The sequence below is a fragment of the Heterodontus francisci genome, chromosome 18 (assembly GCF_036365525.1).
Source record: "Heterodontus francisci isolate sHetFra1 chromosome 18, sHetFra1.hap1, whole genome shotgun sequence".
Taxonomy (NCBI): Eukaryota; Metazoa; Chordata; class Chondrichthyes; order Heterodontiformes; family Heterodontidae; genus Heterodontus; species Heterodontus francisci.
The window spans coordinates 68,628,907-68,773,085 of NC_090388.1; the positions used below are offsets into that span (position 1 = coordinate 68,628,907).

Sequence of the window (144,179 nt, forward strand, 5' to 3'; positions counted from 1 at the left end):
GAGTTATGAAGACAGATTGACTATTCTGCAACTGTACATTTGGGAGAAATTAGATCCAAGAAAGTTCTTTTTTCAAGGTGAATAGAAGTGGTACAAATTTAAGTTTGTCAAGCGAACATGAAATTGAGACAACTAATAGAAGTGTGGAACAGAAAACATGGCAAGATTTACAAAAAGGACTGGATAACTTCCTTTTAGTAAATAATAAAGAAAAAAACCATGATGGGATAATCATACATATATTGGGCTGAATTTTATGAGCCCTCTAGGGATGGGCAGCGCAGCATGGGGGCCGGTAAAAGAACAAGGGATGGCAGGCGGGGCGGGGGTGGATTGGAGTGCCCACCGCCTTCTTGATGCCATTCAATTTTGTCAAGGGTGGGGGAGGCAGAGGATGGCCTTCGCAGAGGCCAATTGCGGCCCCCTTAAGTGGCCAATTAGTGGCATTTTACCAGTGGCGGGGGGCTCTTCCACCATGTGTGGAGGCCACCCAGTAACACTAGACGGCCTCCATGTGAGCTGGTGGGGGAGGCCCTCCTTCTTGGGCAATCTATGGCCGATGGAGGGCCCCCAGCCTGAATGGCTCCGGCAAGCCCAACCCCAATTACCTCCTTTCCGAGAGTCCATGGCTGCTCCTGGTCCTGTGACTGCTGCAGTTCCAGCCGTGGCCACAGCTCCTGGTGGCGCTGCTGGAACTGCTGAGCTGCCAGCCCTCTGATTGGCCGGCAGCTCCCGGAACTGGGATCCCTGCCCTTAAAGAGACGGGGACCCAGGCGCTGGGCAGTTAATTGCCCAAGCACCTTGAAATGCAGCCGGGGGACCCCTCACCTTTTTGGCCCAATGTCAGGACTCCCATCGGCTGCATAAAACTCAGGCCATTGTGTCAGCTTTGACTCAGTAGGTAGCACACTTGCATCTGAATCAGACGGTTGTGGCTTCCACTCCAGGGCAGCTGACACTCCCAGTGCAGTACTAAGGGAGTGCTGCACTGTTGGAGGTGCCGTCTTTAGGATGAGATGTTAAGCCAAGGCCCTGTCAGTCCTCTCAGGTGTAAGTAATAGACCCAATGGCATTATTTGAAATGGAGCAGGGTGGAAGCGGGATCTTCCTCGGTGTCTTGACCAATATTTATCCCTCAACCAACACCACTAAAACCAATTAACTGGTAATTCTCTATTTGCTATTTGTGGGAGCTTGTGTGCAAATTGGCTGTCGCATTGCCTACATTACAAAAGTGATTACGCTTCAAATTGACTGTTCAGAAGGCATGAAAGCAGTTATAAAAATGCAAGTCTTTTCCTTTAAACAGGATTAAGGGCTATCAGTTCTAGAATTAAAGTAAATAACCGCTGGACGATTTGGATGGTCTTCTCCAGTCCAAAATAGTAGTTACTATGAAGCTTTCGCAAAACATTCTTGAGTTGCACAATAGTGTTATCTCTTAATCGTGAAATTGAAAGCTATTCAAACTCATCAACAATAATTTACAAAATCCAGATATAATTTGCATTATTTCAGAAGATCGAGGGTCAAATTTTTCACCAATTCTGTATATTTGAATTTATATACTGTATGCACAAGTAATTAAGGTGTCAGCCTTGGCACAGTATAAAAGCAAGTTTTTTTATAATACACATGGATTTTACAAGCTCTGTGGTGGGGGGGGGGGTGCGGGAGGGCTGGTATATGGGTCCAGCAGAGGTTCGCCATGGAGGCCGACGCTGGAAACGCCCGGCCTGATCCTCCTGGTGGCGACAAGGCTCTGTGGCGATCCCCTGATGCTGGGCGGTGGGAACTAAATATTTAAATGAATGACTTGAATAAATGTAAATAAACTTACCTGAAATCCTCCGGGCCCACCGCGATCTTTGGCGCAGCGGCCATCACTCCCGCGCCTTCAATTCCCCGTCCGGGGAAAGCCGACATGACACTAGTGGGGACGGTGGAGGAGTTAAGATTTTCAGTGCAGGAGTGGGGTGGGGACAGGGTCAAATAAACGTGATGGGTGTAGGGAATGGTGGGAAGGGGTGAACTTTAAACCTTCTGCAGTCTGGGGGTGGGAGGAGGTCAGATTTTAAAGTGTGTTCTGGTGGGGGAAGGGCAAATACTTCATGTAATTGTTATTGGGGGATGGGAAAGACACATTAGAAATTTATTTGATAAATTTTGGAGCTATATCTTTATAAATTTAAATATCCAGCAGGACTAGCTGCCCTTTAAAAATGGTGCCAGTGCCTGCGCACAGGCAGCTGACACCATTGCTGGTGACAGACAGCCCACCCCTTCCACATAATTGAGGGGGTGGGATGCCCTGGCTATTTAAATGAGCCACTGCAAGGGAGATCATGGCGGCTCTTTGGTGTGCGGCCTGCATGCGCGGGCCGCCAGTTTTTGAGCTCACTGCCGGACTCTTAAAATCCAGCCCATGATTTCCAGGTTTAATTAGTTGTATTGAATTCATCTGAAACCGTCTTGTATTTAGTGATTGAGAAATGAATATAGGGATAGAAATTAGTGTCAGCAGTGTTAATCTCACAAATGCGTGATGCACTTATGACAAATTCCTCTCTTTTCTGTTTTAATGGAGTCATTAAACTAGTTATACTTTATACATTGTCTTTGACACCAAATGCTTATGTTATATTTCATATATCTTGAAAATATATATCCATTTGACATCTATTAATAAATTAATAGATACTTGTCTCAGTTGTGTGGCGGCCCTGATTATTCAGTAGAATAAGAATCAAGATATTTCTATTGACTATTATAATAAAGACAAATCCATTACTCATCACTGGTACTTGTTTGAACTTGCAAAATGATTCCTAATGTAGCACAAGAACAAATGGGGCCAGATTTTCAAAGTGGAGACGGAAAACAGGAGCCTGCTCTGGTTATTGGTCTGAAACCTGCCTCCTCTGGGAAGCTGATTCAGATTGCATTTTTCAAGTGGGAAAGCCTTAATCGGTATGGAGACAAGTTTCCTGTCCTGTTAGAGCCAGTGGGATCAAAAATGCCAGTGGGTCAGATCAAGTGTAGGGCTCATGTTGACTCCTACAGCAGCCATCACTGAGGGAGAGATCTGCCTTCCGCAGCATCAGAGGGAAGGAAGCTGGAGGCCTGGCACTAGGGACAGGGCAGACTCTCGCTTCATCAATGCCCACCTGGATCTAATGCTGCAGGCCGTGCGGGAGAGGAGGGTAGTCCACATCCCAAGAGGGCACCTCTCTGTTCAGTGTTATTCCCCCTCCACCCCCTCTTCCTCCTCCTCTCTTACCTCCTGCTCCTCTCCTGATGATCTGTCTCCTTCCAGGGTCTCATTGTTCTCAAAATCCACTCCTCTCTGGAAGGCCATGTTATGGAGAGCACAGCAGTCCACCACAATGACCAAGACCCTTGCAGGAGGGCATGGAGGGTGCTACCTGACCGATCCAGGTGACAGAATCGCATCTTCAGAAACACAATGGCCTGCTCAATGGTTGTCCTGCTGAACAGGTGGCATTGGTTGTATCGCCTCTGTGCCTCTGTCTGGGGCTCCTGTCGAGTAGTCACAAGCCATCTCTTCAAAGGATTCCCCTTATCCCCTTGGAGCCAGCCATGCACTTGGTGGATGGAGTGAAGATCCGAGGCAGCCTGTATTGGCAGAGGATGAAGGAGTCACGGCAGCTGCCAGGAAAGTTAGTGTGAACATGGATGAAGTTCTTGTTGTGGTTGCAGACCATTTGGATGTTGAGGGAGTGGAAGCCCTTCCCGTTGATGGATCTCACTGACCAGTCACTGGGTGCCTTGATGGCCACATGGGTACAATCGATGATGCCCTGCACCTGAGGAATCCATTGATAGCGTCAAAACCCAATGCCCTCTGTGCCAGTGTAGGCCCATCTGTGTCAAAGTGGGTGTAGTCCCTGCCTTCCTGAAAAGGGCATCCATAACCTTCTTATGGCCTAATGAGATGTTGACTGTGAGATGCCACATAGGTCCACAGCTGATCCCTGGAAAAACCCGGTTACATAGGAATTTAGGGCAATGGAGACCTTGATGGCTGCAGGTAGGGGGTTGCCATGGGGTTTTGAGGCCTCAGGTCATTGTGGATAAGAGCACACAGGACGAAACCATCTGCCTGGATCGGTGCAGCCTCCTACGGCACTGACGCTCTGTCATTTGCAGTTAGCTGACTCTTGGGTTCTGCACCCAATATTTTGGGTAGCATGTTTCTCCCACTGCAGCCCCCCGCTGTGCTCCTCTGGGCTCCTGCTGTCCAGCAGGTTGCATCTGCTGCCATTTATCCTGGCTGCTCTATCAGCTGGGCTTTGAACGCTCACCAGGCCTTCCCATGCCAATCCCAGGTGCCACAGTGATGCCAGCGGGCTCACTTCCCGATCCGGTTTCATGGCACTCTCCAATGTAACATTTAACTCTTCCTGCTTCAACAATATCCAAGCGGAGACACATCTGGGGCAGCTGGGCTTTATTTGCTGCCTTTGCTTTAAATTAAACAGCCATTTCCATTGCCCTCATCTCCCTCCACAATGCTCACGTCCTCACAATCTTGCCGTGTTCCCTACCTCCACCCCCACCCCCCCATGGCATTTTCCCCATTCCCAGTCTTTAAAAAGATAGCTCCCTGCTCCTGACAAGCCTGTTAATGAGCTCTTTAATGAACTCAACAGGCAATTAATTGGACATGGGCGCCTGACCCGTTCCTTCCCTGCCAGCGGAAGTTTAAAAATAGCCTGTGTTCTGGAGGAGGCGGGACCCAGTGCTGACCTCCAAGAAAATGATCTTCAAATCGCGCTTGCTGATGTCCCCACTTTCAGCAGGGATTGAAAATCCAATGCCTGAAATCACAACAGTAAAGAACAGAGGATGTAACAAGTCATCTAAGTCTACTTGAGAATTTGCTTCAGACTTGAACGCATTTTTAAATAGCATTGTAATGCGTGCAGTGTGATTTTCAGAACATTTTTGGGGGGCGGATTTACAAAAGCTCATCATTTACCCCTGCCTACAGGCCAGGATTTTCATGCAACTTTCAATCAGATAACAAAAGGGGGAGACATTTTATAGACCTTGTAACTCAGACTAGAGTTATGACCTGAGCAACTCAGAAACAGGACACTTAGTCTAGAACATTCCTGAATGCATTGTAACCTGATGACATTTGATTGAAGCCAGCTATTTTTAAACAGGCAGCCATTTATAGAGAAAAACACTTTTCCTGATGCATGGTGTTTCAGAGATTATCACAGTTTTTATGGTGTTCTGACAATTACCAAGACAGAAATGGTGCCAACAAATGGAAAACTCTGTATTTTCCATTTCCATATCATGGCCCAAAGTATAGGAACATGGGAAGAGTAAAGGAACAGAAGTAGGCCATTCAGCCCCTCAAGCCTATTCTGCCCATTCAATTAGATCACTGCTGATCTGTATCTCTACTTCATCTATAGTCTTGGTTCCATAACCCTTCTCAGTTTTGAAACTTTCAATTGATCTAGCCTCAACAGCTTTTTTGGGTGGGTTGGTGCTGGGGGGGGTGGGGTGGGGGTTGCGGGGGAGAGTTCCACATTTCCACTACCCTTTGTGTGAAAAAGTACTTTCTGATATTACTCCTGAATAACTCATTTTAAGGTTATCGCCCCTTGTTCTGGACTTCCCCACCAGAGAAAATAGCTTCTATGCAGCCTATCAAATCCTGTAATCATCTTCAAGACTTCAGTTAGATCACATGTTAATCTTCCATATTAAAGAAAGTACAAGATTAATCTATGCAATCTGTTCATTTAATGTAACCCTTTTAGCCCCAGTATCATTCTGGCGAATTGTGCTCCAAGGCTAATTTATCCTTCCTGAGGTGCAGTGCCCAGAACTAATGAACTAATGCAATATTCCAGATGGGGTTTATTTTATTTTATTTTTATTTAGAGATACAGCACTGAAACAGGTCCTTCGGCCCACCGAGTCTGTGCCAACCAACAACCACCTATTTATACTAATCCTGCAGTAATCCCATATTCCCTATCACCTACCTACACTAGGGGCAATTTACAATGGCCAATTTACCTATCAACCTGCAAGTCTTTGGCTGTGGGAGGAAACCGGAGCACCCGGCGAAAACCCACGCGGTCACAGGGAGAACTTGCAAATTCCACACAGGCAGTACCCAGAATTGAACCCAGGTCCCTGGAGCTGTGAGACTGCGGTGCTAACCACTGTGCCACCCTCTGTACAGCACTCTGTACAGATATAACATAACTTCCACCCCTTTGAATTCCATCCCCTTGAGGTAAGGGTGAACATTCCATTAGCCTTCTTAGTTAAAAGCAAAATACTGCGGATGCTGGAAATCTGAAATAAAACATTTATTGTTTTTATTTCAGCCTTCTTAGTTATATTTTTTGTACCTGTCCGCTAGCTTTTAGTGATTTCCATACTTCAACCTCTAAATCTCTGCTTATCCACAGTTCCTAGTTTCTTGGCATTTAGAAAATACTCTGATCTATCATTCTTGGGTCCAAAGTAGATAAACTTACACTTTCCCACATTGAATTCTATTTGCCATAGTTTTGCCTACTCACTTAATCTGTCAATGTCCCTTTGCAACTTTCTGCTCCCATCTACACTTATTTACTGTCCACCTACTTGGATATATGGCTCTCTATTCCTTCATCCAAGTCATTCATAAATATATTGAAAAGCATTGACCCCAGTACAGATCCCTGGGGGACACCATCAGTCACATTTGAGTACATGCCTATTATCCCTACGCCCTGTCTCCTACCTCCTAACCAATTACCTATCTAAACCATTAGATTGCTTCCAATTCCATAATGCTCACATACGAACATACAAACATACTAATTAGGAGAAGTAGGCCATTCGGCCCCTTTAGTCGGCTCCGCCATTCAATAAGATTATGGCTGATCTGTTTGTGTCTCGAATTCCACACTCCAATCTCCCCTGATAACCTTTGATTCCCTTGCCTAACAAGAATCTATCTACCCCCGCCTTAAAATTATTCAATGTCCCTGCCTCCACCACTTCTGAGGCAGAGAGTTCCAAAGTAGCACAGCCCCCAAGAGAAAAAAATTTCTTCATCTCTGTCCTAAAAGGGCAACCCTAATTTTAAAACAGTGCTCCCTAGTTCTGGACTCTCTCACAAGAGGAAACATCCTTTCCACATCCACCTTGTCTAGACCGTTCAGGATCTTATACACTTCAATCAAGTCTCCCCTCACTCTTCTAAACTCCAGTGAAAACAAGCCCAGTCTGTCCAACCTTTCCTCATAAGACAACCTGCTCATTCCAGGTATCAATCCAGTAAACCTCCTCTGAAGCGCCTCCAACGTATTCCCATCCTTCCTTAAATAAGCACCCCAAAACTGCACACAGTATTGGACATGTGGTATCACCAATGCCCTGTCTAACTGAAACATAACATCCTTACTTTTATTTTCAATTCCTCTCGTAATAAAGGATAGCATTCCATTAGCCTTCTTTATTATTTGCTGTACCTGTATACTAATTTTTTGTGACTCATGCACCTTGGGGTTCAGCAGTCATTTTCAGTTTAAGTAATACTCTGCTTTTTTATTCTTGCTGCCAAAGTGAACAACTTCACATTTTCCCACATTATACTCCATCTGCCAGATTTTTGCCCACTGACTTAACCTATCTATATCAGTCTGCAAGCTCCTTATGTCCTCTTCACAACGTACTTTCCCACCTATCTTTGTGTCATCTGCAAATTTAGCTACCATGCCATCACTGCCCTCATCAAAGTTTTTGTTAATAGTCTGTTACATGGCTTCTGGAGGTCCATATAAATAACATCCATGGACCCTACCATGTTAGCCATCTCCTCAAAATATTCAGTTGGGTTCATTCGACATGACTTACTTTTCATAAATCCATGCTGGCTCTCTCCGATCGGGTCATATGCTCAATCACTCTATCCTTAGTAACAGTTTCTAGTAACTTCTCCACAACTGACGTTAGACTACTAGACTTATAATTTCATAGTTTATCTCTTCTTAAATAATGAAGGGACATTGCAATTTTCCAATCCAAAGGACAATTTCTGAATCAAGGATATTTGCTTTTCAGCATTGGACAGAATGCCTTTTTAATAATTCTTTCCAATGTTATACCATTTGTGTCATATGCTTTTACATCTCAAAAGAAGTCGAGGCTTGGTTATAAATACAAACACCAACCCACTTATTAGACCATATCAGTTAAATTGTGGAATCTCGACTTTAAATTGTTCAACACCATATTACAGTTTAGTGCTCAGGACAGTGTAAAGTAAATAGAATGGCGGGATATTTTCCACGAGATACAAGGGTAAATTTTGCAAGACCCTGCACCAGAGGTGGAGCCTTGCATGCAATATCAAGGAATCATAAAACAATGGGCACACTGCTCACGATTTCTCAATCCTTGTCCACTGCATGTGAAGGCCCCCATGACATCATGTATCCGTGTAAAATGTCCTTCAGAACATAGCTCTTTTCTGCCCAATTTACCAGACAGATTTATATCACTTGGCAGCTCATAACAATGAATGGAGGGTAAAAAGCACTATTATTGCTAAAATACAACAGGTTACACACCCCAACTAAGAGCGGGTGTGCTAATATAAAACAATATTGTGGAATGACATCATAGATCACATTTCCCCATATTACTACCTTAGCAGTACCACACACAAGTAATGGCAGCACACTACTATAATAGAATATTGTTTTACAATCAGGTGAGGAGGGGTCAAATGGTTCCCTTTTTTCCCTTTCATTGTTTGACCACAACAGGCTTACTTCTTTTTTGGAAAGCATATACTTGCCAATTCAGTGAGTGGTTAACTGTTTACATGCTGTGAGCATAAAAAGAATCAATTGGACAGGTTTTCTTGAGTTTAACAAAAAAAATAAGTTAGCTTTATTATACTTAAACCGATCTTAGTAAAATAATAAAATATGCTCCGACTTTCACACCGACACACGCTCAAAGTTCACACGTACACACAAATAGGTTACAGAGTGAGGGGAGGGAGGATAGATTGGTCAAATTAGTGTCCAGAGAAATAAAAGGGATATACAGTCTGTGGTGGTTGGTGACTTGACTGGCTTCAGCCTGAATTCAGTGGTTGTGCGACTTTCCTTTGGTGGTCCTGAGGCTTCCAATTTGAAGATGTGTATGGCCGATTTGGCTGTTTTCCTGGAGACAATAGTGCGGGGTTGATTTCCTTCAAGAAATCTCTGTCTGCAGCAAGGGCTTACCTGGGTGGTCAAAGTCAGCAAACAGAGTTTGAAGCTTGCAAGGTGGGTTGGAGAGAGAGAAAGGAAGGAGGGACACCACTCGGGTTTTCTTTCATCAGCGTCTAGATGCTTGCCGCCTTACTATAGAAAACACAGAAGCTTAAGCACACGAAGGGTGGGCCTGTCACATGACTGTCCGCCAGTGACTTAAACACAGTCATTACTAGTTTATTCCCTCTTGCAACTTAATTAGTCCATGTCTAGGAATCCCTTCTCACAGCTGGGTCCCATTGTTCAAGTAATTAGTTTCAGTGGTTTGTCTCTACTGGCTGAATACCTCAGGTAATGGCCTTGGTGCCTTGCTAATGGGAACAGGATATGTGGTTCACTCAAATTTCCCAGGTCATTGTCCTTGATGGGAGTTTGCAGACATGCTGGGCTGGATTTTACCTTAGGCAGACGGGAACTCGCCACCGACGTGAAAGTCGGTGGCGAACCCCCTTCCGCCCAGCCCAGGGATTAATCCCGCATTTTACGGGTCCCCGGGCTTTAATTGTCCCGAGGAGGGACTTCCACTCACTTGAAGGAGGAGGTCTCACCTCAGTGAGCTGCCAGCCAATCAGCGGGCTGGCAGCTCTTAGTCCCAGCAGCACCACCGGGGGTGGTGGCAACTGCTGGGACTGCAGCCCAGTTGATGCCATGGATCCAGGAGGAGGTAAGTTGGGGTTGCCTCACCCGGGGGATTAGTCCTTCCTTGGTGAGGTTGGAGTGGTCATTTGGTGGGGGGGGGTGTGGGGCATCTTGGGTCCCGGGGATGGTTTGGGAGGTGGGAAGGGCCCTCAATCGGGCACCCTGTGCCTGACTGCCATGGCCAACCACTCTCTCCTGGGGCACGGAAAGGCCGGCAGCTATCGCTGGACGGCCTTTCATGTCCCCAGCATGCCCGCTTGCCACAGGTAAAATACCCATGGAGGCGGGCAAGGGCCCTTAAGGGCTGTTAAGTGGCCCCATAAGGGCTTTGATTGGCCTCGGACAGGCACGCCATTTCCCACCCCCACCCGACACCATAAACTTGGCCGGAGGCAAGAGCGGGGCAGGTATACCTCCCGGAGACCCCCTTCAATTTTGCGCCACCCCCATGCCACCATCTGACCCGCTGGTGCAGCGTAAAATTCAGCCCGCTGTCTCCATCTCAATGTATTGGAAGGTGGAAGGTACAGTGATGCAAACTGGGGTAGCCATCTTTAGCTGCAAGCATCGAGTCACCTGTCATCTCTGTTATTTTAAAATTCAATTTGGGTTTCCAGCCAGTGGATTAAAAATCATCATTCAAAATAAAGCATTCTTTCATGACAATTGCCAGAGCTAGCAGAAGACACTTACATTTTAAGTAGCCTTCACAGGAACATCTTTCCAACGTTGGCAAAATTATCAAGTTCTTGAACACTGCTCACGGCCTGCTAGCCCATTGTTTAGGAAGGGGAGCAGGAAGGTTGTTGCAGGTGGGCCAATCCAATCCCGTGTTAGCTGCAATATTCTGCCCCCTTCTCTGAAGTCCCAACACCTCCCATCGCCTGCTGATATATGCTATTTAGGCTGCCACAGTTAGAAGTTAATGCCAGGGTAGACTGACAGGAGGAAGTATGTCCCCACCACATACACTGAAGACTCTGCCTACATGTTTATAATGGCACGACTGAGATGGGGAAAATCTGTGTGATAAATCATAAGCACAAACACCCTGGGCTCAAGGTGCTGGAGTTTCAACCACGAAACATGTCAGCAAATGAATCCAAAATGGAAAGGAGAGCGCACCATTTCTAAGTTATTTAATTTAAAATATCGAGATAGCAACTACCCACACTTTACAGTTTTGTTGCATAATCTCTCAGAACACACACATTATTTTTAACAACAGGTATATAAAGAATGGTTGAATGAAACAAGTATGATTGATCAGGAAAAGGAAACACAAAAGGAATTGAAAAGTGGCAGGGCCATGGTGAACTGACTCCCTGATGCTGTTGCGATGCGGTTCACTGGGCCAAGTAGTCTGCACAAACCACAAAAGATCGAGCTTGCTTGTGTACAGAGCTTCAGAGCAATCAGCCCCAACACAAACACAAGGTACAGCAACAAGGACTGGAGGTCTGTGGATAATAACCATGGACACAATTGGCAATATCCTTAAAATGTTCCTCATGGTCTACTTCTTCAGAGGAGGAGTACCTGGTAAGTTCCTTTACAAGCATTGTGACTGCTTATTTTAATTAAAACTGTGATTTTCTTTTCTCTTAAATGTTTAAGGCTTCCATTCATGTTTCATCAAAAACTATTCAGTTTAGTGTGTAATTCACTATCACATTCAAATAATATATTTCATAATGTAACATAATGCTTTGCTACATGAAATCTTCAAGCAATTACGATGTCTTGCTTTCTAAAGATGTAATTTGTAAACTTTTTTTTACAAAATGTTGGAAGACAAAGTTAGAAAGCTACTGGTAGATTCAAAAAGCTGATAACAATATGAGTATGATATAAAGATGTGTATGTAATTGTCTGCTTCTTATATTTATAAAAATAATTGAAGTGCGATCAAACCCAAATGGTTGATTTTCATGGAAACTGATCTCCTTTGCACTCTTTTGGTATTGTTTGACTTGTTGCTTTTTGGAACTGTTTGGTAATGTATTTTTTTTTAACAGATTTTTATGAATAAAATATATTTTGGAAATAAAAAAAAGGTTGTCCCAGGACTGTAGCCAGAAAATATTTCACATGGCATGTAAAATGAAATGGAAGGGTTGTGAGGCAACTCACTCCTGTACTGAAGGAAACTGATCTCCTTTGCACTCTTTGTATTGTTTGACTTGGTGCTTTTTGGAACTGTGTTGTAATGTATTTTTTTTTACAGATTTTTATGAATAAAGCATATTTTGGAAATAAAAAAAGTTAATTTCACTGAATGTAATGACAGAGTAGGTTGATTTTCATGTGACTGCACTATGTGCTGGTTATACTATGTTACCTCTACACTTAACTATTTCAATGGTCTCCTGGGCAGCCTCCCACCTTCCATCTTCTGTAAACCTGAGCTCATCCAAAACTTTGCTGCCTGTATCCTAACTAGCACCACGACCTATTCACACATTACCGCCCGCTTGCTGACCTACATTGGCTCCTGATCCAGCAACACTTCGATTTTAAAATTCTCGTTATAGTGTTCAAATCCCTCCTTGGCTTCGCCCTTGTCCATCTCTGTAAACTCTTACAACACCTGACATCTCTGTGCTCCTCCAATTCTGGCCTCTTGCGCAACCTCAATTTTCATCATTCCTCCTTTGCCAGCCATACCTACTGCTGCCTAGGGTCTAAGCTCTGGAATTTCTTCCTTAAATCTCTCTGCCTCTCTATCTCTCTCTCTCTTCTGTTACAGCCAGATGAGGAACGGGTCTCAGGCTCCCCATTCGCCCCTTCTCTTGTTTGACTGCAACAGGGTTTATCCTTTTTTTAAACACAGTGGTTGAGCTCACTACCTCAGCGAGGGTTTGCTCTTGTTCCTCTAAAGTGATTGCAAAAGAACCAGACCTGTTTTCTTGAGTTTAAACAAGAAAGAGGTAATTTTATTACACTTAAAACTCTAGCCCGATTTAAAATACTAAAAATACACTGCGCATTCACACGAGAGTCACACACACACACACAAATAGATTACAGAGAGAAACAGATTTGGTGGTTGGATTAAAGACCGGAATAAATGGAATTTAAATACAGTATGTGAGTCCAATAGTCCTCAGCTGAAGTAGTAGTTTTGAAGTCCTTGCTGGGTCATGTGCATGGTGGTTGACTGGCTTTGCTCAGGCAGAAGGGTTGTGGTTTCTCTTCCCCAGTTGCTGGCTGTAGCGGTCTGGAGGCTTGGGGGGTGGGGGGGAGGGGGAGTTCCCAGTCACAGCCGCAGCCAGATCTTCTCTTGATATTTCCTGGGGAGAGAGAGGCTGTTTTGTTGCTGGCTTTTCAGTTACTGCCTGTCTGTTGTCTTTGTTTTTAATGAGGATTTCTCTGGAATCTTCTCTCAAAGTCAAGGTGCTACATGTCCCCCCATGGTGCCCATCCACACTTGGAGGGGTTGCCTCTTTCAAAGTCAATGGGTGGGAATGGCCTTGACCATGTTGATAAAGCCATTCTAGGTAACTCAATCTCTGAGAGCAAGCCATTGTTCTGGTTGGGCTTGGTTAGACTTTTCATCTCCAGTTTAACCTCCCGGTGTTTCAAATGTAAATTGCAGTGGCTATCTTGGCTGCTATTATTTTAAAGTTAACTTGTAGGATTTTTCCATTAAAAGTCTAATGTAAGTGTCTAACCGATGAAATTAATATTTCCTATTTGGCATGTAGGGTTTTCCTGACACCTCCGTACCACACAAAATGAAATGCAACAATGGGAGCATTTCATTAACGGAGTGGAAAAGAAAAAAGAGGCAAACACACATTCATGTTCATGCACTACCAAATTCACTCAGGAATCTTAGAATTGTTGCAGTTGTTTTTTCTCGACAACAGCAATGCTGATTTAATTTCCTTTTTCTCTTGGAGTCTGTCTAGGATGGTTATGTGTTGTCAAATGGGGTGAAAGTTTCTTTAGTATCACCTTGTCATACCTTGGGGATGAGCATCTCAGTAAACATGTGGTTGCTGGTGAAACTTGGGGTCTGCAGTTTTCCATTATTGTTTGAGGCAAGTTCTTCTGTATGTACAAGCTTTAACCCCTCAACTGCTGTTTCTACAACATGTGGCTTTAACCATTCAGGTTCCTGTACCTTGATAATTTCTCTCCTGATAGTGATATTGGGTAATAAGTTGGTATTAAGCCCCCGTGAGGTGTCTGAAATTTCCTCTGGGCCCTTGTTCCTGCTGAAGTCTGAAGTGAAATTGTTGGATTTGATTAGCTTTGGGCTAGGGCCCTGATCCTTGGGTTCTGTAGATTCACCCTGACCTCACTTTCAGTGTTCTGGTAAGTCATACAAGTGCTGCTCACTTTAGGATATTTTTGTTTCCCTTTTGTCTTTACTGTGGGGAAGGTCTCTTTGCTAATATCTCTCATGTCCTCTGGGACATTTCTGCTCACAGGTATCTGTCCAGCTTCCACTGCACTCCCCTGCGGCACTTCAACTAGGTGAGGCTTTTTGGGGACTTTCTTTGTCCCTGCAGGTTTCTGTAAATGCTGTTAGCAGCCTCAGTAGGCTGCTTCTTTGGCCTGCATTTACTTAGGAGGGTGTGTGGTCTAATTTTCCCAACATTTCAGGGTTAGCTGACCAGACAGTTGGGGGTTCCATTTGTGAATCTTACTGCCCTCCTTTAACCTGTCCTCACTGCCCTTTCGTCCCCTTCCTCCCTAACTGTCTGCCAGCCCTGCGCTTGTCTGTCCCCTTTTGTTTTTGGCAGGGTTCCCTCACAATCCACCAGCACTCTGCAAAGGGGTTCCCCAAAAGCCGGTATGGGAATTAGGGGTTCAGCTTTTACTGCAGGTTGAGGCTTCCCCACAACCTGGCACGCGTGGCAAGTTTTACAGAACTCCACCACATCTTAGTGGAGTTTTGGCCAGTCAAAATGTGGGCTTTGGTTTTTCGTATACCGACATGTCCAGCCATTGGAAGCTCATGGGCCATTCTTAATATTTCTCTACTGTACTTCGGCGGTACCACTATCTGGTGAACCACTGTCCACTCTTTTTCCGCAGGTCTGTGAGGAGGTCTCCACTTCCTCATCGGCACTTCATTCTTTATATAGTAACACTCAGGGGCTCCCTCTGCTTCAGTTTCAGTCTGGGCAGCTTGTGTTAACTTCTTTAATACTGGGTTGGCTTGCTGAGCCTCAACTAGGGAAGATTTGTTTAACCCATTCCTTGGGTCCTCTAACTCCCCAAAGAAGGTTTCAGACAACCAGACAGCAGGGTCATCTGTCTGCAGCGCCAGTTCAGTCTCCTCTGAGGGAACAGGTTTGGCCATGGACACAGTCAGGAGAAATGCTGGGGACCCTCTTCTGCAATTGTTCTGTCTCCCTGACCTCTTTCGATCTCTCTAGCACTGCTGGGGAAGCTACCACCTTCACCCCCGCCAGATAATTACCCAGGAGCAGGTTGATGCCGTCCACAGGCAAACTAGGGACAATCCCCACGTCACCGGACCCAAAACATTCCAAGTGCACCCGATATAAGGGTCAGGGCATACCCTCCGATACCATTCACGAACACTCTTGCATTCACTGCACTCTCTGGGGGAAAGGTCATGCCTTTTCCCAGCAGAAGGGCTCTGGTGGCCCATGTATCCTTGAGTATGACAATGGGCTTACTTGCCCCACTGGAGGTGGATGGGGTTATGCTCCCTTGGGATACAAAATCCTGATAACCTTCAGGGATCTTGTTAAATTTTTTCGCACTCACAGCAGTATGTTTCCTGGGTTTTACTGTTGTTGCAATTAAAGCCACAGCCTGTTCTGGTGTGCTTTCCATCAGGGCCCCTCCTCCTGCACTGGTCTGGTGTGCCTTGATTAATCCTGCAGGTTTTCCCCGTAATTTCCATCAGTCAACTGGGAGGTTACCTGCCTTGTTATAGTGGAAACATGCAGGTCTCCGGGACTCACTCCTGCTCTCAGCACTGTCTGTTTTGGCTTGAGGAGGACCATCTGTTTGTTCAGCTTTCCTTTCTCTCCAGGGCTGTTCGTGCTCCTATCACCCTCCCACGTCAAAGAGTTGCTGCGGTTCCAAGCTCATTTAAATAGCCGGGGTGGAACACCCCCCACCTCCACCCCCCGATCACGTTGAGGGGGCGGGATGTCCGTCCCCGGCAATGGCTTCAGCCGCCCGTGCGCAAGCGTTGATGCCAATTTTAAAGGGACATTTAAATATTTAAAGTGACATTGAATTAAAATAAATAAATACATTTCTTCTGCCCCTCTCCCATTCCCCCCAATATCAAATCAATTACTTGCCCTTCCCCCCCACAAAACACTTACTTTCACAATCTGACCTTCCCCCCACAAACTGCACAAACTTTAAACTATAATCCTTCCCACCATCCCCTACACCCATGATGTTAATTTGACCCCTTCCCTCCACCCCCTGCACTGAGAAGCCTACTTCCTCCCCCACACCCCCACCCCCTCCCCACCAGTGTTGCACCTTGTTTCCCCAGACGGGGACCTGAAGGCACAGCAGTGCCCGCTGCCGGGGCGAAGACCACGGCAGGGATTCGGGAAGCGACGGGAGACTCATTTATTCAGGTAGGTTAATTGATTTCAAGATCTAAATGGCGGTCCTGTCGCCGAACGGCGGGAGGGCCACCAGCGGCAATATCGGGCTGGGCCCTGCCAGTGTCCCACCCCGCCCCCGCCACAGATCCCAACGTGAGGACTGTATAAAATCCAGACCTTTATTTAGGCTGGGAGGCAGCAGACAATCACGATTGGAATTGACAATTGATAGATATGTCTGGAGAAGTTATAGTTGGGAGAAAATAAATGAATGATGAGTTGGGAAGCTCTGTCTCCCTCTGCAACCAGGCAACATTCTGTGCATCAATGGAAGATGGCAACACTGACTGACTGATGCCTGGCTTCTCCTTAGGTATGAGGTTCTGTTGCAGATTCCATGGGAGAGGATTTATCTCAGGTTTTGGGACCCTGTGCAAGATGAAACGGGTATCCCAAGCCTGCACTTGCTGGCAGCAGGGCCAGCTCAGCTATTTTCCCCAGAGGTGGCCTTCTAATTGGCTGCCTCCGGGCTCACCATCCAATTAAGGAAGGTGGCAGGATGTAGATGCTGCAGGCCCAGAGGGCCAGGAGCTCCAGACTCTCAGCAGTCCCACTGGAAGGGGTGGGTGCTGCTGAGGCAGATCGGCGATCAAGAGGTTTGGAGAGGTAAGGATAAAAATAAAGGTCCTGAGGGGCCAAGCAGATAGGCCCCTCCAGATGGCCCACTGGGGCCGTGGGGCTGGCCTTCCCTGCCCACGACCCCCTCTCAGGGCCGTGGAATTTCCATCGCAATGGCCCACCAGATGGTCACAAGGAGGCTGCCTCCTTGAAGCTGGTAGCTTCCACATACGGCAGGAGGCCATCTGCTGTCTGCAAAATGTCGGTGGCCCAAGAAAATTGCCCTTAATAGGGTCTTTAATTATTTAAGTAGACTGCCCACCTCAGTTCAGCAGGCAGCCGATCTGCAGCCACAAGGAAACTTTCTTGGTGCCAGGGCTGCATCAGGGAGCTGTCCTGACACAGCTCCCCACTCTTTTCCCGTTCCTCCGCCTCCCAGCCTGCCAGCCCAGAGCCATGAAAATCCTGCCCCATGAATCTGCCACACACGGCAACAAAGACAGAGCAGTTGCCACAAGTGAGGGTTTTAGGTTTTACAGTCACAGTACCACCCACCCCCATGTGGCATGACGCACCTTTGTTACTTTGTCAGCTTGACCCTAGGAGACCCTCACACAAGAGGTGAGAAAAGACCATCAGCCTATCAGTGCTCACTCTGTCCATTAGACAGTGCAATCTCTCGTCAATTCCCGATCAGCAGTAATGCAAACCCTTGGAGAAGGGGGCAAATAAACACCAGGAAATAAAACTGTGGCCTATTTCAGGAAAATCTCTGGGAAATTTCTCACTAAATCAATAAGCAATCAGGCAAACAAGCCCCGGGACCACATTATGTATCATGTTACCATAGTATCGTTGGCAGGATCATGTGAAGCTGTCCTTTACTTTTCTTCAGTACAGCATTGGGCAATGGACTGAATAGTTGGTTCAGTTAAAATGTTCTGGAATCAATGAATAAGATATTCATGCCATGGGTAATCTGTGCATTTTGTAGGTCAGACTGGACCTGGAATTGGATGAAATATGAACTCGAAAGCAAGCTTTATGCACGACAATTTATGTGGTCTGAATCCATGCCAGTACAAATAAAACTTTACTCTAGAGGTTGATTTATGTACTAATTGACATGGTTGGTATACATTAATGTAAACTACAGTAAAGATAAATTGACTCGCCCCTCCTCCCTCAAACCCAACACATCTGTAGTCTACTGCATTGTACACTGCAGATAACTTGCTCTTGCTGCTGTGGTTGGTATTGTAAATACATGTAAGGTTTTGCAAGTTATCAGCTGCTTTCATCATGAAAATGTGTAGTATGCGTCCATATTGGAGGGACGGGGTTATTTCTGCTTTGAAACTATCACCTACAAGCAAACAGTGAGGTGCTGCTCCATACGAATTTTCCTCATGAATTCCAAACACTGACGTCAGTATGACAACAACTTGCATTTATATAGTGCCTTTAACATAATCAAAATGTCCCAAAGCACTTTACAAGAGGGATTTCGGACAAATTTTGACACTGATTTACATAGAGAGATATTGGGAAATGTGATTAAAAGCTTTGTCAAAGCAATAGGTTTTAAGGAGTGGCTTAAAGGAAGTGTCATGAAAACCCTACATGCCAAATGGGAAACATTAATTTCATCAGTTGGACACTTACATTAGACTTTTAATGAAAAAATCCTACAAGTTAACTTAAAAAAGCAGCCAAGATGGCCACTGCAATTTACATTTGAAACACCAGGAGATTAAACTGGAGATGAAAAGTCTAACCAAGCCCAACCAGAACAATGTCTTGCTCTCAATGGTTCAATTACCTAGAATGGCTTCATCAGCACGGTCATCAAGGCCATTCCCACCCATTGACCTTGAAAGAGGCAACCCCTCCAAGTGTGGATGGACACCATGGGAGGCATGTAGCACCTTGAATTCCAGAGAAGAGTCCAGAAAAAAAAATCATTAAAAACAAAGGGGTTTGATAGAACCATGTGACAGTACAGTTCACATATGAAAACCTCAGAGCGGTGATTCTTCTCAAGGAATTTAAAAACTCACTTCCCCTTTCTACTAAAACCCACGTAGAGAAACAAAAGGTTCAAAGAACCAGGCAGGGTGCAGTTCCAGCTGATGAATTTACTCTCATACAGAAGACAGTACCCCAAGGGAAACTCTTCCCTAGTCACCCCAACAACCCCGGTGCGCCATTTTTTTCGCCGCTTATAAAATCTAGCCCAAAATGTCTTATCGTTACTATTTTATATTTCTTTCTACTTTCCTACTTGTTTGACCATTTATACATTACAAAAGACCTTCTATTTAAGCTCATTGCCCCAAGAACCTCCTTATGCAATGACTGAGGCTTTACCTTTTTGCTTCAACCTTTCTCTTTTACTGAGGATATAAGACTCCTTCAACAAGGTTTTAAAAATATTCAATTTCTGCTCATATTGTAACAAATATTGCTCAATACTGCACACAATTCATACTCCTGGTCTGTCATCACATCTAATTTTCAGTCTGCTAAAATTAGATGTTAAGATCAAATTATTCCTCATTTATAGTGGCTGATTAACTTAAAACTGCAACATTTATTAGTAACCTCTGGAACCAAGAATGCATCATTTTGCCACGCTCATGGAGGGAACAGTGATGAAATATGAAATGAACTGAAGGAATTATGAAATTAAAGTTAACTGTTGAACTGAACTACATAAAATGGACACATTTGTTCTACAGACAAGATTGAGTAGAGGTCAGGTGACCCCACCTGTACAGCCAATAAACATGCTCGTCTGTTGAAGACAAACCCCATTATCCACATCTGAATTAGCTTTGGGGAAAACCCATTGAAATGGAAAACAGCCATTCCATGCTAACAACTCCTTTCTGCAGTAATGGAGCTAACAATGACTTTTATAGACAGACTGACTCTGCAGCCAAGACTAAGATAATAGGTGTGAAACCACTTTAGCAGAATTGACCACATTCAGATGCCATCATGTAACAATGGTTCCCATATCCTGGAACATTGTATGATTTACCTCAGGGGAGACAGCCCTTAGTCGCCTGATCGAAACCCCAACCTGACAAGCTTCTACCTTACAAGGTATCTCTCAAGAGAGAAAGTGAAAAAGCCATTCCAGCCAGAGAAGCTGTGAGATCAATCCAGCTTAAGCAAGGAGCCCTGTCAGCACCATCTAAAACTACTAAGGCAGAGAAAGTTCAAGTTGGCCTTGAAAAAACTCTCCATCTGAGAAATTGAACGCAGCTTCCACCACCAACTTCAGATTGAGTTTCAACTAAAGGAGTCTGCAATGCTTCATCAATTCCAAGAGAGGGAACATTGAGGCCTGGACTGCTATAAGATTCCCTCCTGGGAAGTAACTCTGAAGCTTTTAAACAACAAACTCTTTTTCAACAATCGGGCTCTAATTACATGCTACCCTCTACTCTCCATTGTTTCTTGTGTGTGTGCATCTGTATGAATGCAGGAGTGGATGAGGTTGCGAACATTTTCAGTTATTGTTTAATTGTCTTTCTTTTTTTAACCTATGCGAAAACCTGTCATTTGTCTGTTTATTCGACCCTAAAACACTCAGGGACTAAAATACATTTTTAAAAAAACATTATCTGCAGTCATTTAGGAGGTGAAAAGTGGAAGTCGCCCACACCATTTCCCACCTGTCCGTAACAGTGTTAACTCCCAACCACAGTGTAAATTCAAAGCAGAAAGCAAAACACTGTAAATCTGAAATAAAACAGAGAAAGCTGGAAGAACTCAATTGGTAGTCAGTATCTGTAGAGAGAGGAAGATAGGGTTAATACTTCAGGTCGATGACCTTCTGTTAGAACCCCCATTGCCTGACACAACGGGGCTATGGAGGAGAGGTATTTAAAGGAAGCCTGCACCTTCAAGGATTATAATCATGGTATTGATGCAGACACCTAGGTGAAGTTAATTTTAATTGCTACTCAAATTCTATCAGCATATACTCTCCTTGAAAAAGGAAACGTCGCATATAACCAACATCAAAGAAATGCAACAGGACGAGAAACTGCCTGTCTGAGAAGTTAGAGTGTACGAGGAAGAGGCATTGCAGCAAATGGGAAGAGACTGTGGGAACTGGAGAAGTAGGAGATGAATAACTGAGAAGAAGATGGTAAAGGAAGAGTGGCTCAGTTGGAGGCACTCTTGCCTGTGAATCATAAAGTTCTGGGTTCAAGTTTCACTCCAGGATTTTAGCACCAATATGAAGGCTAACATTCCAATAGAGTACAAAGGGAGTACTGTACTGTTAGAGGTACAATCTTTTGGATGAGACGTTAAACTGAGGCCCCATCTGCCTGTTTCGGTGGATGTAAAATATCCCACGGCACTATTTTGAAGAACAGCAGGGGAATTATCCCTGGTGCCCTGGTCAATCTTCATCCTTCAATCAACATCACAAAAACAGATTATCCAGTCATTACCACCTTGCTGTTTATGAGAGCTTGATGTGTGCAAATTGGCTTCCATGTTTTTACATTCAAAAGAGAACTACATGAAAAGGAAGAATGTGCAAGGTTACAGGGAGGAAGCCGGGAGTGGTACTAGGTGAAATGCTCATTCAGAGAGCTGGTGCAGACACGATGGGCCGAATGGCCTCCTTCTGCTCTGTAACAATTCTATGATTCAACAGTGACTACACTTCAAAAGTACTTAATTGGCTGTATAGTGCTTTGAGATATCCAGCGGTTGTGAAAAGTGCAATGTAAATACAAACGTTTCTTTTTATCTTTTCAGAAAATTGGTCCCAGTTTTATGTGGATTGTCAAAGGCTCCAAATGGGTATCAGTCAGCTGTTATTTCTTCAAAAAGACAGTTGATTATTTGCAGAGCTGAAAAAGAGGCTGTGTCTTTAACCTCCTGGAGATTGCATAAAGCAAGAGGATAAGAAGTCAAAAATAGCAATCGGACACATCAAGTTCCACAAATTCTGCTCTGTCTTCACCAACATCGTATCACATAATCACAGAATCGTTACAGTGCAGAAGGAGGCCATTTGGCCCATCATGTCCGCACCGGCTCTCTGAAAGAGCAATTCCCTCAGTTCCATTCCCCTGCCTTCTCTCCGTAACCCTGCACATTCTGCCTTTTCATATAACTGTCTAATTCCTCTCTGAATGCTTCAATTGAACCTGCCTCCAGCATGTTCTCAGGCAGTGCATTCCAGACAACCACTCACTGCGAGAAAAAGTTTTTCTTCATGTCCTTTTGCTTCTCTTACTGAATACTTTATTTCTGTGCTCTCTCGTTCTCGATCCTTTCACGAGTGGGAACAGTTTTTCTCTATCTACTCTGTCCAGACCCCTCATGATTTTGAATACCTCTATCAAATCACCTCTCAGCCTTCTCTTCTCCAAGGAAAAGAGTCCTAATTTCTCCAATCTATCTTCATAACTGAAATTCCTCATCCCTGGAACCATTCTTGTGAATCTCTTCTGTACTCTCCCAATTCCCTCACGTCTTTCTTCAAATGCGGCGCCCAGAATTGGACACAATACTCCAGCTGAGGCAGAACTAGTGCCTTATACAAATTCAACATAACTTCCTTGCTCTTATACTTTATGCCTCTATTAATAAAGGATACTGTATGCTTTACTAACCACTCTCTCAACCTGTCCTGCCACCTTCAATGAATTATGTACATAAACACCTAGGTCCCGCTCCTCCTGCAACCCCTTTAGAATTGTTCTCTTTATTTTATATTGTCTCTCCATGTTCTTCCTACCAAAATGAATCAACTCACATTTCTCTGCATTGAACATCCTATGTGTCCAACTCAGAAACACCCACAAAGGAGGAAGGAAATGGTGAGTCAGAGGGCTTTTCACTGGGTGAAACACAGAGCATGAATGAGCAGGAAGACCTGAAAAGGAGTGAGCTGATCCTCCATAGAGCCAGGCTTCCAGATCTCAGGTGCCCAACTTCAAAAAATCAATGATTTGAGAGCATTGTTCTCATGTAGTTAGTGTGGCTAGTTTTCACCCATATAGTTAAGGTAATGCAAAAGCTGAAGCAGTCCACTATGTGCATCTGCAACACAATGTGGGAAAGTGATCATGCCATGCAGAATACTCTGGAGAGTCGCAGTAACAAAAGATATCTGCAGCAACAGAGATATGAAGGGTGGTGGTAGTTTTTGGAGTGGCAGCTATCACAGCTTCAATAGTATGTCTTGAGGGATAGCCTTAGGACAATTTTACACGACTTCCAAGATTTATTTGAAACCATTTGGTCTGTTCCCACAAGAGAAGTAGCAGTTTGGAATTCACAGCCAGCAGCAGCTGGCTGAAAGGAGTGACAACAGATGTCACTGTCTCTCTTAGGGGTGACAATGAACTAATTTCCTTATAGCCTCCTCCAAGTTTCAGATCAGGGCATGGCATCTCATGATGCACTCAAGAAAAGAAAAACATTGCAAGCTCGATGATAACTGATGGTTGCAATAAGTAACATGGTGAAAATGAGGATACCATTGGCAGTAACACCATCCCAAATGATTGCCAACTCCTTCTCTCCCTAAGCTTCTGCCTTCTCTACACTCCTTTAAGATCTTTTGGGCCTCCTTATCTCGAGAGACAATGGATACGCGCCTGGAGGTGGTCAGTGGTTTGTGAAGCAGCGCCTGGAGTGGCTATAAAGGCCAATTCTGGAGTGACAGGCTCTTCCACAGGTGCTGCAGAGAAATTTGTTTGTTGGGGCTGTTGCACAGTTGGCTCTCCCCTTGCGCCTCTGTCTTTTTTCCTGCCAACTACTAAGTCTCTTCGACTCGCCACAATTTAGCCCTGTCTTTATGGCTGCCCGCCAGCTCTGGCGAATGCTGGCAACTGACTCCCACGACTTGTGATCAATGTCACACGATTTCATGTCGCGTTTGCAGACGTCTTTATAACGGAGACATGGACGGCCGGTGGGTCTGATACCAGTGGCGAGCTCGCTGTACAATGTGTCTTTGGGGATCCTGCCATCTTCCATGCGGCTCACATGGCCAAGCCATCTCAAGCGCCGCTGACTCAGTAGTGTGTATAAGCTGGGGATGTTGGCCGCTTCAAGGACTTCTGTGTTGGAGATATAGTCCTGCCACCTGATGCCAAGTATTCTCCGAAGGCAGCGAAGATGGAATGAATTGAGACGTCGCTCTTGGCTGGCATACGTTGTCCAGGCCTCGCTGCCGTAGAGCAAGGTACTGAGGACACAGGCCTGATACACTCGGACTTTTGTGTTCCGTGTCAGTGCGCCATTTTCCCACACTCTCTTGGCCAGTCTGGACATAGCAGTGGAAGCCTTACCCATGCGCTTGTTGATTTCTGCATCTAGAGACAGGTTACTGGTGATAGTTGAGCCTAGGTAGGTGAACTCTTGAACCACTTCCAGAGCGTGGTCGCCAATATTGATGGATGGAGCATTTCTGACATCCTGCCCAATGATGTTCGTTTTCTTGAGGCTGATGGTTAGGCCAAATTCATTGCAGGCAGACGCAAACCTGTCGATGAGACTCTGCAGGCATTCTTCAGTGTGAGATGTTAAAGCAGCATCGTCAGCAAAGAGGAGTTCTCTGATGAGGACTTTCCGTACTTTGGACTTCGCTCTTAGACGGGCAAGGTTGAACAACCTGCCCCCTGATCTTGTGTGGAGGAAAATTCCTTCTTCAGAGGATTTGAACGCATGTGAAAGCAGCAGGGAGAAGAAAATCCCAAAATCCTTAAAAATCTACCTCTTTGACCAAGATTTTAGTCAACCGTCCTAGTATCTCTTTCTTTCTCTCGGTGTCAAAATGTTGTCTAATGGCACTCCCATGAAGTGCCTTAGGAGGTTTTACTGTGTTAAAGGTGCAATATAAATGCAAGTCTTTGTTGTTGATATTGTAAAGTGTGCTGAGGCTTCAGCTTTTCTTTTATTCATTCATGGGGTGAGAACATCGCTGGCCTTGAGGAGATGGCGGTGAGCTGCCTTCTTGAACCGTTGCAGTCCTTATGGTGAAGATACTCCCACAGTTCTGTTAGGGAGGGAGTTCCAGAATTTTGATCCAGTGACAATGAAGGAACACTGATCTTTCCAAATCAAGATGGCATGTGACTTGGATGGGAACTTGGAGGTGGTGGTGTTCCCATGTGCCTGTTGCTACCTTCTCAGTGGTAAATGTCACGTGTGTGTTCAGATGAAAAGTCACAGACATGAAACGTTAACTCTGTTTCTCCCTCCACAGATGCTGCCAGACCTGCTGAGTATTTCCAGCATTTTCTGTTTTTATTATGGTACATGTCATGGGTTTGGGAGATATGGTTGGAAATTCCATGGAGTATTGCTGCAGTGCATCTTGTAGATGGTAAACATGATAGAGAGAGTGAATGTTTAAAGTGGTGGATGAGGTGCCAATCATGCAGGTCGCTTTGTCCTGGATGATGTCGAGATTTTTCAGAGTTGTTGGAGCTGTACTCATCCAGGCAAGTTGAGAGTATTCCATCACACTCCTGAATTGAGCCTTGTAGATGATGGAAAGGCTTTGGGGAGTCAAGAGTAAGTTACTCATTGCAGAACACCCAGCTTCGGACCGGCTTTTGTAGCCACAGTATTTATGTGGCTGATACAGTTAAGTTTATGGTCAATGGTGACCCCCAGGATGTTGATGTTGGGGGATTCAATGGTAATGCCATTGAATGCGAGAGTTAGACTTTGTTTTTGGAGACAGTCATTGCCTGGCACTTGCATGGCCTGAATGTTACTTGCCATTTATCAGCCCAAACCTGAATGCTGTCCAGGGCTTGCTGCACATTATGGAATTTTAGAATGCTTACAGCACAGAGGGAGGCCATTCAGCCCATCATGTCCATGCCAGCTCTCTGCAAGAGCAACTCAGCTAGTCCCACTCCCCTGCCTTTTCTGCGTAGCCCTGCAAACGTTTTCTCTTCAGATAATTATCCAATACTGTTTTGAAAGCAACGATTGAATCTGTCTCCACCACAATCTCAGACAGTGCCTTCAGATCCTAACCAAAACTGCATAAAAAAGATTACCTTATGTCATTTTTGGTTCATTTGCCATTCACCTTATATCACGTCGTCTGGTTCTTGACCCTGCCACCAACGGGAACAGTTTCTCCCTATCTACTCTGATTTTGAACACCTCTATCAAATCTCCTCTCAACCTTCTCTTCACTAACAAGAAAAGGCTCAGCTTCTCTAGTCTATCCTTGCAACTGAAGTCCCTCATCTCCGGAACCATTCTTGTTAATCTTTTCTGCACCCTCATATCCTTCTGGTCCCTCTGCTGCTGCACCCCGTTTCGAACTGTACCCTTTATTTTATATTGCCTCTCCTTGCACTTTTTCCCAAAATGTATCACTCAACACTTCTCTGCATTAAATTTCATCTGCCACGTGTCCATCCATTCCACCAGCCTGTCTACGTCCTCTTGAACTCTATCTCTATCCTCCTCACAGTTCATAATACTTCCAAGTTTTCTATCATTTGCAAATTTTGAAATTGTGTCCTGTACACCCAATTCTAGGTCATTAATATGGATCAAGAAAAACGTGGTCCTAATACCGATCCCTGGGGAACCCCATTATGTACCTTCCTCCAGTCCAAAAAAACAACTGTTCACCACTACTCTATTTCCTGTCACTCAGCCAACTTTGTGTCCATCCTGCCACTGTTCCTTTTATTCCCTGGGCTTTAACTTTGCTGATAAACATGTTACATGGCACTTTATCAAATGCCTTTTGGAAGTCTATGTACATCACATCACCCGCATTACCCTCATCAACCCTTTCTGTTACCTTAGCTTCACTATCTGAGGAGTTGCGAATGGGACTGAACACTCTGCAATCATTAGTGAACATCCCCCCTTCTGAACTATCATGGACAGGAGGTCATTGATAAAGCAGCTGCAGATGGTGGGGCCTTGGACACTGCCTTGAAGAACTTCCACAGCCATGTCCTGGGGCTGTGATGATTGGTGTCCAATTACTGCAATCTTCTTCCTTTGTGTTATGTCTGACTCCAACTAGTGGAGAGTTTTCTCCCTGATTCCCACTGTTTTCAATTTTTCTAGGGCTCTTTGATGTCACACTTGGTCAAATGCCGCCTTGATGTCAAGGGCAGTTACTTCTACCACACCTCTGGAATTTAGCTCTTTTCTCCATTTTGGGACTGAGGCTATAATGCATTCTGGAGCAGAGTGGTACTGGTGAAACCCAAAATGAGCATCAGTGAGAAGGTTATTGCTGAATAAGTGCCACTTGATAGCACTGTCGACGGCATCTTCCATCACTTTACTGATGATTAAGAGTAGACTGATGGGGCAGTAACAGGCTGGATTAGATTTGTCCTGCTTTTTTTTGTGGACAGGGCATAATTGATCAATTTTCCACATTGCCAGGTAGATGCCAGTGTTGTAGTTGTACTGGATCAGCTTGACTTGGGGTGTGGCTAGTTCTGGAAACAAAGAGGTGGAACTTCAGCTCAGGCAGTATTGGATCAGCCACCCATTGTACACAGCACCTGATATTCGATTCATTGCAGCACGAGTCTTCAGTACTACAGCCACTATGTTGTCAGAGCTCAGAGCCTTTGCTGTATCCGGTGTCTTCAGCCATTCCTTGATATCATGTGGAGTGAATCGAATTAGCTGAAGACTGGCACCTGTGATGCTGGGGACCTCAGGAGAAAGCTGAAATGGATCATCCACTCGGCACTTCTGGCTGAAGGCCGTTGCAAATGCTTCAGCTTGCCTTTTGCACTGATGTGCTGGGCTCCACCATCATTGAAGATGGGGAAGTTTGTGGAGCCTCCACCTCCAGTTATTTGTTTAATTGTCCACCACTATTCACGACTGGATGTGGCAGAATCACAGAGCTTAGATCTGATCTGTTGGTTGTGGAATTTCTTAGCTCTGTCTATTGCATGCTGCTTCTGCTGTTGAGCATTCAGGTAGTCCTGCATTGTAGCTTCACCAGGTTGGCACCTGATTTTCAGATACACATGGTGCTGCTTCTGGCATGCTGTTTTATCCACCTCAGTGGTACCTTGATGGTAATGGTAGAGTGAGGAATATGCTGGGCCATGAGGTGACAGGTTATGGTGGAATATTATTCTGCTACTGATGCCCCACAGTGCCTCACGGATACCCAGTTTTGAGCTGCTGGTTTATTCCGAATCGATTCCATTTAGCATAGCGGTAATGCCAGACAACACAAAGGAGGGTGTCCTCAGTGCAAAGACAGGAATTTCGTTCCACAAGGATTGTGCAGTGGTCACTCCAACACCTGCCAAAAGCCCAGTCTGGCAGATATGTCCTTCAGGATTCAGCCAGCTTGGTCAGTAGTGGTGCTACCGAGCCACTCTTGGTGATGGATATTGATGTCCCCACCCAGAATGCATTCTGTTCCCTTGCAACCCTCAGTGCTTCTTGCAAATGGTGTTCAGTATGGAGGAGTACTGATTCATCAGCTAAGGAGGGCAGTAGGTGATAATTAGCAGGAGGCATTATTGCCTATGCTTGACCTGATGCCATGAGACTTTATGGGGCTCGGAATCAATGTTGAGGACTCCCAGGGCCAGTCCTTCCTAACTGTATAGCGCAGTGCCACCACCTCTGGACATAAGGATTAAATAGAGGCACAGTGGATGGTGATGGAGGATTCTGGGACGTTGGCTGTAAGGTATGATTCTGTGAATACGACTATGTCAGGCTGTTGCTCTCCCAATTTTAGCACAAGCCCCAGATGTTCGTGAGGAGGATTCTGCAGCATCAACTTGGCTGGGTGTGCTGTTGTCATGTCTGAATCCAATGCCTAGATCGATGTCTGGGGGTCTGTCTGTTTTCATTCTCATTATACTTACTCGTAGCAGTTTATTACAACTGAGTGGCTTGCTAGGCCATTTCCGAGGGCAGTTAAGAGACAACCAGTCTGCTATGGGTCTGGAATCACATTTGGGCCAGACCAGGTAAGGACAGCAGATTGCCTTCCCTGAAGGACATTATGTGAACCAGATGGGTTTTTATGACAATCTGGAAGTTAATGATCAGTGGCCACTGATACTAACTTTTTATACCAGATATATTTAATTAACTGAATTTAAATTCCTTTGTTGCCATGATGGGGTTTGAACTCATTTCTCCAGATCATCAGTCTAATGGTCCCTGCAAGCAACCTGTGCATGTGCAGTCACATAGCAACCTGGAAGGTACTGCGCAGGCCTCTCACAAGTTGTTATCTCTATGCCGCGTGTGTGGTCTTGCAAAAATATTTAAAGGTGCTGCACATTCAAATGAACAGGCCACACACAATGAAAATAGTTTAGAGGTGTTAGTGGTCCAGGACTCTAGATTACCAGTCCAGTAACATAACCACTATGCTACCAATCTTGTTATGAGTTATAGTGAGACTATGTGAACAATCTATTGCACTTTAAGAACAATAAAGATCTTTTTATCTCTCCTCTTTGGTTTGCATTTCCAAAACATATTTGCACTGAGTCTTTCTCCTCTGGTATATGTTCCATTATAGTTTAATAACAATGATAGCAGAGATAGGTTAAAAAACTGTCTGAAAATCAGAAGATAAGCCAAGAATACCACACTTTTTCTTTTCTGGTGCCAGAAGCAGGATCCCAAATGGCTTTTTTTTAAACAAAAAGCAAGTGCATAAATACTTGAAAAAATGAAAAGTGTATGGGAAAAAGTAGGTTTAGAGAACTGATATGGGCTTACTGAATATTTGAATTTAGGAGTATTTACAGCACAGAAACAGGCCATTGGGCCCAATAGGCTAATATTGATGTTTATGCAGCACATGAGTCAAACTTAATGGGACTAACGGTGTTCTGTACAATTTTATGATAAAACTTTCTTTGTGACTGTGCTAAGCGATGCCTTGCTGGTTAAAGTGCTGGTGTGCCATCATAATAGACTGTTTAAAAGGCTGACGAACCAGTGAATGTAACAATTATAGCAAAATCTATTATACCTGTACACCAGGCCAATGAGTCAGGATGGGGAGAAATCAAGGGGACAGGATTACAAACCAGCTCAAAAAATTTACAACTAATGCAAGCGTTTTTTTATGGTCAAGAGCAAAATACTGCAGATGCTGGACACCTGAAAGGTCACAAACCTGAAACAGATGCTGCTAGACCTGCTGAATATTTCCTACATTTTCTGTTTTTATTACATTTTTTTAAAATGGTATTTGGTATAATTTTCAAGATAATGTGAAATATTTTTCTCATTTTCCATAAGGTGTCAGTGGATTTATCAAGATAGTAGATCTACCAGCCACTGTCATAATAAGAGAAGATACTCCAGCAGGAGTTCCTATCTTTAACTTTTCAGTGGTGTCAACAATTGGTGAGATTTCATTAACTCCTAAAATAGCAGATACCAATCCGGTCAACAACTTCTTTACTGTCTCTGTTAGGCGTGATCTATATTTGGAGGTAAGAATATTTTTTTCAAATAGTGTTACTAAAGGAAATTCAATTAATGTTGGGGGGTAAGGGGCAAAACGATGAACATCTATTATAATAACCTACCATCCCTGATACTGGTTTGTTCCATATATAGAAAAGATCATCTTTTACCTTGATATTTCTTATTATGGTGTTGGGGTATTGTCCACAATTTGTGTAATGTTAGGACTGTGGAGGACAGTAAACCGCTACAGATTTAGATACACAGGGACAATGGGCCAAACTGTGGGAATGGTATTTACCTAGGTTAGTGCAGTATTATGTATTTGGGGAGAACCAACTGTGTATACCTACACCTTACATGGAACAGGACCGAAATCAGTTGAGAGAGTAAAGTATCTTGGTGTTTATAATCTAGAATTCATTAAAAGTTCACAACCAATGAAGCCATAGCCAAAGATAATTGGGCATTAGGTTGTATTAAAAGGACTATTCAATAAAATGCAGAAGGCACCATCTTGTCCTTGTACAAGACCTTGCTGAAACTGTATTTAGAATACTACGTCCAATTTTGATCCCTTCTTATGGCGGACCGGTATAGAGGTTATTGAAAAGGTTCAAAGTAGAATGACAAGAATGATTCCCATCTTATCCCATATTATAAAATCTTAGTTACTCAGAGTTGTGTCTATTCACTTTCGAGATGTGTAGACTTTATAGAAGCACACAAAATTTAAAGGACGAGATTGCTCTCCCATTGAGTGACTATTTCAGCTTAATAGACTGGGGAATGTCAGGGGTCACGTGTACAAGTTACACAAGAGTAGGACTAGGCTCCTCTCTTCGCATCGGACAGTTCTTGGCTGGGGCAGAGGTCATGTCTTATAAAACGTAGATGTAATGCTAAGTAATAGGACATAATCAATGTGACCACCTCGACTTGATTTTGATTGTCGAAAGGGTCAGAGAGCAATTTTCTGGAGGTTTCCCCTGATTGTCCATGGGAGACTACATGGCTGCTGCTGGCTAAGGAATGTCTAATCATGATGCTTCATGGATCAAAACTGTGTGGGGTAGGCTTGATGGATCAGATTGTCTTTTTCCTGCTCATCATTTTCATATGTTTGTGTTATTACTTTATTTGCTCTTAAGTCTAACAGCTTTGTCTCATGGCAGATACCAGAAGCTTGTCACTATTACAAATCAAAGGATAAACATAATATTAATCTATCTGCTCCCATTCACATGGCCCAGTAGTAGGAAGCTACTGAGAAAGCTAAGTAATGGGTGTGGGTGGACAGCATCAGGGTTCATCTTCACACAGAGGCAACCTATGTCCTCTATTGTCACCACTCAGGGAACACCAAATGTAGGTGTCACCCCTTGACAGCAAACACTTTTTATCAGTAGGATGGAAATGGAATGGATCAAAAAGTACAGATGCTGGAAATCTGAATCAAAAATCGAATAATCGGGAAACGCTCAGCAAGTCAAACATCATCTGTGGAGAGAGAACGAGTTAATGCTTCTGACAATAGGTCATGGACCTGAAATATTAACTCTGTTTCCTTTCTCCACAGATGCTGCCTGGCTGGATGAGTTTTTCCAACATTTTCCATTTTTATTTGAGGTGAATTCATACTTGCTTTTGAAGCTGCGTTTTCATTTGATTCTCTGTCCAGATGATCAAATATTTGGGCCCAAGATACTAAAACAGTGTTTGTTAGAACTCAGATAGGCAAGCAGTGCAGAATAAAACACTGGAGCCTAGTCTTTATACACTTAACAGTTTTTATTTAGAGAGGCATGGTTAGCATATCATGCACCTCTAAGCATAAACCATATTTTCGGCCTGATCATTTTTTATATATATTTATGTATGCACAGGCGAGTCCCCAATTAATGCCCATCACCAGAATACAATTGATAAATTGATAGGGATAAACAAGTAACAACATTTTCACCTGAATTTCAACAGCAAATGCAAACATCCAGTCACAGCTTAAATGAAAATCTTGGCCATTTATAGAGTTGTGTTTGTGATCATTTGCAATGTTTTCTCCTTTTCGCTTCTGTCTACATGTAAGCGTCGATTAGAAATTCCCAAGTTTCCACTTGAAGACATTTTCTGAGGCTCAGTCCTATTTAGCTATGACATCTGTAAGTTTGGATGTTCTAGATGGACAGAGCTTCATGGAAGAACTAAAATATCAGTTCCTCTTTCCCATTAGTTAAACTACACCATTAAAAACCGTCTCATGGTTGTAAATTGAATGGAATAATGTTGCCACCAGTACACCACGACTACCTTCCAAGCAGGCATTGAACACCTGCGCAAAAGGTGTCAACATAGCTTCACATAGAAAGTGCTTTTCTTTTTCTCAGTTTGAATTATTACAACATATGCTCCTGGAACTGCAAGATGCATGTATGTATGAAATAAACTCCCATTTTCTTATTTCAGGTGATTGTCTCAGAAAATCAAGGACTGGACTATGAAACTCAATCCAATTACGTCCTGTTAATCTATGTTGTAGATAATAACGGGAACGCAGACTTTCAAACACTTACAGTTTTATTAAGCGATGTTAATGAACCTCCAAGATTCCTGGATCATCTAGTAAACGGAGGTAGGCGGCACATAAGAACATTTTGTAAAAACAGTAGGGGCAGAGTTTTCACCCGTGGCATTATACGACCATTTCACCCTCTTTACAAGCATAATTTAAAAATGCACCCTTGGACACCGTTGCTTTTGATCTAATCACCTTTGCGGAGACATGGGCTGGAATTTTACCAGTCGCTCAGAGAGGGGCTGGGAGGGAAGCCCGATGTCTTCACATTGCTTGCGGGTATTACGAGAGGCGGTCGGGCTGGTGGGAAGGAGTTCGTGCTTCAATGCGGCGGCAGGTTATTAAGCTTGTTAAACAGGCAATTAATTCAGAAGCAGATTCACATTTTACGAGGAACACCCAGGAAAAGCCAGGCTTCAAAGCCTCACCAGCTATAATGAGACGGAAGCTCAGCAACAAGTCAGTTATGGCTGCAATCGACAGTCATTACGCATGGTCGGGTAACTTGATGGGGTGTGTTATATAGGGTGCATAGTGGCAGTAATCAGTTTGGTTCTGAGACACACTTGGCTGGCATATTCGGAGGGGGGCGCTCTGGTTGAGTGTCCTCACTGACTTGGCACTTGCATGTGCAGAGTAAAGGGAATGGTATGGCCAAGAGAGAGTGTGGGAAAATGGCACACTGACACGGAACACAAAAGTCCGAGTGTATCAAGCCTGTGTCCTCAGTACCTTGCTCTATGGCAGCGAGGCCTGGACAACGTATGTCAGCCAAGAGCGACGTCTCAATTCATTCCATCTTCTCTGCCTCCGGAGAATACTTGGCATCAGGTGGCAGGACCGTATCTCCAACGCAGAAGTCCTCTAGGCGGCCAACATCCTCAGCATATACACACTACTGAGCCGGCGGCACTTGAGATGGCTTGGCCATGTGAGCCGCATGGAAGATGGCAGGATCCCCAAGGACACATTGTACAGCGAGCTCGCCACTGGTATCAGACCCACCGGCCGTCCATGTCTCCGCTTTAAAGACGTCTGCAAACGCGACATGAAGTCCTGTGACATTGATCACAAATCGTGGGAGTCAGTTTCCAGTGATCGTCAGAGCTGGCGGACAGCCATAAAGGTGGGGATAAAGTGTGACGAGTCGATGAGACTTAGCAGTTGGCAGGAAAAAAGACAGAAGTGCAAGGAGAGAGGCAACTGTGTAACAGCCCCGACAACCAATTTTATTTGCAGCACCTGTGGAAGAGCCTGTCACTCTAGAATTGGCCTTTATAGCCACTCCAGGCACTGCTCCACAAACCACTGACCTCCTCCAGGCGCTTACCCATTGTCTCTCGAGACAAGGAGGCCAAAGAAAAAGAAAAAAAAAGCCCTGAAAAGTGAGTTCAGCTACCTGCTTTGGGTCTCATTCACTCAGGTTTCAAGACCTGCAGTGAGAAGGAGCATCAGAGAAAGAGAGAGCTGCAGCCCCGGGAGCAGGCCTTCAACACCTAGAGGGGCACCGGGAACATCAGCCTGGAAGGGGGCAAGGAAGAGGGCAGAAGGAAACGTCACAAGCCTCTGGCACACAGAAGAGACTACCCACCAGAGAGGATCTACCATCAGAGGCTCAGTTACTTGCAAACGTCAGAGAATACGAACATACGAATTAGGAGCAGAAGTAGGTCATTCAGCCCCTCTAGCCTGCTCTGCCATTCAATAAGATCCTGAGTAATCTGTTTGTGTTTCGAATTCCACACTCCCATCTACCCTCGATAACCTTTGATTCCCTTACCAAACAAGAATCTATCTACCTCGGCCTTAAAAGTATTCAATGACCCCGCCTTCACCACCTTCTGAGGCAGAGTGTTCCAAAGTCACACAACCCTCTAAGAGGAAAAACTTCTCCTCATCTTTGTCCTAAAAGGGTGACCTCTAATTTTAAAACAGTACTTCCTAGTTTGGGACTCACCCACAAGAGGAAACATCCTCTCCACATCCACCTTGTCTAGACCATTCAGGATCTTATACACTTCAATCAAGTCTCCCCTCACTTTTCTAAACTCCAGTGAAAACAAGCCCAGTCTGTCCAACCTTTCCTCATAAGACAACCCGCTCATTCCAGGTATCAATTCTAGTAAACCTCCTCTGAACCACCTCCAATGCATTTACTTCCTTCCTTAAATAAGGAGACCAAAACTACACACAGTATTCGAGATGCGGTTCAGATGCCTGGATAGACCTGGTGGAGCCCTTCACTGTATCCCAGCAAGGGTCTCGCGTATTGTGGTGATGTGCTATGCACTGCCCAACCTGGCACGACAGAGGGGAGACGCTTTGAACAATAAGGAAATCCTGGAATGCAATGTCTCTCCTGAGGTTGAGGATATGGAGGGGGATACTGACCAGGTGCTACATGATGAAAACACTGAGGGACTGCAAGCAAGGCACTATGGGATACGCAAAAGGGAGGCTCGTGGTTCCCTAATACAGGCAGTTTTCAGATGAGCCTTACTAACACATTCATTCAATCTAATAAAACCACAACCTGCTGACGCCCTGTTGCTAATTCCTTAATTGCCCTTACCATTTCCCTGCATCCATAAATATATTGACAATGGCATGGGGAATGCAGTCAAGATTGTTTTCCTTGGAGAAGAGAAGGCTGAGGGGTGATTTAATAGAGGTATTCAAGATCATGAGGGGTCTGGTCAGAGTAGATAGAGAGAAGCTGTTCCCACTCGTGAAAGGATCGAGAACAAGAGGGCACAGATTTGAAGTATTTGGTAAGAGAAACAAAAGCGACATAGGGAAAACTTTTTCTCGCAGCGAGTGGTTAAGGTCTGGGATTCACTGCCCTGAGAGTGTGGTGGAGGCAGGTTCAATTGAAGCATTCAAAAGGGAATTAGACTGTTGTATGAAAAGGAAGAATGTGCAGGGTTACGGGGAGAAAGCAGGGGAATGGAACGGAGTGAATTGCTCTTTCAGAGAGTCAGTGTGGACACAATGGGCCAAATGGTCTCCTTCTGCACTGTAACAATTCTGTGATTCTGTGGATGGAAAGGGGAATGCATTAACCTCATTCGGAGTGGTCCTTCCCATCGAATCTTTTGCGGGAGTCAGTGACCTGATAAAGGCCCAGTAGTGTGTCAAGAAGTAAAGGAGTCTTTTTGTGTTGCACCATCCCAGATTTCATTTGAAACACATGCAGAGCAAGGTGACATCCATTAACAAAATATAACCCATGAATCCCAAGTGCAGCTAGGTGCACTTTTTAAGGCACTTATGGCTGCTCCTATGTTGTGCTGCCCTGCGATGCCAGCTGAGGTGGAGGCAGGCTGCTGACCTTTGTGTTCCAAGGGTTTCAATTACCTTGGCAGGCCTCCTCTGGTTGCCTGAGGCCTGGAGGTCCCAGGAATATTTGAGGGCCTCCTGCACAGATGCAGGAGCTGCCTCTGTCACTGCGGCCTCATGAGGTGCTGGTGTCATTGGAGAGGACGAGGATCTCTGCCCATGCCAGGAGTCCCCTGAGAGGGGCACTCAGATGCATTAGGCAGACACTCCTTCACTCTTTCAGAGCACACTTTGAACTCCTCAGATGAGGAGGGAGCTCCAAGACCTGGCAGTGACTCTAGGCATCTCCCGCACCACACACTGCTCCACAGAGCTCATGGAAATGGCGATGGAAAGCAGGTCTTCCCACATCTCTGGCATCCACTGGCTGGTTTGCTGGATGTGTCTCACCATGAAGGTCACCAATCTCTCAATGGAGCAGGCCATGTAACCACATACCAGAGACATGGCTGCACTCATGGCCTGGATGGACTCCTCCATTGTTCACGCATAGGTGCGCATAGCCTCAGGAAGCTCCGCCAGATGTTCACGCACGTCATGATGTAGCTCCAGCAGCTGCCGCCTGTTAATGACTCTGGAGGTGCATCATCAGCCTGAAGCCCAACATCACCATGCCCTGCCACAGTTGTCTGAGTGTGAGTGGCCTTGACTGTCGCTGCCTCATTCAGCTACAGTGGCGTATCTGTACTGTGCTCACCAGACTGTGACCCTGTGATGACCCACCGACATGAGAGTATCTGCGTTGGTGGAGGGGACCAGGTAAATGATGTGACAGTATATCCTCTGAGGTCCCCTCCTTCTCAGAGATGGATAGCTGTCACCCACTCACAGCAGATGGCTACTCACGTCATTGACCTGATAGAGCAGAGTGACTAGAGGGTAACGCACATTCCATCATGTCCTTATGACTAGTCCTAGTTGGGACCTTCATGTGACCAGTGGTAGACACATGAGCACCATGCTTTGTGCTTGCCAGAAGGTCTCTTGTTCCCATCCATTAGGCCACTCACTCTATTGGGGCTCCACCCCAGTCTCACCATCAGCTATTACTAAACTGGCCTTCAGGCCTCCCAGCTCCAGTACCTCTACTTCCATGAGAACCAGGATGGCGAGATATGGGCTGCCGCAACACGTCTTGGCTCTCTCCCTTGCGTTCTGAGCTCGCTTCTCCTGCAAGTACATTAATTTCCATTATTAGTCGTCTGTCAAAGACACACACAATGCCTGTGCTGGTGGCCCATCATGCTGCCACAGGGATGCCTACAGCATGCGCCCATACAGTAGCGGTCATGTAGGAGTCGACTCTGACTGACCAGGGCCCTCCATGGAGAGGCAAACATGCCTGACAGCCAATCTGCTACTTGGGCATTGGCAGTGATTGGGTGGGCATACTCTTTCTACCAATTTCACATTCATCCTTAGTCACATATAAGGGTGTAAGCTGAACATTGTTTTCTGCACTCACATCGCTGGCATGCATCAGGCCATTGATCCTATTATGGCAATTAACCACGTGCAAGGGATAACCATGGCTGCTCACCTCCTCTGACGTTTCCATCCAGGCTTGCTTAGTTTGCTGAGCCGTTTTCCTTTTCCCCTCCTGGCAGAAGAGGACCTTCCTCCTAGACCAAACAACCTGGAGGAGCAATGCAGGGAGGCATCCATGAACCATGGGGCCACGCTTGATCTCCCTTCGGCCATCACTGGACGTGTTTTAGTTGCCAGGGCTCCCTCTCTGGTGTCTCTGGGGTACTGCCTTTGCAACTACTATTGGGTGCCATTTAAATATGGGACCAGCATTAAGTCAGCAGTGACTTCCCCCTGCTCATACAGAATGCTACCCTGCTCATGCAGAATGGCACACGTTTCCGGTCCCAATGTCAGGATTTCAGAGAAAATCCCAGCCATGGTTACAAGGTGACAAATGTTGGGAAATAAATATTCCAGGGTACACAACATTTTGAAAAGGCAGACAAAATGGAAAAGGAGGAGGAGTAGCCCTGATAGTAAAGGATGACATAAGACAATAGTGAGAAAGGATCTTGGCTCAGAAAATCAGGAAGTAGAATCAGTATGGGTAAAGATTAGGAATAAAACGCATCAGAAAACAGTGGTGGGAGTAGTTTATAGGTCCCCTAACAGTAGTTATACCATTGAATACAGCATTAAGCAAGAAATAATTGGAGCTTGTAACAAAGACAATGTAATAATCATGGGGGAGCTTGAATCTTCATATGGACTGGACAAACCAAATTGGCAAAGGTAGTCTGGAAGGTGAGTTTGTAGAATGCCTTCACGGCAGTGTCCTGGAAGAAAATGTTGTGGAACCAACAAGGGATAAAGCTATTTTAGACCTAATATAGTGTAATGCGGCAGGTTTAATTAGTAAGCGCACAGTAAAAGATCCTCTGGGGAAAAAGTGATCATAATACAATTGAATTTCATATTAAGTTTGAAAGCAATATATTCCAGTCCCAAACAAGAATCCTAAACCTAAACAAAATCAATTCCACAGGTATGAGGGGAGAGCTGGCTAAGGTTGATTGGGTAAATAGAATAAAAGGTATGGTGGTAAATAGATAGTGGGAAACTTTTTAAAAAACAAATTAAAATGTTCAGCAAAAATATATTCCATTAAAAAAACAAAACCTCAGCAAGAAAGATCCATCCATGGAATTTAAGGATAGTGTTAGATTAAAGAAAAAGCTTTTAATGTTGTAAAGATTAGTAGTATGCCTGAAGATTGGGACTGTTTTGGAAACCAGAAAAGGGCAGCCAAAAGATTGTTAAAAGGGGGAAAAAATAGAATATGGGAGTAAACTGGCTGGGAATATTAAAACAAATGGTAAGAGCTTTCAAAAGTACATAAAATGGAGGGGAGTAGCTAAAATAAAGGTTGGTCCCTTAGAGGCAGAGACGTGAGAAATTATCATGAGGAACGAGGAAATGGCAGAGACATTGATCAAATATATTGTGCCTGATTTCACAGTAGAAGGAACAAATTACATACCAGAAATAGAGGGTAACAAAGGGGTTAATAAGAATGAGAAACATAAAATAATTAATATCAGAGAAAAAATTTTAGAGAAACTTAAGGGACTAAAATCTGACAACTCCCCAGAACCTGCTGGCCTACATCCTAGGGTTCTAAAACAGGCAGCTGCAGAGATGATGGATGCACTGGTTGTAATTTTCCAAAATTCCCTAGATTCTAGAATGGTTCCAGCAGATTGGAAGTCAGCAAATGTAACACTGCTATTCAAGGAAGGAGTGAGAGAGAAAACAGGGAACTACAGGCCAGTTAGCCTGACATCAGTCATCAGGAAAGTGCTGGAATCATTATTAAGGAAATCTTAACAATGCACGTCAAAGATTATAGTGTGATCAGACAAAGTCAACATGGTTTTACAAAAGGGAAATTGCATTTGACAAATTTATTAGAGTTTTTTGAGACTGTAATTAGTAGGGTAAATAAAGGGGAGCCAATAGATGTAGTATACTTGGATTTCCTAAAGACATTTGATAAGGTGCCACACGAAAGGTTAAAATGCAAGATAAGGGCTCATGGAGTTGGGGGTAATAATATTAGCACAGATAGAGGATTGGCCACAGACAGGGAGCAGAGTGTAGGGATAAATGGGGCATTTTCAAGTTGGCATGCTGTAACTAGTGGAGTGCCATAAGGATCAGTGCTGGGTCCTCAGCTATTTACAATCTATATTAATGACTGAGACCAAGAGTAATATATCCCAGTTTGTTGATGCACAAAGCTAGGTGGGAATGTAAGCTGTGAGGAGGACACAAAGAGGCTGCAAAGAGATGTTTAAATGAGTGGGCAACAAGGTGGTAGATGGAATATAACGTGGGGAAGTGTGAGGTTATTCACTTTAGTAGTAAGAATAGAAAAGCAGAATATTTTTTAAAAGGCACAAAACTTTTAAATATTGATGTTCGGAGAGACTTGGGTATACTCGTACAAGGAGCACAGAAAGTTAGCATGCAGGTTCAGCAAGCAATTTAGAAGGCAAATGGCATGTTGGCCTTTACTGCAAGGGATTTGGAGTACAAGAATAAGGAAGTCTGCTCCAATTGTATAGGGTAAAAGCAAAATACTGCGGCTGCTGGAAATCTGAAACAAAAACAAGAAATGCTGGAATCACTCAGCAGGTCTGGCAGCATCTGTGGAAAGAGAAGCAGAGTTAACGTTTCGGGTCAGTGACCCTTCTTCGGAACAGGGTTCCGAAGAAGGGTCACTGACCCGAAACGTTAACTCTGCTTCTCTTTCCACAGATGCTGCCAGACCTGCTGAGTGATTCCAGCACAATTGTATAGGGCTTTGGTGAGACCACAACTGCAGTTTTGGTCTCCACATTTAAGGAAGGATATACTTCAACTGGAGGTGGTACAATGAAGATTCACTAGATTGGTTCCCGGGATGAGAGAGTTTACTTTTTATTAATTATTCAGTCCTGGGATGTGGGCATAGTTGACAGGGCCAACATTTGTTGTCCGTCCCTAATTCCCCTTGAGAATATGGCGGTGAGCCGCCTCTTGAACCGCTGCAGTCCAATATGGTGTAGGTACACTCACAGTGTTGTTAGGAAGGGAGTTCCAGGATTTTAACCCAGTGATAGTGAAGAAATGTTGATTACTGTTCCAAGTCAGGATGGTGTGTGGCTTGGAGAGAAACTTGCAGGCAGTGGTGTTCTCATGCGTCTGCTGCCCTTGTCCTTCTAGGTGGTAGAGGTCACAGGTTTGGAAGGTGCTGTCGAAGGTGCCTTAGCAAGTGGCTGCAGTGTATCTTGTAGCTGGTACACACTGCTGCCACTGTGCACCTGTGGTCGAGGGAGTGAATGTTAAAGGTGGTAAATGGGGTGATGATCAAGCGGGCTGCTTTGTCCTGGATGGTGCCAAGCTTCTTCAGTGTTGTTGGCGCTGCACTCATCAATGGAAAATGGACAGTATTCCATCACACTCCTGACTTGTGCCTTGTAGATGGTGGCTAGGCATTGCGGAGTCAGGAGGTGAGTTACTCGCCACAGAATTCCCAGCCTCTGACCTGCTCTTGTAGCCACAGTATTTATATGGTTGGTCCAGTTAAGTTTCTGGTCAATGATAATGCCAAGGATATTGATGGTGGGAGATTCAGCAATGGTAATGCTGTTGAATATCAAGGGGAGATGGTTTGATTGTCTCTTGTTGGAGGTGGTCATTGTTGGCACTTACAGATACGAATGTAACTTGCCACTTATCAACCCAAGCCTGAATGTTGTCTAGGTCTTACTGCATGCGCGTAAGGATTACTTCAGTATCTGAGGAATTGCAAATGGTACTGAACACTGTGCAATCATCAGCGAACATCCCCACTTCTGACCTTATGACGAACGGAAGGTCATTGATAAAGCAGCTGAGGATGGTTGGACCTAGGACACTAACCTGAGGAACTCCTGTAGCCATGTCTTGGGCCTGAAATTATTGGACTCCAATAACTACAGCTGCCTTCCTTTGTGCTAGGTACGACTCCAACCAGCAGAGAGTTTTCCCACTGATTCCCATTGACTTGAATTTTGTTAGGGCTCCTTAATGCTACACTCGGTCAAATGCTGCCTTGATATCAAGGACAGTCACTCCCGCCTCACCTCTGGAGTGCAACACTTTTGTCCATGTTTGGACCAAAGATGGAATATGATCTGGAGCCAGGTGGTCCAGGCAGAACCCAAACTGAGCATCGGTACGCAGGTTATTGCTGAGTAAGTGCCGCTTAATATCATTGTCGATGACACCTTCTGTCAATTTGCTGATAATTGAGAGTAGACTGATAGGGCGGTAATTGGCCAGATTGTATTTGTCCTGCTTTTTGTGGACAGGACATACCTGGCCAATTTTCCACATTGTCGGGTGGATTCCAGTGTTGTAGCTGTACTGGAACAGCCTGGCTAGGGGAACAGCTAGTTCTGGAGCACCAGTCTGCAGCATCACAACCAGGATGTTGGCTGGGCCCATAGGCTTTGCTGTATCCAGTGCTGTCAGTCATTTCTTGATATCCCGTGGAGTGAATCGAGTTGGCTGAAGACTGGCATCTGTGATGAGAGGATGAGTAAATCAGCTCTAAACTCTCTGGAGTTTAGAAAAATGAAAGGTGATCTCATTGAAACATATTAGATTCTGAAGGGGCTTGACAGGGCAGACACTGAGATTGTTTCCCCTGGCTGAGGAATCTACAACACAGCGGCACAGTCTGAGGATAAGGAGTTGATCATTTAGGGGTGAAATGAGGAGAAATTTCTACACTCAGAGGGTTGTGAATTTTCAAGGTTCTCTACTCTAGAGAGTAGTGGATGCTCCATCATTGAATATATTCAAGGCTGGGATTTATAGAGTTTTGATCTCTTAGGGAATCAAAGGCTATGGGGAGCATGCAGGAAAGTGGGATTGAGGCAAAAGATCAGCCATGATTGTATTGAATGGCAGAGCAAGTTCGAGGGGCTGTTTGGTTTGCTCCTGCTGCTTTTTCTTATGTTCTTATGACACACTGGGGTAGATCTTGACTTCTGACTAAAGAAAGACTGGCATTTACATCATCCTTTCGTGACCTCAGGATGTGTCAAAGCATTTCACAACCAATTAAGTGTCAACTTGAAGTGTCATTACCGTTGTCAGGTAGGATTCATGCACAGCAAATTCCCGCAAATAAGATCAAAACTAATCTAATGATGTTGGTTGAGTGAAAACTATTTGCCCCAGAACACCGGGGAGCATGCCTTTGGTTGTTTAGGCATCTGACCACTGAAGCATGGCAGCCATGAGGCCCAGCCCCATTTGAATCTGATTGAGAAACAAGCCGATGTTCCCAGTAGGCTGTAGTTCCAGTAACACTGAGGGAATGCTGCCTCAGTGGAGGTACTGTCTTTAGGATGAGACATTAAACAGAGGCCCCATCTGCCCTCTAAGGTGGATGTAAACGATCTCATGACAGTATTTCGAAGAAAGGTAGGGGCGATCTCCTCGATGTCCTGATAATCTTTATCCCCAAACCAACATCACTAAAAACAGATTATTTGGTCATTATCTCATTGCTGTGCACAAATTGGGTGCATGCTTTCTACGTTTATAACAGAGACTGTAAAATGCTTTGGGATGTCCTGAGATTATGAAAGGTGCACTATAAATGCAAGCCTTTATTTCTTATAGATGGACTCTGGATTGAGCAGACTTTGTCTGAAAATGGAAGTCAATGAAAGAAGTAACTCTCAAACCTGCATGGCTCCTGAGTAATTGGATTGATTACTGGTCAGAGTATCAGTGGATACAAGGCATCAGTATCAGGAAATTGTTCTCCAGTCACACAATGAAGCAGGAGGAATTCCTGGAGTTTTAAACACAGAAACAAGACAGGTCTAGTTAAAAGTGGAGGGATCTCACTTTGCAACTTTCAGGATCATGAGCCAGAGTTCCTCAAACTGCAGACACTTGCTGCAGATGTGGTTGTTGTCGATCAGACTGGTGTCCACCAGCTCTCACATTCTACAGTTGCAATACATCACCAGCCCTGCCATCTCTATTGTATTTTATTTAACTAATTAGGTTTTGAAACATCACTTAATTGTCTGTTTATAGTTTTTAATCGAGGTCATAAACTTGTTTAATTTAACTTTAGTTATATGCTTCGTTTTTTAATGTAACTTCGGCCACAGTTCTAATTTAACCCTATTTGTTTATATTTATATTTTATATATCAAACAGCACCTCTTATCACCACCTCACCGAATTCCCACACTCACCAAATTCCCTTGCACACTTGTGAAATCTACACAGGTGAAGCTGCTCTGTATGAATACTCTTATTATTCATTCACTTATTGTTTTACTTACCCTAATTGAAATTTTTAATTTCCTGGCTCTGAGTTTTTTTTCCTTCATTCACGGGATGTGGGTGTCGCTGGTTCGGCCAGCATTTATTGCCCATCCCTAATTGCTCTTGAGAAGGTGGTGGTGAGCTCCCTTCTTGAACCATTGCAGTCCATGCGGGGTAGATACACCAACATTGCTGTGAGGAAGGGGGCTTCCAGGAATTTGACTCAGCGACAGTGAAGGAACAGCGATATAGTTCCAAGTCAGGATGGTGTGTAGCTTGGAGGGGAACCTGCAGGTGGTGGTGTTCCCATGCATCTGCTGCCATTGTCCTTCTAGGTGGTAGAGTTTGCGTGTTTAGAAGGTGCTGTTGAAGGAGCCTTGGTGAGTTGCTGCAGTGCATCTTGTAGATGGTACGCACTGGAGCCACTGTGCATCGGGCGATGGTGTGATCAAGCAGGCTGCTTTGTCCTGGCATTTAAACCAATGCCCTAGTTGAGAGGGGTGGGGGGGAAACCACCACCGAGTCACTTACCTGCTTTCCTGTGATGCCACACTTAGCTTTTTTCCCCTATTTTTTCGAAACTGGTCTGTTCTCTCATGCTGCTGCTCCCAACTAGCTCAGGCTGGGTCTCGAGCCTCGAGCTTTATTGAAGTGCTCCCCTGCTGCCGGTTCCCTCACAGGGTCCACCCACTTACTCTACTGCCTCCAACAGACTAGATTAGAACTATTTACTCTACTGACATTTCCTAGCTTTTCCAGCACACTTTTGAATATTTATCTAGGTCAAATATTTAAATAATTCCCTCTTAAATGTCTTGATTAACTTAGCTGCAATAGTCACATGTTCATATTCTATTCTAATTTCATATTCTAGTAATGTTCCACATGTCTAAAGATATTTTCTGATCCCTCCTTTTTGCTTTCTGATACTAATAGTAAATTTATGAGCTCTTGTTACCAATTTTCTAATTAGTGGAGATCTTCTTCCACTCTTTCCACCATTAAAGTTTTGAAAGTTTCTAACAGATTCCCCAATTTTGACAAAGTTATTGTACAGTATATTACCACAGTACACTGATAGTGTATGTAACCAGGATATGTTATTGGTTTTATACAAACAAGCTACACTGTTCCCTCATAACTTCATTGATGTACTTTCTTCAATGCCTGTTCATAATGAAGTAAATGGTGCAATGTCACTTCAGTTCAAATCCTGTCCCTCGATGCCATTGAACCTGCCACCAACAAAATAAAGAGCCCACTGCAAATGGAATTGAAAGAATCTCAACATCTATATCAAAAAAGGACACAAGTTGGAGTGTTACAAGGATGCAACAGACATTGAAATCCAGATGACAAACAATTGTCTACTCTCTTGCAACATTCCAACTCAACTATCACTCTGTTGAATATATTTTTACATAAAAGTCTGTTGATCAATAAAGAGGGTTATCTTAACAGGTCCATGAATAATTGTATCCATAGTAGCATGTCAATGTGCTCATTTAATCTGTGTTACTCCACAGCCGTATACGTTGACTTTCTGGAGAATTTAGCAGTTGGTGCAATGATATACGAATTTCAAGCAACTGATCCCGATAGGGATGATGACATTCTCTCAGTAAGTAATTTCCAAAATAAATGAAAACAAATTTTTAAAAAAGCAACTTGCATTTTTTTCCTCAAGGTGGGGACTCATGTTGGGATATAGATGCACCAGTGCCTACATTCCCAGATTACCTCATCTGTGTAACAATTCTTTACTTGCAAGCTTACACTGTAACTGTTAGTGTGGGGAAAAGGGCATCACAGTCGGACTTGATCCTGCCCTTGTCAAACTTCTTCCTATGCTCCTTTTCCCAGTAGGGGCTACTGGATAGCCATGAGAAGGAACCCACTCTGTAGTCTAGAATACTGAGGCTAATTGTATCACTGTCAATCCAGTTGAGATCAGCAACTCAGCACACAGCCTGAGCTCTCTCCCTGGGCTGAGAGATTCAGTACCACACTGCAGAGTACTTTTGCCTGCTGGGGTGTAGGGGAGCTCCACAATATAACATGTATCAAAAAAAAAATCCAGCCAATCTCAAAGACAGACATTCACATCGAAATATGCATCACTGGAGCACTTTATGTAAATCAGCAAAACGTGCTTTTCAACAGCTATTCTGTAGGGGCCAGTTGACAACATAACAACTCCCAATTTTACAATTTAAAGGATTATTTGAAGTAGGATTACTATTAGGTTCTACTTGACTTAAAAGGAGGATAAAATACAAGATACATCCAATAACAAATGAGGGCGTTTAAATTACTACCTTCCTATTTATTGTAATAAAAGGTCGGTATCTGTTGCAAATACACTTCTTTTGCTTGCCAATCTTCAAATTAAAAATGCAGTCTTGTAATGTTGAAATCCAGTAACTGAAGTATTGGAACAGTCAGTAATTTGCATTGACAGTTGGCAATAGTGATAAGAAAGTACTGCAATGCAATGCAGCTCAGAAAAGGCTCCATTTCCAAAATGTGCTGCCAAGCATAAAACCAAAAAAGTATTATGCACCTTCACAGGCCTGTGGTTTGCTAGTCCTGGTCAGATCTCTAGGATTCCTTACTGCTATAGTGGTGTGAATAGCTTTTCATGTTCTCCAGGCTTTCTCAATGGCCAATTTCACTAATGATTGGGTTACTTAAACTGTCGTGGCCAGACTCTGGGTTCTGGATTAGTGGCTCCTGTTTGTTCCCATCAGTGCTTTGGGCTGCTTCAGAGGCCATTGTATTGCCACACCAGAGTCTCTGACACAATACTAAGTTTAAGTGTGTGTAAAAGTGAATGAGAGTGTGTGTAAGAATGAGTAATATTTCAAACATCATATCTTTACATTTTTGGAAAAGAAATGTACAATACACTGGTTCATTCAAGAGGTAATCAAATGCTTTGGCTTTGTTTCAGTACTCAGTGAACTCCTCTCTGGTTACCATTAATTCCAGTGGGAAAAATGGGGCAATTCTTGCTGCAAAAACATTTGATTATGAGAAAGATTTCCACAGGTAACAGTTATTTTCGTTTCCCTTTCAAGGTTGTCTTTTTTGTTAATCCATTGTGTTTTGAAATATCTGGATTACTGCTTTTTATTTTCACAGCTTCAGTGTGTTAGTGACAGTAAAGGATGCAACAGGTAATAGCATCACTGCGATTGTGGTGGTTAATTTGGTTAACTTGAATGACAACTGGCCTGTCTTTAAAGAGTAAGTACATAAATATTACTTTTCCTTCTAACTTAATGAAGGCCAAGGCTCACAACCTGTAGCTGGGCAGATGCAGCTGTAGGAAAGAGGGCAATGAAAATAAAAGGTTGAAAACTGCAAGTCTGTTCCATGATAAAGCAAGAAAATGCTGGATATGCACAGGTCAATTAGTCACTAACTGGTTCTGAAGCCTCATTTCTGATGAAGGCAGACGCTTAGAACATTAATTTGAAGAAAGAAAGAAAGCTAAATGATCGGTGTATTTCCACCGATTGCTGTTTTTGTTTCAGGTTGCCATCATTTAAAAAATACGTATTATTTCTCGGGATGTTGGCATTGCTGTCAAGGCTGGCATTTATTGCTCATCCCTAATTATCCTAAGGTGGTGATGCCCTTCTTCTTGAACTGCTGGTAACAGTTTTGATGCAACTCGGTGGCTTGCTACACCTGAACAGAGGGCAGTTAAAAGTAAACGATGTTGGTGTGGAAGTAAGTCAGCAGAACAGGTTTCCTTCCCTAAAGGACATGAATGAATCACTTGGCTTTTCACAACAATCCAAGAGCTTCGTATGGTCACTCTTACTGATGCCAACTTTTGATTCCCAGATTTTTTTTAAAAACTGAATTGAAAATTCTCTGTCTGCCATGGTGGGATTTAAGATCATGTTCTCTGTATTATTAGTCCTGTAGCACAACTGCTACAGTATCGTACCCCATTTACAACTTTCCTTTTTACATGAAAAATTACTTCAGAAAACCTATAAGAGCTCATGTTTTATCTTATGCTTTGGACATAACTTCAAGCAAATAAATTCATTGGTTTTGCCGAATCGGCACCGTGTGCGCCAGCTGTTGTTATATTCTGGGTCCTTTGTATCTGTTCCAGAAATAAAACAATATTGAACATTTTTGAAGAAAAGCCCCCAAATTCAGTAATCGGAAAGGTTACAGCCTACGATTCCGATGATGATGACGCATCAAGCAGTTTGATTTATTTCATGAGCTCTGCAAACCGATACTTCACCATTAACTCGGGTATGTGAAATACAAGATAAACATCCTCCACTAAAATATAACCAGAGCTTAGCATTTAAAACGTACCAACTATTTGGGGATTGCAGCCATGCTGGTGCCGAGCCTGGAGGCAAGAGGAAACTTAGAGTACAAAGCACAAACTCTCGACGTATACTATTCACCAGCTGAATACATCAGAATAAATACTCCAACAATCAGTTAATCTATCCTTGGATGTTCACTTCTTTGGAATATTTTTACATGCAAAAAATATAATTGTATATCTTCCTTAGCCACATGAGACAGAAAAAATATATCATATTAATGCTGAGTTTAGTTTAGCATTTTTAAATAACACCAAAGAATCTGTATTGATAACATTGTTACACAATCCAAACAAAGCTATTGCCACACAGAGATTCTAACAGCATTTTACAATGCAAGATTAGTGTAATGAATAAGGCACTACGAGTCAGAAAAGGCTTTTGCAATCTTTATGATGCTTCACTTGAATAAAAGTAGAGTATTAGAAGGCTCACTCTTGTTTTCTATTACAGGTTACTAAATGACACAAATTCTTATAAAATGTTCACATAATTCCAAACATGACAACAGATTAGAGGGAAAAAACGGTCCGTGGCAAGAATTACATCGATATACAAGACAGAAATAGACCATTTGGCCCAACTTTTCTTTCAGGTGTTCATACTCCACACCGGTCTTTTTCCATTCCATCTGCCTTTCAGCATACCTTTATATTACTTTTCTTCCTCATGTACTCATTTGGTTTCCTTTTGAAAGCATCTAAACTCTTAACTTCCTTCAATGGTGAGTTCCAGATTCTAAATACACTCTGTGAGGAAAGAAATTTCTCCTTATCTTCCTATTGGATTCATTAGTAGCTATCTTAAAGGTACGGCCTCTACAAGTGGAAACCTTGGAGGGAATTTTATGCTGTCCGCCATGGCGGATTTGGCGGCATGTGGGGTGATATAATTAGGTGGGATGTGTTTTATTCGGATTCCTGATGGCGGGATATTTTAGAGGAATTATGTTAGTGGCGGGTTTGTGGCATTCCAGGGATTCCTAAGTGTGATGGCGGATTGCAGCTTTGCATTCATTCAAATAACATGAATATTCATTACCCTATGTATAGTTACGATTTAGTCCTACCTGCCAGAATAAGTGGACGGCGAGTGATCGTCCCGTGCCACCCGGTTCACGAATGTTTCAACATGCCGTGCAACAGTTGGATTTGTGCAGTTCAGTCAGGACTGTGCTCTTCTCTCTTTCACTCAGCTGCTAAACTAACACCAGCATTGGAATGGATGTTTGTCTCCAGGCTCGGCACCAGCAAGGCTGAATCATCTCAGGAAACGGCATGGGCGGGGACTACATGGAAGAGCAAGGCAGGGTACTCGGGAAGGGTTGATTGTGTGCATTGATGAGTGGGGTAGGGTGGAGTGGTGCATCCAGTTGTTGAATGGCTGATGTGGATGATGAAGCTGCATTTTGTCATTTGCGGAGGTGGTGGGTGGATTAGATCAGTACAGTGTGAAGATATTTGGCAAGGGAGGGATGAGTGTTGTCAATGTCAAGGAGCTCTGGGGTAAATTGAGGGCACTGGCTAGCAGAGGGAACGGTCACAGTCAATGGGGACAAATGGATTCTGCATGGGGGAAGGTCAAGACTAATGAGTGGGTATTGGACGGCTTCATATGGAGGGGAACAGGACTTGGCAGGAACGGTCAGTTCAATGTGAGGAGGTTCAAGGATAAGAGTTGGCATGTCGACAGTAACAGGAGTAAGAATGGGGGGAGGAATGTCATGAATACATTGATGATTACACTGTGCATGGTCAAGGGGGGGAGGCTCAATGTTAACAGAGGGAAGTAGCTCTGAGTGGGTCAAGAGTGATGGGTTCAAGCTGGAAGGTTGCAGGAGGAGGTTGGAAGGTGGGGAGACTTGCCCTGAATTCCATGTGCACCATTTTCTCCAACAATGGGAACCACGTGGACATTCAAGGATTAGAAGGAGAGTGCGAGGAGACAAACAACAGTGTCTTCTACCTGGCTGCAATTTAAAGGCAGATATAAGGGAGCTGTTTATTACTTTGATGTTTCAGCTCACTAGCAACAGAGGGCTGAATCGCCAGGTTCTGCTTATTTACTGTTCAGAAAAGCAACAGCGATATGGGTCTTGTACACCCAATTTGTCGAGTACCAAAGGAAGAAGAGCAAAAAGAGAGATTAAGAGAGGTTCTTTTCCCTTGACTCATGATGCCTGAGCACCAGTAACAGGCAGAACAGGAAGGTGAGGATGCTCCAAATGATAACATCCTGGAATGGTCTTATTGAATACAGGCACTGGCACGTGATCGCATCCTCAGGACAAGGACAAATTACCTTCAAATGTCAGAGAGGCAATGCCAGAGATGCCGAAGGATGTCACGTGAAATGTTTACAGAAATTTGTAGGACCTGCAGCCGCTCGGCTTCGGTGGGAATCCCACGCCAGTTGCCCTCAAGGTGACTGCTGCACTCAATTTTTTCTCCAGCAGCTCCTTCCAGGGATCCTCGGGCGACATATGTGGCATCTCATAGTCTGCGGCCCACAGGTGCATCAAAGAGGTGACCGATGCCCTTTTACGATGTGCCAATAATTTCATCTACTTACCTGTAGACGAGGACAGCCGTCAGCAAGGTCTGCGGCCTTCGGTGCCATCACTGACTTCCCTAGACTGTACTCATGTGGCCATTAGAGTTCCCTGGGACCAGCCTGCTGGCTTTGTTAACCGCAAAGGCTTCCACTCTTTAAACGTACAGCTGGTTTGTGACCACAGGAGAAGAATCATGCATGTTTGCACACGTTTCCCAGGGAGCTGTCATGACTCCTATATTTTGAGGAACTCCCAACTGCCAGCAGTTTTCGAGGAACCTGCGAAAGTGAATGGATGGATCCTGCGTGACAAGGTTTACCCTCTTTGTACATGGTTGATGAATCCAGTATGTCATCCCCAATGTGCTGCTGAAGGGAGGTACAATGTCACTCACATATCCACCAGAGCCATCATTGAACACACCATTGGCATGCTGAAAATGTGATTCAGTTGCCTTGACAGGTCTGGAGGGGCTCTTCAGTACACACCACAGAGGGTGTCACGAATAATCGTTGCCTGCTGTGCTTTGCACAACCTTGCAATTAGGCGCAGCAACATTCTGCAGGCAGAGGAAAAGGAGGAACACCAGTCCTCCTCATATGAGGATGACTATGAAGAGGGTGAGGAAGAGGACAACAATGACAACGATGCAGTCATCTATATGAGGGCCATGGAGAGACATGCAAGGGACATCAGGGAGAACCTAATTTATGTACGTTTCAGCCAACAATAAGCCACATCATCAAATGCCTGGGACATGGCACAAGCAAAGCTACACATGACTTCAGGCATTTCCAACATATTTTCCACATGGCTTTGCTGCACATCCAGCAGACTTCTCGTAGCAACAAACAGAGGCTCATCATAAGCGTGAGGCTGAGCAGGGGGTTGGTCCCCAGCAGCCCTCCGATTGTCAGGGGACCCGGCTGGTACATGCTCCCTTAGCTGCTGGGACGTGTCGGTGTTGTGCACACCAGCTTGTGACCCAGCTTCTAATCTTAAACCTCCACAGATCATGTGGATGTATCTGCACTGGGGGAGGTGGAAGAAGAGCCAGGTGACGATGCACCCTCTGGGACATTGGCTTCTTCTTCCTTCCCCAGAGGAGGAATCTTGGGCCACATGGCATTGTGCAACTTGAGTATGGGCACCTGCAGTGGAAACACAAACAGAGGGACCTTAAGCATGTGCTTCACATGAGTTCACACAATTTCCTTCAGTTTCCACATATGGTTGCAAGAGCAGAGATGACACTTCATCCTTATGTTTTGTGGCTCCTGCCTCGCCATCTCCACTCCCCCTGCCTCCCTCCTCTTTAGCGATCTCCGAAGCCTCCCCATTAACGTGGTCAGCAGCCTGATTTCAGGGACACCTCCTCCCATCTTATCATGTTCACGCTGGTGGTGGCTTCGTTTATCCTGCAGCAGTGAGATTTAATGACATGGCAAATGACACATCATAACCATTGCATACATGCAGCAACATCACTCATTCTGCGTTGGCTTTCGCACGACACATCCAATCACATAAACAATGCCAATCTTCATCATTTAGTGAATGGCACCAAGGCTGCTCATGCATTCCACTGCATTCCTTGCATACCCTCTGCCTTAAAGACACAGAGCCATGGAAAAAATTAATGCAGCAGCTTTGCCAGGACCACTTACTCTCGCTGATCTGAACAAGTCGTTGATTCGTTTGTGGCACTGCACCCATGTTCTAAGAGTTATTCCTCTGCTACCTCCATCCAGGCTGCCTTGGTGAAGTGGCAGGGCCTTCGTACTAGACATGCGGGGAAGAGGGCCTCCCGTCTTTCCCTGACCACCTGGAGGAGAACCTGCAGAGAGACATCACTGAACCGTGGGATGGGACGCTGCTTGATGGCTGCCATGTCACTCACTTTGGCTATAGGGGAAAAAAATGAAGTTGGTGGTGACCTACACAAAATAATGGAGGTAAAAACATTTTGATTTAGCTTCAATTTAAGTTAGTCAGAAGATACTTACATGAAAGGACGGCTGCTGATCCTTGAGTCTGCAAGCACGGAATGTTTTATATCTGTGGCGATCATGGTGCTTGGGGCAGTGACGGCAGATTCCACCAATGAAAGGCCACCCCTGCCACACAATTCCATGTGTTCCCCGTGCCCATCGCTGCATGGCTAATTTAAATACAAAATTGCTTGGGAAACGGAATTTACAGTGGGAGCTGAAATTACGACAACTTCCGGTCCGGCCGTCAGGAATGCAGCAGCACTCCACCCATTGTGTTCACATCACCTCGTCCAACCCATTCATAATTTTAAAGACCATCATCAGGTCTCCTCTAAGTCTTCTCCTTTCCAAAGAGAAGTCCCAACACGTTCAATCTTTGATAGCTGTAATCTCTGAGTTCTGGTACCATGCTTGCAAATCTTTTTGCAATTTCGCTAGTCCTTCTATCTCCCTTTTATTCACCAGCTGAAAGGCAAAGTGCTCTTTATTAACACTTCCCGTTTCTTTTTCATTTTCACCCCAGCTTTCCTGAATGGATTGAGTCCTTACTGGCGTGCGGTTTCACTGATAACAGCAGCCCTCCTGTAACCAACTTGGTCACCTATGAGTTTTAACAGGCTTTTCTGACCCTGGAATGAGGGAGAGGGAATGGAGTTACAATCGAGTTGGATCCTTCCCTTACCTGATGTGGCAAAGGTTTCCAGCAGGGATTGCTCTTATTTTGAAGTTTACAAAGCAAAATACTTTTCTAAGTGCCGTGTGGTTGTTTTCTACTGCAGTTACAGGTGAGCTGATTGTATTGACAATAATTGACAGAGACAATGGACCTTTCAGAGATTTTCCAACTCAAGAATTTGAAGTTGCTGCTAAAGACAGCCCTTTTGGAGGACATACGGCCTCACTGACAGTAATAGTCATCGTAAGAGATATCAACGATAATCAGCCCTCCTGTTTCCCACATACACACAGGTACTTTGTGAATTCATTTTGTTCCTGTAAATGTTGGTAAAACCAAAAGAATTCCACGAGGTGATGGTAGATCCCACTGCACAATGGGGAACTGGCCATTTATAAGGGGAGATTTATTCTGCGTGCAATGTATGGCAAGACTGGAATGGACTTCCAGCTATTGCATTTGATTTTGTTTAATGAGGTTCTTTACTGTTTTTAAATTAAAATATTGAATGGTATGGGCTTGTACTGTACGGCAAGATACAGAAGAACACTGGAGGTAGCCTGTAACTGAATCACTTGCCTACAAAGCATATGATGAACGGCACAGGGATGCCAAAAAAACTGGAAAACTCACACACACTCTTTACATTTAAATGCCTATGAAATATTTTTCAAAGTCCTGGTCCTGGAGGAAGAGGAGGTGGTGATGGAGGCAGGATGTAAGGCATTGAGTTTATATCAGATCATGGGGTACATTGGGGCAAGTCACTCAGATTATTGGACACTCAGGCTTGTTCTGTGCCTCTTCGCATAGCATCATGTGGTGCTTAGGAGCTGCACATCCACTATACTCATGAAGGCCATGGAAATAAGTCAAGTGAAAATCACATAATGCCTTAAAAATGTCTGAACGATGCTTCAATTGCTCAGTGTCCACATAATATGGGCATTAGGTGATCATCTGTTCAGCCATGTTAGCTCCTGAAAATGGAAGAAATGCCAATGAATATGCTGCCATTTTCAGTTTCACCACTGAGTAGTTCATGCCTCATTGAAGTTGCAACCTATCTCCAATGGTTAACTGGTTGTCAATGGCACGCCAATTATCCAGAGACTCAACATGGCATAGCAATCTTCTGGACCTGAGGAAGAGGAGGTGGCAGTGGAGGCAGCATGCAAGGCAGATGCATTCCCATCCTAGGAGGTTAAAAAGTAGTATCCTTATACTGCCACCACGAATACTGCCCAAGTCAATTGTACCTGGAAATTTTCAAGGGAACTGTGTATGATTCAGAAGGGAAGCAGTTACAGAATTTTGTAGTCACCTGGAGCCAGACCGTGAATCAACTTGAATGACAGAGATACCTCTGTTAGTCGCTGTCCAGATGGTAGTTGGGTTGCATTTTTGTCCTTATATTCTTCTGTTACCAAGAAAAAACTATCAAATCTCACAACCAGCAGTGATGACATGGGATACAAAGGTTTTCCATTTCATGACTGTGCCGCTGGTCTATGATCATTGGTACAGAATCATGTACATTAATGCCCACTAAGCTGGCAGCTTATGACAATCAATGGAGAGTGGCAAATGTGACATCCTTATTCAAGAAAGGGTGTAAGGAGAGTCTTAGCAACTAAGGCCAGTTGGCTTAACATCAGTGATGGGTAAGGTTTTAGAAACAATAATCAGGGGAAAAAATCAACAGACACTTAGAGAGGTTCAAGTTAATTAAGGATAGCCAGCTTCCCCATTGTGGAAGTGTACAGATTGTGTCTTCTACTTTCTAACCACTCACTTCTTCAAAGTTTTTGCCAGTGGGAGGAGGAAGTAGGATGGATATTAGCTGGGTGTCAGTGTTTGCCTGTAGGGGTGGCAGTACTCCTGTACCCTTTTATGCTGGGTCACTTGAATATAGTAACATCCGTGGGTACTGTTGCCTTTGCTACCCATGAGCTATGACACATCTGGTGTCATTTGGGCAGGGTGGTTAGGCAGTACAGATGTGGCAACACCCCAAGAGACACCATTATCTTACCAGCTGCAACATTTTGTTTTTTCTGAGCAGTCTCTCAGCATGTCTAGAAAGTAGGTTACTATGCAACAGTGAGGTTGCTGAAGTCCCTTGTTATGGCTGTTTAATTTAGATCCCCCAACATAGCGAAGATTGGAGGCCAATATTTCTGTAAACTGCAGTCAAGCCATTCCAAAGTTTAGAACTTCAGCCAAAGGGTGGGAATAGAGGGCTCAACTGCAGATGGCCATAGAGTACCAAGGCTCTCCTTGATATGCCGCAGTTCAGTCAGATGGTAAGGCAACATTGTACAGAAGCAGGTCGTAGACCCCATATAGATGTCCCAGACTTCGCAGGCCATGTGGCACAATCTCAAATAGCTACATGAAAGCTGATGCTTAGCCAACAAACTGCATTTGTAGACCACTCTTGAGGTCCAAATATTTTGACTTAGTAGATGAAGGATTGCACAAGTGGCCTTTTGGTGAGAAACTTGGGCTTTATCAGTGCTCCCATCACTTGCTCCTCCTTACTGATGCTCAGTGCTTCACCTGATGCTCCCTTTTGAAGTTCACCATCAAAATCTCCAAAAGTGGATGTAGCTGCAGTACTTGCCACTATTGGAGTGACACAGGATGCTCTTAAATATTTGGTTCAAGACAACCAATGGCTTCTGCCATAAGTTACTTAATGGATAAAAAAAAACATTTTATTAGACTGTCATCAAGACACCCTTTGAAACATGATAGTGTTGTGCTGCAGGACTGCATTTGAGATTGAGTGATTGCGTAATGATTGAGTAAAAGAAAGAAAGAAAAATTTATATCAGCACCTTCCATGATTTCAGGATGTCCCAAAGTAGTTTACAACCAATTAAGTCCTTTTGAAGTGCAGTCACAGTTGTAATTTATGAAACATGGCAGCTAATTTGCACACAGCAAGGTTCCACTGACAGCAATGAGATAATAACCAGATAATCTATTTTTAGTGATGTTGTTTGAGTGATAAATATTGGCCAGGACACCATGGAGAATTCCCTTGCTCTTCTTCATACAGTGCCATGAGATCCTCAGAAGTCAGACGGGGTCTCAGTTTAATGTCCCATCCAGAAATGGCACCTCTGACAGTGCAGTGCACCCTCAACAGTGCACTGAGGTGTCAGACTAGATTATGTGCTTAACTCTCTGGAGGAAGGCTTGAACCCACAACCTGCTGACTCACTGAGCCAAGACGAATACCTTGTGTCAGTAGATCAAGAATGGAAAGAAAAGAGTGGTACTGGTGTGAGGTTGGGGAGGACTTTTCCATTACTCGTACTATCGTCTTCAAGTCTAGAATATAGAGTTTCCTCTCATAAACAGCCAAAAATTGTAAGTGTGTGGGAGCCTTTGCTCTGCATAACATGACGCCTGTTACGTACGTCTCCTGCAAATAGATAAAAAAGAGAAATTAAAGCAGAAAATACTAGAAATAAAGAGGTCAGACAGGACCTGTAAAAAGAGGAAAAGACAGAGTCTAAGATTTCAGGTGTGATGAAGGCTACTTATCACAAGCATCATGATCCGTCTTTTCTTTTTGCAGATGTTGGCTGACCTGTACATTTCCGACATTTTCTGTTTTTATTTCAAATTTCCAACATTTGCAGTTTCTCCTTGCTCTTAGCTAGAAATGGGACAGATGTTGGTGCAAGAAAGATAAAAAAGCAGGAGACGTACGTAACAGGCATCATGCTGTGTCACTCAAGTAGCCTAGCCCACTAGTCAGCTTATTGGGAGTCTATGAACATACAAGTGCCAGCAACACGAAACTTGCAAATTTCTTCTGCAAATGCTCTCACTATGGGGTACATTGGAGGTGGCATTCACCCTTTCTGCAACTTCTATCCAGGTTGATCTGGTGGGATTTGGGAGGTCTCTTCACTGCAAATAGCAACAACTATTTGTGGGAACACCATCTGCAGTGAAACCTCTAAGGGTCCATCTTCAAATTAAAGGCAGTGCTTCTTTGGTGGAACCATTTCACCATCTTCAGTAGCAGGACAGTTAAAAAGATACAAGAACAACAGCTTCCATTTGTATAGCACCTTTAATATAGTATAACATCCCAAGGCACTTCACAGGAGAATCATCACACAAAATTTGATACCAAGCTGTGTAAGGAGATATTAGGACAGGTAGCCAAAAGCTTGTCAAAGAGGTTGGTTTTAAGAGATGTCTTAAAGGAGAACAGAGAGGTAGTGAGGTAGGGAGGTTTAGGGAGGGAATTCCAGAGCTTCGAGTCTAGACAGCCAAAGGAGGGACAAAGGAAATCAGGGATGCACAAGTGGCCAGAGTTGGAGAAAATCAGAGTTCTCAGAGGGTTGTGTGACTGGAGGAGATTACAGGAATAGGAAGGGGGCGAGGTCATGGAGGGATATGAAAACAAATGATGAGATTTTAAAAATCAAGGCATTGCTGGACTGGGAGGCATGTTGGTTGGTGAAGGGTGAAATGGATTTAGTGTAAGTTAGGATATGGGCAAGGCCCTTTTACAGCTACTGACTTAAGATATTCCATTTGTTTACTCCCAACGCACAATTGGATGTGTGGTAGGAACACTGCTAATTTATGTTGACCTGCTGACCTCACTTTCTAGCTGGATATCAGCTAAAAGCGCTGTCACAGCACAACAGACTGAAAGAGAAGTCCTACCAACTGCACAATGGGACCATATTATTGGTTCCCCTTCAGAGGTGGCCAAAGTATTGGATTTTTCCAAGATTATGACAGCAGCATCGTAAAGATTGCCAGAACTGTAGTTACACTCATAAATATTATGTTGGAGTCCTCATGTGCAGCTTGTGTTCTATACAGCTGACCTGTTGAATGGACTGTTAGGTGCTCTGACTTTGGATTTAAAGTATGGTTTTTGAGACAGACCCTGATTTGTAAAATAAACTAAAAGCTTCAATTTTCTGGGACATCAGAACGAGATTAACAAAACAAACATTTTTTTTTTAAACCAGAGACTGGAACTTGGGTTTCAGGTTTTACAAGATTACACAGACTGCAAGAAAGAGCATGCTGGAATGGATGTCTCTGCTATAAATGTAAATCAACAAGTGGCTTGAAAAGATTGTCCAATACTAAAAGGCCTCCAGAGTGGACAAGGCACTGAGTTTGGCTCCTGATTTCTGGTCTGCTGTGGGGAATCAAGCAGCAGGTTGTGGTGCTTTCAGAAAAGCTGCTTGGAGCTAAAACTGACTGCTCTGTTTGTGTGTGTATGTGTGTGTGTGAAATAAATCAGCAGGCAGTTGTAATAAAGAGGCAGTCTACAAGCAGAGGGGCTTGGCTTCTGAGGATTGGCCATCGGTGAATGACTTATGGCAATTGTCTTCAGTGACTGAAAGAGTAATCAGTGGAAATACGCCAACAAAACAGTTGTGGCGAGGCCAAGGTTGTTTGTGATGCAACAAGACTAAACCATTAAAGGGAAAATTGAATCGCTCGTTATCGACAGGACATCATTATTTCCATATCTGCATCCTGGAGGACAGGACTTAGAAAACCACCTGACGAAGTTCCTGATTTTGTTGTACTGTGGTATTGTTTGGTGCCATCTTTCTGATAAGACTATTCAGAAGATTCTTAAAGACAAGCATTGTTGCATCTACTAAGTAATGCGTAACCTTTAAGATATACATACATCAATCGTGGTTTAACTGATACTGCATGCTTAATTTTGTTGGTTTTGGTTTGAGTGTTTAAGTAAAATTTATAAAAGTGAAATTTTGTCCATTTGGTTTTTGTCTCCTAAATTGGGGTCAACTGGTGGATTCGATTCTTTTGGTTTGTTGCTGGTCTCCACGGGGATCATAATTTTATGCCACAAATGAAATCTCTGCTTTGATATTGCCTTACCTTTCTATATTAATCCAAATAGCCAGCAGGGAAATTTCAAACCTCACTTCTGCCTGGGAAATTCTGCCTCAGACACTATTGTTGCCTGGGTTTTTATTTCATTATCTGCAGAGTTAACCATCACTTATCAACCAGAACATATAATATGCTAAGGGAAATCTGATGGCCCTTGTATGCCAGTGCAATTTGTACAAGTCTTTTTGAACTCTCTCTGATTGCTATACACCATTTTGTGAGATACCTGCTATGTTTCCTTGTGCCTGGTTGCACTTTGTTTTGAATGTCACCTACTATACAAAACTGTTATTCAAGGTTGTGTTACAAAAGTGCCTCTGTGTTTTGTTAAATATATTTTTTGAGGATTCATTTTCAAAAGATTGAAGAAATGTTAAACTTTGGGGTTTTCAAAGGCGGTCATGTAAAGGCCATTTGACTTCGAAGAACAGTTCCTGGGAATGTTTTAAAAAGGGGCACTGAAAGGTCTTGTGAGGAAAACAAGCCTTTCCCGGAACCCATCTGACTTCCAGCTCAATAAACAACAAAGAATTTTGGACACCTGGAGAAGTTGTTTACAAAGAAGTTACATGTCAAGATAGATGGAAGTCAAAAGGTTGACCTTCTGTTGTCTGTTTCGCTTTTGAATTGTTTTAAGTTGGGATTGAACTGTATAAAAAGGGAGAAAACATCCAAGGAGAGAAAAGAATTCCCAATGAAGGAGAGAAGACCACAAGCCAGCTCAGCTTTCCAGCACCTTTCTAAAAGTCCCTGAGAAGTCCACTGTGTCAACTCACTTTGTCTCCTTCTTTGAAGAAAAGCCTGCTAAATTAATTCTCAATGCCGCCTAAACAGAATTTTTCCAAAAGATTCCAATGACCAGTCTATGTGTATTCGGAGGGCAGATTGTATGCCAGTTTTGGAACCCAAAATATCTCATCTGCTGTTTCTTCAAGAATGAGCAAGTATTCAGACCAAGTGTTTTTTACTTCTGTAATAGAGCTCTAAAAACAAAAATCCCTTTATTTTTCCAGTTAACTGGTGTATGTGTGTGTGAGTGTGAGGGGCAAAGGTAATAAGGGAACTTTAATATATCAATCTGTGCGTTTACGCTTTACTTCATTACTGGTTAAGACTTGTTTTAAAATAAACTGATAATTTTATTGTTTATTGAAGAAATCTGGTTGGTGTGTTTTATTCTGGGATAAAAACATAGTCTATGATTGACCATATCGCTAAGTGGGAAAAAATTTAAATATATGTTTTGACCCGTGGAGAAGTGGAACTAGAATAAACAGCGTACTCCTCATGCCTCAGTCGTAACATTTAATAATGTCAGAGATAGATATAAAACAAGGAAATTCATAAAGAACTTAAAATTAGGAATTCTGAAAAAGACACAACTGCTCATTTTGTCTTTTTTTTTTTAGCATTCAGGTACCAGAAACAACTGAAAAGGGTGCAGCAATTGTTACCATATCCTGCAAAGATAATGATGCCGATCTTGCAAACAGCCAGTTCACTACTTCACTTCAGCCTGGCCTCAGGACTGATGAACGATTTGCTATGGATGGGAAGAATAATACTATTGTGGTATGAGAGTTTCACCTTTCAGCATACATACTGGATAAATGCCAAATCAGCCAGTTAACAAATAATGACTTTATAGGAAAAACTGAACCTCCAATTGAAAAAAACTCTGATGAATTTCTATGACAGCCAAACAAAGCTCGCATGATGGCTCACTGGTAAAGGCACCTCATGCCAAAGGGATCAAGGGATATGGGGAGAAAGCAGGAACAGGGTACTGAATGAGATGATCAGCCATGACCTTTTTTGAATGGCGCAGCAGGTCCGAAGGGCCGAATGGCCTACTCCTGCTCCTATTTTCTATGTTTCTACGTACTGTGCCACAGTCCCCAGGAAAGGCCTTGGAATTTTCTGCAGTAGCAAGTTTCAACCAAGTCAAATCTAGGAGCACCATTTTTGGCATTCGTGTCCACTGGCTGGGAAGATGGGGAGGTTGCGGTGGGAGGCTTGGTGCAGGGGGTGGGGGGGGGAGGGTGAAAATCAACTAGATCTATTACATAAGGTGGAGATCTGATTGGTCTTGTTAATTCTGATCCCATGTCCCATTGTCTTGGCTCTCACATGACAAGGGCTACCTCGACAAGGTAGCATGGAGCTGCAGACACAGTGCAATTGTTCCCCAACAAAGAAGTAGAGGGAGAAAAAAAACAAAAGCTGTAAAATAGCTTTAAGCATACTTTTTGTTCTCTATAAATGAAGCTGATAGGAGAGAAAGAAGGAGGATAATTGGATGGTCAAGTGGTCTTCGAGATGGAATGAAGGATATTTTTTTTTTTTAAAACACCTTTAATAATCAACTTATTACCTTAGTGAGAAAGTTTTTTGTAGGATCAGTTCTTGTAACAAGACGTCTAAAACACCACTGACACACCACATTGCTGATATTCACTGAAACACCACTCTGCAATACAAGCCTAACCCATTTAATATTCCAATTTAAAAAAATAAAGAAACATATTACACAAAATCATTCACTATAGTTGAAGTCCATTCCAAGTATGGTCACCCTCTACATGATGGATCATTTCCTGACTTAAGTCCAAAGTTAGCTTTTACTCATTTGATCCTGTGTCCGATTGTCCTATTCCCACTGTTTAATGTAAAGCAATATTCCATAATATTTACCAGGATATATACCCACAAAATCAATACTCAGATACCTCCTTTCCAAGATAAAATGCTCAACTCTCTCCCATCTTTCCTCATAACTCAGACCTCTGCCCCTAAGGATCAGCTTTGTGGCTCCTTTCTGCACTTTCTCCAGCACTTGAATGCCTTTTTTATTTCTCAGCAACCAGAACTGGACACAGTATGCAAGGAGTAGTCTGACTAGATCACTGCACAGTTTGATTACGGCTTCTGTTGACTTGTATCCTACAGTTTTATCTACCTGTATGTAGTTCAACATATTATTAGGTTTGTTGATTATTACTCTGCATTGACTGGACAAATGACCATTGAATCTATTAAGACTCTTAGGTCTCTTTCAGCTTCATCCTTGGTTAGCTCACACCATTCATGAAAATTTCTTTTAGGAATTTTTCCTGTGTGCAATACTTTAAACTTTCTGCATTAAATTTCATCTGTCATTGTTTGATCCACTCGGATTTTGTTTACCTCTTTCTGTAAGTTCTGGGCTACCCATTTCAATTTTATTAGCCTTTCTAGTTTGCTTCCATCTGCAAATTTAACCAATTTATTTTGAGTATCAGAATCCAAGTCACTGATCTAAATTAGAAACAGGAGTAGTCCCAACACCAAGCCTCGAGTCACCTCAATCAGAACTTCTCCACCGCCTTATATTACTCGTCTAAACTGTACCTGTTTTTCTACCCTTCACCCAGTTTCTTATCATTGAGTTTGATTAATAATAGTGTAGAAGTTATCAAATGCCTTTAGGAACTCCAAGTACACAACATCATAGAGTTTACCAGTTGATTTGAGTTGTCACTTTTTCAAAGAAGGATCTTTCTCATCTAAAGCAATGTTGACTGCTGTTTACCAGATTGCTGTTACTCTTGTTCCTCAGCTTTACTCCTGATAATCAATTACATTGGTTTACATGGAATGGAAATAAGGCTAAGATTTTGACCAGTGTCAAACTCAAAAAATTCAAGCACAACTTCCATGTAGTTGTTCAGCTATTTCAGGGTGCTGAAGTCTCCATGACAATTAATGCCCACCATTTTGTTCTGGTAGGTTATTGGAAACTTGGACTTTGAAGCTGCTACTAATTTTGAAGATAACAATGTCTATGTGATGGCAGTAGTTGTCACAGATACTGCCCCACCACATTACCAGGGTAAGTGACTAGCCTTAAGGAATCAAAAATGAACAAATTCTATTTTCTAAGTTAAAAAAGGACTTTGTTTTCACTTTGAAAAATTACAAGATTGGAATATTAATTCCACAGTTTAGGTAAGAAATTCCAGTCGGAGTTTATTTATTTTCAACAATTTTGTACATATCTTCAGTTCTGCTTTCCAGTAGTTTAGTGCTTGATTGATTTTTTTTTTTTATTGTGTTGATAGACTAGAGAAGTTGGGATTGTTCTCCTTAGAGCAGAGAAGGTTAAGGGGAGATGTAATAGAAATATTCAAAATTATGAAGGATTTTGATATAGTTAGGGAGAAACTGTTTTCCCACTGGCAGGAGGCTCAGTGACCAGAGGACAGAAATTTAAGATAATTGGCAAATGAACCAGAGGGAGATGAGAATTTTTTTTTTTACATATTTGTTATGATCTGGAATGCACTGTCTGAAAGTGTGGTTGAAACAAATTGGCTTAAAATAAAACTATAGAACATGATTACAAATCAAATACATGTTATTGCAACTTATTTTTAAGAAAGTAGGAATTTATTTTACAATTATCTTTTGGCTGGGAACTCAGCTGATGTTGAGAATGAATAAATCAATTACACTATTACTGGCAGAAAAAAGAATTTTCTATTCTCAAAGATGGAAAATTCAGCTCCTTATTGCCCAGTTTTTCAGCACCATGAATAACATTTTGGCTCGAAAATGACCTCAAGGCATCTGAGCACGTATCTGATGTAAAGTGTATTTTGGTGAGGGCGTTAACACATGCAGGGAGCATCTGCCAGAAGTATGCAGAGCAGGCAGATCATGACGTCAGTGTGTAACATGAGAACTGCCATTTTGGGACTCAACGGTCCAACTAACGCTGTCTCTTAACTGCGCACACCTGAATGTGCATTCAGCAGCAGGAAGGACGCCCCCCCCCCCCCTCCCCACCTCACCAGCACTATTTAAAGAGATCATGAACTCCTTTTTTCCTTTCCTTTTTGGCCTCCTTGTCTCGAGAGACAATGGATATGTGCCTAGAGCTGGTCAGTGGTTTGTGAAGCAGCGCCTGGAGTGGCTACACAGGCGAATTCTAGAGTGACAGACTCTTCCACAAGCGCTGCAGGTGAAGTTGGTTGTCGGGGCTGTTACACAGTTGGCTCTCTCCTTACACTTCTGTCTCTTTTCCTGCCAACTGCTGAGTCTCTTCGACTGGCCTCTCTTCAGCCCCGCCTTTATGGTTGCCCGCCAGCTCTGGCGATTGCCGGCAACTGACTCCCATGACTTGTGGTCAATGTCACAGGACTTCATGTCGCATTTGCAAACGTCTTTAAAGCGGAGACATGGACGGGTCTGATACCAGTGACGAGCTCGCTGTACAATACGTCCTTGGGGATCCACCGCCTTCCATGCGGCTCACATGGCCAAGACATCTCAGTCACCGCTGGCTCAGTGGGGTGTACAGATATGGTCCTGCCACCTGATGCCAAGGATGCTCCAGAGACAGCGAAGATGGAATGCGTTGAGACATTGCTCTTAGCTGAGATACATTGTCCAGGCCTCGCTGCCGTAGAGCAAGGTATTGAGGACACAGGCTTGAAACACTCGGACGTTTGTGTTCCGTGTCAGCGCGTCGTTTTCCCACACTCTCTTGGCCAGTCTGGACATAGCAGCAGACTCCTTTCCCATGCGCTTGTTGATTTCTGCATCGAGAGACAGGTTACTGGTAATAGTTGAGCCTAGGTAGGTGAACTCTTGAACTACTTCCAGAGCGTGGTTGCCGATATTGATGGATGAAGCATTTCTGATGCCCTGTCCCATGATGTTCGTTTTCTTGAAATTGATGGTGAGGCAAGCAGCCGCAAGGCTGTCGATGCATCTTGCAGACTCTCTTCAGTGTGGGATGTTAATGCAGCATTGTCAGCAAACAGGAGTTCTCTGATGAGGACTTTCCACACTTTGGTCTTCGCTCTAAGACGGGCCAGGTTGAACAATCTGCCATCTGATCTTGTGTGGAGGAAAATTCCTTCTTCTGAAGACTTAAACACATGAGAGAGCAGCAGTGAGAAGATCTCAAACAGTGTGGGTGCGAGAACACAGCCCTGTTTCACGCCACTTAGGATAGGAAAGGGGTCTGATGAGGTGCTGCTATGCTGAATCGTGCCTTTCATATTGTCATGGAATGAGGTGATGATACTCAGTAGCTTTGGTGGACATCCAATCTTTGCTAGTAGTCTGAAGAGACCATGTCTGCTGACGAGGTCAAAGGCTTTGGTGAGATCTATGAAAGAACGTAGAGGGGCATCTGTTGTTCGCGGCATTTCTCCTGTAGCTGGCGAAGAGAGAACAGCATGACAATAGTGGATCTCACTGCTCGAAAGCCACACTCTGGTTAGGGTAGACAAACTCAGCCATCTTCTGGAGCCTGTTTAAAACGACTTGAGTGAAGGCTAAGCAGGGAGATTCCACAGTAGATGTTGCAGTCACCGCAGTCACCCTTGTTCTTATAGAGGGTGATGATATTGGCATCATGCACCACCCACCACCCCTCACTAGCACTATTTAAAGAGATCATGAACTACTTGAAGGTTAGTTGCTAATTGACTTCTACTGACTGCTGCTGCGATTATAGAGTGGTGGTTTCCAGATATCTTTAAATTTGCCAAAATTTACAGGGTGAGCTGAGGCAAGGACTTTGTCCTGATAGAGTCATTTACAGCACAGAAGGAGGCCATTTGGCCCATCGGGTCCATGCCCACTCTCCACTTAACTACTCAGTCCTACTCAGCTGCTTGATCTTCATAGCAATGCAAGTCGATATCCTTGAAGTGGCCATCCAATTTCCCCTTGAAGTCATTGATCATCTCCGCTTCCACCATCCTTGGTGAGTTCCAGGTCATTACCACTCGCTGCGTAAAAATATTCTTGCTCATATTCCCCTCGCATCTTTTGCGCAAAACCTTCAATATGTATCCCTAGTCCTTGTACCATTAGTTAATGGGAACAAATTTTCCTTGTCTAACTTATCAAAACCTATCATCTTGTACACCTCTTTTAAATCTCCCTTCAATCTCCTTTGTTCTAAGGAGAACAAGCCCAGTTTTTCTAACCTAACCTTGTAATTAAAATCCCCCACCCCAGGAATCATTCTGGTAAATCTCCTCTGCACCCTCTCAAGGTCCTGCACATCCTTCCTAAACTGTGGTGATCAGAACTGGACACAATACTCCAGTTGTGGCCTATGTGATTGGGGTATGGTGAATTGAGCAATGTCTGAGGTTAGTGGTGTAGGGATATGGCATTTGAAGATGCATTCACTGACCTTAACCCCTCATATGAGGTCATTGTACTTCTTGACGCACTGCATCCAATTCTTGGGGCTTTACTCCTGGCATTGACCTCCATGATTACTTGCTCCTACTGCCTTCTGAGTGCGTGTCTGGAGGGACCCCTGTGGAAACAGGACATCTGTAATCCTGTCCACCTCCTCTACTGAGGCCTCCAGTACTGCATCTGAAAACCTTTTTTTTTTAGGGTCAGATTCAGCTCCCACGGAACTCTCAGCACCTGCTTCAGCCACAATGCCCCTCCATTTTAAGAGGTGTAAACTAGCATTAAGCAGTGCAGATTAGCTTTAAGTGGTGCTAGCCACTCACACTATTGGCCCCCTGCTCAAGCATCCAGTTAATCAACAGTGCCTTTAACGCTGGTTGGACACTGGTATCATTTAGAACAGCAGACAGCACAAAGTTGGCACTCAATGTGCATGGCTTAGTCATGCATTATGATTCCTGGTTTCAGGGGCTGTCAACTTTAGCCCCCTAGATTTTAGTAATTCCCTGTCAAGTCTTTTTAGTTTCTTTTTGAGTTGATTTTCTAGGTATATTGTACTTAGAAGCAAGCATTACAGTAGTAAGAAAACTGAAAACAAGCATTCTCTCGAATTCATCTAATGTACTGAAACGCAGTACTTTCTAATCGTACACTAAAAAGATTGCATGCTTTATGTGAAATATGACACAGGAATCTACTAATATAATGGTCATTTTCTGACTGCCTGATTTATCTCACCTAGATACAGTGACTGTGTATGTCAGAGTAACGCCAGTAGATGAATTTCGTCCATCTTTCACTCAAACGTCTTATACTTTCAACATATCTGAATTCAGTGAAAGTAAGTAAACATCCAGTGGCACGGAGGTAAAATATCTCATTCAGTTCTTTAATTTCTGGTGAAGGAGCATGAGACTTTTTTCCAACAGCCGAATGATAAACATTGATGTATAACAAGCATATAATTATATATATATATAATGTATAATAAGCATAAACTAATCTGGGCTTGAGGAAAGAGCATAATATAAACCTTGCTTTAGGTCCCATTTATCTTATTGATGCCAAGAAAATTAAAGTTTGAACTATCAAACCATCATTTATGTTCATTAAGCACAGCAGGTTTCAAAACATTCTATTGTGGCAGTTTTTACCTTCTGATGACATTCTGATGCCATAAACATTCAAATATACAGAAAATACTGGTGCAGGTCTCAGAAATGAGAAATTTATAAAAAGCTGCAAAATACCGGAATTATTGACTTTGAATTTTGCTGTGCCTAAAATTTTGAGCATGAATTTAAGTCCATGAAGAATTGGCATTACTGCAGGAAACTTGCTTTCGCTGATCTTTTGCATGGGGAGAATGAGTCAAGGCACAGAATTGACCGTAACAATGATTTGGAATAAAACCGGTATGGATCAGTTAAACATTAATTTCTTCGGGAAATAAATGATGCAGTGCCACCCTAATGCTGTAGTCACACAAACTACGTGGGAAATTAAGTCATTCTAACAACAAATCTCCATGTGGTGTTTCATCCAATTTACTTTCAGCAAACCTGGATTCTGTTATCATTATTATTCAGACAATAGCGTGCCCCAAGATAGAAAGCAGGATGCGGTCAACCATGACTCATTTGGAATCCATGTCGAAGCTCTTCTTCCGTTAACAGTTTGTAGCCCATTGTAAGAATTTAATTTTAATAAATAAGATTTTGCTCTGTATTCCAACAATTTATCTCAGAAATGGAGAAGTGTCTCTTTATCCCAAGCTGCTGGATAACTGTGTTCTAACTATTTAATTAGTTACAAATCCAGAAACACCCAATCTGACCAATTTGTTACGAACAACAACTTGAATTTATATCGCACATTGATATAGCAAAACATCCCAAGGTGCTTCACAGGGGCGTTATCAATCAAAATGTGAGAGCTCACCATAAACGTGCAATAAGTTATCACAAAGCAACCGAATGGTTATATTAATTGAAATAAAACAGTGTTGTCATATTTGAACAAAAACTTTGCTGCCGTTATAGACACTGGAGACAAATTGCAATTTAAAATTGATTTGTAATTTTGCTGTTGTATTTAATGTTAATTTAGTCTGCAGATCTCCTTAAATCACTGATATTTTCCAGTACTTTTAACAATGAAGACATGGGATTTGTAAAACTAAGATAGCAAAGACTTTAGCACACCATGATTACAACAGTGTAACATTGTAACAGTGCAACAAGGTGTAACATTGCACTGTGTTCATGTGAAAATGGAAAAATTGGAAGCCTAGAAACCTTCCAACAGAAAGTGAGGTGAGTAGGCATACACAATGTATCACATCGGCATGATTAATAATGACTGCTCTTAAATAGTGCAATTTCCAGAATGTAGCATGAATAAGTTGGGAAAATCTTCATAAGCAGAAAAAATGGGAATTGCATGCCTTCTCCATTGTAATATGCCACATTTTCTAGGGGCATCGTTAACCATTCCCACAAGCACCGCTGATTAGCATTTCAAAGAAGACAAGAACTACTTGCATTTAAAGAGTGTCTTTACCATAGTAAAATGTCTCAAGGCACTTCATAGGAGCATTGATTTAGTGAATGCAAATCCCCGGAGCCAAGCGATAGCCTCTTCATTTGCTGAGTTTAAGGTGATCAGTCTGCCACTTAGTCTGTAGAGGGAACACTCTTTGGTAATGTGCAGCATTGTTTGTGTCTCTCCACAAATACATAAGGGGTTTGTACCTGACAGGGGCGAGACCATGATCCTGTTCCAGGTAGGTTTTGAGTAAAATGGCTGTAACCAATTCTAGAGCTTCAGGCCAGGGAGGGCGAAACACCGTTCGGGTGGTGGTGAAGGTTAATGAAGGAGGTGCACCTGTAGACCGAACCTTCTTCATTAAGAAAATCCTTATTGATTGCTGTGGGTTCCAACCTGCGTACATCTTCTGCCTGCAGGACATCCCCAGCAGTGGATATTTTGACATGACGTTCAAGAACGTGGCGGGAAGCATCAAGTTCCTGAAGGTGTTCAAGGAGAAGGGAAACCAGGTGCCGCTGTCGATCCTCACAGTGGAGCCACTCTTCACGCTGCCGTCGCAATGTGACCGGGTGGTGACAATTCACCTCTACAACCCCCTTGTTCCTGTCGTGGATGTACTCACCTTCCTCGCCAGGTACGTCGAGGTGGCTGGCAGCAGCACTGATGTCAAGGACCCATTTGGAATTTGGACCAGAAAGCGGCAGGTCAAGGTGACCTTAAAGGTCGCTGCCAATGGAGCCATCATCCATCCTCGCTCCAGCTTCGCTATCGGGGGAAGTCGAGGCTTCTCGGTCTATGCGGGGCAGCCCCGAGTCTGTCACACCCGTGGCAAATCTGGTCACATGGCAGCTAACTGCAGCACAGTCATCTGCAAGACCTGCAAGAAGGAAGACTATCAGACCAAGGAATGTAAACAGAGTAAGTGCTGCAACCTGTGTGGTGAGGCAGGTCACCTCTACAAAACCTGCCCCAAACGCTGCCTCAGTTATGCTCAGGCGGCAAGATCCAAGGAAAGGCCAGGAGAAGGAACGATGAATGCGTCTGGTGCTGTGAAGGAGACAAGCAACCCTCTCCGCAGCGAGGAAAGTCTACCTGAGAAGGAGAAGAAAGGGAAGGCAGCTGAAACCAGTGACCCAACACCTACCCTGTGCCTGGAAACCCCTCCGCTACAGACAGAATCAATGGAGGAGGAGGCAGCAGATGGACAAACTGGTCAATGGCAGGTGGTACAAAGGAAAACCACAAAGAAAAAACCTCCAAAAATGGAATAGGCCATCACCCAAACCAGTGGCAAGAGGAGACTACTGTCTGAGACAGACTACGTCAGCTCCTCTTTACTCAACGAGGAAGGGCCGGAATGACGGCACCTGCCAAAGAAGTGGCAGAACTCAAAGGAGCTGGAAGATAAAGCCCCCCAGCTCTGAGGCACTGGAAGCTGTGATGGGCCAAGCGCACCCCAAACCCAAAGCACCGAACCCAGCGACATGCCCAGTGCACTCCAGCTCCGGGACACCGAGAACAAAGAAGCGTTGGGCGCACTCCAGCTCCGGGAAGCTGGGAGCAGTGATGTTTTCGAGGAGCAACAGAGGGGAACGATACCAACAGCAGAGGACAGCCCAAGCCTTGCTGCCTACAAGATGCACGCCGATGTCACCCCAGCGGAACAAACCCTGCATGAGGAACCAGGAGGGGTTTCTGAGCCCAACAAACGTGAAACAGCTTGCGTACACTATGGGTATGCAGGAAAATATGGAAGGACTGGGACTTGCAAGGACAAATGGTGTGGGAAGCAAAAACTAACTTAAAAATGGGTATAAAGATTGCTTCAATTAACGTGCGTAGCATTAAATCCACTACGCGATGTGTTTCAACTTTGGACTACCTCGCCAAGGTCAAAGCCAACCTACTGTTTCTGCAGGAGTGTGGAATACCACACCTGAGCCCATACAGGCAATGGTTACGATGGTGGTCCCATGGGCCATCGATCTGGTCGGGGGGTAATGATTCCCGTTCCTCCAGCCTGGGTATTCTGCTGCGGGGAGGTAACTTCACCATCTCCGATGTTAAGGAGGTGGTTGGTGGTCGCCTCCTCGTAGCAGATGTAATGTACAACAATGCTCCACTCCGGTTGATCAACATGTATGCCCCGGTTCAATGCAGCGAGCGGCTGACCGTCTTCCAGCAGCTCCCACTGCTGCTGGCGACGTCCAGGCCGGTCATTCTAGGCGGTGACTTCAACTGCATCATCGATGCAGCTGGACGATCCGGCTGTGACGACAGCAAACTGGACGCTACGTCCAGATTCCTAATGGAAACAGTAAAAGATGCCAAGCTGCATGATGTCTTCAGCAAACCCTGCACATGGAGCACAGTGTAGATACACCTGGTCAAGACCGAACGGGTCTGCCCTTTCCAGGATTGACTTCCTGTTTGTGTCCCATGCTGTCACGATCAGATCCACCGACGACAAGCCGGTGTTCTTCTCCGACCATTGCCGATTACTGGCCGATTGGTCATCCTGTAAGTGACAGCGGGTTGGCAGGGGGACATGGAAGCTCAATGCTACACTGCTAGCCCCAGAGAACGTTGAGGAACTCAAAAGGGATTACAAAGGTTGGAGAACCGTGAAACCCCTCTTTGAGTCTCCTGTTCACTGGTGGGAGGCGATCAAGGAGAACATCAAGAGGTTCTTTATCTTCAAAAGGTGTTCAGAGGACGAGAGAGAGACAGAGGGAAATGTCCCGACTCCAGAAAAGAATGCAAAATCTGCGCCGGCTGCAGTCGATGGGGGTCGAGGTCAATGAGGACCTCCATGAGGTGAAGAGTCAGCAGGCCTCACTCTTTGCCATGGAGGCCTCCAAGATCATCTTCCAGTCCAGAGTCCGCTCCATCGAGCGGGGTGAGACGTGCTCACATTACTTCTTCCAAAAAGTAGAGAGAGAGAGCTCTGTTATCAGTACACAAACATCAGTAGCACAGTCTCAATCAATGGGTGGGAATCAGAAAGTTTCCCGATCCAATCTGGAGTCAGACAGGGCTGTCCTCTCTCCCCGGTCTTGTTTGTTTGCTTTATTGAACCTTTTGCCATTAGGAAGGATGCGGGCATAAGAGGGGCGACAATCCCAGGCAGTGTGAGGCACTCAGGTAAAAGTCTCGCTGTACATGGACGACATCGCCGTCTTCTGCTCGGTTCCGCTGTCAGTTTGCAGACTGATGAGCATCTGCGACTGGCCTCGGGAGCCAAAGTTAACCACAGCAAGAGTGAGGCCATGTTCTTTGGGAACTGGGCCGACCAATCCTTTGTCCCCTTCACTGTCAGATCAGACTACCTGGTTCGGAAGGGCCGGGGCGTGCGCCAAAACCCGGATAAGAGCGAGTAGCCAGGGTACACAATAAACTGAGCATGTGGGAGCAGCGATCTCACTCCATTGTGGGTAAGAACCTGGTCACCAGGTGCGAGGCGCTCACGTTGTTGCTGTATGTGGCGCAAGTCTGGCCCATACCCCACTCCTGCACCGTGGCAGTCACCCGAGCCATTTGCTTTATCTGGAGATCAAAAATTGACTGGGTCCGGAGGGACACGATGTTCAAATCTTTGGCTAAGGGCGGGAAAAATGTACCCAACATCGCCCTCATCCTGATGACCACTTTCATGTGCAGCTGCATCAAGCTTTCATGGGCGGCACAGTGGCGCAGTGGTTAGCACCACAGCCTCACAGCTCCAGGGACCCGGGTTCGATTCTGGGTACTGCCTGTGCGGAGTTTGCAAGTTCCCTCTGTGTCGGCGTGGGTTTTCGCCGGGTGCTCCGGTTTCCTCCCACATCCAAAGACTTGCAGGTGATAGGTTAATTGGCTGTTGTAAATTGCCCCTAGTGCAGGGAGGTGATAGGAATATGGGATTACTGTAGGGTTAGTATAAATGGGTGGTTGTTGGTCGGCACAGACTCAGTGGGCCGAAGGGCCTGTTTCAGTGCTGTAAAAAAAAAGCTGTGTGTAGACCCCCAGTACGCAAACACCAAGTGTCACTACGTGCTGAGGTTTTATCTGTCCCCAGTGTTGCGAAGGATAGGCCTGGTCACATTGCCGCGGAACGCTCCATCCAGTTGGACCGTGCCGTGCCACCTATCCTTCGTGGGAAAGTTTCTGCTGGAAAACACCTTTGACCACCAATCCATCAGGCAGTGGTCTACACGGCATGTCCTCAAGGCCCTACAGGCAAAGGAGATGGTGGATCCGGTCGGATGGTTCCCCGAGCAGACTGCCAAAGTCATTTGGCAGAATGCCTCATCACCAAAACTTTCAAATGAGCACCAAGACGTAGCTTAGCTGGTGGTGAGAAGGGCCCTCCCCGTCAGATCCTTCCTGCACGCCCGGAGTCTCGCCCCCTCCACACGCTGCCCTCCAGGTGGCTGCAGTGGGTAAGAGACAGTTGCCCATCTCCTTCTGGAATGTGTCTTTGCAAAGCAGGTGTGGAAAGAGATGCAGTGGTTTTTGTCGAGGTTCATCCCAAGCAGCTCTGTAACACAGGAGTCTGTGCTCTACAGGCTGTTCCCATGGACCGCACACCGAAATAAACATCAACTGCTGCTGGAGGACCATCAATTCAGTGAAAGACGCTCTTTGGTCTGCCTGAAACTTGCTGGTCTTCCAGCACAAAGAGTTTTCCACAACCGGGTGTTGCAGACTGGCACATTCCAATGTCCAGGACTACGTGCTGATGGACGCACTAAAGCTTGGGGCAGCCGCAGCAAAGGCTCAATGGGGGAAAGACCACTGTGTAAGGTCCTCCCACCAAAGTGAAGTGAGGGACTGGACCCATGGGAAACCCCTCGGGCTGTATACACCAGATATGAGTTTACTGTAAAGTGTACATGGCTTGTAAAATGGAATGGAAGGGTTGTAAGGCAACTTACTCCTGTATCGATAAAAACTGATTTCCTTCGCACTTTTTGGAATGCCAACTTGGTGCTGTTTTGAATTGTTTTATAATGCATTTTTTACAGATTTTTATGAATAAAGTAAATTTTTTGAAAAAAAATAAGGGGTTTGTACTGAGGCCCCAGCGGTGGAGGTTGGCTGTACAGGGGCTCTGGCTTGTCCTGAACCTGTTTAGCAAGGACGACTCTCGCCGTGGTAGTCTGCCATTCGACAGACGTGGTTTGCCACTATGAACTTGTTCATGATTTCCTGTGTTTCCCATTCCTTGATCCAAAGAATGTCTGCTGGTAGTTCTTGCTCAGGAAAGACGCTCCATATGGGGCACCAAGATGGAAGGTGGGCAGAGGTGGATTGAACATGTCACTATGGAGTGGTAAGTGAGGTGCAGCATGGATGGTTTCAACCAGCTTGTGGGTTTTTGTCAGTAGGTGTATGTGTGGGGGAATGATATTTGGGAGGACAGGAAGCCAGGGAGGGGTGTTGAGCGGAGGGTTCCAGTTATGATTCACCTTGCTGCATTCAATTGAGTATCAACAAGATGTGTGTGTGATAACCTGTCCATCATCAGAGCATAACTCTACAAAATTTGATAGCAAGCCGGATAAGGAGACAGTATGACAGATATCAAAAGCTTGGTCAAAGAAATAGGTTTTAAAGAGCATATTAAAGGAGGAGAGAGGTGGAGAGGTGAGCAGTTTAGGGAGATCATTCCAGAGATTGGGGTCTAGATGGTGGAAGGCACAGCAAAGGAAGTGGGGGAATTGACAAGAGGCTAGGCATGGAGCAATGCAGTTTACTTGGAGGTTGCAGGGCTAGAAGAGATTACAGAGATTGACAGATTGAATGAAGCAACGATGCCAGCACAGCAGTGATACTGTGTAATGATATATATTAACAGTTGTTCTGTTCTTTTCTTTCCAGTAGGAACAAAGATTGGACAAGTGCTTGCAGAAGACAAAGATTTTCCAGGCCTTGAACTCATTTACTCAGTTATAGGAGGGGGAAACACACTAGGCTACAGTCAGTTGTTTTGGATAAACCCTACATCAGGGGAAATATACCTTGTGGCCCAACCAGACTATGAGACAACTGCCCAATATTTCCTGACAGTACAGGCTGTTGAAATAGGTTCTGATGATCCAAAGGCTGCTACAACTATTGTAAGTTTCTAATACTCAAGGCTAGTTCACCTGTAAGACTCATTGCAATAAACATTAAATAGATATTGAGTGGGGTGGGTGTGGGTCATTGGTTTGATTTAGCGAAATTAATCCAATGCTCAAATATTCAGCAGGATATACATGTCTTTTTTTTTTAATTGGTTTCACTGCTAGGTTTTCAATTTTCTCTCAGTACCTGGAGGACATATTGGCACTCAAGAGGTCTAAAATTGCACGGCTCAGGAATTCATTCATTGACATTGGCTGACATTGTGGAGGCATTAATTAAGGAAGTTAAGTTTAATACACCACGGGAATTTGTCTGGCATATTTGCAATGCACATTCTTGAATATTGGCCAGACTGAAAGATGGAACACTTGATGGAGACAGAATGCTGCACTACCAGAGGAGGGTAGCTAACCAAATCACCTCCCACAGGCACAACTCGTACAGGGCTATAAAAGAATAATAATGATGAGTCATCATGAATGCATGGCTGGAAAGATGGTGCAGGAGGGAGGGCTTTCGATTCCTGGGACATTGGGACTGACTCTGGGGGGGATGGGACCTGTACAGGCCGGACAGTTTGTACCTGAACAGAGCCGGGACTGAGTTCCTTGCGGGACGTTTTGCCAATGCCGTTGGGGAGAGTTTAAACTAATTTACCTGAGGGTAGACTCAGTTGGGACAAAATCAGAAATTAAAATGGAAGGCAGAAAATTAATGGATGAGTCTGGAAGACAGAGAAAACAAAAGGTTAGAAAATTAAAAAAAAAAGAATTTGGCAGTGCTCAAGGGTATCTATTTCAATGCAAGGAGTATAGCAAATAAAGCAGATGAGCTGAGGGCACAGGTAGACACGTGGCATTATGATATCATAGCTATTACAGAAACATGGCTTAAGGGGGGACAGGAATGGCAGCTCAACATTCCTGGTTACAGCGTTTTCAGATGGGATAAAAGAGGGGGATAAGAAAGGAGGGTGAGTGGCAATTTTGGTCAAGGAAACTATTACAGCTGTGAGGAGGGATGCTATGTTGGAAGGTTCATCAAATGAGGCCATATGGATTGAGCTAAGGAACAAAAAAGGGACAAATCACACTGCTGGGAGTGTACTATAGACCCCCAAACAGTCAGAGGGAGATAGAAGAGTAAATACGTAGGCAAACCTCTGAGAAGTGCAAGAAAAATAGGGCAGTAATAGTAGGGGATTTTAACTACCCCAATATTAACATGGATAGTTTGAGTGTGAAAGCTATTGAGGGATCAAAATTCTTGGTGTATTCAGGAGAACCTTTTTGACCAGTATGTAACAAGTCCTACAAGACAGGGCGCAGTTTGAGACTTAGTTTTAGGAAAGGAAGATGGGCAGGTGGAAGGAGTGGCAGTGGGAGAGCATTTTGGTGGTAGTGATCATAATTCAGTCAGTTTTAACATAATTATGGAAAAGGACAGAGATAGAACAGGAGTTAGAGTTCTCAATTGGGGCAAGGCCAATTTTACTAAACCGAGGAGTGATTTAGCGAAAGTTGGCTGGAAACAGCTACTTGAAGGTAAATCAGTGTCAGAGCAGTGGGAGGCATTCAAACGGGAGATTCAAGAGGTTCAGAATAAACATGTTCCCACAAAAAAAAAAAGGGTGAGGCGGCCAAATCTAGAGCCCCATGGATGTCAGGAAGCCTACAGGGTAAGATAAGGCAGAAAAGGAAAGCTTATGTCCGACACTGAGAACTCAGAGGAGGTGTATAGAAAGTGCAGGGGTGAAATCAAAAAGGAAATTAGGAAAGCAAAGAGAGGGCATGAAAGAATATTGGCAAGCAAAATCAAGGTGAACCCAAAGATATTTTATCAATACATTAAGAGTAAGAGGATAACTAGGGAGAGAGCAGGGCCCATAAGGGGCGGAAGATGTTGGTATGGTTCTTTTGAATACTTTGTGTCTGTCTTCACAAAAGAGGGGGACGATGCAGATATAGTAGTTAAGGAGGAGGAATGTGAAGTTTTGGATGTGATAGAGGAAGTATTAATGAGATTAGCATCCTTGAAAGTTGATAAATCACCAAGGCCAGATGAAATGTATCCTAGGCTGTTAAAAGAAGCAAGAGAGAAAATAGCAGAAGGTCTGACCATCACTTTGCAGTCCTCACTGGATACAGGTGTGGTGCCGGAGGATTGGAGAATTGCTAATGTTGTACCTCTGTTTAAAAAGGGACAGAGGGATAGACCGAATAATTACAGGCCAGTCAGTCTAAACTCAGTAGTGGGCAAATTATTGGAATCTATTTTGAGAGACAGGATAAACTGTCACTTAGAAAGGCACAGGTTAATCAAGGATAGCATGGATTTAAGGGGAGATCTTGTTCGACCAACATGATTGAATTTTTTTGAAGAAGTAACAAGGAAGATAGATGAGGATAGTGCAGTTGATGTAGTCTACATGGATATTAGCAAGGCTTTTGACAAGGTCCCACATGGCAGATTGGTTAAAAAAATAAAATCCCATGGGATCCAGGGAAATGCAGCAAGGTGGATACAAAATTGGCTCAGTGGCAGGAAACAAAGGGTAATTGTTGACGAGTGTTTTAGCGACTGGAGGGCTGTTTCCAGTGGCGTTCCGCAGGGCTCAGTACTGGGTCCCCTGCTTTTTGTGGTGTATATTTACGACATGGATGTAAAAGTAGGGGACATGATCAAGAAGTTTGCAGACAACACAAAGATTGGCTGCATGATAGATAACGAGGAGGATAGCTGTAGGCTGCAGGAAGATATTGATGGTCTGGTCAGATGGGCAGAAAAGTGGCAAATGGAATCCAACCTGGAGAAGTGTGAGATGATGCATTTGGGGAGATCAAACAAGGCAAAGGAATACACGATTTATGGGAAAATACTGAGAAGTGTAGAGGAAGTGAGGGACCTTGGAGTGAATGTCCACAGATCCCTGAAGGTAGCAGGACTGGTCGATAAGGTGGTTAAGAAGGCATATAGAATCCTTTATTAGCCAAGGTATAGAATATAAGAGCAGGGAGGTTATGCTGGAACTGTATAACACATTGGTTAGGCCACAACTTGAGTACTGTGTACAGTTCTGGTCACCTCATTACAGAAAGGATGTAATTGCACTAGAGAGGGTTACAGAGAAGATTTACAAGGATGTTGCCAGGACTGGAAAATTGCAGCTATGAGGAAAGATTGGATAGGCTGGGGTTGTTCTCCTTGGAACACAGAAGGCTGAGGGGAGATCTGATTGAAATGTACAAAATTTTGAGGGGCCTGGATAGAGTGGAGGTGAAGGGCTTATTCACTTTAGTAGAGAGGTCCATGACTAGGGGGCATAGATTTAAAGCGATTGGTAGAAAAATTAGAGGGGAGATGAGGAAAAACTTTTTCTCCTAAAGGGTGGTCGGGGTCTGGACCTCACTGCCTGAAAGGGTAGTTGAGGCAGAAACCCTTAACTCATTCAAAAGGAGTCTGGATATGCACCTCAAGTGCCGTAATCTGCAGGGCTACGGACCAAATGGTGGAAGGTGAGATTAGAATAGGTGGATTGTTTTTTGGCTGACACAGACACAATGGACCAAGTGGCCTCTTTCTGTGCCTTCAACTTTCTATGATTCTATGATCCTTAGTTTCTTGTACGATTTTCCACTCTTTCCTTCATTGTTGTTTATGGGAGCTTGCTGTGCATATATTGGCTGCTGTGTTTCTTACATTACAACAATGACAACATTCAAATGGTACTTAATTGCTACAAAGCACTTCAGAGCATCCTGAGGTTGTGAAAGGTGCTATATAAATGCAAGTTCTTTCTTTAAATAATAACAAATAAATTTACAGTTTATAATCAACTGACCACTGAAAACCCATGCAGTTACCGTGTGGTAAAAGCATCAGGCACAAAATCTGTTGTCATAAGTCTCAACACTTGCATGAAAAATCTTCCTCCCAGTGTCCAGAAGTCATTGACTACACAAGGGAATAAAATTAATCTACTAAATTGAATTTGAATTGAATTTTCATGGAATCCTCCCGTTGTAACTATGGAAGAGGAGCTGTAGAAAATTTAGAGAAATAAAGTAAATCAGAGAACCCCACAGAACTGCGTGCCCATGTTTGAACTTGTTGAACTTAGACTTTGAAGGGTGTACACTTCTTAGTAAAGTGTAATTCCGTCTGATATTCTTACTCATGGAGGAAGTAGTAGCTTCTGCAGTGGTTCACTAGGTAATTCAGGAATGACCCAGGTTCGATCCCTGCCCTGTGTTACGTTGGCTGATCTTGGCCAGCCTTAATTTCACAGGGCAGGAGAGATGCTTAAAAAACTTCAGTGAGGATTTCCACTCCTGATTGCAATGCAGTAATTCTTTACATGGTAGACAATAAAAGAGGACAAGATCAGGATTTTCTTTGATGACCCCCTCATCAAAGAGGCGTTAATAGTCTAAATTCAATGTTGAACAGCCATGTGGGTAAGTTACTGGATGGTACTTGACAGCTTTGCACTATACCTAAGCAGAAGACAACTGCCAGTTATAATGTCGTAGTGTTTTGAAATTGTAATTACATTGTGCGTTGTGTACTCTGGAGGCTGCTATAGAACACACATGCTGGCAAAGTGAAATTAAAACTGACAGAATAAAAGGAGAAGGCTTCATGTTCAGCTGCTGCAGTCTTCGTCTCTCTCCCTTTGCCTCATATCCTATACCAAACTTGGCTAAACCTCACTCAAGTCCCGAGTACATCACAATGACGATGAGGTAAACAGCAAAGGATGGAATAAAACCGGAAACATTGCTTTCAGGTATGAAAATTTTGGAAGATTTTTGTCTACTTTCACAGACAGAATTTTAACTTGGATACTGTGTTAGGCTCACACAGGAAGCTAACACAGTATACACTCACACACTGCTCTCTCCAAAATAACCATCCAATCAAAAAAAAAGATATAATCTCAGATTACTGCTGAGAAGTTTCCTCTGAAAGGAGTGCAATGCTGGATTCTTTGTCAGTGTGTTTCTCATCAGTATACTCATGGAGGAAGTAACAGCTTCTGCAGTGGTTCACTAGGTCATTCTTCAAAGCATTGAAAACACCACTCACAAGCGATGAGTTCAATAAATTTGCGAACTACCTCGGGTTCACTCGTAGGAAAATCACACCCCGTTGGTCAAGAGCTAATGGTGAAGTTGGGAGATTTATGCGAACCTTGAAAAAAGTGATACACACAGTTGCAGCTGAAAACAAGTCGTGGAAGCAAGAGCTATATCACTTTCTTCGTAACTACAGAGCAACACCTCACTCGACTACTGGAAAACCTTCAGCTACACTCAACTTGACAAGTAACATTTGCGCCACACAAGTGCCAGGCAATGACCATCTCAAACAAGAGAGAATCTAACCATCTCCCCTTGACAATCAACAGCATTACCATTGATAAATCCCCCACTATCAACATCCTGCGGGTTACCATTAACCAGAAATTAAACTGGACCAGCCACATAAGTACTGTGGCTACAAGAGTAGCTCAGAGGCTGGGAATTCTGTGGCGCCAACTCACCTCCTGTCACCACAATGCCTGTCTACCATCTACAAGGCACAAGTCAGGAGTGTGATGGAATACTCTACACTTGCCTCGATGGATGCAGCTCCAACAACACTCAAGAAGCTCAACACCATCCAGGACAAAGCAGCCCGCTTGATTGGCACACAATCCACTACCTTCAACATTCACTCCCTCCACCACTGACACATAGTGGCAGCAGTGTGTACCATCTACGAGATGCACTGCACCAACACATCAAGGCTCCTTCAACAGCACCTTCCACACATGAGATCTCTAGCAGCTAGAAGGACAAGGGCACCAGATGCATGGGAACACCACCACCTTCAGATCCCCTGCAAGCCACACACCATCCTGACTTGGAACTATAAACTATTCCTTCACTGTCGCTGGGTCAAAATCCTGGAACTCCCTTCCTAACAGCACTGTCAGTTCAGGAAGGTGGTTCACAACACACAATTAGGGATGGGCAATAAATGCTGGCCTAGCCAGTGATGCCCACATCCGTGAAAGGACTAAAAAATCCTATGTGCCCACATCTACTGCAGCTACCCTGCGGAGCTAATCAACATGTACGCGAACACAATCAAGAACAGAAGGATTGAATGAAAGTATATGCAGAGGGAAACATGAAATTTAGAGCTTCACTACTTCAGTCAGGAGATAAACTACTTGTGAAACGTGATGGTCATGTTGTTAAGAACCCCTTATGAAATCCAACTATTTGTTGTGACCAACACAAAAGGATCAATGATCACTGCTAAGTGTGGTTCACAAATCATCACAAGAAATGTGTCATTCATCAAAGCACTGAAAACATCACTCACAAGCATTGAATCCGATTCTGACATCTCAGATGAAGAACGTGAGTCAAATGAGACTACAGCCGATTTCAGACGATATCCTACTCGTGAGTGAAAACGCCCACCATACTTAAGTGACTATTTTACAAAGTGAACTATTTATGTTTATCATTTACATTTTTAGAAATAAATCATTGAAACATACTATGTTGCTCATTTGCTAAGAAGGGGGGGGATGTAATGTTTTGAAATTGCAATTGCATTATGTACTCTAGAGGCTGCTGTAGAACACACATGCTACTAAACTTAGAAACTAAGATAGAATAAAAGGAGAAGCCTTTATGTTCAGTTACTGCAGTCTTTGTCTCTCTGTCTTTGCCTCATATCCTAAACCAAACTCAGCTAATCCTCACTCAAGTCCCAAGGACTTCACAATAGGGTTGGGGTTAGTTATGGTGGATTGAGGTTCGAGGTAATTCAGAAAGCTATGTACTTTCCCATTAATTAGATACTTTTCTGTTCTAGGTCACAGTTAATATTCTTCCAACCAATGATGAACCACCTGACTGCCAGCCAAAGTTTTATTCACTGATGATTCTTGATAACACAGCTGTGGGATCAAACATTCAGGGGTTTCAGTTATCCTGCACAGACCGAGATTCTTCCCCTCACTCTTTCCGTTACTTCATCACTTCAGGTACGTCACTTAATTCCCTGGTGGAACTAGTGTTGTTTTTCTACCTGGATTTGGGCATATCTCATCAATGTGTGCTTGCCTACCGTTTTGTTTTTTTTCCAACCCAGCTGTTCCTCTACAGCTATTGTTTTCTTTCCTCTCCAATCTGAATAGCTCTCATTTATTTGCAGAGAAAAAGAAAATGCTTGTGGAAATACACAGAAATGGTTGAATTTTGTGAAATGTAGTAGGTGGTGTAGTAAGATTAAATGGCTGGCAGCGGCATATTTGTAGAATACAAGCTTGATCCCATTTGTAATTTGGCAGCCTATTTTTTTTATCCTGTTCTTTTAGTGCTGCGTGAGTGTCAATTATCTGACAGGTCAGTGGGAGAATTGTTACGTTTGTATTTAATCCTTTGTAATCTAATTGACAGGGATAGACATAACATGGTCACCTTGTTTGCACTTGGTCCAAGGTTATTAGGATTGATATCAAGCTATTGATAACATTGTGCAAATTAGGACCAACCAAGCTGGAGGCTGAAACTCGAAAAGAATCAACCGATTATCTTTCCTAACCTAACATGCAGATTCTGGTTCCAGATTTACACATACAATCAAACATGAGCTTAAAAAGGTTGAACAACATGTCAGGTCTTTCTATAGTCTCATGCAAAAGAATTGCATTGTACGTGGCTGATCAACTCTATTTAGTTGGGTTACTGTAGACTTGTTAATGACAGCAGCATCAACAATAGCTGACATTAAGATAGCTTCTGTGGAAAAAAAGTATTTAATAAGTTAATCCTGTACAAGTAAAATGATCAATATAATAAAAGCAAAGTACTGCAGATGCTGGAAAGCTGAAATAAAAACAGAAAGTGCTGGAAATACTCAGCAGGTCTGGCAGCATCTGTGGAGAGAGAAACAGAGCTAGCGTTTCAGGTCAGTGACCTTTCATCAGAACTGATGAAAGGTCACAGACCTGAAATGTTAACTCCGCCTCTCTCTCCATAGAATGATCAATGCATTGTTTTCGGGTAGACCAATTTCTGCATTCCAACATTTTATTTTGGACCTCTGTCTGCTATTCTTTGTTTTCAAAAATGTTGTTCATCAACATTAAAGTTAGGAGTGCTGAATCCTATCTCAGTCGATTCATATTATGCTGGCTATTTCAGAATGTTGGTTCTCAAAAGCACTGAGCTTTTAATATGTTATTCTGCAATGGGCAAAGCTATCTCTTGACTTTTCTGTTTAAAAGTTTAAATGGTGTCAGAAGTATTGATTATTTTGTATAGTTTTTCCCAATCATTTTGATTATGAGTACCATATCACAAATGTGCAAATTAAAAGTGTATGATAAGTTACCTTTAAAGCCTTAGAGATTTTCTAATGGTTATTTGTCAGTAAATGACTTTAACCAGGTCACTTTCTGTATCAGGTAATATCAACAACCACTTTAGACTCTCTCCTAGTGCTGGATCCAACATATCTAAACTGATACTCGCACTTCCTTTTGACTATACGCATGGTGTTGACAAAGTCACAGATTATAACCTCATTGTTCAAATAACTGATGACAACTTACTGGCTGGAAGCAGGGAGAGGAAAGTTGTACAAACAGGGAGAGTAAAGATCAACATCAGGATTATTATCCCTACACCCAGTACAAAAGAAACAACCACAACTGTAAGTACATCAGAGTATACAGAGCTGAGCTACATTTTCACAGTGATGCATCAAAAACAAAAGCTTCTAAAAACAAATACTCTGATTCAGAAATAACAACTCCTTTTTTTAAACTCAGCAAGAAATAATTGAGTTCAAGATAAATAAGTTCACAATGTAGTAACAGGATGACATAGCCTCAGTTTAACGTTTCATTAAGGATAAGACCTCCAAAATGCAGCACTAGTACTGCTGTTTGAGTGGCAGCTCAGATTATGAAATTGGGGAGGAGGCTTAAACGTATAATGTTTTGTTACAGCTATGCATATACCAGCAACTGAACTAAACTTAGACATAGTTTATATATTTTGTATTTGTGTAAGCAAATTTAGAATGTATATTCACAATTCACATATCAAGAATTTAACTAAAATGCACACCTGACCCATTGATTTGTGTACTTTATTCACATGCTACTCTATCATGGTTACAATCTCAGTGAACGTAAAGGATGCAAAAACAAGGAGAGAATAAACAAACCATTCATTTCAAGTCATTGGTGGTTTCTCAATAACGGTTTCTTTTCTGTTTGTTTACAGCCCAATATAACCTATATCAGGCTATCTCAAAACACCTATCAAGCAGATGCTTGGTACATACCATTCATTATCACCTTGGGTTGTTTATTGCTGCTCGGAATGCTGGGATATTTAGCATACCTTTTGGCTCAATATATTCGCTCCATACCAAAGTCAAAAGTCAAGGAAAAACCACTGTGAGTTACAATCATCACTTGGTTCATCAAACCACTTCATTCCAGTCAAAACAAGTATTCGTTATATCTTATTTCAGTAATATGCTTATGATTTATTCTTTGACAACCATTTACTAACACTCCTATGGGTTTACTTTCTCTGGTAGCTTACTGGTTAACACATTTATTTGAAATTATTTTGCATTTTGCTGTACTGATGTTGGTAGCCGTTGAACAGAACCCTTTAGTCTAAAATTACACATCCCAACAAAATCCATTGAAGTATGTAAGGGTAAAATTAAGTAGTTTACACTTAATTAGCCAGGCTTTTATCCAGTTATAAAAGAAAGGTCACCTCTGGTCTAAATGGGCAAATTGAAGTCAATGCTATGCAATGTTAATGATGGAGACCTAACACAAAATTCTTCACCGCCAAAGGCTTTTGTTAAGATACCAAAGAAATTTCAGACAAACATGTTAACACATTGAATACTGATATCACACTACCTTCCTACATCTCTAATCAGGTTGCACCATATTAGAACCCAGTTGAGATGATTGCTAAAAATCTTTTTTGTTCTGTACTGGTTTGTGAAATGGTCAATGTGCCCATCTAAAATTGGGGTTAAGGCTTGCTGGAACAGAGTAGAGGGAATTTGATACAGTGTCCAGTTCCGGTTATATTTGACCCAAGAATGTGCAAGGCTGATGCTGGGTGCTCAAAGTGAATGTTTCGTTACTTTTAAATTATTAACAAATGCATTAATTTACAAAAGAAACACTTGCACTTATATAACTCCTTTTCCAACATCAGGAATTGTTTTAGAACCAACAATGTACTTTTGAAGTACAGTCACTATTGTAATGTAGGGAACACAGCAGCCAATTTATAACACAGCAAGGCCCCACAACAGGAACGTAATAAAAGACCATATCTTTTATTTTATTGATGTTGGTCAAGGGATAAATGTTGGCCAAGATACCAGCAGGAGCAGGACTTAAATCCATGACCTTCTAACTCGGAGGGAAGACTGAGCCACGGCTAATGCCAAGTTGATTACCACTCATTGGCTTATTATAAATGTCTAGTTGTCTAACTGCTGGAGCTGAAGCGTTGCAGGGTATATTAACCTGCAGATTTCATATCAATTCTCCTTAGTGTTGCAAATCAGGAATATGGAATGTACATCCTTTTGTTGTAATGTTACAAAACCGATACCATCATGTAATCCCAACAGACATCTTTTTATTGAAAAATGTATTTGAAAAGTAACACAAGTTACGGTTCATTTGAATATCAACACAAGTTATGGCTCATGTACACAGAGGTAATTGGACCAGATTTCATAACCAAATTAAGCAGAACCCTGAGCCAAAAGGAAACTGAATGTTTGCTGTAAAATTCTATTGATCAAATCTTTGAAAGTGATTGAAGCTAATTCAAACAATTTTCTTTCCCTTTTTTGTTCCAGGATGGAAGAACAAGGTGGGTGCTTCAACTTTCTTGAAGTTTTTCAAAGTGAATTAAGTTACATTTTCTCTCATTACAATGGAATAAGTGAACTTTTCCTTTGTTAAATATAGAACTCAAGCCAAAGAAGCAACATGATGTAATTTTGGTAAGTTTCCAAACAACGAGCATAGGATCTATTCCTGTTTTTAAAACAATGTTTTGCACATCAGTGTTTAAAAACCGCTCTGCTTTGCATTGCCTCGTGCAACCATCTCCTCTGGGAATCTCTTAGCTAGTTTAGAGCTCCAAATGATAATTTGATTTGATAGTGAGAGCAAGTCCACTCTAGAGGACTGGCATTCTCAGTATTTTGTTTGCAAAGTCCTTTAGAAACTGAAACATGATGATCTCCAACAGGACCATCAATTTACCTGTGCATGTCTGAAACCTGGATGAATTCAAAGCCCTGCATGCCAAGTAGCCAAGTGTGTCTCCAATTCCAAATCTGTGCCTAAAATATCTGTTTCTCTCCCTACACTTGCAGTTTGCAGTTGTACAGACAACTGTCAGTGAAACCAGGCAGGGCACTGCATATTGCATTATTTTTCTTTGTTAGGCTTTCATCCAGCATCACAATCAAATCTTGGAGCATTTATGTCTCGATTTCTTAATTGGTCCCCAAAGGCTTTCAGCTTGTGCACTGTAACCTCTGAATACAGCATTACAGTTGTCATTGATTGTTCTGCATGACAAACACTATTCCACTCATTCACATTCTCCTTCTGCCAAAAGAAAGGACTTGCTTTTATATATATTCTTAATTCATTCATGAGATGTGTGCATCACTGGCAAGGCCATCATTTATTGCCCATCCCCAATTGCCCTGGCGAAGGTGCTGGTGAGCCGCTGTTATAATGTAGGAAATGCGGTAGGCAATTTGCGCACAGCAACTTCCCAAAAACAACATTGACCTGATAATTGCTTTTAATGGTGTTGTTTGAAGAATAAATATTTGCCAGGACATGGGCAAATGGCTACCCCTGCTCTTCTTCAAATATCATGGGATCTTTTACTTCTACCTGAGAGGGCCTTGGTTTAACGTCACATCTGAGAGATGGCACCTCTGGCAGTGCAGCACGGCGTCAGTATGAGATTTTACACTCAAATCTCTGGAGTGGGTCTTGAAAGCACATCCTTCTGACTCAAGCGTTGAGAATGCTACCAGCCGAGTCACAGCTGAATGTTCTTTAAACAAAATACATCACCACAAACTGTAGCTGTGTTGCAAAACCTGTATATATTTTTGAGGGAATACACCCTTAGACCAGAGCACTCCAACCTGCAGCTCCAGGATCTTCTGTAGCTCATGAATCCTGGCAGTGGGGCCATGGAAACCCAAGCAAAATCACTCCCATATTTGTTATTTGATGGCTTGTCCTGTTTGCATTTTGGAGCATTTTAAGCACAGTTGTTTCATTATCAGATAAATGCTAAATCAGAACACGATTATTTGTTACATCAATGCAAGTTAATGAGATGTATCATTAGATATATATAAATTAATAGGAATATAGATTTGAACTTTATATATGTGGTCCTGAGGTTCCATGGTACAAACCTATATGGAAACCCTAGCCCTAGACCATCCCATAGAGGGTATAACTTCCCATATTTTGAATATAAATGGTGGCAAGTGGAGACGTACATTTTTATAGCCTCCCTACTTCTGCCTCCAATCACTGTGATCCATCAGCCACAAGATACAGGATGAGAGAATAACATACAAAATGTCAGCCAGCTAAATATTCTGTGTATTTCAGGAAATGGTCACACGCAATACAATCTTTGATGGAGAAGCTGTCGATCCAGGTAAATGAACACTTTTAATACCTTTTTCACAATTATATATGCATGTGGGCTATGGCAGTTTTGACTGAAACATATCAGCTGGTTTCCTCCCTGCGCTTCCTTCCCTTTTTATGCTGGGACCCATCTTGGTTTCTGCTACTGCCCCTCTGCTTTCATATTGCTGATTACTTCACTTATTACTGTTTCTGCCTTCATTCCAAGCACTCCTGCCATTGGTATTCTTCTACAAGAGCTTTTCCCTTTAATCAGGTCTTCTCTTTCCTCTTTGGTTACAAGACTGTTTTCCACAAACATGCAAACAAAGCCTAGCATGGAACTGAATCAACATTTGATTTCCTTCAAACCACAATCTTTCCATACACACCACCCTTAATTCTTCTCAATGCAGTGGCTGAATCATGCCACCTTGATCTAATCCATGATTTTTAATGGTGTAATGAAAATCCTTTTCCCTCAATGTTTACTTGACATTAAAGCCATTAACTTCTTACACCATCATACTTTTCAGGCAACTAAACAAACCTGAAATACGGCACTTTCCATCTGAAAACTTGAAAAGATGCATAGTTAAAAAAATTTTTTAAAAATCAAGCAATACAGTGGTCACAGCATTAAATGTCTTGATATGTTGGGCCCTTAGAAAAGAATTTTCATCAGATGGTTTACTTACGGCGTGAAGTTTGACTGGGTGTGTCAGTACGATTGCATTTTCCAACAATGTGCTTACAACTGGGGCAATTCCTTACTGCTCCTGTTGCGAGTTCACTGAATAGGAGGGTGGGCGACTATATTTGCCAAAACTTCCCAATGGTTTACTGAATTAGAAAGTGAGGTGGTGAGTCAAGAAACTTGAACTAACTCGATATCTATTAAAAGGGAGCAATAATCACCCTGCAGATGGATTTCACACAATTGGAGAAAAGCTCTCTCGTTTTAAGTTGCATCCAGCTAGATTCTGATCATTACCCTTAATCTTTCTGCTAGCCGTGCTCCTTATTTCAAGTTTAAATATGTCAAAATACCATTATAATTTGAAAGCATAACATTCAAATTTAAAAGCTTAATGTCCATGCAGGATTAATAGCCAGAAAAATCCCTCCAGAAATTCCCATCTTATTTCAGCAGGCCTTTATGTCTGACTTGCTAAAATTATTATTGTGTGAAATCTGGAGGTCCATTTCAAAGATATGATCCAGTCCTGACTTATGGGCCTGAATTAAAAATCAGTTCAAAGAAGAATTCTATGGCTGCAGAACAAGTCCCACATTATAATGTGGTTGACTCTTAACTGCTACTCTGAATGGCCCTAGCAAGCCGCTCCGCCCCATCAAACCTCAAGAAGGCAACCCACCACCACCTTCTCGTGGCAACTGGGGATGGGCCATAAATGCCAGCAACAACCACATCCCAAGAATGAATAAAATAAAATTGACAATATTTTCAAACCAGGTAAATTAGAATCAGACAAAAGTTTACGGAGTTATTTGGTTTTAGTGCACAGTCTACAAAACTAATTAGTGCATTCAACGGCATTTATGTCCTTTAAAAAAAACCCTGCTCATATTGAATGTTTATTTGATGTTTCAGTCACAGGCAATGTGTATCAATATAACACAAACTCTGGAGCCAGACGTTGGAAAGATACAAAGTTGCCCATGAAAGATTACGGGAATGCTCGAGATGCAATTCCTAATTTTACACTCAATATCAACAAAACTAACAAAACAACTTTTGCACAGAACAGCAACATGGAGGATGTCCATTCAGCCCAGAATACAATGCAAAAGACACATAATGGCCAACATTCTCCAAAACCTACTTCAAAGCTTGGAAAACAGATCAAAGTTGCACCGCGACTACCAGAGGCACCTAAAACTCAAAATTCTTTGGCTAACATATAGGTTTTGCTGAAACGGGAGTGAAGTGAACATAATATTTTTGCAAATTAAATTAGAGTTGTTGTGTTATAGAGTATTTGAAGTTGCATCAAGAAATGACATTGGAATCTCTCACAACTTTGAAAAGGTCACAGAGGAAAATAATATAATGACCCGAAAGTTTGCATATTCTTGTCAGATGACGTCAGTGGGTTTAGCAAGCTTGGTTTTATTTTTGCAGAAACAGAGTTAGACACAAGTCAGAAGTTAGAAATTGAGAGGACATTCAAAGCAGAGAGCAAATGTGTGATATCTGATTGGACCAGCTTCACCATTGCTACCCTTCAGTTAAAGTATATCATCACATTTATTTGGAAACAACAACACCAACTTGCATTTATATAGCACCTTTAATATAACAAAAGTATGCAAACTGATTACCTACCTCTCCAAGTCTTAAATTATCTTTGCCTTCAATAACTAGCAGGAGAAAAGCTCAATGTCACATCAGTAGCTCAATATGCTCCGCATGCGTCATCCGATGTAATCTGCATTATGTGGCCATTCTCATTTTTGTAATAATTCCTTATGTTTGTCTAGTACTGATAAACTGACATGCTACTCATTTATTTTGTGTTTGTCAAGGTTGGTCACCTACTTGGGGGAGAACTAACTCCTCCACCTGGTAGAGACCAGGCACAGGGAGTGGGGGCAATTAAAATGAGCTGGCGACTTGCCCACTGGCTTGCCACCCCGATGCAATTTTACATTTTCTCTGATTAAGCCTCTCTGTGGACAACCAATTAGTGTCCCACTAGGGATACTGAAATTGCCAAAATGCAATTCATGTAGGACCTTTAAAACCAACATCTGTCCCAATCTACATTGACTTTGAATCCAGCTTCCAAAGGTCTAACCCACATTGCCATCTTTAGATTGATATGTTCAAATTAAACTAAGTTGAAAGAATAATAATATAAATGTTGTCATCAATGTACACTACATGTACTGAATATAAAAAAAGTTTCCTGAGCAATTTTTCATTCTTTGAATTAACTTTCCAAAGATTGCTGCAGTCTTATTTCCTCTGGTAATTTAATTGTAGATTATATTGGACTATTAAGTATTATGTCTACCCAAGTGTGACCTGTACACCTCTTCATATCCTTTCAAATTTTGATTTAGGTTTTGAGGCAGAGCCTGCATTTTATGAATGAAGGAGAGGGCACAGAACTGCTTCAGAGAGATAACAAAATTAATCTGTCTCAGAGTAGCGATCTATCTGGAGTGGGGACATGCTTGGAAAAGAAGGGATATGACAGGTTGCGATCAATTGTCTTTGCTACATAATATATAATTAATCTCACAGTTAATAAAATAATGCTGTAATTGTTTCAGATGAATCCATCCAAGACAAAACAGCACAAGGGCTATTTATTGGCTGGCAGACTAACAATGTTGGTGTCCATACTGCATCAACAACAGACCGATAATAATGGACATTTGTTTCTGTTGTAAAGTGAAATTTGTTTGAAGTGAAACTCTATTTCACATCGTCTCCTGGCTAATGGTTACAGAGTTTAAAACATTTAAACATTTCAGGGCTGATTGTTGTGAATGCCTTGGATGTGTCCAAATATGTTCTTCAGAAATCAAACAGAATATTTATGCAGCAATTTAACATTAATAAAATTGAGAAACTATTAGGTTTCATGACTTCTGAATATTATTCACTACACATTTTCAGAATTTATGTGATTTCAGGAAGACTTGGTTGATTTGTTTCATTTCCTAATTTTATTTACAACTACTGATTTATCAATCTCCATCAGTTCTGCACAAAAAGTCCCTCATTTGCTTTTCAAGGAACTTTTTAAAGTAAGTCAGTCAATCATCAGAAAAATTTCATATGCAATCCAAAACTGCATTTCTAAATCTGACACAGTTGCTATAGCATTCCAAACCAATCTTTGTGGGTCATTGAAACAGAGATAGATATGAACTCTGCATACAATGCCATCGGATTGCCTGGTAACTGCAGACATTTTTTCCTTGCAAAATAAAATGAGCTAAAAATGGCTGTTGCCATAGTGCATGTTGACATGTAGGGCAGGGGATTATGGCAGCATGTTTCTTTTCCCAGGAAGTCAGTGCCAAGCAGAAGCCAGCTCCTCTCACAGATAGGCAGCCAAGAAAATTCAACATGACTCTTCTGCTCTTGCTCGTAGATGACTCTATAGTGGTATAAACAGAATCCTCAGACTAGGTTCCTTACTTATTCTCATGGATAAATAATAGAGATGGCAAACCAATGAAAAGGAAATTAAATAATCAAAAAAATCACAGCACATTTTCTTTATTATTGACAAAATAAGAGCTTGGATTTTGCGATTGAAATGATGGCGAAACCGTCAGCGTTCACCGAAATTACAACTGTGAAACTGACACCAACTTCTGGTATCCACACATGCGCGGTTAAACACGAAAATCCATGGGTTGAATTTTATTGGCCCCTCGACGCCGCGGGTCGCAGTGCGCGACCCGGTAAAATGCTGAGAAGGGCCTGCCACATATTACCGGCGGCTGCACCTTGGAGCAGCCGCCCTGCTGCACGACGGCAGCACCACAATTAGCATATGTAAACGATACTTACTTTTGCTGATTATGCAGCCCACCGCCTCTCCACTAAGTCCATACTAATGGATTTTTCGATTAACAGGCAGCTGCCACATGCCGTCCCGTTCACGATTGGAAAAGCCAGCGAGTCCACAGAGGCAGAAGGTAAGTTTCTTTTCAGGGGTCTCACTCTGCATTCTTAAAGGGAGGGGGTCTGAAATTACTGGAGGGAAAGCTCTGCTGGCATGAAGGGAGGTACTGTGGACCATCCCTACGTTAACAGTGTACGCTCTGTGTTTGTCAGGGAGCAATGGCACACTAGGCACCCAGTGTGTGGGGAGGGTGCCAGAAAGGGCAGGAGCATTAAGGTTATATGGATGGTGGGGCAATCAATTCAGCTGGTAGGATCATGATATGGTCATGATTTTGGCAGAACAGTGGTGCGTTGGTTAGCACCGCAGCCTCGCAGCTCCAGCAACCCGGGTTCGATTCTGGGTACTGTCTGTGTGGAGTTTGCAAGTTCTCCCTGTGACCATGTGGGTTTCCGCCGGGTGCTCTGGTCTCCTCCCACAGCCAAAAACTTGCAAGTTGATAGGTAAATTGACCATTGTAAATTGCCCCTAGTATAGGTAGGTGGTAGGGAAATATAGGGACAGGTGAGGATGTGGTCGGAATATGGGATTAATGTAGGATTAGTACAAATGGGTGGTTGTTGGTCGGCACAGGTGGGCCAAAGGGCCTGTTTCAGTGCTGTATCACTCTATGACTCTATGCTGTACCACTCTGACTGTTGGCCAGGATGGGCAATGCCATGGCATACCACATAGTTGATCCATGAAAGCAGCTGATGTACCCATCAACACCAATCCCTGCCCTGTTAGAAACCTTTGAATACATGAAGGGTTCAACTTTATTTATCACATGGAAATGGGTATGGCTCATCCTACATTGTGTGATCCTCTGCTCCTGAGGATCTGTATGCGCCAGAGGCAAAATCAACAGGCAGGTGTAATCCACGTAGAGGCCTCCGGTCGTGAGCAGCAGCCCCCAAAGGGGAGCTCGCCATTACATTTGCCGTGCATCTGCAGGCCCCAGATGACATGCCACCGGATGTCAGAGCACCAGTGTCAGAGGATATTGCTCATATAGAGAGGGCGGTGACATGTCTCTGTGCCCTGCTCAAGGATGACCTGCAGCCCATGATCTCCGTTGGACATCCCATGCCTTTGTTCCTCATAGTGGCAGCGGTTCTCAAGCCTGACAACTCTGCAGCCTTTTAGGGGTCCACCAGAGACCTTTGTGGGGTCACACAGTCGGCAGTGCACCGCTGCATCAGGGAGGTCACCAATGCCCTGCACCAGAGGGCCAGTGAGTATGTTCGCTTCAGGACGGACTCTCACAGCCAGCCCAGAGTGCCATTGGTTCTGGCACCATTGCCGGAGAACCATAGGTTGTAATGTTCATGGACTGCACTCATGTGGCCATCAGGCCTCCCACCAGGCTACCACTTGCAGACGTCACATTAAAGGAGCCCTCTCAATCTAGGTGAAGCTGGTATGCAGATGTTTGCAGCGAATCTGTGACCGCTTCTCAGGCAGCTGCCATGACACCTGGATCTTGCGCCAGTCTCGGCTGCCACCGCTGTTCTCTGAACTGGCTCAGATGGAGGGGTGGTTTCTTGGAGATTAGGGCTATCCTTTGCAGACATAGTTCCTGACACCAGTGAGAGACCGCACCACTGCTGCAGAGGAGAGATACAACGCCAGTCACTAAGGTACATGAGCCACCATTGAGCAGGAGATCAGCATGCTGAAAGAGCACCTCCAATGCCTGTATGGATAGGGTGATGCCCTGTACTAATGGCCGAAAAGGCCAGCTCCTTTCTTTGCTGCTCTGCACAACTACGTACCCAATAGGGGCCAGGTCTGGCATGATGAGGAGAGACGACAACAGAATTGGTCCTCGGACTATGGGGATGCTGAGGACCTACAACATGAAAGATGCATGGGAGGGCAGTTGGCACCCAGGCTCTGCACGCAGGGCTAGCAGTGAGCTAGGGATGTACGGAAGTGGCTGATCAGACAAAGGCTCTCTGCACCATAGGAACCGACATGAACTCTGCAAGCCACACATCACCCTCGCTCACCTGCTGTGCACCAGTCTACATCTGCAGCATCCCTGTGTAAACCATATGAGGCAGCAGCTGACTGAGCCAATGTTCATGTCACTGAGTCTGTGGAGACGCTCATGAGTAATGGTGGCGTAGCAATGATGTTATTGCATATATTGGCTCTCCTGAAAAGCCAACGGTGCAAAGGGATGTGACATTGGCGCTACATGCTGGCACACATCATTCGCACAGAGAAAAGGACACACATGTTGCTGAGGAACATTTAGTGAAGGACGTACTTACATTGCTGTGACACCTGTGCATTCCCATTTGTTTCAGTGTGTTCTGTGTAAACCTCTGTCATACCTTTTATGGTCTATTTAAGTCTCACGTCCTGGATTATGCAAATATAAGATTATTCAAGATTATTCAGGTGCAGCACGCCTACAAGAAGGAATGTTACACTTGAGTGGGAGAAGAGGATCGCAACTTCACAGGACACTGGGACACAGCAGGGTAAGTATGTGGCAGCAAAGCAGAAGGTGCTGGGGTCACTCAGCAGGTCAGACAGGATCTGTGGAGAGAGAAGCAGAGTTAACTTTCAGGTCTGTGAACTTGGACAAGTTAACTCTGCTTCTCTCTCCACAGACGCTGCCTGACCTGCTAGATTTCTGCAGCACTTTCTGCTTTGCTGCCAGATTGACAGCAGCCCCACTCTTCAGCAGTCAGGTAAGTCTTCTTTGACAGCTCTCAGGAAGCAGGTGCTGGGGCGCTTATATGGAAATGCGCCCCCGCGATTAATATCGCGGGGGCTCAGCGACAGCCGGCTAATGCGGGTGTGCCGTTGAGCTAAAGGCACTGCCAGGGAGCGCGGCGCCCCAATAAAATTCAGCCCCATAAGTCACTCAGTGATTCCCCACTTCTTCACAGTGTCATAATCATAGAGTTATGACAACGTGTGCTTTTGAAATCCTTGCAGATTGAAATCTTTAGAAATCACTTGAATTGACAGGAACTTCCACTTTTTACACTATTACCCCGAGTACAAAGGCCCTTGAAAAAGTTGAATGAGGTACAACTGGGTTTTTAAATGGTGTACTAAGTTCATAATTACTGATGAATAACCTCTATGGCCCTGAAAAAGTACTTAATTACTTGTGGAATGTCAAATTTCTCCATCATGATAAAAAAAAAAAATCCAGATACTTAAAACATTTCGGCTTCAACCTTAAACCCAGGTGCATGTCCCAATTTTTATTTCACTCTGTAAAATTGATTAAAAAGTGAAGGAGAATCAGTGCTTTATACTTCATGGTTCGCTGTCTGAGAATTGGCTGCTTACCCTGCTTGCTGACATCACTGTTTCTTAATGCCAGAGATTACCTTGAGCTGATACTGAAATGAAATTATCAAGGAAGGTGAAATCCACACCATAGGAATAGTTAGATTCATCACTGACCATAAAATCCAGGCTACTATTAAATATGCAAGTGCATTAATATTTATGCCCAGTCCCAAAATCTGATCTTCTCTGTGGCTTTGCCTATTGTTTAACCTCACACAACTTGCAACAACCGGTTATGTTTTCACTGTTTGTAAAATAGAGTCAGAGTTATACAGCACAGAAACAGGCCCTTCAGCCCATCGTGTCTGTGCCGGCCATCAAGCACCTATCTATTCTAATCCCATTTTCCAGCTCTTGGCCCATAGTCTTGTACACTATGGCATTTCAAGTGCTCATCTAAATATTTCTTAAATGTTGTGAGGGTTCCTGCCTCTACCACCCATTCAGGCTGTGCGTTCCAGATTCCAACCACCCTCTGGGTGAAAAAAAAAACTTTTCCTCAAATCCCCTCTAAACCTTCTGCCCCTTACCTTAAATCTATGCCCCCTGGTTATTGACACCTCTGCTAAGGGAAAAGATGTCTTCCTATCTACCCTATCCATGCCTCTCAGAATGCAAGTCATTGCACCATTTGCACAATATTGCAACTCAATATTTAAAATGCACACATTTTAAATACTCCAGACTAACTGTCTTCTCACAGTAGCTATCGTTATACTATCAGCCATGTCAGAAGTCTCTGGTGCTCAGTCCTAGCTTGGGCCACCATTAGGGATTTTGTGAAGAACACCAAGTCATTGAAGCATTAGAGGCATAGACAAATCACAGCATGCACTCATTTGAAAGGTGCTCAAATAGCATCATCCGCAGTTAATGATTAAAAGTACCTAAAAAACTTGATCAACTCAGATTTGTTTTTGAAGTCATTGCACTAAGAGTTTTAGCTACTTCATTTCAACCAGAAGCTGCCGACTGGATTTCTGCACAACAGTCGCATAGACTGATTCATCTTTTGAAAGTACGGCCTATTATTACAATTCTTCGAGGAAGAGGTAAGCTCAGTTTTCATTGCACATTTTGATATATATTATCTGCTCTACAAAAGGTGTAAATAAATGCTCAAGTTCTTCACTTCATTACGGATTGTATTGGAAGCAGCTTTTTGAATTCGCTTCAACCATTGGGGATTTTTTTAAATTAAAGATATCACTAGATTCTTGCCCTGAGCAACAATCAGATCGACTTTCAATAATTTTATACACTCCTCGGTGCTGCACTAAAATGTATGATGAAATAGCACTTGGAGACAGTTGCCAAAATTGTGCTTTGTAATATTATGCTATAATAAACACATTAACATATTCCCTTCTTTGTGAAGGAAAAAACATAGATAGAATTTTAAAACATCTTCTGGAGCTTTGTGCTTTTCTCTGAGCTTTAAATTGCCTTTGTCTTCCTTTCTGTAAATCATTAGCTTGAATATATTCCAGATAATCATTTTTTACATATCTATTTAAACTGGGATTAATTTTAGAGCCAATTAAAATAAAAATTAACTAAATCAATAGGCACATATCCCATAGCTGTTTATTAACATGCCACAATAGCAAATGGCCAATAATGCTGAATATTACTGAACCTCATCCATTTATCCTTTGCTGTTTCTTTCGCTTTTAATCGCTTTATTTGTGAGCTGCAGATTTAAGGGAAATTCCCAAGACATTCTGGAGCCCACTTCTGAAAACTACTATCCTTTATAATATAGATCCCTCTGTGCATTGGAAAGGAAAGCTTGAAAATATACAACTTTAAGTCTGAAAGTGAGATGATTTAAGCCAGGAATTGATATAGGCACAGCAACTATCTTTCAAATTCTGCAGTAAGTGGTGTATTGCGAATAATACTTAGAAAAAGGCAACCAGTTTTACAACATAGGAGCATGTTTACATGTTAAGACTTGCAGAAAAGAACAAAGAACAGTACAGCACAGGAACAGGCCATTCGGCCCTCCAAGCCTGCGCCGATCTTGATGCCTGCCGAAACTAACACCTTCTGCACTTCCGGGGCCCATATCCCTCTATTCCCTTCCTATTCATATATTTGTCAAGATGTCTCTTAAACTGACAGAAATGTTTATAATACAATCTATGATTGGCATGGCATAAAATTACTGAATTTTAACATTTAAATTTACATCAGACAAGTAAGTGGCACATGGCAATTGCCATTCAGCCCTTCCTTTCCTCTCTACAGAAAGCTCAGTGATATCAGGGATGTAGACTGTCACAACTTGGGCTGGGGCCAAATTCTGGCCAAGTGGCATTGCTGCAACTAGACATGCAATCACCAAAGCGGAGCCCATGAATTTGTAGTATTACCAGTAAAATACCCAATAAATACCATCCATCAACCTGTGTATTATAATGCATTGCGTTTCTCTCCTGCCCCTATGTATGGTTGATCAATATGGGGAGGAGTTTGTTGGAAATTAATTTTAAAAGGCTTGCAACATTGCACATAGAACATCACAATGCTTGTTATGTTGAAAATTTGAAATTACAGGAAAATAATTAATTTCATTGACAGTAAATGGGTCCAACAAAAAGACAGAAATAAATTTTTTAAATGTCCCACTTACTGTTTTATGTGGACTTCCTGCTAAGTGCTCTTTGGCAGCAATTATAAAATAACTGATCACCATAGCATGCAACATCTATTGGGTATATAGACGTAGGTCGCAGATCAGCCATGAATAGCCTACCCCTTTCCCTGTGTTCCTAATGTAGCAGCTGACATCAATCATCATGGGTCTTTCACCATGCCATGGACCAGAGAAGCCAGGCCCTTGTGCCATTTGTGGACTGGTAATATGCCTAAAACCATAGGATTACAAAGAGTTTGCATGTTGCTTAGCTTCCAACTCTATCCTCTCCCTGGCAACTGTCTGAGGCTGAAACAGACTGTTCATAAACTTGGTGTCATTATTTAACCCAGGGAGGAGCTCCGACAATAGATCTGCATCATCACTAAGCCTGGCTATTTCCATCTCTTTAATATGGGCGGCACAGTGGCGCAGTGGTTAGCACCGCAACCTCACAGCTCCAGGGACCCGGGTTTGATTCTGGGTACTGCCTGTGCGGAGTTTGCTAGTTCTCCCTGTGACCACGTGGGTTTTCGCCGGGTGCTCCGGTTTCCTCCCACAGCCAAAGACTTGCAGGTGATAGGTAAATTGGCCATTATAAATTGCCCCTAGTGTAGGTAGGTGGTAGGGAATATGGGATTACTGTAGGGTTAGTATAAATGGGTGGTTGTTGGTCGGCACAGACTCAGTGGGCCGAGGGGCCAAAAATTCAGTGCTATATCTCTAAATAAAATTAAAATAAATAAATAAATATTGCCCAACTCCTTCCCTGTCTCAGCTCACCTACTGCCAAAACCCTTTCTTACCTCTAGATTTGACTATTCCAACACACTCTGGCTAGCCTCCCACATTCTACCATCTGTAAACTTGAGGTGCTCCAAAATTCTGCTGCTTGAGCCCTTACCTGTATTCAAGTCCCATTCACCCACGACCCCTGTGCTCGCTGACCTACATTGGTTCCCAGTTAAGCAAAGTTTCAATTTTATAGTTCTCATCCTGGTTTTCAAATCCCTCCATGGCCTCACCCTTTACCTCTGTAATCTCCTCCAGCCCCACAGCCTTCTGAGATATCGGCACTCCTTTAACTCTGGCTTCTTAAGCATCTCTGATTTTAATCATTCCACCATTGATGTGCACGCCTTCAGCTGCCAAGGCTCTAAGCTCTGGAACTCCCCCCACCCCCCAAACACTTCCGCCTTTCTACCTACAATTGGGATAATGTTAAAGTAAAGGGTAAGGAGGGGGAGGAATTTTTGAAATGTGTTCAGGAAAACTTCCTTGACCGGTATGTTCTCAGCCCAACTAGGGGGGAGGCATTGCTGGATCTGGTGCTGGGGAACGAGGTGCGCCAAGCGTCTGTGGGGGTGCACTTGGGTAAGAATGATCATTGTATCATAACATTTAGATTAGCAATGGAGAAGAGCAAGGAACAACCTAAAGTAGAACTTCTAATTTGGAAGAGGGCCAACTTCATGGGATGAGAGGGGAACTCACCGGGGTAAAATGGAACCAAAAATTGACAGGAAAAACTACACAGAACAACGGGTGATCTTTAAGGAAGAGTTGTTTCAGGTACAGGCTAGATACATTCCAACAAGAGGGAAAGGCAAGGTAACAAAAACCAGGGCTCCTTGGATGACGAGGGAGATAGACAATATAATGAAGCGAAAAAAAGAGGATGTATGATGCATGTCAGGTGAATTCTTGAAGTACACAAACCAGGCCAAATACAGTGAGTTGAGAGGGGAAGTGAAGAGGAAAATAAGACTGGCAAAGAGAGGATATGAGTACAGAATGGCAGTTAACAAAAATGAACCCAAAAATCTTCTACCGCCATGTAAATAGTAAGTGGGTAGTCAGAGGTGGGGTGGGGCCCATTAGGGGCAATGAGGGTGCTATATGGAGGTGCAGAGGAAGGCTAGAATACTTAATGAGTACTTTGTATCGGTCTTTACTAAGGTAGAGGGTGCTGACAATATAATCGGTAGAAGCGGAGATGGTAGAGATAATATATGGAGTGAAACTTGATTGGCAGGATGTACTGGAAAGGCTGGCTATGCTGGTTTGGATGGCTTGCATCCCAGGTTGCTAAGGGAAATGGAGGTGGAGATAGTGGAAGGGCTTGCCACAATCTTCCAATCCTCCCTAGATATGGGGCAGATGCCAGGAGGAGGATTGGAAAGTAGGCAAATATCATACCCTTGTTCAAGAAAGGGTGTAAGGACATTCCTAGTAACTACAGGCCAGTCAGTTTAAATCAGTAGTGGGCAAGGTTTAAGAAACAATCATCAGGGAAAAAATTTATCAGGCACTTGGAGAGGTTTTAGTTAATTAGTGAGAGCCAGCATGGATTTGTAAAAGGCAGATCATGCTTGACTTAACTAATTGAATATTTTGATGAAGTAACAGAGAAGGTTGAAGAGAATGCTATCAATATGGATTTTTAAGAAAGGATGACAAAGTACCACATAAAAGGCTGGCTAACAAAATTGAGGCTCATAGGATGGAGGGTCAGTGTTAACTGGGACAAAAAAAATTGACTTAAGGACAGAAAACAGCGAGTCTTGGTAAATGGTTGTTTTTCAGAATGGAGAATGGTAGACAGTGGTGTTCCACAAGGGTCAGTGCTAGGACCACTAACTGACTTGGATATTGGAATACAGAATAAAATTTCAAAATTTACCAATGACACCAAACTTGGAGATGTGGTGGACAGTGAGGATGATAACAACTGACTGCAATAGGACATAGATAGGCCAGCAGAATGGGCAGACAAGTGGCAAATGGAATTTAATACAAAGAAATGTGAGGTGGTGCATTTTGGTAAAAGGGATAGGGAGAGGCAATACAGACTTAATGCCACAGTTCTAAAGAATGTGCAGGAACAGAGGGACCTGGGGGTGCATATGCATAGATGTTTGAAGGTGGCAGGACATATTGAGAGAGTGGTTAGCACAGCATATGGGATCTTGGGCTTCATAAATAGAGGCATTGAGTACAAAAGCAGGAAATTATACTCCAGGCCTGTATAAAGCTCTGGTTAGGCCACAACCAGGGCATTGCACCCAGTTCTGGTCACCAAAGAAGGATGCAAAGGTCCTTGAGTGGAGATTTACCAGAATAATTCGAGAGATAAGGGAATTTAGGTACAAGCTTAGGTTGGAGAAGCTGGGGTTGTTCTCCTTGGAGCGCAGGAGATTGATGGGAGATTTGATAGAGATGTACAAGATTACGACAGGTTTAGAAAAAGTGGACAAAGAACAGCTGCTCCCATTGGCTAATTGTACAAGGACTAAGGGACATAGATTTAAGGGAGAAATGATGTGAGGAAGAATTTTTAAAAAACACAGTAAGTAGTAATGACCTGGAACACACTGCCTATGATGGTGGTGGAAGCAGAGATGATCAATGATTTCAACAGGAAATTGGATGGGCATTTGAGGGAAGTAAATTTGCAGGACTAGAGTGGGGGAGTGGGACTAACTGGATTGGACTCAATGGGCTGAATGGCTTCCTGTGCCATTATGACTCTATAATCTCTCTTTCCTGCTTTAAGATGCTCTTTAAAACCTACCTTTTCGACCAAGCTTTTTGTAATCTGCCCTAATATCTTATGTGGTTCAGTGTCAAATTGTGCTTTGTAACACTGTTGTGAAGTGCCTTGGCTGTATAAATGCAAATTGCTGTTGTTACTTAAATTAATCAAATTAATGAACAAACATCCTAACACTGAGGCATTCCACAATTTATTGATATTTTCAATGTATTGTAAAACTTCCTAACAAGAACCTTTGGGAGCCCAAAGAACTTTCCAATTACAGCAGAAAACTGAATGCATGTTATTCAGATGGCAGAGTGTGTTACATGCCTTTATTCTTGCAGACTATGAAACATATAATTTTATCCTACCCTGATATGGATGTTATAAGCATATATATTTCAAAAGCCAAACCTAGGCATTTCTTCTCCTTCATGTAAGTGAAAATGGAATTATCAGTTTGGCTGATTACCAGATGATGTTTGGATAAATTAAAACAACTCACCAATGGCTGAAGTCCACCTATTATGGATCACTACAACAGACTCCCTGGCATACAAACATCCCATAATATAAATATTGTAAATTGTTTATTTTACAATCACACCTGGGACAGCAATATTGAGCTGGAAGGTAAGTGCAAGAACCAAAAAAAGTTAACTTTATTCTTGAATGAAATTAAGGGAAACTCAACTCTTATGGGTGAGGGAATATAGCATCCTCTTGTCTAGTTCTTGTCCTTCCATCATGAAAAACAATTTGTGCAATATAAATTTACAGCAACCTAAATCTACTGTACAAACCAGAGTGAAGAAATGGCAGAGATGCTGAATAAGTATTTCAGTTTTACCCGAGGAACACTTTTACATTTGTGAAACAAGCAATAGATGCCTCTAGTTCCTTGGCGTTGTCAAACTGCTGGTCTGATGTCCAGTCCTGGATAAGTTGAAATTCCCTCCAATTAAACATTGGGAAAAGTAACCTATTGACTTCAGCCCACCACAAACTCCATTCCATCGTAGCCACCCCCATCCCTCCCTCTTAGGCTAAACCAGATTTCTCACATCCACGCCATCCAATTTGAACCAGTGTTGAACTTCTGACCCCACATCCTCTCCATCACAAAAGACTGCCTATTCCACCCATGTAATATCCCCAGTCTCTACCAGTGCCTCTGCCCATCTGCTGCTGAAACCCTCATCCATGATTTTGTTACCTCTAAACTTGACTATTCCAATGCACTCCTGGCTGGCATCTTCCCCCTTCCAAAAACTTAAGTTCATCCAAAACTCTGCTGCCTGTTCACCCCTGTTCTTCCTGACCTACACTGTCTCCTGGTCCAGCAAAGCCTCAATTTTAAAACAAAAGCAAAACACTGCGGATGCTGGAACTCAAAAAAAACAGAAAATGCTGGAAATACTCAGCAGGTCTAGCAGCATCAGTGGCGAGAGAAGCAGAGTTAATCTTTCATCAGAACCTCAATTTTAAAATCCTCATTCTCATGTTCAAATCTCTCCATGGCTTCACCTCTCCCAATCTCCATAACTTCCTCAAGCCCTCCAACAACTCTGCATTCTCCAACGCTGGCCTCTTGTGCATCCCCACTTCCTTCACCCCATGATCAGTGGCCGTGTCTCCAGCTGTCTAGACCCCAAGCTCTGGAATGCCCTCACTAAACCATTCTACCTCCTTTAAGATGCTCCTCAAAACTTTCTTCTTTGATCAAACTTTGGTCACCTGATGTAATGCTTCTTTGGCACGGTGCCAAATTTTGCCTGGTTCAGCCCCTGCCAAGCGTCTTGGGAAGATATACTTTGTTAAGGGTGATATATAAATGCAAGTTATGGTCATTGTCTGGAAGATGAATTATTTGATTGGCCTTATGGCCATCATTCTTCTTTGAATATACTTCATATCATGTGGGTCAAGCCAGGAAAATTCAAGCAATCTTTCATCAAGTTCTGTGAACTTTGCTTTTTATGAATACTCCCACTCTCCTCTTTCAATTCTTTTGGTAAGATTCTGAGGTTTGAGGATGAAACAGTTCACATGTATTTTTCCTGATGTTGAAAGGAGGGACATTTCTGACCACTTGAAACAAATTTTTAAAAAACCCAAGGCACATCCCATTGCAAAATGAAGGGTATGACAGAATAACCAATACAGTTGGGCTTTTCACAAAGCACACCAGCTGTTCCTTCTCACTGGAAGCTGAAAGGTAGAAACAGCTTCTGTTTGAACCATCATGAAGCTGAATTTTTTCCAGCATTGAATAGTAAATAAAAATATGAATAATAGATACCATTGTTGGGCCTGTGATCTTAGTACTCATATTCACATTGCTTATGCATCTGAATTTTAACCTTTTTGTGCATTTGTTGGTAAAATGAAAAGCAGAGCCTGTAACTGTTTTTTGATCATTGTGTGTGCTTTATCCCTTTGGTTACTGCTCATGGGTTAAAGGCTAAAATGCTATGTAACAAGTGAAAATGTCAGACTTCAGCATCATGGAAAAATCAGCCAAATGGTATAGAGAGGGGAGCTGTCATCGTGGTCAGCTCAACCAATAACCAGTCCAGATCAGCAGAAGAAGGGCACCCCAAGCAATAAGAAGTAGTTTTAACAGGACTCACCATGACAATAGGCAAGCAGCACCCAATAGTCTTCTGGATGAAGGGTAAGGGCGGTTCTGGCATATCTGTTTCATGTGTCAACATTTACAGCAAATCACTCGGATGACATCAAGGTACTGCTCACAAATAGTGGACAAAAACCTAGAAGTTGCACTAAGATGTGCCACAATTCCAAACTTCGGAGAAAGAAAGAGACTGTAAAGTTTTGAACTGAATGGCAGCAGATATTTGTCAGTAAATAAATGTGTAGTACATTTATCCGATTTCTACTAAAATGTTGTTAAAATGATGTCACCACAGCCATAACTCATGAACAATTGCTATTGGACAACACTGGGCTAGATGGGCAAAATGCCTTCCCCTGGCTATTTCTGGAAGAATGAAGGAAAAGATTAGAGTTTTTCCACACAGAGGGGTATTGGAACATGTTTTACCACAAGTGACTATTGAAACAGATACTATAATATTAATATAAAAGAATGAGAAAAGGAATATAAATGGGGAGCAGTATTAGAACTTCAACTAGAGCTATCTGCTCCAACATCAGCACAGACACAGTGAGCTGAATGAGTCCTTTTAAAATGTAATTTCTATCATTTCTATGATTCTATATATAAAATAAGTTCATGGGTTTAGTTTAGCAAGAAAATACAGTAAATTTCAAACTATTCAATGGATTTACTTCATTTCTTCAATTATACAGCTGAGCATCAGTGCTCTGAATTCACAAAGGAATTCTGTCTACACTGAGTATCTGACAGAAACTGCCTGTCAGAAGTGCAGGTCCCAAAGGACATCCAGAACACAAAGAAATTCATGTACTTGTAAAATATATTTTAAAATCTTACATTTCTTTTTTCTAAAGAATTTATTTGCAGTCATTCTAAGAGCGGTCCACTGGAGGGTGCAGGAGTATCAAATATTTAATCAGTCACATGCAAGATTGCTTGTGTAAATTATTACCTGACTAGCAAAGACACCCAAAACATTTGTGGTCAAATTAGTATCCTTGTTGCAACAGTCCTTCTTTAAATACAGGATTTCTAGTTATTCTTCCACAAAAGACTTGAACAGAATCAAAACTTCTCTGTCCATGTATAAAAAAAGGCCTAGCAATAAAAATACAACTTGTGTCAAGAGTCTGGCTTTATGACTTCTTTATAGTCATAAATAAAGTTTAATTGGGAACTGTGTTCTCCTGAGTTGAAAAGGCTGATGGGTTCAATATTTTCAAGGAATAAACACACTATTTCCTTGAAATCCACCAGTTATAATTTCATCCTCTATCATCGAAGAAAACATCTCAACTACCACTATTGTTCTATTTATTTTATTTATTTAGAGATACAGCACTGAAACTGGCACTTTGGCCCACCAAGTCTGTGCCGACCAACAACCACCCATTTATACTAATCCTACATTAACCCCATATTCCCTACCACATCCCCACCATTCTCCTACCACCTACCTACACTACGGGCAATTTACAATGGCCAATTTACCTATCAAACTTTGGCTGTGGGAGGAAACCAGAGCACCCGGCGGAAACCCACGCAGACACAGGGAGAACTTGCAAACTCCGCACAGGCAGTACCCAGAACTGAACCTGGGTCGCTGGAGCTGTGAGGCTGCGGTGCTAACCACTGCGCCACTGTGCCGCTATGACAAAGTACTTTTTTAGTATTCAGGTTTCGTAGCAACATTATAACTACTCCTTCCTTGAGTCTACGTTTGTGCAGTGGTATGTCCATTGGAGTTATACTGGGTAGAAATTTTGGAGGGTACAGAATGTTATCATCGTCTATAGAATCTATGCTGATATATTCTAAAAAATTTTCATTCAAATCTAGTGAATCTTCATTTTTAACACAAAGAATAGTTTTTGAATAAGTTGTATCAAATAATTGTCTCCGACATTTTGCGTCACTTAACCAATTCCATCAACTCACCAACCTCTCCCATGCCACCCCTTCCTTCCCATGCCATATCCATCCCATCCCTTACAGAAACAATCTCTCCAGCCAGGGTAACATTATTGTTGGGCCTCCTTGCCTTCCTCGTCTTTTGTTCTCAAGGAACCACCCCATTCCAACGCCGCTGTCACCATCAACCATTAGCAGCTGCACATGCATCACATACGCCAGTGATCCAACCAAATAAACCCAATAGACACAGCCCTTAAACTGACCAATCAAAACAGTCTGGCCAGACAAAAACTGACTATTAATATAGATTTCAATTGAAAATAGTGATTACAGCTACAAATACATAGGAAGCAGTCAACGAAGAAGTGACTTTTTTTATTCATTCGTGGGATATGGGCATCATTGGCAATGCCAACATTTATTGCCCATCCCTAATTGCCCTTGAGAAGGTGGTGGTGAGCTGCCTTCTTGAACCGCTGCACCCACAGTGCTGGTAGGAAGGGAATTCCAGGATTTTGACCCAGCGACAGTGAAGAAACGATATATTTCCAAGTCAGGATCGTGTGTGACTTGGAGGGGAACTTGCAGGTGGTGTTCCCATGCATCGGCTGCCCTTGTCCTTCTAGATGGTAGAGTTTGCAGGTTTAGAAGTATTGTTGAAGGAGCCTTGGTGAGTTGCTGCAGTGCATCTTGTAGATTGTACACACTGCTGCTACTGCGTGTCAGTGGTGAAGGGATTGAATGTTGAAGGTGGTGGATGGGGTGCTAATCAAGCGGGCTACAGGGCATACCTGCGCAATTTTCCACATTGCCGGGTCGATGCCAGTGTTGTAACTGTACTGGAACAGCTTGGCTAGGGGTGGGGCTAGTACTGGAGCACAAATCTTCAGTACTATTACTGGAATGTTGTCAGGGCCCATAGTCTTTGCAGTATCCAGTGCTTTCAGCCATTTCTTGATATCATGTGGAGTGAATCGAATTGGCTAAAGACTGGCATCTGTGAGGTGCAGGATCAATATAACTCTATATAACTGCTGGCACCATATAGAGAAGAATCCCATTATAATGATATACTTTATGGAATTGGCTTCTATGTATGACACAGTCATGCGAAACTAGGAGGTGAAATTGATTTACTTCAGAAGGACAAGACAGGGTCAGAATTGGCAGCCCGTTTTAGACTGCATCTTGTTAATGGAAAAGGAAATTGAGCACTGTGTAACACGGGCTGCCAATTCATTACGACCCTGTTTCACACTACTGTTGTAGGCCAATTTCATGCCCCAAAACAATAATGAGTTCATTTTGAAATTTCTTCCCTCTGAATTTCCTCAGTCTGTTGCACTGTCGTTGCTCTGAAAAATCATGCCTTTCACCAACTGAGGGAAATGTGCGCAAGTTTCCTGAGTACATTAACGGCATGTGATAACCATGCTAGTTCGGGAGTGCCTGTGTTCTACAAGTTTATTGAACAGCTTAGGCCCCAGGAAACGTCAGTGCTGAAGTGGTGCAGCCTCTGTGAAAGCTGTGGTCTTCATTAGAGCATTTGGGGACAGCAAGGGCAGACTGCAGAGATTCTTTCCTTGACTTCTTTTCATTTCATCCACTTGGTGCATCTCCCACCTTCATCTGAAGTGCTTCTTGGCTGAACCATTAGCAGTCACAGGTCAGCTGTGCCCACGGAGCACCATGACAGGGCAGCATCTTGCCAGGGGCTGTGAATTTTTTCACAGGAGGATCTGCAAGCCCTCATGGAAGAAGGGAGGGTCCGATTCCTGGGTGATGTTGCACGGATCCCTGTGACACCTTGAAAGGTGGCAAAAGTTAAAGAAGGATTATACATACCTTAGAGGGGCTGCAACAAAGGGTTACTGAATTGATTCCTGGATTGAGAGGATTATCTTATGAGGAGTAGAATGGGCCTACGTTCCCTGAAGAATGAGAGGTGATCTCATTGAAACATACAAAGAACAAAGAACAGTACAGCACAGGAACAGGCCATTCGGCCCCCCAAGCCTGCGCCGATCTTGATGCCTGTCTAAACTAAAACCTTCTGCATTTCCGGGGACCGTAACCCTCTATTCCCATCCTATTCATGTATTTGTCAAGATGCCTCTTAAACTTCGCTATCGAACCTGCTTCCACCACCTCCCCCGGCAGCAAGTTCTCAGCACTCACCGCCCTCTGTGTAAAGAACTTGCCTCGCACATCCCCTCTAAACTTTGCCCCTCGCACCTTAAACCTATGTCCCCTAGTAACTGACTCTTCCACCCTGGGAAAAAGCTTCTGACTATCCACTCTATCCATGCCGCTTATAACTTTGTAAACCTCTATCACGTCGCCCCTCCACCTCCGTCGTTCCAGTGAAAACAATCCGAGTTTATCCAACCTCTCCTCATAGCTAATACCTAAATAGCTAATAGCTAAAATACAAAATTCTGTTGAAGATTTCCAGACTGAAATGATTAATATTTTAATATTTCAGGTTAAGGTCAAAAATCGAACTATCCTGGAGCAATCAATCTGTATTATAGATATCCAATGTAAGTCCAGATCTTCAAGCGCTCAAAGTTTCTCCAACTGATGTAAATGAACCAGGCAGACCCCTGGGCACTCTGGCAGATACATGCAAGTACAAGCATCAGCTCAATATAATCCACAGTCCTCAGTGTTAAAGAGATCTCCCAGGGTTGGGGGTAGGTAGGAGAATGGACATCAATCTTGCACAGCAGTCATAGGGTGGGGGCTGGGGCTGTTTCTTTGTCCAGCAATTTAAATGCTGGACCTCATTTGAATCTTGCCAGTCGGCTACTTGGCCCTTTCTGGTGGAAAGTGGCAGCTGGCTAGTGGTGGGTGTGTGGTGAAAGAGACTGAGATCGGGTAAAAAAAAGAGCTGCTGATATGTCTGGGGGGGGCGGGGGGGGGGGGGGGTGGGAGGTGCTGCCAGGATCACGTGGTTAGCGAGGTAGAGTTGCAAGCCTGGCTATCAGATACCTGGACTTTCCTTGTGGGCCTCAGAGGAAAATGAATCATGTTTGATAAATAACGTTTTTAAAGGTGGCAATAGAAATGGAGAGGTGGATGGATTTAGGGAGGCCATTTTAGAGAATAGGATTGACACAGCTAAATATTTCCCCTCTAAAAGATTAGACAAAGGCAGTGAATGATATTCAATATCAGAGGACGGAATGATGTGGTGGGGGACATCAGCCTGAAGATGGTAGCAGCAATAGGGTGAAGGATTTGAAAATGAGGATGAGGATTTAAATTCAAGCTATAGGGTCAGAGAGTCAACGCAAGTCAGTGAGGTTATATGTGCGGGACGTAGCATGGAACAGGATAAAGATGGATGAGTTTCGGATAAACTGGAGCTTATGAAGGAAGGAGAATGGGAATTTAGCAATGAGAACATTGGAGCAAATGAGTTAAGAGCTGAGAAAAGCATTACTGAAAGCGTTAGTGATAGTGGGGCTGAACTAGGGCCAAAGGAGAAACATGTTGGATAGGTGGACGTTAGCAATGTATAGGATGTGGTGTTTGAAGCATACTGCCAAGTTTCATAGTCTAGCTCAGCCTAACCAAGTAGCCAGAAAGGGGAACAGGAGTTAGTGACAGCAGAGCAGAGAGCGAAAAACAATTGTTTGAATTTTCACCATTGATGTGCAGATTCATCATCACATAATCGTGGAATGTCTTTCCTTCACAGTTACAAGTACTTTCTTTCCAGAGAACTAAACAGTTGATCATCCTGTCAAGTAAATGATCTCAACAAACAATATAAGTTTTTGTTAAGTCGCTGAATATACACAAGTAAAAGGAAGCAGCTGTTTTATCTGCAGCTTTAAAAAATAATAATTTCAAGGTTCTGAAGTAAGCAATGAAAAAAAAAAGTATGAACTGAAGTGGCAGCAAACCGCATACAGTCAGATCTAACCCGCACCAATATCCTACAAATGAAGATGTGCAACCAGTTTCACAGTACAAAACTAACTTTACTAGTCAAATATAAATGAATTCAATAAAAGCATAAAATACTGGAAATGGATAGCAGGTAGGTCAACATCCGAAAAGGAAAAAAAAAGGTTAACATTTTTTAATCATGAACTTGCATTAAAGCAGACTAGTTGAGATTAAATTGACATACTGTTTGAAAAGGAATGAGATAAAATCTCAATCCGTCCATGTGCTAACAGCCTTGTAACATGTTGTAGACTGATGGCTGTCCTTTTTGGCCCAGGAATAACGGTGAGGTTATCAGCACTCACTGTTGTTAAAGAGTAAATTGGACAGCAGTGATCCCATGCACAGTTAAACACTGAAATCAGGAAGTTGCTGTCCTGCCCCTTCAGAAAGTTTGCAATAGCAGTATCTCACGGAGAAAGTCAGCATTGAGACACATGGAAGGGTATTAAATTGCTGTACTTACGTGATAGATACCCACTAACTGCAACAGAAAAATTTAGGGCTTGTCCATTCCAGTGTGAAGGAATTTTTAATGGCACGATAATACTTAACTACTACCAAACAACCTCTCTAGCACTGAAAATTCATTTTCCCAAGTGTGGAGTCAAATTCCTTCAGATTTTAATCAATGGCGATTTCAAAAAATAAATGAAACCTTTATATTCTTACTGCTTATTTGAGTTTTTTTTCCTCTATCGAATCTTCTTTTCCCTCTCTACTTCACTTTCTGTACTGAATTTGGCATTGAATTACATTTCTAACTTACACTTCCTGGTTCAAACTCTGCACATCTCATTGAAACATTTTCAGTCTGATTGGTTAAGGAGAAGCACACTTGCTTGCCCTGGTCACAGATCCCAGATTCCCTGTTGAGGGTCATGTGCTGAAATGACATTCAAATCATATAAAGTTACAATGCAAAAATCACACAAAGTCTGAGCAAGTACAAGTGTAATGAACAGCTGGCACTGTTCATCAGCGCTGCAAATATCATTACCCCCGAGTAATTAGGAGTCTCATACTGCTGAGTTATATTGACACAAACTCGGCTACTGATTGTGATCATTAATTTTCTTAACCCTCAGGTCGTTTTCTTTTTAAATGTTAGTACATCACAACAAGACATTTCTTTTTCAACTCCTCCCCCTTAGTTTTCAGTCAACAATACATTACTGCTTGATATTACCCCTAGTGGGATGATGCGTTTGACGCAGATGATCGATTAGGAGAGAGAAACTGAACAAATGCCTAGAGTTAAATCAGTTGCTTTAATCTAAATGTGTTAATAAGAGAGACACATTTTTTGGGCATTTTGTATTTTACCTTCAACAATGAGGGTGAGGGATTCAGCAGGTGTCACGGTTGATGGCATTCTGCAAGTTTTCTTACTTGATGTGATGGCAACTCACTTATCTTTAATCTGTAATTATGCAAATTTACTCCCACCATTGCTGCTTCCACTTAGATACAACACAAACATTCATTCTCTAAACACTTGTTAATGCAGACGGTCATAGAAATTCCAGCACAGAAGTGAGCATTTAATCAATCGTGCTTGTGCCAGTTTTGTGGGGCAAAATTGGGCCAGGTAGCACCCATTGTTTGGGCAAAATGAAGTCCCTTAAGGCTCCAAAATGTCATCTGCAGTGCACACACACACACACCTCTGATGCACAGTGCAGTGGATGCCATGCTGGTACAAGGATTGGCAAGCACGCACCTACTGTCCACCAGGAGAGTGGCGTCATGATGCCAATTGGTGTGCAACGCTGAATTGATGGCAGTGCTGCCATTTTTGAGGCCAATGCTCCATCCTATACCCTCTACTAATCTCCCACAGCTGAACACACATTCAACAGTAGAAAGGACCCATACCCACCACCAGTGCTATTAAAAGGGATTATCAACTACTTAGAGGTTAGCTGCTGGATTATTTCTTCTGACCGTTGCTGCAATTCAATGGATTTTAGGTGCTTTTTCATATTTGATAAAAGTTTCAATAGTCTATAGGGAGTGGAAGTACTTTTATGGTCATTTAAAGGCTTGTGGACAAACAAGTTTGTTGGCCTGGTAGGCCTTCCTCACAGAATTGAGCATGACTGGGAGAATGAACAGAGGTAGAGCAAGGTAAGCTGCTGGAAGCGGGAGGAGGAGGAGGAAGGGGAGAAAGGCTTTTAGCAGGAGGCCATATCTACCCTGGGTGTTCAGGGGGCAATTCTCCCACCTGAACTTCAGTAATGACCAATGTTTGAGAAGCCGGCACTTCATTAAAAGGAGGTTGTCACTGAAATATGCCAACCGCTGCAGCCATAATTGAAACCTCAGAGCAGGGCAAGGACTGCATTTCCAGTGACTGAGACTATGAACTTCTGTGTATCCGCTGCTGGAGATATTAGCAATATCTTAGAATCATAGAATGGTTACAGCATAGAAGGAGGACATTCAGCCTGTCATATCCATGCCAGCTCTCTTCAAGAGCAACTCACCTAGTCCCACTCCCCCACCTATTCCTGTAGCCCTGCAAATTTTCTCTCCAGATAATTATCCAGTTCTCTTTTCAAAGCCTCGATTGAATCTGCCTCCACTCTCAGGCAGTGCATTCCAGATCCAAATCACTCACTGCTTTAAAAAGCTTTTCCTCAAGTCACTGTTGCTTCTTCTGCCAATCATCTAAAATCAGTGTCCTCTGGTTTTGGATCCTTCCATCAATGGGAACAGTTTCGCCCTATCTACTCTGTCCAGACCCCTCATGATTTTGAATACCTCTATCAAATCTCCTCTTAATCTTCTCTTCAACAGGAGAACAGACCCAGCTTCTCCAATCTAACCACCTAACTGAAGTTTCTCATCCCTGGAACTATTCTTGGGAATATTTTCTGCATTCTCTCTGATGCTTTCACATACTTCTGATAGTGTAGTGCCCAGAATTGTATTCCAGTTGAGGTTGAACTAGTGTTTTGGACAGGTTTATCATAACTTCCTTGCTTTTGTACTCTATGCCCCTATTTATAAAGCCCAGGATCCCACATGCTTTATTAACCGCTCTCTCAACTTTCCCTGCAACCTTCAATGATCTGTGCACATACACCCCTGAGGTGCCTCTGCTCCTGTACCCCCTTTAGAATTGTACCCTTTAATCTGTACTGCCTGTCCTCATTCTTCCTACTAAAAATGAATCACGTTACATTTTTCTGCATTAAATTATATCTGCCAACCATTCCAACAGCCTGTCTATATTCCCTTGAAGTTTATCACTATCCTCCTCACAATTCACAATACTTCCAAGTGTTAAGTCATCCGCAAATTTTGAAATTGTGCCCTGAACACCCAAGTCTAAGGGCTGGAGTTTGTTCTCCCCCAGGCGTTGGGTTCTGTGGCGGGGGGGGAGGGGGGGGAGGGTGGGGGTAGGCACCCTGAATATGGCTCCAGATGAGGCCTGCCACGGACCTCAACATGTTAGAGCCCGACTTGATCCTCCTAGCGGCAAGGCTCCATGGCAGCCCTCCCCGCCGCTGGGCAACAGGACTACAATTAAAATATTCAAATTAATAAAATGAATTAACATGCACTAATCTGCAAGCCTGAGGGCCCACCACTCCCACGCCTTCAAATCCTAGGCCCAACCATCTTCAGCTGCTTCATCAATGACCTTCCTTCAATCATAAAAGGTCAGAAGTGGGGATGTTCGATGATGATTGCACAATGTTCAGCACCATTCATGACTCCTCAGATAGTGAAGCAGTCTGTGTAGAAATGCAGCAAGACTTGGACAATAACCAGGCTTGGGCTGATAAGTGGCAAGTAACATTTGCGCCACATAAGTGCCAGGCAATGACCATCTCCAACAAGAGAGAATCTAACCATCTCCCCTTGACATTCAATGGCATTAGCATCGCTGAATCCCCCACGATCAACATCCTAGGGGCTACCATTGACCAGAAACTAAACTGGAGTAGCCATATAAATACCGTTCTGCAAGAACAGGTCAGAGGCTAGGAATCCTGCGGCGAGTAACTCACCTCCTGACTCCCCAAAGCCTGTCCACCACCTACAAGGCACAAGTCAGGAGTGTGATGGAATACTCTCCACCTGCCTGGATGGGTGCAGCTCCAACAACACTCAAGAAGCTTGACACCATCCAGGAAAAAGCAGCCGGCTTGATTGGCACCCCACCTACAAACATTCACTCCCTCCACTACCGACTCACAGTGGCAGCAGTGTGTACCATCTACAAGATGTAATGCAGCAACACACCAAGGCTCCTTAGACAGCACCTTCCAAACCCGAGACCTCTACCAACTAGAAGAACAAGGGCAGCAAATGCATGGGAACACCACCAGCTGCAAGTTCCCCTCCAAATCACGCACCATCCTGACTTGGAACTATATCACGTTCCTTCATTGTCGCTGGGTCAAAATCTTGGAACTCCCTTCCTAACAGTACTGTGGGTGTACCTACCCCACATGGACTGCAGTGGTTCAAGAAGGCAGCTTACCACCACCTTCTCAAGGGCAATTAGGGATAGGCAAATACACATAATGGGTGTAAGGGATGGTGGGAAGTTTTGAACTGTAAATTTTGTGCAGTTTGGGGGGTCTAAAGGTCAGATGTTAAAAGGTGTGTTTTTTTTCCATGGGGGGAGGGCTAATAGTTAATGTAATTGCTATTGGGGGATGGGAAAGGGGCATTAGAAAATTTTTACGACCAGGTGAGAAAGGGCTCCAGGGTGTCCCTCTCATCCTATTCCTGGTTTGACCGTAACAGGGTTTAATTTTGAAAACACTGTTTTTAGCTTCCCCTCAGGTGAATCCTTGTTCACTGCTCTCCAATTGCAATGGCAAAGAAATCAACCAGACAGGTTTTTTTAGAATTAAACAAGAAAGGTGCAAGTTTGTTAACCTTAAAACTACAATTCAGTTAAAACTACTAAAAATACTTGACGTGACCACGCTAGCATGCATATGCGATGAACACACATGCAGATAGAGACAGAAAAGGAGAACGAATCAAGGGGAAAGGTTTGAAGCAATAGCTGGAGTTCAATTACTGTCTTTTGAGTTCGATGTAAAATCTTTGATTGCAGTTAAATCTTGGCATCTCATTGGGGCCCAGTGCACACTTTCAAAATTGTGTCACTGTCTTTGCATGAGAGAGAGAGAGAGAGAGCGAGAGAGAGGTGATCAAAATCCATTTGGGTTAATTGAATCAGGGAGCAGTTACATTGTCTTCTCCAGGCAACTATCTCTTAGAATGCAAATGTTTCCAGCGACTGTCCTTTTAAAAATGCAGGTGCAGCCCTATTTCAGTCCAGTAAGAGTTTAACATTTATGTTCCATAAGGCAAAATTAATATGCCTCTTTCTTGGCAGGTGGGGTTTCCATCACACTATTTAATTTTGGGGGAGGGGTCTCTCTTTAAAAATTAAAATTAGGCTGCAGGGCTGGCTGCCCTTTAAAAATGGCACCAGCACCTGTGCACAGGCAGCTGATGCCATTGCTGGGGGCAGACAGTCCGCCCTCTCCATGATATTGAGGTGGGGGGGGGGGTGGTGGCGACGGGGAGCACCCTGGCTAATTGAGCCGTGCTCAAGATCAGGGCAGCTCTTTGGCATCATATTTAGAGCTTGCCGCAGAGATTGACAGCATGCTCTTAAAATCCAGCCCCAAGTCATTAATATAGATCAAGAAAATCAGGGGTCCCAACACCAACCGCTGAGGAACCCTGCTATATACTTCCAGTATGAAAAACAACTATTCATCACTACTCTGTTTCCTGTCACTCGGCCAATTTTGTATCCATGCTGCTACTGTCCCTTTTATTCCATGGGCTCTAATTTTGCTAACAAACCTGTTGTATGGCACACCAACTACATTACCCTCATCAACCCTCTCAGTTACCTCATCAAAAAACTCAAGCAAGTTAGTTAAACACAATTTGCTCTTAAATCTGTGCTGGCTTTCTATAATTAATCCATTTTAGTCCAAACGACAAATGACACAAAGCTGGGTGGGAGTGTGAGCTGTGAGGAGGATGCAGAGAAGCTCCACTGTGATTTGGACAGGTTGAGTGAGTGGGCAAATACATGGCAGATGCAATATAATGTGGATAAATGTGAGGTTATCCACTTTGGTGGCAAAAACAGAAAGGCAGATTATCTGAACAGCAATAGATTGGGAAAGGGGGAGGTGCAGCAAGACCTGAGTGTCCTTGTGCAGTCACTGAAAATAAGCATTCAGGTGCAGCAGGCAGCTAAGAAGGCAAATGGTATGTTGGCCTTCATAGCGAGAGGATTCGAGTACAGAAGCAAGGATGTCTTGCTGCAATTATACAAGGCCTTGGTGAGACCATATCTGAAGTATTGTGTGCAGTTTTGGCCTCCTTATCTGAGGAAGGATGTTCTTGCTATGGAGGGAGTGCAGCGAAGGTTCACCAGACTGATTCCTGGGATGACAGGACTGGCGTATGAAGAGAGATTGGGTCGATTTAGGCTTGCATTTGCTAGAGTTTAGAAGAATGAGAGAGGATCTCATAGAAACCTACAAAATTCTAACAGGACTGGACAGACTAGATGCAGGAAGGATGTTCCCGATGGCGGGGGAGTCCAGGACCAGGGGTCACAGTCTAAGGATAAAGGGTAAGTCATTTAGGACTGAGATGAGAAGGTATTTCTTCACCCAGAGAGTGGTGAACTTGTGGAATTCTCTACCACAGAAAGCAGTTGAGGCCAAATCATTAAATATATTCAAGAAAGAGTTAGATATAGTTCTTAGGGCTAAAGAGATCAAGGGATACGGGGAGAAAGTGGGAACAGGGTACTGAGTTTGAATGATCAGCCATGATCGTACTGAATGACAGAGCAGGCTCGAAGGGCCGAATGGCCTACCCCTGCTCCTATTTTTCTATGTTTCTATGACATTAATTGTGCCCCAAATTACCATTTCTAAAAGCTTTCCCACCACTGAGGTTAAACTGATTGGCCTATAGTTGTTGGCTTGTCCTTACACCTTTTTTTGAACTAGGGTGTAACATTTGCAATTCTCTATTCCTCTGGCACCACACCTGTATCTAAGGAGGATTGGAAACTTATGGCAAGTACCTCTGCAATTTCAACCCTTACTTCCCTTGTCTCCTTGGCTATATCTCATCCAGTCTTGGTGACTTATCAACTTTAAGTACAGCCAGCATATCTAATGCCTGCTCTATCAATCTTTAGCCCATCCAGTGTCTTAACTACCTCCTCTTTCACTATGATTTTAGCAACATCTTCTTCCTTGGTTAAGTAAGATGCAAAATACTCAGTCCTTGTGGAGACAAAGTCCCATCTTCACAATACCATTGTGTTGTGTGGCACTACCACCGTGCTAAATGGGATAGATTTTGAACAGATCTAGCAATGCAAAACTGGGCATCCATGAGGTGCTGTGGGCCATCAGCAGCAGCAGCACAATTGTACTCATCCACAATCTGTAACCTCATGGCCCAGCATATCCCCCAATCAACCATTACCATCAAGCTGGGGAACCAACCTTGGTTCAATGAAGAGTGCAGTAGGGCATGCCAGGAGCAGCACCAGGCATACCTCAAAATGAAGGGTCAGTCTGGTGAAGCTACAACCTAGGACTACTTGCGTGCCAAACAGCATAAGTAGCCTGCAATAGACAGAGCTAAGCAATCCCATAACCAACAGATTAGATCTAAGCTCTGCAGTCCTGCCACATCCAGTCGTGAATGATGGTGGACAATTAAACAACTAACTGGAAGAGGTAGCTCCACAAATACCCCATCCTCATTGATGTAGGGAGCCCAGCACATCAGTGCAAAAGATAACGCTGAAGCATTTGCAACAATCTTCAGCCAGAAGTGCCAAGTGGATGATCCATCGCAGCCTCCTCCTGAAGTCCCCATCACAGATGCCAGACTTCAGCCAATTCGATTCACTCCACGTGATATCAAGAAACGGCTGAAGGCACTGGATACTGCTAAGGCTACGGGCCCTGACAACATTCCAGCAATGGTACTGAAGACCTGTGCTCCAGAACTAGCCACACCACGAGCCAACCTGTTCCAGTACAGCAAGACTGGCATCTACCCGGCAATGAGGAAAATTGCCCAGGTGTGACCAGTACACAAAAGGCAAGCCAAGTCCAAATGGGCCAATTACTGCCCCATCAGCCTACTCTCAATCATTAGTAAAGTGATGGAAGGTGTCGTCAACAGTGCCATCAAGCAGCACTTGCTTAGCAATAACCTGTCCACTGGACGCTCAGTTTGGGTTCTGCCAGGGCCACTCAGCTCCAGACCTCATTACAGCCTTTGGTGCAAACATGGACAAAAGAGCAAAACTCAAGAGGAGAGGTGAGAGTGACTGCCCTGACATCAAGGCAGCATTTGACCGAGTATGGCATCAAGGAGCCCCAGCAAAACTGGAGTCAATGAGAATCAGGAAAACTCTCCGCTGGTTGGAGTCATACCTCGCGCAAAGGAAGATGGTTGTGGTTGTTGGAGGTCAATCATTTCAGCTCCAGGACATCACTGCAGGAGTTCCTCAGGGTAGTGTCCTAGGCCCAACCATCTTCAGCTGCTTCATCAATGACCTTCCTTCAACCATAAGGTCAGAAGTGGGGGTGTTCGATGATAATTGCACAATGTTTAGTACCATTCATGACTCCTCAGATACTGAAGCAGTCCATGTCCAGATGCAGCAAGACCTGGACAATATCCAGGCTTGGGCTGATATGTGGCAAGTAACATTCGTGCCAAACAAGTGCCAGGAAATGACCATCTCCAACAAGAGAGAATCTGGCCATCTCCCCTTGACATTCAACGGCATTACGATAGCTGAATCCCCCACTAACAACATCCTGGGAGTTACCTTTGACCAGAAACTGAACTAGAGTAGCCAAATAAACACCGTGGCTACAAAAGCAAGTCAGAGGCCAGGCATCCTGCAGTGAGTAAATCACCTCCCGACTCCCCAAAGCCTGTCCACCATCTACAAGGCACAAGTCAGGAGTGTGATGGAATACTCTCCACTTGCTTGTATGGGTACAGCTTCAGCAACATTCAAGAAGCTTAACACTGTCCAGGACAAAGCAGCCCACTTGATTGGCATCCCATCCACAAACATTCACTCCCTCCACTACCGATGCACAGTGGCAGTGTGTGCCATCTACAAGTTGCACTGCAGCAATGCACCAAGCCTCCTTAGACAGCACCTTTCAAACCCACAATCTCTACCACCTAGAAGGACAAGAGCGGCAGATGCATGGGAACACCACCACCTGCAGGTTCCCCTCCAAGCCACACACCATCCTGACTTAGAACTATATCGCCGTTCCTTCACTGTCACTGGGTCAAAATCCTGGAACTCCCTTCCAAACAGCACTGTACCTACCCTGCATGGACTGCAGCGGTTCAAGAAGGCAGCTCACAACCACCTTCTCAAGGGCAATTAGGGATGGGCAATAAATGCTGGCATAGCCAGGGACACCCACATCCCAGGAACGCATAAAAAAAAAACACATTTCAGCCATGCCCTCCTCCTCTCAGTTCTGGTATTAACATAGAATCATAGAAATTTACAGTACTGAAGGAGACCATCCGGACCTCCATGCACAAATCCCCTTTTATGTCCATAATCAGCCCCACTCCTCCTTTCACCGCCTTTTACTATTTGTCTGCCTACAGAAGACTTCTCGATTCCCTGTTATGTTAGTTGCCAGTCTCTTATACTCTCTGTGTTTCTCTTATTTGTTTTTTCTGAAGCTTCTATAATCAGCCTGGTTCTCACTTGTATTATCCACCTGACATCAGTCATATGCACCCTTTTACTGCCTCATCTTGCTCTCCATCGCTTTCACCATATGTGAGCTCTGGATCAGTTTGCCCAACTTTTCCTCTTCGTGAAAATGTACCTGAGCCATCTCCTTTTAAAAAAGCAGCCCATTCTTCCGTTACAGTTTTGCCTTCCAATCTTTGATATCAATTTACTTGGGCATAATCCTTTCTCATTCCATTGAAGTTGGCCCTTTCCCAATTATTTACCTTTATTCTGTATTGCTGCTGGTCCTTTTCCATAGCTCAGCTAAACCTTATGAAGCTTTGGTCACTGTCCTCTAAATACTCCCCTATTGACAATTGATTCACCTCATTCCCCAGAGATACAGCACTGAAACAGGCCCTTCAGCCCACCGAGTCTGTGCTGACCAACAACCACCCATTTATACTAACCCTACAGTAATCCCATATTCCCTATCACCTACCTACACTAGGGGCAATTTACAACGGCCAATTTACCTATCAATCTGCAAGTCTTTGGCTGTGGGAGGAAACCGGAGCACCCGGCGAAAACCCACGCGGTCACAGGGAGAACTTGCAAACTCCGCACAGGCAGTACCCAGAACAGAATCCGGGTCCCTGGAGCTGTGAGGCTGCGGTGCTAACCACTGTGCCACTGTGCTGCCATGTTCCTGAACACACTCTAGAAACTCTTTTCCCTCTCTGCCCTTTATCATATCAATATCCCAATTAGGATAATTAAAATCCCCCCATTATAAATCCTCTATGATTCTTGCACCCTTGTAATTTCCTTGCAAATTTGTTCTTCTGTATGCCTGTCACTAGTTGGTGGTCTATAGAATACACCCAGTAATGTAATGGTATCTCTATTGTTTCTTAGCTCTAACCTAATAGATTCTGCCCTTGACATCTCTGGGATATCCTCTTTCTCCAGCACTGTAATATTCTCCTTAATCAATACAGCTACCACTCTTCCTTTCCTTCCTTATCTTTCCTGAACACCTTGAATATCTTGCAGTTTGTAGTGCACTGAGATGTTGTGTGCCTTCTGCTGGAAGCCAAGACAACAGCCTTCAGATGCTGCATCACATTTGGTTCCACAATTGTGGTCATGGAGTTGGCCACCCATTCCATGCTGGAAAAGATGATTTCCAAGTTCTGCACAAAATCCGGTGCCAAGTTGGTCCTGGACTACTCTGTGCTCCTTGACATTGAATGCAGGCTTTCTGGCCGGATTCCCAATGCACCAAGGATTTAGAACTGCACAGCTATCAGCCTTTTTCTGCTGCCTGGCCCATCAAAGTCTGAAATGAAAAAAGGTCAAGGGATCCGTTGTGATGAGGGGTGAGGAGAAATTAAATCAGAAGAGAGTTAGGGACGAGGGAGATATGGGATGGGAGAAGGAGGATTAGGTATAAGGATACCATCACCTTCAAATAACTTCAGCCCCGCCAGTGGCCATGGCTTCAGCGTAGCCAGCACCATCTCCTTCATCGGGTTTAAAACATGCGGATGTGTCTCTCCTTCTCCAGTTAGTTCCTGCTGCCTCCAGTTGTGCACCACATTCTCTGGCAAGAGAGGGAGGGAACAGCATCTCCGAGCGTCATGCAACGGTTTAGGTGATATGACTGGCATGGTTGAATAACTGCCAGTGTGTGTGCAAACTGTGAGAAATATGGGTATGGGGCTTGCAGTAGTGCTATGTGTTTGAGGGGAGATGAAGCATATAATATATTTGGTATGAGTCCTGATTAATAGAGATTGATGGTGGGGGAGTGATGTGGGTGTGGTGAATTGGGCAGTAGCTGAGGTTAGTTGTGCAGTTGGTAGGTTATGGCATTTGAAGATGTCACACAGGTCAGTATACTGCTTGTGACACTACATCCTGGTCCTTGGGGCTGTACTCCTGGCATTGACCTCCACTGCCTTCTCATCACATAGGCCTCCTGCCTGTCAACAGTACATAACATCTCTCCTCCTCTACCAAGGTCTCCATTGCAGCGTCCAAAAGACTCAAAGCCCATTCTCTTCCATAGCCAGCCATTCTTCTCTCTTTCCCAGGTCTTATTCAGTCACAGAACGACTCCCAGCACATGTTGCAGCCACACTGCACCTCTCCTTTAAGAAGTGCAGGCTAGCTTTAAGAAATACAAGTTACTAACAATATTGGGCCCCCTGCTGATGCATGCAGCCAATGAACAGCACATGAAGCACTAGCTGCAGGCAGAATGAAGTTGGCCTGCTTCATGGATTGATTGCACATCGCGATTCCCGCACCCATTTTCAGGAGTGAACAAAGAACAAAGAGGGCGGCACAGTGGCGCAGTGGTTAGCACCACAGCCTCACAGCTCCAGCGACCCGGGTTCAATTCTGGGTACTGCCTGTGTGGAATTTGCAAGTTCTCCCTGTGTCTGTGTGGGTTTCCTCCAGGTGCTCCGGTTTCCTCCCACATGCCAAAAGACTTGCAGGTTGATAGGTAAATTGGCCATTATAAATTGCCCCTAGTATAGGTAGGTGGTAGGGAAATATAGGGACAGGTGGGGATGTGGTAGGGATATGGGATTAATGTAGGATTAGTATAAGTGGGTGGTTGATGGTCGGCCCAGACTCAGTGGGCCAAAGGGCCTGTTTCAGTGCTGTATCTCTAAACTAAAAAAAACAGTACAGCACAGGAACAGGCCATTCGGCCCTCCAAGCCTGCGCCGATCTTGATGCCTGTCTAAACTAAAACCTTCTGCACCTCCAGGTTCTGTATCCCTCTATTCCCATCCTATTTGTCAAGATGCCTCTTAAACATCGCTATCGTACCTGCTTCCACCACCTCCCCCGGCAGCAAGTTCCAGGCACTCACCACTCTGTGTAAAGAACTTGTCTCACACATCCCCTCTAAACTTTGTCCCCTCGCACCTTAAACCTATGTCCCCTAGTAACTGACTCTTCCACCCTGGGAAAAAAGCTTCTGACTGTCAATTTACAGCCTGACTAATCCCATTTCCCTACTAATTCCCCATATTCTCTCTTTTCAAAATAGTTACCCAATTTAATTTTAAACCTCTACATCAACGGCCACATGTGGTAAAAAATTCTATATTCCAATAACCCTCTGAAAAAAAGTTTCCAATTCCACCTTTCATTCTTCTAGTGATTATCCTGAACTTATGCTCCTTGTTACCAGTTCACCAAACAGCAGAGGCAATCTATCTCAAATCTTTCTCAAGACCTGTTATAATTCTGAAAATCTCTATTAGATCCTCCATTAACCACCTCTGTTCCAGTAAAAACAAAACTCCAATTTTTTGAGCCCTTCTTCAGAGCTATATCCTTTTATTCTTGATATGATTCTAGTGAATCTTCACTGCAGCCTTTCACAGTCTAATGTACTATCTATATATAGAATGCCTCAAACTAAATGTAATTCTCCAACTACGAACTAATCAATGCCTTGTACAATTTCAACACCTCTTCCTTGGTTATATTTTAATGTCTCTATTTGTCTTTTCAAGATGCATCTCACCTTTAGAGGCCTCTGCATCTGCAAGCCTAAAATTCCTTCTGTTATTTCGGGTATACTTCCTCTCACTGTTCTTTCCCCCCAAACTATATTGGGCTGCATTTTACATCGCCGCCGCCAAAGTAAACAGCAGGCCACACTTCGCAGAGCCGCTATGATATTCAGTGCGGCTACTCATTTGAGCACACCCCAATGTTGTGCAGGCGCCAAGGCCATTTTTAAAGGGCTTTGAGCTCCACATTGCAATTTACATATTTGAAGGAATAGTAACTGTAAAAAAATTAAATAAAAAGTGATCCTGACCCTCTCCCACCCCTCCAATAAACATCGAAGTAATTACCTGCCCTCTCCCCCCACCTATGGTCGGCACAGTGGCGCAGTGGTTAGCACTGCAGCCTCACAGCTCCAGGGACCCGGGTTCAATTCTGGGTACTGTCTGTGTGGAGTTTGCAAGTTCTCCCTGTGTCTGCGTGGGTTTCCTCCGGGTGCTCCGGTTTCCTCCCACCGCCAAAGAATTGCAGGTGATAGGTAAATGGCTGTTATAAATTGACCCTAGTGTAAGTAGGTGGTAGGGCATATGGGATTACTGTAGGGTTAGTATAAATGGGTGGTTGTTGGTCGGCACAGACTCGGGGGGCCGAAGGGCCTGTTTCAGTGCTGTATCTCTAAAAATAAAATAAAATTTAAAAAAATAAATAAAAACACTTACCTTGGGCTACTGACCTTTCCCCCAATGTTCATCAACTTTAAACTTTATCCTTTCCCACCATGCCCTAAACCAATGAAATGAATCTGATTCCGCTCATCCCCACCGCACTGAAAACCTTACCTGCTTCTCTCCTCACCAATGTCCCGCCTCGGATCACCGGACGGGAGTGCCAGCCACCGGCAGCAATATTGCTCCCAAATGGATGTGGGAGCAGGTAAGAAATTAATTAATTAATTTAAATACATTTAAATATTTAAATTTTGCTCCTGTCACCAAGCAGTGGAGGGGCTGCCACGAGGCTTCGCTGCTGCCGCCAATATCAGGCCAGGCCTTCCCAGCATAGAGGCCCATGGCAGGCCTCTGCTGGAGGCTTTTTCCGACTCTCCCCCCACCACCCCGGTGGGGGGGGGGTAAAATTCAGCCCACTATGTCACACTTCTGGATTGAACTGCATCTGCTACCCATTTGTCCATCCCAATATTCTAAGAGTCTTCCTTGTCATTTGCCATGTCCATTAACTCAGTATCAGCAAATTTCAATAACTTTCTCTTACTACTTATTTCAAATATTTCAACAAAATGGAAAGCAAAAGAAGTTCAATACTTCCTCCCAGCCCTGCCTCCCCATTCCATATTAGCCAGGGTTCTCAGCACCCAATTTCTCTCATGCTTTCATACCTTGCATCGCCTTCCTCGACAAGTCTCCCTGCTTGATGCTTGTACCTGTAATATTACGTTATCCTTTGGTATGTGATCAATTGTAAGTCTCACAGGAGTACAAGTAATATCCAAAGCAAACATGGGTTTTATTATACTTTAATTGGAACAATATACACATGCACATAGTTACTGCATGAACTACATCTGAACACGTCTTGCTCTATCGGGCTCCACCCACAACTAACTGGTCATGTGTAACATGACATCACTTCATCCGGTGATCTTCACTTACAGCTCCTCAAGGTGGTCTGCTCTTAAGGTTGTCCCACAACAGTACCTGCCTTCAATTTAGTGCACCTTGTCCACCATTTGTTTGTGCGCCCAGAAATTTTAAAAAAAGGGAAGTGATAAAAAATTAATATCAGAGGGACTTTGAATAATCTTCAAGGCCTTTTCTCTTGGAGGTTAATCCTCAAAGTACAAATAAAAATACCAGAATAGTTGTTAATAAAAATGCATTAACTTATTATTGGTAAAACAATGGCCCTGATGAAAATACATGACAATAACACCTCTTTTTTATTCGTTTGTTTTTTGAAATTGAAGGGAAGTTTTAAAAAATCAAAAAGAAGCAAGAGCGCAGAGGTGCAGGGTAGGGAAGAGGCGAACGGTAATCAAAGTATGACAGGAAGGGGCAGAAAATATAAGAAGAATGCAGCAGAAATTAGAACCAGAATGAGTAATAATGGTAAAAAGTCAAAGCTTAAGGCCCTTTATCTGAATGCACGTAGCATTTGTAACAAGATAGATGAGTTGATGGCACAAATAGAAATAAATTAATATGACTTGAAAACTATTACAGAGACATGGTCACAGGGGGCCAAGACTGGCAACTCAATATTCAAGGGTATTCGACGTTCCGGAAAAATGGGCAAAAAGGAAAAGGAAGTGGGGTAGCTTTGTTCATAAAGAAAGGTATCAGTGTGATGGTGAGTAGTGATATCGGTGCAATAGATCGTGATGTGGAATCAGTTTGGGTGGAAATAAGGAATAGCAAGGGGAAGAAGTCTCGGGTGGGAGTCGTCGTTAGGCCCCCGAAGAGTTGTCTCACTGTAGGACAAAGCAAAAATCGGGAAATAACGGAGGCGTGTAAGAAGGGCTCTACAATTGTCATGGGTGATTTTAATCTGCATATTGACTGGACAAATCAGATTGGCAGAGGTAACATAGAAGACGAATTTGTAGAGTGCATCAGGGATTGTTACTTAGAGCAATATGATGCAGAACCTACCCGGGAACAAGCTATTTTAGATCTAATAATGTGTAATGAGGTAGGATTAATCAGTGATCTACTGTAGTTAAGAATCCTCTGGGGGTGGCGATCACAACATGGTAGAATTTCAAATTCATTTTCAGGGTGAGCAACTTGGGTTTGAAACCAGTGTCCTCAACTGAAACAAGGGCAATTACAGAGGTATGAAGAAAGAGTTGTCTAAAGTGGGCTGGGAAAATAGACCAAGGGGAAGGTCAAGGGATGAGTAGTGGCAGACATTTAAGCAGATATTTCATAACACTCAGCAAAAATTTATCCTGGTCAAAAAGAAGGACTCGATGATAAGGATGAACCACCCGTGGTTAACAAATGCGGTCAAGGAGAGTATCCAGTTAAAAACTAAGGCATACAAAGCGGTGAAAACTAGTGGTAGGTAAAAGGATTGGGAATTTTTTTTTTTTTAGGAACCAGCAGCGGATGACTAAAAAGCTAATAAAGAGGGAGAAAATTGATTATGAAAGTAAATTGGGAAGAAATATAAAAACAGCAAGAGCTTCTACAGGTATATAAAGAGAGTAGCTAAAGTGAGTGTGCGACCCTTGGAGGATGCGACTGGAGAATTGATAACAGGGAACAGGGGAATAGCAGATAATTTAAACCAATATTTTGCATTGGTCCTCATGGTGGAGGACACTATAAACATCCCACAGATATCAGATAAACAAAGATAATGGGAGGAAAGATCTTGTCGTGAGAGACAAAGTATTTGACAAACTAATGGGACTAAAGGCAGACAAGTCACCAGGACCTGATGGCCTGCATCCAAGGGTTTTAAAGGAAGTGGCTGCAGAGAAAGTGGAGGCATTGGTCAAAATATTCCAGAACTCACTGAATTCCGGGAGGGTCCCAGCGGATTGGAAAACTGCTAATGTGACTCCCCTGTTCAAGAAGGGAGGGAGACAAAAAAGCAGGAAACTGTAGGCCAGTCAGCCTAACAGCCGTTGGGAAAATGAGAGTCCATTATTAAGGAAGAAATAGCAGGACATTTAGAAAAGCTTAACACAATCAAACAGAGTCAACATGGTTTTGTGAAAGGGAAATCATGTTTAACAAATTTGCTAGAGTTCTTTGAGGATATAACAAACAGAGTTGATAAAGGGGAACCAGTAGATGTAGTGTATTTAGATTTCCAGAAAGCATTCGAGAAGGTGCCACATAAAAGATTATTGCACAAGATAGGAGCTCACAGTATTGGGGATAATGTATTAGCATGGATTGAGGATTGGTTAACTCACAGAAGACAGAGAGTTGGGATTGATGGGTCTTTTTCAGGTTGGAAAGACGTAACTAGTGGAGTGCGACAAAGGATCAGTCCTAGGGCTTCAATTATTTACTATCTATATTAATGACTTAGAGGAGGAGGCAGAGTGTAACATATCCAAGTTTGCTGATGATATAAAAATAGGTGGGAGGGCGTGTTGTGATAAGGACATAAGGAATCTGCAAGGGGATATAGATAGGTTGAGTGTGTGAGCAAAAACTTGGCAGATGGAGTTTATTGTCGGAAAAAGTGCGAGGTCATGTACTTTGCTCGGAAGAATCAAAAGGCAGATTATTTTTTAAATGGAGAGATACTTCAAAAAGAAAGTGCAGCACAGAGGGATCTGGGTGTTTTTGTGCAGCAAGTAATTAAGGCGGCAAATGGAATTTTGGCCTTTATTGCTAGGGGGTTGGAGTTTAAAAATAGGGAGGTCTTGTTACAACTGTACAGGGTGTTGGGGAGGCCGCACCTGGGAGTACTGTGTACAGTCTTGGTTCCCATATTTAAGAAAGGATATACTGGCATTGGAGGCGGTTCAAAAAAGAGATTCACTCGGCTGATTCCTGTGGTGAAGGGGTTGACTTATCTAAACAGGTTAGGCCTTTATTCATTAGAGTTTAGAATAATAAGGGGTGATCTTATTGAAATGTACAAGATTCTGAGGGGGATTGACAGGGTAGATGTTGAGAATATGTTTCCACTAGTTGGGGAATCTCGAACTAAGGGACAGAATTACAGAATAAAGGGGACAATCATTTAAAATGGAGATGCAAGGGAATTTCTTCTCTCAGAGGCTGGAATTCTCTACCCCAGAGAGTTGTGGAGGCTAGATCACTGCAAGTATTTAAAGAGCAGGTAGATAGATTTTTGAAATATTCAGAATTGAGGGCTATGAGGAGCTGGCACGAAAGAGGAGTTGAGGTCTGGGGCAGATCAGCCATGATCTTATTGAATGGCGGGGCAGGCTTGACAGGCCGAATGTTCTTATGTTGGATGTTGGAGTCACTGGCTAGGCCAGCATTTATTGCCCATCCCCTAAATACCCTTGAACTGAGTGGCTTGCTAGGCCATTTCAGAGGGCGTTTAAGAGTGAACCACATTGCTGTGGGTCACATGTAGGCCAGACCAGGTAAGGACAGCAGATTTAGGGAACTAAGGGGTGGCAGAGGCAGGACAACATTTAAGAAGCATTTAGATGAGCACTTGAAACGCCATAGCATACAAGGCTATGGGCAAAGTGCTGGAAAATGGGATGCGAATAGATAGGTGCTTGATGGCTGGCACAGACGGACGAAAGCCTGTTTTTGTGCTGTATAACTATGACTCTAAAGGACATTAGTGAACCAGATGGGTTTTTACAATGAAAAAAATGGTTTCATGGTCACCATTTTTTAATTCCAGATTTTTATTAATTGCATTCAAATTTCACCATCTACCATGGTGGGATTTTGAACTAAAGGGCTGCTCGGGTCTGCAAAAAAATAGAATGAAAATAAATAAATAAATAAAAACCCAACCCGAGCCCGACAGCACCACATCTGACCCGAGTCCGACCTGGCCCGAGTCCTTCCATTTTTTCCCCACGCCCAACCTAACCTGACCCGACCATCAGTTAACTTACCTTCCATTTTTCACTTTGTTGCTGATCTGCACAAGCTTAAAATAACCTGTAACAAAACCACATTTCTAGTCCAAAAATTAAATTAACATTGGAGCCTTACCTGTGATAGAGCGTGTCTGACCCGAGCCCGAATGCCGGACCCAGAAGTGCAACTCGACCCGACCCGAACCCGACACGTCGTTGGGTCCAGTCGGGTTCGGGTCGGGTAGCCAGCCTTGAATTTGAACCTGTGTCCTCAGCATTAGCCTGGGCTCTGGATTACTAGTCCAGTGACATTACCACTACACCACTGCCTCCTCTATTGCTGCAAGGTAATTTATCCTCTGAAATATAGAGATTTATTGGTAATTTGGATAAAAATGGTATGACTACACGCATTTCCTGTCCATTGTGACATACTTCCCATCACACTTCTTGGATAGATTTCAACTTTGTATGTTAAGTGGCAAACGGGCGATAATGAATCGACAAGCCATTTGACACCTTCCTAAATTTTTTCTCCGCTAACTTCAATGTTCACTTCCAAGTTGATTTTTGTGCTGGTGCATGCTTTACTATGTTCCTTTTCTGTAACTAGAATGACATTTATTATTCCTGAGGAGGTGACGACAATCAGAGCTGAAGATCTTATGGCAAAGTTTTGTATTCAAATAATGAGGCCTCCACTTTTCCTTAGGAGAATGCTGGTGGGAGTAATTTATATGTCCTCTAACAGTAGTTATACTGTTCAGTATATTAAGCAAGAAATAATTGGAGCTTGTAACAAAGGCAATGTAATAATTGTGGGAGACTTTTAATCTTCACCTAGACTGAAGAAATCAAATTGGCAAAGGGAGGCTGGAAGATGAGTTTCTAGAATGCTTTTGGGATAGTTTCCTGGAATACATTGGGGCGGCACAGTGGCGCAGTGGTTAGCACTGCAGCCTCACAGCTCCAGCGACCCGGGTTCAATTCTGGGTACTGCCTGTGTGGAGTTTGCAAGTTCTCCCTGTGTCTGCGTGGGTTTCCTCCGGGTGCTCCGGTTTCCTCCCACAAGCCAAAAGACTTGCAGGTTGATAGGTAAATTGGCCATTATAAATTGCCCCTAGTATAGGTAGGTGGTAGGGAAATATAGGGACAGGTGGGGATGTGGTAGGAATATGGGATTAGTGTAGGATTAGTATAAATGGGTGGTTGATGGTTGGCACAGACTCGGTGGGCCGAAGGGCCTGTTTCAGTGCTGTATCTCTAAAACTAAAAAACATTGTGGAACCAATTGGAGATAAAGCAATTTGAGATCTAATATTATGCAATGAGTCAGGTTTAATTGGTTTTCATAGTAAAAGGTTCGCTGGGGGAAAAAAAAAGTGATCACAATACAATTGAATTCCATATTAAGTTTGAAAGTGACATACTGCAGTCCCAAAGACTGTTAAAAACTTAAAGACAATTACGTAGGTATGAGGGGAGAGCTAGATAAGGTTCATTGGGTAAATTGACAAGGTATGGTGGTAAATGAGTAGTGGGAAATATTTAAAGAAACAATTCAAAATGTTCAACAAAAATACTTTCAAAACTCAGCAAGAAAGATTCATCCGTGGCTTACTGGAGAAGTTAAACCTCTTCTTCTTTGGCATCCTCGTCTCCAGAGACAATGGGTAAGCGCCTGGAGGTGATCAGTAGTTTGTGAAGCAAGCATAACACTAGATTAAAAGAGGCTTATAACTTACAAAGAATAGTCATTAGCCTGAGGGTTGGGAGTGCTTTAGAAACCAGCAAAGGACAACCAAAATGTTGATAAAAAGGGAAAAAATACAATGACAGTAAACAAGCCAGGAATATAGAAACAGATGATTTTACATACTTGTAAAAGCTCTTATAAAAAAACGATTAGCTAAAGCAAGCTTTGGTCTCAGAGGCAGAGGCAGGAGAAATTAGAATGGGTAAGGAGGAAACAGCAGAGACATTGAACAAATTTATTGTGACCATCTTCACAGAAGAGGACACAAATTACATACCAAAAATAGAGTAAACTAGGGCTAATAAGAGTGAGGAACATGAAATAATTAATATCAGCGGAGAAAGAGTATTGGAGAACTTAAGGGACTAAAGGCTGTCAAATCCCCAGGACCTGATGGCTTACATCCTACGGTTCGAAAAGAGGTAGCTGCAGAGATTGCGGATGCACAAGTTTATGATTTTCCAAAATTCCCTAGATGCTAGAACAGTCCCAGTGGATTGGAAGTTAGCAAATGTAACACCATTGTTCAAGAAAGGACGGAGTCAGAAGAAAAAATAAGGAACAGGCCAATTAGTCTGACATCAGTCATTGGGAAAATTCTGGAATCTATTATTAAGGAAATCTTAACAATGTACTTAGAAAATCATAGTATGATCAGACAAAGTCAACATGGTTTTACAAAAAAAGGAAATCCTGTTGGACAAACTTAGAGTTTTTTGAGGAAGTAGTAACTAGTAGGGTAGATAAAGGAGAGCTAGTAGGTGTAGTATACTTGAATTTCCAAAAGGCATTTAACAAGGTGCCATACAAAAAGGTTAATAGGCAAGATAAGGGGCTCATGGTGTTGAGGGTAATATTAGCATGGATAGAGGATTAGTTAATGCACAGGAAGCAAAGAGCAAGGATAAATGGGGCTGTAACTAGTGGAGTCCCACGGAGGATCAGTGCTGAAGCTTCAGCTATTTACAATCTATATTAGTGACTTAGATCCATTACTCTCCGTCTCTTCGTCTAAGTTTAGTAAACGATACAAAAGGTAGGTGGGAATGTAAGTTGTGAGGAGGATACACGAAGGCTACAAAGAGATACAGACGACAGGTTAAGTGAGTGGGCAACAAGGTGGCAGATGAAGTATAACGTGGGGAAGTGTAATGATATTCACTTTGATAGTAATAGAAAAGCAGAATATTTTTTAAAAGGCGTGAAACTTGGAAATGTTGATGTTCGGAAGAACTTGGGTGTACTCATACAAGGAACTCAGCAAGTCAGCATACAGGTACAGCAAGCAATAAGGAAGGCAAATGGCATGTTGGTCTTTATTGCAAGGGGACTAGAGTTCAAGAATAAAGGAAGAAGCCTTGCTGCAGTCGTACAGGGCTTTGGTGACACCACACCTGGAGGAGTACTGTGTGCAGTTTTAGTTTCCACATCCAAGGAAGGTGTTACGAATATTTCCAGTGTTGATGTTATACCAAATGGTAAACAATTAAAACAAAATCTTCCAAACGAAGTAATGAAAGTTGTCAATAACCTTGACTTCTTATCAAACAGAACTTGCCAAAAGCCATTATTCACATTCAACTTTGTCAACATGGTACTTTTGGATAATTTTGCCAAGCTTTCATCGACAGAGGACATTGGATGAACTTCTTTTGCCACAGCCTAATTAAGTCTACACAAATATGAAGATTACCATTGGGTTTAGGAACCGGAACCATTCCAGAGCACTATTGTTCAACTTCATTAATGGTTCTATGCGAAGACTTTTACTTTAGAACTTGTGGGAGTAGAGATTTTACTTTGGCACTTGTTCCCAAAATGGCCTCCTTTATAACAGTGGAAGCATTCTGTTTTGTTTGTAGGACACTGTTCGTGCCTGTGGGTCTTCTTGGCGCCACAGTGCTGGCAGGGTTTCATGGCATCGTTCTCTTTTTCCACCGCCCCTGCACCCCCCCCCCCCCCAAAGTGAAATTATTTTCCATGCTTCTATACGGTCACTCTCAGGATTGTTCTGTTCTTCTCCCAGACCTCTGCTTGTCTCACCAGTGGAATTGCTTTGCCTAGGGTGGAGGTCTTCCTTCGCCGGCAATAAATTGGATAGGACTTCATCAGCAATACCTACTACAACGCAGTCCCTTATTAATTCTGCTTTTAGGTCTCCACATTCGCATCCTTCAGCTAGCCTATAAAAAGGTCATTAATAAAAGCATCAACTGCTTCACTTGGTTTCTGGATCCTTCTGTTAAATTAGGCCCTTTCTAGAATCTTATTGCTCCTCAGGTTGAAATAGTTATTAAAAGGCTTTTAAATCTTGGCCAGAATCATCCAATGTCCCATTAATGCCTTGTCTTGTAATAAGATCATCTGCTATTGTTCCAATGGAATAAAGCAATGTGCTAACTTGTCCTGCTTCAGACTTGCTGTTTAATTTTGAAGCAATTCTGTATTTCGAAAATCTTTTTCGCCAAAAGGTGACCAATTTGAGTTTGATTTGGTCCTTCCATGTGTCAAAACCTCTCTGGCATTGCAAATTTGAGATCCATGGCTTTCTATGTAGATTACTTACTTTTTAAAAATTTTCCCTCCAGTATCACACGTTTTCCCATGCTTTTCAGCCTTGTGCTGACTCCCGCTATGGTCACCGTTTCTCCCTGTGAAATCTTGCTGCTAGACTCTATTTCTTTCTTTCTTTCAATGCAGTTTTGCAGCGTTTTTCTATATTCTTTTTAATCCCTTCACTTGGTCGCCATGTGTAATGGCGCCGACCTTGGATCTGCCCTCGATAAGGACTTTAGGTTTTCCTAGTGCTGCATGCCGAGTGCCATTAGGAACAAACTTTTACCCTCTTTACGGGTTGCTTACCAGATCCCCGATCATTGCTTGGTTCTCCGACTCAAAGCCTGCAATTGCTGGATCAGTATTTTTTTCCCCAAAGACCACCTGCCTCTGTGCTGCTGCCTGAATGCCTCAACAAGCCGATTGCCCATCTGGGTCTCCTTGATCCACGGAGCAGCTCTGGAGCTTTTCACAGCCTCTTCAAGTTCTGCAGTATGGGCGTCTTCTTTCAAGTCAACTTTCTTCAAAGTTTTTCTTCAAATTCTTCTGGGTGTTGTATGGTAAGAACCACTGCTGTTTACCAAATTGTATGTTTGGTTAGTCTGCCACCATTTTGTATATTTGGTTAGTCTAGCTAGGAGAGATTACTGAGTCTTCAGTAATTTTAACATTAACTCTTATTAACTACATACAGCTTTGCATAAGTATGAGTTCTGAAGCTACGCTGCTTCTCCTTCAAGTCTCTCTCACATCATGGTGGGAGGTATTCCTCACACTGTCTCAAACATTAACCTTTTCAAACCCTTATACTACAGATACATTCAGGCTAATCAAGTGACAAGTGGCACAGAACAAAATCAAAATGAGTTAAGGACACATTATTGTCAAGTAATTAAGATGAATATTAAATTCATCTATAACCAGTGCAATGGAATATAAATCCAATAAAGTGGGGACAAAATCATTTTTTCCCCCTCTCATTATTTCAACTTGAAATATTGCAACCATAACCACTGCTTTCTACTGGTTTAAAATGACACTTCACTGGATCTGTCCCTAATAGGATCCAAGGTGATTAGCCCAGCTGCTTTTATATTCTTCAACCCAATTGACTCCCAGTTGTATCTACCCTTGAAAAGCATGCAAATAACTTTGCTGGACTTCCAAGCAACCTGCCTGAGCACATTCCAGAAGCTCCTCTCATGCTTTCCTCACAGCACCCAGTGATTTGGCTCAGTTTATGTGTCGATGCAGAAATATAACACAATGACATGCAGCTGGAATGCTGTGACAGTGTGCAAGAGGCTTGGTTTAAAAGTACTGTCAGAGTGCAAATAATCGTATGGCTGATTTTCATACTTCTCAAAGAAAAGCTAAGAGATCAGGTGGTCCTGATTAACAATCAAATTTAGTGCAACCACATTCAGTGGCAGGAAGTGGAGCAAATCAACTGTTGGGATGTATTAAAAAGATCCATATGGGGTGATCCTGCCACTTTATAAATCATTTGTGCGACCACACTTGGATACTGTGTACAGTTCAGGTCATAGCTGCAACATCCTTTTTGTACTGCAATGAGAGGATACAGCAGAGGGTGGAGAGATTAGTTTTGAAGGATTATGTGAATTGGGCAGGTTCTTACTGGAAAAATGAGGGTTGAGAGGTTATATGACTGCTATTTTTAAGGAGTCTAAAAGCGCTAGAAAGCTAGATAATATAGATCAGGATAAGCTGTTTAACCTTGTCCAGAACAGTAGAACCAGAAGCCAATGAAGGCACGAGTGGAAGGGATTTATGGTGAAGAGTCCTGGATGTGGAATAGGATAGAGCCAGCAGAGTTTTGGAGGGAGGTTAGCCAGTCTGAAAAGTATTGGAGTAATCACACCAGAGATGAAGATGGCATTAATGAGTGTTTCAGCAGTAGAAAGGCTGAGGTTAGGGCAGAGACCTGCAATGTTACGGAAGTGAAATTAGGCAGTATTTGTGATGAAATATTGTTAGAAACTCAGCTCAGGGTCAAACAGGATGCCAAAACTGCAAACAAACTGATCAGTTTGGCTCGAGAGTGAGGGGTGGAGTGACTTTTGTAACTAGAATACAGAATTTGTGGCAGGGATCAAAGATGATGGATTAGGTCTTCCCAATGTTTGGTTGTAGCAAGTTGTCTAATATTCAGTCTTGGATAAGCTTCAATCAGTCTGATACCATAAAGACAGTGGAAGGGTAGGGAGTCACTGGAGAGGTAGAGCTGGGTGTTATCAGTGTACCTATGGAGGCTGACTCCATGTCTGTGGATGATATTGTCAAGAAGCAGCAAGTATTGAGGGAGAGGAAGGGCCCAATTCATTGAGGATCATCGGGAAACTCTGGAAGTAGTGGTGTAGGGTGGAAAGTATCGCATTGCTGGATTTGCTCTGGCTATGATCATATATGCAAAAGTAGAACCAATTGAGCGCAGTCACACTGAGCTGGACAACAGAGGAGAGCATGTAGCAGGGTGATGTGCTCAACTGTGTTGGAAACTGCAGAGAGATTGAGAAGGATGAGGAGGAATGTTGTACATGGCCACAGTCACAAAGCATATTATTTATGATTTAGTTAAGACCATTTCTATGCTGTGGAAATTCAAACATGGAATTAGAGAGAAAACACAGACATGGAATTTTGCTTCTTTTTTGGGGGAATGGTTACTGTCTTTCTTCCTCCACTCCAAATATTGCAATTGGCCACAATGTTCTCCCAAAAATTCTTTATATAATATATATTGTATCTCTGGAATGGAGGTCACATAAAAGTTTAAATATTAATGAATCAAAGCTATTTTACACTAAAGATTACACATTTCCACATAAAGTAAGGAGATGGGCCTTAAAAGCAAAGGTTTTCTAATTGGGTAGCTAGGGTTTGAGTAGATTCTGAAGAGCCACAGGCTCAGCAGAGTCCTGTATTTTTATTTGATTTACTAGCACTGTTTTGGTTTTTAAATGTATTCCACAAATGGCAGCCCTATTTTCCTTTTAAGCAGCCATTACTGTGTTCCCCGAGTGATTAGGATAGGTTCTGGCGAACATCTGAATAATTCCAAAGCATCCCCCTACATTGCCCAGTTTGAAATACCATTGCTTTATAAAAATTTAGTGTGAATTGTTACAACCAGGTGAGAAAGGGTCTAGGGGTTCCCTCTCAGCCTTTGCCTTGTTCAACCATAACAAACTTTTTAGAAACATCGTGTTTTTAGCTCCCCCTCGGTGAATCCTTGTTCACTGCTGCAATTGTAAGGCAAAGAAATCAGACAGGTTTCCTTAGATTTAAACAAGAATGGTGGAAGTTTATTCATCTTAAACTGTAATCTGATTAACAACTACAAATATGCGACGTGACCTCGCTAGCATGCATATGCTATAAACACACACACACAATGAAAAGAGACAGAAAAAGTTGAAAGAATAAAAAAGGGGAAATGTTTGAGGCAATAACTGTTAGTTATTTAATGTCCTTTTAGTTCAATGTGGAGTCTTTGGCTGCTGGTAAGTCCTGCTTTTCTTTGGGGCCCAGTTCACGCTTCAACTTGTTTCGATGTCGGAGTCTTTTTTCTCGAGGTGTACGTGTCTTCCGTGGGTCTGGTGGCTTGGGAGAAAGTGAGAGAGACAGCCAGGAGAGAGGCATCCTTGTTCCAGCTTCAGTTGTAAAACTGCTTTCTGAATTCAAACTGTCCTGTGGCTAGTTCAAAAAACAAGTTGGCCAGCAGGTTAGTCATGTGACTAACTGGCTCAACTACTTCTGTGTTTGTGGATTGTATTATCTTAGCTGGCCCTGGAATGCGCTTCCTGACACCTGCAATGTCTGGTGATCAAAATCTATTTGGGTTAATTGGATCAGGGAATAGTCCTTTGTCTCCACAAGCAGCGTCTCTCAGTATGCAAATGTACTTCCAGCCCAAATGTCTGGTGATTTCTTTAACAAGTCATTTATTCACTCCAGCAACAGTTTAAAATTGATGTTCATTTGACAAAATTAATATGCCTCATTCTTGGCAGGTGGAGGTCTGCATGACAGAATATACTATGTATTTAAAAAAGGATAGAGTTCTTGGGCATAAGTCTCTGCCTATGTTGAGTTCAGAGTTCCTTTTCTATAACACTGCTGAATCAATACAAGCATGTATTCAAAGCTGCACCGCTAACAGCCATGGACTTTGGTTTCTGTTGTTACAGGAGTTAATGTCAGACTGTTTGCATTTGTTAATGAGCTTCCTAAAAACACACAATATACTGTATGGTAAACATGGAATAAATATTACAAGGCAATCTCCTTTTGAACATTTTACAACCCCTCCCACATCCTCTGCACATACTCACATTTTTGCTATCAGCACTATTACGTGCACAAAGTTCAGAGTGGTTATTCGACTAGGGATTGCTTTATGATTGAGACGTCAATATTTCAATATTGAAATACATATTGCATTGTGTGGTGACCCAGATTTAAGTATGATAATGGATACTTCGATCTTATAAGATCAGTGTTGGAAACTGCTCTTTTTACAAAAAGGTATCCTCACTGTTGCAGTGTAATTGAAATTACTTTGCATTATGCAAATGACTTTTTAATCACACTACCACCAACAACCTAGGCGCATTGTCTTAAAATAGTTCATCTCACCAGAGCTCAAGAGGATATATCCGGAATTCTTAAAAAGGACTGTAAACCACTGGGCCACCTTTCTAGTAAGCTCATTTAGTTCACTTGATCAAGTGTCATGAATTCTGGGCTGGACTGTTGAAGTCATTTCATCCCAGAGGAGGAAGTGTGATACCAATCCAAGGATTTAGCCTTGGCTCAATGGCATCATTCTTGCATGATTCAGAAGATCGTGGGTTCCAAGTCTTACTCCAGGGTCTTGAAGACATAGGCTGGAATTTTACCTCTTTCGTCGGCTCTGTGTTCCGGGAGGCGAAAGCGGGTCCCAAAGTCACTCCTGCTCCGTGCCTAGCTGCCGCCCCCATTGAGTGCTAACCATCCAATTAGCAGCTTGGCAGCATATTTATGTCAGAAAAGGCGTGGGTTGGCAGGGTGAGCGACAGTGGGGGCGGACCTAGAGCCAAAAGAAGATGCTGAAAGCCATTTAAAAGGGCTTTCAGCAACCTCAATGGCTCGGAGCACAATGTAGCAAAGAGCACATTTGGAGGAGCAGCATGTTGGAAAGAGGAATTCAACATTCTGAGGGTGAAAGGAGTGCAGAAAGAATTAAAGAGGTGACCCATCTAGTAATTTTTAATACACCCGAGACACACCAGAACCCGATTGCGGCAATGGCAGAGAGATGCAGTCACGTGGCACCCAGGTTCTCTGAAGACTCCCTGCATGTCCTCCTCCAGGCGGCTGAAGCAAGGCAGGAGGTCCTCTTCCCATCAGACGGAGGGAGGAGGCCTCACCAAAAAGGCATGGCTGGAGGTGGCGGGAGAGGTCGGCAGCCGTGGGGTAGTGAGGAGGACATGGCTCCAGTGCTGCAAGTGGGTCAATGACCTTCTGAGCTCGGCCAGGGTAAGGGGCATTCCGCAGTCATCGCAGCTTTTATGTGACATGGGAGGGTCAATGGGTGTTGATGCTGCAAGGTCGAAGCCATCCATGTTCAGTGATTGTGTGTCTCGGATGTGCCCAGTATACGGCCCAAGGCAGGGCTGCAGCCAATGGTCCAAAGGTGTGCCATCCGTGCACTTCAATGGCATTGGTTTCAGGTGCAGCATTCAGCATAAGGGGTGAGTGGGTGCTCTTTCAAGTCAAGGGATTGAACTAATTGCCATGTGTCTCCACAGCAGAAGAGGGCACAGAATGCCCGAGAGGGGGCCCGGACCGGTGGAGTGGTGGCCAACATCACCTTTCTTACCAGAGCAGAGGAGGATGCATTGGCACTTGCAGGAGAGGACAGAGGATGCTCAGTAGCAGATGGTGAGGCTGGAGCACCTGGCCAGGAGCGGGAGTTCCCCAGAGTGTGGTCGAGGGGCAGGTGAGGTGGGCAATTGGTTCAAGCAATGAAGGTTGCTCGCAACGTCAAAATCACACACATGTGCCTACACTGCAGTCTATGACGTGTCCTCTAAATCAGGAGCACTGATCACAACTGATCATTCTGATTTTCCCTGCAGGTGAAACACAGCAGTGACCAGGCAGTGTCTTCGGGTCTCATTCATCCACCTCTGAGGAGGAGGAATGGACCTCAGAGGGTGCAGCGTCACATCCTCACCCTACACCAAGCGCCAGTTCAGAGACAGAGACATTCACCTCGGTTGGGATGTGTGCCTTCTCGGATTCGTGGTCACAAACTGGTGTCAGCACCACACAAGTGCCAGACCAGCTGCCAAAAGGCAGTTTCGGTCGATGCCTCTGACACTCGGAGAACTGTGGGAGGCCAGGCCAGTGCTGAGCCCCAGGCTGCTAATGAGCCTCTGCTGACATCTAGTCAGTGGGAGATGCTGCAGGTGCAGCATGCAATGCGTGGAGATATGGCGGAGTTACCAGAGACAGTGTGTGCTCTGGCTTGGACTTTGGAGATCTCCATCCAGGCCATGTGTCACACACAGTCCCTGTCCTGTGTCAGTCAGGCTTCCTCCACTGACAGATTGGTGGCTGCTGTGGAGTGCCCGATCCTTGAGGCCCTGCAGAACCTCACAGAGAAAGTGAGCTCCATGGACCAGTGCCTTAGTGAGCTGAGAGGCTCCTGCAACATCGGGAAGTCACTCATCCCTCTGAGGTCAGCAGGGAGGCCCAATTGAGCCTCGGGAGAGCAGAGGAGCAGCAGCAGATTTCATATGGGGGCTCCTGATGCATCCTGCAGTTCCTTGTCCCCTCTGCCAGTGATATCAGCACCGCATACTCCCAGGGTGTCAGAGGGTGGTCCTGAGACTTCTCAGGGTCACCTTGACATGCCGGGGCATGCACGGCCTTGGGCAGGCAGAGGATGCCCGCCAAAGTCATCCAAAGCAACGGGTTAGCCTGAACAGCACCTGCCTCTGCCATGGCTGACGGTGAGGGGTCATCCACACGCGTGAGCACTCGCAAATGTATCCAAAAAAAAATCACAACAGCACACAGTCACTGGTGTGATTTGTAAATATTGATTTGCTGCTATAACTCACGAAAAAAGTATTAAATTTTTCACTTGGCATTTTCCTCTGTCACGTCAATGCTGATGTTTTAGGCAATCTGGTTGTTCTGCATGAGAAGGATACTTGGGGAGGTGGCACATTAGGACTTTGTGGTATTTGAGGGAAAGGTGGGCCGTAGCAGCTGAGTGCTTCTGTGCATGCTTCATTTCAGACTAACATGTCAGTCGCTGGGTGATGAGCCTCTGATCAGGACAAATACCTGAGTATTAGAGCCTCCCGGGGCCTCCCTTGCACTTCACTCCAGCAAACCTCCAGCTCCCTCCCCGCATCGTTCAAGTGGCTGTGCCACCTCTTCCTCAGCCTCAGCCATTTCACCATCCTCATCTGAGGATGCCTCGTGCTGAACAATGTCCTCATCCTCCAGGGCCTCTCCCCTCTCCATTGCCAGGTTATGTAAGACACAGCACATGACAACAATGCAAGCTACCCTTGCTGGCGAGTACTGTAGGGCACCACCTGAGTGAGTGATCAAGACACCTAAATCTCATTTTGAGAAGACCTATAATCTGCTCTATGGTCACTCTGGTTGTCGCATGGCTCTCATTGCCTGAGCCTCATTCCTTGGGTTCCTCACCGGTGTCATCAGCCATGTCTTCAGCAGATAACCCCTGTGGCAAGTATCCATCCTTGCAGGCATTCAGGGAAGCTGAATAGTGCTGACACCTGGGAGTTCCGGAGAATGAATGCATTGTGACTGCTTCCAGGATAACGAGCACACATCTGCAATATATCCTTATGGTGATCACAGATAATTTGCACATTCATTAAGTGAAACCCCTTTCGGTTAATGAAGGCCCCTGACTGACCTGTAGGTACTCTAAAGGCCACATGTGTGCAGTCAATTGCACCTTGGACCATGGGGATCCTAGCAATGATACTGAAGCCTCTGGCTCTCTCAGCCTGACTCACGGCGTCCATCTGGGACTTGATGAACTGGTTGGCACGCTTGAATATGGCATCAGTCACCACCTTAATGCAGTGATGTGCCAATGATTGCAAGACACCGCACATGTCTCCTGAAGAAGGTTGGAAGGAGCCTGATGCATACAAGTTTAGAGCGACTGTTAGCTTCAGTGCAACTGGTATTAGATGGCCACCCACACAGTTGGAAGCAACCTCTGCTGCCAACATCTCACACAGAGATGTGACAGTCTCTCATGACATGTACAGTCTTCTTTGGCACTGGCGCTCTGACATTTGTAGAAAGCTCAAACACCCTGCCTGCTGTGTAGGCTCATCTCCTGACAGGTGGTTGCACCCGGCGCTCTCTGAATTCTTCCCCTCCCCCATTACCAGGCTGCACTTGGCCAGTAGGTTGCTGATTTACCTGACCACTGGTCCTCCAGTCCCTCCTTGTGGCGTAGTCTTCCTCATTAGATGAGCCGCCTCCAGAGTGGACAATTCCCATGATTGCAGTATCCCAGAGATGTTATGAGGACAGGTATTTGCAGCCTGCTGCAAGGACAGGCACTCACAACCCCCTTCCCTACACAGAATAAATAAGTGCTGCCATGGCCCGACCAGGAGTAACTCAGGTGAACCCTGGTGAACCAGCAGAAACAACTCCAAACTTCAAAACAGTGCACAAATCTAAATCACAGAGTAATGAAAAAAACCAATACCTCCAACTCCTTCAGATACACTGGTTGCCGCTCTTTTGAAGCTGTCGAGTTCCCGACTGCCCCTTCAACTTGATCGGCAAATATTAAATTTGACAGCTGACGTAAAATGGCTCTCAATTGGATTTTAGACTACCTCAATTGGTCCTTAATTGCTGCAAAGTGGACAGAGAATGGCACCTCGATCTTGCCCATCATCCAACCTAGGTAAAATGGGGATTGAGCATCATAACGTCAGGGACCCGACCCGATGTCATCACCCACCATTTTTCGCCTCAGCCACCTCAGAGGACGCCCGTTTTTTGCAGGTAAAATTCCAGCCATAATCTAGGTTGATGCTTCATGCAGCAATGAAAAAGTGCTGCATTGTGGGAAGTGCCATCTTTTAGATGAGGTATTAGTTGGAGGTCCTGCCTGCCCTGTCAGGTGGATGTAAAGTTATTCAAAGAGGAGAGTTTTCTTGGTGCCCTGGATAACATTTTATCTCAAACAACATCACGAGATTGGCTGGTCATTTATAGAAGTTTATAATGAAAATTTACAGCACAGAATGAGGCCATTTGGCCCATCGTGTCTGTGCTGGCTGGCAAGAGCTACCAAGTCTGATCCCACTTACCAGCTTTTCGTGCCGTAGCCTGTAAGCAATGACACTTCAAGTGCATATCATATTTCTAAATATGCAATGAGGGTTTCTGCCTCTTCTGCCATTTCAGGCACTGAGTTCCAGACCCACCCCACCCTCCAGGTGAAAAATCTGTCTCAGCTCCCCTTTAATCCATCTACCAATTACTCTAAATCTAGGCCCCCTAGTTATTGTTATCCTCGCCAAGAGGAATAAATCCTTCTCATCCCCTCTGCCCAATTCAACTCAAAGTTGCGTGTGGGATTTCGTTGCACACAAATTGGCTGCGGTGTTGTCTGCAAAGTGCTTTGGGATGTCCTGGTGATGTGAAAGGCTCTAAATAAATATAAGCTTTTTATATTTTTAATTCATTCATGGGATGTGGGCATCACTGCCCAGGCCAGCATTTATTGCCCATCCCTAATTGCCCTTAAGAAGG

General features: G+C 43.5%; 1 protein-coding gene across 1 annotated transcript; it reads left to right on the forward strand.

The window, feature by feature from the left end:
* The first annotated feature begins 2,821 nt into the window (after nt 1-2,821).
* Nucleotides 2,822-91,156, forward strand: LOC137379357 (cadherin-related family member 3-like). Its single transcript, XM_068050063.1, has 21 exons — nt 2,822-3,038; nt 30,422-30,618; nt 33,056-33,221; nt 45,884-45,978; nt 47,311-47,408; nt 47,502-47,606; nt 48,493-48,641; nt 54,052-54,241; nt 61,283-61,445; nt 63,642-63,744; nt 67,825-67,923; nt 68,672-68,771; nt 70,267-70,550; nt 75,492-75,730; nt 82,617-82,788; nt 84,214-84,461; nt 85,040-85,215; nt 86,667-86,680; nt 86,779-86,813; nt 88,468-88,516; nt 90,104-91,156. The coding sequence occupies exons 1-21, from the start codon at nt 2,822-2,824 to the stop codon at nt 90,415-90,417; spliced, it is 3,213 nt and encodes a 1,070-aa protein (XP_067906164.1). The 3' UTR covers nt 90,418-91,156.
* The last annotated feature ends 53,023 nt before the right edge of the window (nt 91,157-144,179 follow it).

Excerpts from the sequence above, each read along its gene's own strand:
- LOC137379357 (XM_068050063.1), top strand. The coding sequence starts at position 2,822 with ATGATTCCTAATGTAGCACAAGAACAAATGGGGCCAGATTTTCAAAGT. Across the intron at positions 63,745-67,824 it reads TGCCCCACCACATTACCAGG|ATACAGTGACTGTGTATGTC; the intron begins GTAAGTGACTAG and ends TATCTCACCTAG. Across the intron at positions 75,731-82,616 it reads CAAAGGCTGCTACAACTATT|GTCACAGTTAATATTCTTCC; the intron begins GTAAGTTTCTAA and ends TTTCTGTTCTAG.